At 45.5% G+C, this 144,179-nt stretch overlaps 1 protein-coding gene and 1 long non-coding RNA gene across 3 annotated transcripts; one reads left to right on the top strand and one right to left on the bottom strand.

The window, feature by feature from the left end:
• Positions 1–20,277: 20,277 nt before the first annotated feature.
• spry4 (sprouty homolog 4 (Drosophila)) lies at positions 20,278–39,081 on the bottom strand. 2 transcript variants are annotated; one of them, XM_085995826.1, is made up of 2 exons: positions 38,996–39,081; positions 20,278–25,427 (listed from the first exon to the last, which is right to left on the bottom strand). In XM_085995826.1, exon 2 carries the CDS (start codon positions 25,384–25,386, stop codon positions 24,472–24,474), a length of 915 nt encoding a protein of 304 aa, XP_085851952.1. In that variant the 5' UTR covers positions 25,387–25,427; positions 38,996–39,081; the 3' UTR covers positions 20,278–24,471. The 2 variants fall into 2 exon arrangements, with proteins under 2 accessions (XP_085851952.1, XP_085851953.1); XM_085995827.1 differs by lacking the exon at positions 38,996–39,081 and adding an exon at positions 27,293–27,675.
• Positions 37,890–69,162, top strand: LOC147114181 (uncharacterized). The gene is made up of 3 exons (XR_015079364.1): positions 37,890–37,984; positions 38,878–39,378; positions 68,459–69,162. It is a non-coding gene; the product is annotated as an uncharacterized LOC147114181 (long non-coding RNA).
• Positions 69,163–144,179: the final 75,017 nt, after the last annotated feature.

Genomic DNA, 144,179 nt, shown 5'->3' on the forward strand with positions numbered 1-144,179 from the left:
TACAGGCATACAATTGGCACCTAAAGGTCCAATAGGCGTGCGATCATTCCACGCTGAACGTACCCGCCATATTGGTAAAGACCCCGCCATAGGCGTCCAGGGCCCATGCCTGAAACAGGCCGTCGGCCCTTTGCATATGCACACGGGGGGGCCTAACGTGCATGCTTGAGGCCCCCTTTTACAAAATGGGATGGCACATGACTGTTGATCTTGGCGCCCCCTGTGATCGGTGAGTTGCCACTGGAGTCGCGACCGGCGCCCGCAGCTCGCTGGTGATAAAGTGGACCAATTTGCGGTGGCCCTGCCAATTCGCGCATGATCCAATTTCCTGGCCCCTGTTTGTAAGGTATTTTTCCTGTCCCATCCCTTCTTTGTTTTCACAAGATCACAAGATAAAGATGGATGAGGAAGGCCATTCAGCACATCCTAGTTGTCAAGAAAGAAAAAGCTAACCTGCAATCCCACCCCAACCTCCACACCGCCCCATCCAGCTGCCCCTTAAATGACTCCAAGGTTTTTACCCCCGTTACGCTATCCAGGAGACAATTTCATATTTTGATCATTCTTTGGGGGAACTTCTGTCGATAGTATAAAACGGGCCCGTTTTTAACACCTCTCCCCATTGTCCTTTCCATTGACAGGAGAGATGTACAACGGGTAAAGCATCCGATATCGCCATTTGTTGGCCAACGTTTTAAATTGCCCCCTTTGTGTGAAAGAATTGAAGTATTGCAGTGTTTTTCCCCTTGCTTAACTGCAGAGAAAATGTGAAGTGAATTTTGAAATTAAAAAATAAAAGATTTGGCTGTGGTATATTACAACAACAAAAAACAATTGAGTGAACTGTCCATTCACCTTATTCTGGTTTGTAATTTTTATCGAAAACGGAAGAAATCACCCAACATAAAAGACTAGTTAAAAAATCTGAAAGCAAAAACACTATTTGATTTATTCAATCATCGTAAACCAATGGGCATAATTATAAACATAACGAATGGCGCAATATGATCCCAAAAACACTGGTAAAAATCCCCAAATCCCATGTAATAAACGCACAGTTCAATTTATTTAGTCATCGTAAACCAGTGGGCACATTTACAAATGGGCGGAATCCCCTGCCCAACACACTGGTAAAAATTCGAAAACTCCGTGTAATAGAAACAGAATTCCACTTAATCAGCCACTATAAAACAGCCTTTTGTACATCTTTTCCCACATTTTACCACTGTAGAAAACCTGGTTAAAATAGTACATAAAATTAGCTCGTCTCCTGTCAGCCCATAAAAGATTGGAAGCATTAAGTGCTGACCTTCACTCTGGCTGTTTAGACAGTGACGGCGGGCATTCTGAGGGCGACGAAGGTTTCATGTTTGCTGATACAATTACTCAAAAGATGGAACGAGAAAGAAATTTACTGAAGGTTTCTCATACGCTTTCTAATATATTTTTCACACAGACTAAACCCATTTGGAATAAATAAGAAACAACTATAATTAAATTAAATTGCACAATAAAACAAAATTATGGAGCAATTCTTTTTTTCCTGAAAGCGCTTTTCAGTAAGAGATCTACAGGTTCCTATAACGTAACTCCATTAAAGTCCCTTCAACACATATAGATTTTGCTTTCATGCAGAATAGCCCCATGCTTCTGAAAGGGTTGAAAATCACTTGGCAACTTGACTGTGCGTTTGACAGGCAAAGCTACCCTTCTTTTTTTGCTGGCTCCAGTCTGGCTCCATCCTGCTGGTTAATAGGAGGACAGAGACTACTAACTGCTTCCTCCCCACCACCAGCGCACACAGTAAATTTACACTCCCCTAGGCCTTCCTGAATCCCACTCCTAACCCCCAGCTACAAACAGCAAGCCTCCACTTGGCCCTGTCCTGTATCCCATTGTCCCACCAATGCCTCACATGTCCAGCAACTCTCTTTATTTCTTCCCCGTCCCTTCTTACATATGTCATAAACCCAATTCTGCCTGTTTGATCGGGAGCTATTTTCCCCAAGTAATGAGATTTTTCTGTATCCCTCAATCCTCCTCACTGCTACCACTGGTAGAAGTGGAGAGGGGGGCTCTCGCAGGTTCCTACGGTAGCCTATCGTCCTATTCCTACAACAAAATGAAATGATCACTCTCAGGACTTTCTATTCTGCCCCATCCAATTTATAATCACCAATGCAGTTAATCATCACTTCCCAAATAATCCCAAAATTCACTCTGGCTGCCAGCACAATGAACCAACACACCCAATTTTATGTATCTCACAATTGTGTCCCTCCGACAGCTACTAGCTACTCTCAAAAGTAGAATAATCTATGAATCTATTATCGCGGCATCCTATTAACCAATTAATTTGCATTTATACAGCGCCTTTCACGGCCTCAGGACATTCCAAGTTGCTTTATCGCCAATGAAGTACTTTTTGAAGTGTAGTCACTGTTGTATTGTAGGAAACGTGGCAGCCAATTTGCACACAGCAAGCTCCCACAAACAACAATGTGATAATCAGCCCTTCTCATCTTCGAAATAGTGCCATGGGATCTTTTACGTCACCCAAGAGGGCAGCCAGGGCCTCAGTTTAATGTGTCAACCAAAAGTCAGCACCTCTGACAGTGCAACACTCCCTCAGTACTGCACTGGAATGTCAGCCTAGATTGTGTGCTGTGGCTGCATTGTGGGATGGTAGAGGCCCCTCTGGTGATTGTTCCTCCTCTGAAATTGTACACCTCACAAGCATGAGGCATCCATCTTTAGGCCTGATTGAGAACTAACAAATAACACTCACGGTTAACATGTAGGCTCTACAGCTCCCCAGATGACTTAATGAGCTGGTTGGAGAGCTACGGATCCAAACAGCACAAAAAGGCCCCAGGTTTCATTCCCACTCTGTGCTGAGTTTGCTGATCACACCCAGGGTGTATAATTAGCCTCAGCACCCCTGGGCCAGTGTGTGGGGAGTGGGGGACTGGGCGGGATAACAGCCAGAATTTCAACTTCTGTTTGCTATCCAGTGCAGGAAAGTGCACACACAAGGATGATAGATGAATATGGGATTGGGCTCTGCTGTAATGGTCTCCACAGGTGAACAGTCTTCTGACATTCACTCTCTCGGCTCACTTGTGTGAGGATCAGGAGGATACCTAGTGCCCGTGGAACTGTGCCCCAGCAAGTGCTAATGCCTTTCAAGAGAGAGGATGAGAAAATGGAGGAGACCAAACCAAACAAAATGTTATTCAAAAACACCCGGGGTGCCTGATCTCAGCATAAGTCCACCATTAGAGCGACCATGTGTAGTGTTATGGGGCATTACAGAGCCTTTTATAGCAGAGTAATAATTTATGCTAATTTCTAATGGTATACAAGGATCTTGCTGGATTTTTTATGCAGATGTGCGATGTTTTTGTAAAGGGAGAGGCGAGTCCGAGCTGATATTTATAGAATAAGAATGTGATCGTCTCAGCAACCACAGGTTGGAATGTGACTGTGTGAATAGTTGGATATAACCACCAGTATTCATCATGTTGGAGACGATGGTGGAATTTCAGAATAGGTGGCCATGTTTAGAGTGTAGTTTGTGTGTCCTGGAGCTGCAGGTATTCCAGAGGATGTTCCTGCTGTGTTTAAACATTCAACTTTCAACTGGGGTTGGCGATTCTATAAAATGCCCAACTTCAGCAGCTGGATCCGACGTCTTCCCCGATTTTCCACATTTTATGAACAAGTTTCTTTGGTTTCCAAAGCCAGTGGTCAAGCTCTCCTGACTGTCTGGGCAAAGGCGATACCAAGTTCAATGACTGGTTTATGCTGAGCGAGCTGATCTCAGCCAGGGCTCCCCCTACTGAGGGATATCCAGCGAGCCTTGTAGAACGTGCATGCGTGTGGATATCAGGCAAGGACTGTTCCAGACTCAGCTGCGATGGTCTCTATGGTCGAATATCCTGCCAACATTCATTGCCCAGGCTTGCGGGTGAAGAATGGCCACTTGCAGTGAGGTAGCATAAAGCAGCTAGCCCCTACGGAACAGTTAAAGGTTCAGTAGAGGGGCAGAGAAAAGGGGTGAAGACTGGAACACAACACAACTGTCGGACAACTCTGGAATCCAATAGAATTTTTGTCGCATACAATTTATACATTTTTAACAAACTTCATGCAAGCTGGAAGTTCAGCAGCTGCTCTATATATTTTAAAAAGAATCGAGGCAGAGACATATCTGTCAAAAGTTCAATTATCACAGCTGAGTACTTGAACAGAAACCAGAATCAAAGTGTGCACAGAATTGCACAGAAGTGTGCACTGTAGTGTCAGCTGTGGCCCAGTGGGCAGCACTCCGGCCTCTGCTGTCAGAAGGTTGTGGGTTCAAGTCCCACTCCAGAGACTTGAGCACAAAAATCTCGGCTGACACACCAGTGGAGTGCTGCACTGTCGGAGGTGCGGTCTTACAGATGAGACGTTAAACCGAGGCCCCAGCTGCCCTCTCAGGTGGATGTAAAAAGATCCCATGGCACTATTTCAAAGAGCAGGGGAGTTATCCCCGGTGTCCTGGAGCCAATATTTGTCCCTCAATCAACATCACAAAAACAGATTATCTGATCATTATCACATTGCTGTTTGTGGAAGCTTGCTGTGTGCAGATTGGCTGCCACGTCTCCTACCTTGCAACAGTGACTACACTTTAAAAGTACTTCATTGGCTGTAAAGCAGTTTGGAGCATTATATAATGCAAGTCTTTCTTCTTTCTTAACTAAAAACAAGTTAAAATACTGGTATTTATCAATGTAAGAGATTTGAATGGACTGGCTCTGAAATAGAATATATTTGTAGGTGAAACAGTATCAGGATAAAGACCCACAATAACCTTGTTCTCAAATATTAGGCTGACAAAAACAGCCTAATAATAAATCTTTTATTTTCATGTGCTTTTTTCCTTCCCTCTAATATTCTCCTGAATGAACGTGTTTGATGTGGTAACAGTATCATGCCAGGACTTCGCCCAAGTGCTCATTCCCTTTGTGAGAGCCCGCAGCAAGTGTCAACACACTGTTCATTCATGGGGAGGCATCGCAGCCAAGGCTGACCTCCCCCGCCGCCCTCACCACCCCACCCCCATCCTCACCTGACAACCACACGTCCCAGCAAGGGACACTCGGCAGCAGTCAGGATCCTGGTTCCCTCTTTATTCCTCCTAATATCAGGAGCGCCAACATTGGAGTGATTATTGACACCACTGTGTCTGCCAATGAGTTGGAGGACCGGGGCGGAACTTGTGGTTTTAATTGACAGAGTCTCTGAACTCATGACCAAAACTACAGCAAACAAAGTCTCCCGATTACAGCAGGATTATTTCTCCGGCAAGGTGCTGTGAGTGGAGGATTGTTACATAATGCAATTTATGTGCATGAAATCAAACCCAGTCACTTACGGCAGTGCAGTCTCCAGGCGTGATTGATGGGGGGGTGGGGGGGGGGAAATTACCCAATCATCCCCATTCTGGCCGGGACTTCTGCTGTCACTATATGCAGCCATTATATAATTGTTGACCAGCTTGATAGCCAGGCACTGGAGGATATGCAACTTCATATTGGAGTCTATGAAAACTCTGAAAACACGCCATGGTTTGCAGCTAGTAATCTTTGTTATAGTTAGTAAAAGCTAATCAGCACCATGAGATTTTATTTGAATTACAAATTCAAAGAACCTTAAATGCAGCCAAGATAATGGTTCCTTATGGGCCACTGTTTTTGGCCTGCAGTGCACACTCAATTGAAGTCCTAACACTGTGCACTGTTTAGTCATTTATTTGTTATATCTACAGCAAAGTATGTTTTCATTTTATTCTGCCAGAAAAAGAAATGGTTACTATAGTACCGGTCATGTGATTCCACATTGCTGCACCTCCTGTTTTGCTATCACCTTTATCACCCTTTCACCCACATCACATTGCTACCATACTCAGCACGTCTGGCACATAACTTTAAAAACATTAAAATAAAGACTTTAAATAAAATAAACGATAGGTTGCATATTCTAAAGAATAATAAATGTCAGACAGTGATTTCAAAGCAGTAATTCAGTCTTGTGGTCTCGCTAACATTCATAAACTCCTGAAGTTCTGTTCCTGTGGTTTAGGATATGAATTACTACCTTAGAACTGACTACCAGACATATATGATCTTATATATAATACACCTGTTTTATGTTTAAGCTGAAGAAGCTCATTACAGTGCAGCTGAAGGATTGGAGTGTCAGGTAGTGCTGGGAATGAGGAAAGTTATCTCAGGATTAACTGCCAGCTGCAGCAGTGGGCAAGGCCAACGTGTAACTGAGACAAACACACCAGAATGTCCCAGGCTTGATTTAGGCCTGTGTTGAGTTACTTACCTCTGCTCTGAGCCTTCATCCTATTGGCTCCCTCCCACACTGTGAAGCTGCCTACTAAACACCCCAAAGTCTAGTACATATTAGCGAGCCCGTCTAAGTTATTCTCAGAATGGAGATGAATGTGCCCTGCCAGAACTATAAACTTCAAGATATGGGCGCCACTAGTGACAAGCACATCACCTCAACAAGATGACAACTGGGTTCCCTGAGATACACGCTCTTAAGTAACATTAATACAACAACAACTTGCATTTACACAGTGCCTTTGATGTAAGAAAACATCTTAAGTTTCACAGGAGCATAAATAGTCAAAACCTGACACTGAGCCAAAGAAGGAAATATTAGGAAGGGTGACTAAAATCCTAGTTAAGTAGAGTCTTAAAGGAGGAGAGGACGGTGGAGAGGCAGAGATATTTAGGGAAGGAATTCTTGAGCGTATGGCCTCTTGAATTGATCAGTGCATTGCCTCAACTTGCTGACAGCCGAGGTTATGACTGGTTGTTCCTCAAGTCATATATTCTTTTTTAACACTTGTATTGCATTGTCCCTTGCTGTTAAACCCTCATGAATACTGACATCTTATATGTAAGGGTTTCCTCTCTAGCCTTGAACTCTCCTTTTGTCTATAATGGATCTGCTACTGGATCATCTGCAAGAGGTTTTAATGGCTCTCCTTTTGGCCCAGTGTAGAATGGAGCCACGCGGGCCAGAAGGCCTGAAGTGTGCTTAGTTTGGCTGCATTACAGTTGACCACAGCGCTCCCTGTCTAAGGAGAAGAAAATCAGCCAGCATTCCTGATCATTATCCAGTGACTGCTACTGGGAAGTGTGCATGTCAGGACATCAAGTGAGGACAGGATTGTGGCTTGGCTACGATGGCCTTCCTGATGGAATAACATGAATCCCAACATTCTAGACTCCAATATAAAGAAATGGCCACTTGGATGAGGTACAGATGGTGGACAGTGCCCATGTAACCAATGTTCCCTCTAAGCTGCGTGCGTGCACGGCCGCACAGTGATCTGCAAGGTCCCGCACAGGCCGTTCACAAGCTGTTACACTGGAAATACCGGGCATGCGCCAAAATTTAAAAGGACCGTGCATTGAAAGAAACAGGCCACGCAGAACATAGTACAGCCTACAGGGAACATTGCATGTAACCATACCCCAGCAAGGCTTAGCACTTTCAGGAGAAGACAAGGGAAAACCAGAATAGAGGAAGGTTTGAGTATATCTCCTCAAGCAGGGATATTCCTTAATCTTGTCATTCACCACCAACAGGCTGACATTTAAAGATGCTTAATTTTTTTTTTTAATTATTTATAACCAGGCAATTAGCACACCTGCAGCCCTGCCACCATTTTGCAGGTGGTGAGGCAGACGCTACCACTGCATGTTCTCAGACCTGAACCTAACTCCCATTCAAAACTGCCTGTGGGTCACTTAAAAATTATCGCACACAAGGAAGGCCACGCATACTGGCTTGTACTAAACCTACAACAACACTCCAAGCTCGACACCATCCAGGACAAAGCCTGCTTGATTGGCACCTCGCCCATCACCTTAAACATTCACTTCCTCCACCACAGGCGCACCGTGGTTGCAGTGTGTACGAAAATGCTGAAGTCCATTATAAAAGATGTAATAGCAGAGCACTTGGAAAACAGTGACAGGATCGGACAAAGTCAACATGCATTTACAAAAGGTAAATCATGCTTGACTAATCTACTGGAATTTTTTGATGGTGTAACTGGTAGAATAGATAAGGGAGAACCAGTAGATGTGGTGTATTTGGACTTTCAGAAGGCTTTCGATAAGGTCCCGCATAAGAGATTAGCGTGCAAAGTTAAAGCACATGGGATTGGGGGTAAGGTACTGACTTGGATAGAGAACTGGTTGGCAGACAGGAAACAAGAGTTGGAATAAACGGGTCTTTTTCCGAGTGGCAGGCAGTGACTAGTGGGATACCGCAGGGATCGGTGCTAGGACCCCAGCTATTCACAATATATATTAATGATATAGACAAGGGAAGTAGATGTAATATTTCCAAGTTTGCAGATGACACAAACGTGTGCTGTGAGGAGGATGCAGAGAAACTCCAGTATGATTTGAACAGGTTGGGTGATTGGGCAGATGCATGGCAGATGCAGTATAATGTGGATAAATACGAGGTTGTCCACTTTGGTGGCAAAAACAGGAAGGCAGATTATTATCTGAACAGCAATAGATTGGGATAAGGGGAAGTGCAATGAGACCTGGGTGTCCTTGTGCACCAGTCGCTGAAGGTAAGCATGCAGCAGGCGGTTAAGAAGTCAAATGGTATGTTGGCCTTCATAGCGAGAGGATTCGAGTACAGCAGCAAGGATGTCTTGCTGCAGCTGTACAGGGCCTTGGTGAGACCACACCTTGAGTATTGTGTGCAGTTTTGGTCACCTTATCTGAGGAAGGATGTTCTTGCCATGGAGGGAGTGCAGTGAAGATTCACCAGACTGATACCTGGGATGGCAGGAATGACGTATGAAGAGAGATTGGGTCGATTAGGCTTATATTCGCTAGAGTTTAGAAGAATGAGAGGGGATCTCATTGAAATGTATAAAATTCTAACAGGACTAGACAGACTAGATGCAGGAAGGATGTTCCCGATGGCGGGAGAGTCCAGAACCAGGGGTCACAGGCTAAGGATAAGGGGTAAGCCATTCAGGACTGAGATGAGGAGGAATTTCTTCACCCAGAGAGTGGTGAACCTGTGGAATTCTCTACCACAGAAGGCAGTTGAGGCCTATTCATTAAATATATTCAAGAAGGAGTTGGATATATTTCTTAAGGCTAAAGGGATCAAGGGATATGGGGAGAAAGCAGGGACAGTGTACTGAATTTGGATGATCAGCCATGATCTCATTAAATGGTGGAGCAGGCACAAGGGGCCGAATGGCCTACTCCTGCTCCTATTTTCTATGTTTCTCTGTTTACTAGCCACCAGATGCACTGCAGCAACTCACCAAGGCTGCTTCAGCAGCACCTCCCAAACCCGCGACCTCTACCACCTAGAAGGACAAGGGCAGCAGGCTCATGAGAACACCACCACCTCCAAGTTCCCCTCCAAGTCCTGGGATGAAAGGGTTGTCCTATGAGGAGAGATTGAGTAGATTGGGTCTATACTCTCTGGAGTTTAGAGGAATGAGAGGTGATCTCATTGAAATATATGATTCTGAGGGGGATTGACAGGGTAGATGCTGAGAGGTTGTTTCCCCTGGCTGGAGAGTCTAGTAAGGGGCATAGACTCAGGATATGGGGTCTGCCATTTAAGACTGAGATAAGGAGGAATTTCTTCACTCAGAGGGTTGTGAATCTTTGGAATTCTCTACCCCAAAGGGCTGTGGATGCTGAATCGTTGAGTATATTCAAGGCTGAGATAGATAGATTTTTGGACTCTAGGGGAATCAAGGAATATGGAGATCAGGTGGAAAAGTGGAGTTGGGGTCGATGATCAGCCATGATCTTATTGAATGGCGGATCAGGCTCGAGGAGCCGTATGGCCTACTCCTGCTCCTAATTCTTATGTTCTTATGTTCTTAATTCACACACCATCCCAACTTGGAAATATATTGCCGTTCCTTTATCGTCGCTGGGTCAAAATCCTGGAACTCCCTACCTAACAGCACTGTGAGAGCAGGGACTTCAGTGCTTAAAGAACAAGGCCCAGCACCACCTTCTCAAGGAGCAACTAGGGATGGGCAATAAATGTTGGTCCTGCCAACGCCACCCACATCCTGGGAATGAACAACAACAACAAAATTCTGACCAAGGTAACGTTCACTCCTTGGGTATCAAGATTCAACATACCATTAAATTAAATGAATAAAACCAGAGCTCAGTATTTTTCAATCCAACAACAAAATGCGATCTAATTTATCGACCATTACCCCTCCCACCATACATACTGACAAACACAGACAAACCCTTTCGTCATCCCACTTTGGCAAAATATTCAGGCTTTAAAAAAAAAGGACAAATTCCATGAGAAAAACAGAAACAGAAACCGATGCCCTGATGTAGCCTATAGAAAAACCTACTGGAAACAAATGTTAAATAAATGCACCATTTCCTGGATAACGGGAAGCTTTCCTATTTATTGCCAGCTACCGGACGGTCAAACACATTTATGTTTAAAAATGGCATTTCCCCTGGGATTGGCAGTTACTGACTGCTTCCAAGTTCCTTCAATTGTTTTGTCAGTTTTTTTTTATAGTTTCCTCGCCGATTCCACAGCACAGAAGGACATCTGAAGCTTTAAAGCGCTTGAACCCGACATGCCTTTGGAGTAACCCATTGAGGACTGGACAGTAAATAGGGTCCCACTTCGAATTTTCCATTTGAAAGTTTGTTGTTAGCAATTTAAACTTATTCTGAAGTGACTCGAGTGATTTTCACCGCTCCTGTTGTGATAATTCAATGCAGTGAAAATGAGAGTCGCTTGCAGGAAGAATATCGAATTACACTAATAATTTTGAACAACATAGACCATTACCACACCAATATTGTCAAGTTAGCTCAATCAAACATGACAGTTAAGGTGAAATCTGTACAACAAAGATTTTTAGTAGGAAAATACCGTCACACCCATGATCCTCTAAATAATCCCACTGGCCACCCTGTGAACAGTGGACCTCTGGTACAGGCTGCCGTCTCGTGTGGTGGCCACAGACTCGCTGAATTCCTTCAAGTGAGAGCTGGACCTGTTTCTGGCTGGGGCGGAGATCACCTCTTACAGAAGGTAGGTATTGCAGGGAACTCAGGGCCAGAGTGATCTCCTGGACTAGTTTCGATCGTCCAGATGGGTCGGAGAGGAATTTCCCAGATTTTTTTCCCCCAAATTGGCCTGGGATTTTTATCTGGTTTTTCGCCTCTCCCAGAAGATTACATGGTTTCGGGTGGGGTGAAGCATATATACTGTGATACACAAGGTATCACAATTGTGTGGGACAGGCTCGATGGACCAGATGGTCTTTACCTGTCCGTCATTATCCGTATGTTTGCCATTTTATTATAACTTCCAAACAGTGGAGATCTTCACATTTATGATGTCACTACACATAGCGACCAATATGCATTCTTAACCCAGGTGAGTTCCTGATCTCGGTTTGGCAGCGAGGGTGATGGCACAGAGCAAAAGTCAGGTACTTGTCCAAAGAAAATGAAGGAAAATCAGAAGCCTTGCCAAACTGAGTTTCTCTCATGGAAGTCCCATCGATCTGCCACAAAACCAAAGAGGCCTACAATCAGGTCATTGCACCTTCCCTGTGGGTAAAGAATTTCCAATGAGTTTTGACAGATCTAACGGGAGGTGGGGTGGGGGGTGGGGGGTGAAAATGGCCATATTAGAGATATATATCTTTTGTGAATTTAAAAACTGCAATCATAATATTTTTTTAAAGCTTTGCTTTCTGTTTTTGGTAACTTCATTATCATAAAAAGCTGGGCAGATTCATGAAATGGGGTCGATTTTCAACTTATCATTTGGGTGTAAACCTGGCATTGCAGATCGGCCATCAGTTATAGAAACTGCCCAATTTATATAATCAGAGAATCATAGAATCATAGAATGGTTACAACACAGAAGGAGGCCATTTGGCCTGTCGAGCCCGTGCCGGCTCTCTGCAAGTACATTTCAGCTAGTCCCACTCCCCCATCCTTTCCCCGTAGCCCTGCAAAATCTTTTCCTTCAGGTGCTTATTCAATTCCTTTTTGAAAGCCACGATTGAATCTGCCTCCACCACTCTCTCGGGCAGTGTATTCCAGATCATAACCACTTGCTGCATCAAAAAGTTTTCCCTCATGTCGCCTTTGGTTCTTCTGCCAATCACCTTAAATCTGTGTCCTCTGGTTCTCGACCCTTCCACCAATGGGAACAGTTTCTCTCTATCTACTCTGTCCAGATCCCTCATGATTTTGAACACCTCTATCAAATCTCCTCTCACCTTCTCTGCTCTAAGGAGAACAACCCCAGCTTCTCCAGTCTATCCACGTAACTGAAGTCCCTCATCCCCGGAATGATTCTTGTAAATCTTTTCTGCACCCTCTCTAAGGCCTTCACATCCTTCCTAAAGTGCGGTACCCAGAATTGGACAAAATACTCCAGTTGAGGTTGGACCAGTGTTTTATAAAGGTTCATCACAACTTCCTTGCTTTTGTACTCTATGGGCTGGATTTTGTCAATGGGGAGCTTTTGGAGGCGGGACTCCCACTTTTTGGGTTGTAGTCCCACCTCCATCGACTTGTGGCCAACCCACGCTATTTTCCCTTGATTGACCTTGTTAAGCCCGCCCAGTGGGCTCAGCAAGCCAATTAAGGGACACCTGGTTACTGGTGACATCAGCGATTGACATTTCACCTGTCAAGAGCTTTTGACAGATGGAGAATCAGCATTTGACAGCTCAGTGAAGCGGTCAAACACTGCCAATCTGTCCTCTAACTTGAGTCCTTCTACTCTGACTCAGTTAGAGATCTCTCCAGACCAGAAAGCAGAGGCTGCAGCTTTTGACAGTTCAGCGGCCATTCTGCTCTCTGTGCCGGTGAGCTGAGGGACTCCCGAGAACTGAAGGAAGCCTGCAGGAGAAAGTAAAGGTAAGTAAAACTTATTAAAACACTTTACACTTACCTCACACACTTACCTCTGCACACATGCACCCATTACTCACCTGCACAATGGACATCTCGATCCCTCCAACCCCTGCAGACTGATGGTCCGCCTCACTAACTTGGCGTGGTTCGGAGCCATCAGACAGCCCACACTTCAGGGCTAAAAATAGGGATTAGGCAAAAAACTGCCTGTTAACAGGCAGTTAATTGGCACTAATCCCCTTCCCACCTCGGGGAGGTGGCTCCCAGCATAGGTCGGGTACCCACCTTCTGGAACATTGGCACGAAGGCGGGTTGGGGCGGGATGGGTTCCTGCCCCCCGATTCTGCAATTTTCCCACCACTCCCACCTCCAAACCCACCTCCTCGGGGCTTGGATAATCGAGCCCCATGTCTCTATTTATGAAGTCCAGGATCCCATATTCTTTTTTAACCGCTTTCTCAACCTGCCCTGCCACCTTCAATGATTTGTGCACATACAGGGGAGTTTCTCTAACAGGTGGCTGATGTGCAATGTCAGTTTTACCCCTGGGTGGCAGGTTGAATATCTACCCCAATGGGTGTTTTGCTACATCCTTTGGTAAATAGGTTTTATCACACAGGTTAGTGCTGACGATGTTGACATGACCATTTTTTTAAATAGTCCTTTCACTGACCAGTTGTCCCCATCAAAGGTTCCCCTCCGATCTTCTCCACAAGGCCTGCACTGGTTGCAGAGGTTCAGCTTTATAGGGGCTGGTCACCCTTTTGGTAGCTCAGCCAAGTGAACACTGTTCATATGTGACTATTTGACTGCCAGGGAAATGGACTGTTCTCATCCAATGCCCACACGTGCACATTTCCCACAAGAAAGATGTTCAGGAATGGGAATCGTGGTCAGTTTTCTAGTCCATGACTCAGGGTGCTGCGGGTCAATTGCAGAGCTCCTATCAATGGCTGGCTGCGATCGGCTGATTCAGCATACAGACTGGAAATTGAAACTAGGACCTTCCTGGTTTATATAGATGCCACAACTATTTACTGGATAAATTCACTGAGCTATTCGAGCAGCTGACATAAGTAATAATCCTCATTATTAAATAATGGTTGGTACAGCACTCCCAAGGCTTATTAAACCCAACCTGTGTATTGATTTCTTTGTGGGTTCAATGACGAGACATTTATGAAAGAGAATGTCTTTTAATCTAAAGTCTGTTCAACTCTTGTTAACAGCATTTACAGGAGACACGATGCTAGTAATCCATCTAGAACGAAACTGAAACTAAACTCAACTGCCTTGCTTGTCTTGGTCACATGCCCTCTGCTGGTCAGGCACAAGCAATCAATACATGCAAACATGCTGATAAGGCATCATAATCAAACAGGCAAATACCATCTCTATTTGCTGATATCATTACAACCTGAATATTAAATCCTGGAGAAAACTATCAGACTAGTAGATACAGTGAGATGGACATGTGTATCTGTGTTTTTATCATTCAGATATATGGGGCTGGGATTTTCTAAGTTCTGCATTGACCAGCCTGTGATTTTCCATCCATCGAAATAAATGGGCAGACAATGGCAGACTGGAGAGCGCAGAAGCAGAAAATCTTGACCCGGACATAAACTCTTGCAACAGTTTCTAAATGTTATATAAACAGCTGTAGGTTTTCCCTGTATTCAACTGAATATTATTGTGCAATAAACCGTGGTAATAATACTACAATTATGCATCCTTCAGGGTAAATAGCTTCAGGCATTAAAACCATGGAGAGTCTTGCCAATTGGTGCCTACTGATTTTGGCACAAAAAGTGGTATGAAACCATCCCATAAATTTTACAGTGTATATTACAGAAATACGTAACAGATACCTGAAGTGATTTCAAAGCAGTAATCTAATCTCAGGGTTCAGATGACGGTTATAAACAGCTCAAACTTTGCTCTAGTGATTTATGGTTAATCTGATTTTCTTAATTAGACTATTGCCATGTAATCACTCCCAGGTGACTGATGTTCTCCATTTCATGTACACAGAAATGTTTTACCTCTGTAAAGCAGAGTGTATTATTTCTCAGCAAAACAGTCTGTTCCTGTCAGCTGACCTCATTATAACATTGGTGTCATACAAGCAACCTCTCCCTGTCAAATAATGAAGAGCCATAAGACCGTCTCTCTGCCCATCTATCTATCTTATTTGAAAAGGGTGAAATTGGTCTTTGCGAGCAGCGCAATGCAGGAGATAGCAAATCGGCAGCCCGTTTTGCCTGAATCTGTTTTGCATTGTCACCAGAGACCATTTTCACCTCCGAAATGTTGAGTTTGTGTCCCCTTCTGTCCATCCAATTCAGGCTCTGTAAACTTGTAGCAATCCGATTGGTTGATGCCAATCATGTGAGCCATGCAGCCATTAGTCGTTCAGCGATTTGAGTGGTCCATGGCTATAAGAAATCGACTCCCCCAAGATTACGTTTTTGGACCTTTACTCTTCCTCAGCTACATGCTGCCCTTTGGTGATTTCATCTGCAGATATGGGGTACACTGATGACACTCACCTTCACCTCTCCACCACCTCTCTCAATCCTTCACCACCTCTGCTTGTCCAACAGCCCATTTTGGATGAGCAGCAATTTCATCAAGTTAAGCAATAGGAAACTTAAAGTCACCATCGGCAGCCCCCACCATAAAATCTGCACCCTCACCAGCAACTCCAACCACCTCCTTGGCCACCATCTCAGGCTGAACCAGATTGTTCACAACCTCAATGTCCTAATTGATCCCAAGCTAAGCTTGCGACGCCATATCCTCTCCAGCACAAAAACCACCTACTTCCATCTTCATAACGTCACCCATCTCTGCCTTTACCTCAGCCCATCTGTCACTGCAACCCTCATCCATATCTTTGTTGTTGTTTTTTTTTGTTGCACATCTAGCACAGTGGCCTACATACCCTGGCTGAAGTCAGCTAACTCAATCCATAACGGAAATCAAGCTTGAGATATTGATGGTCTATATACCAGCCCCAGGTAGATCTTTCCTTCATCTTTCATGGATTATCCCTTATTTCCAACTCTCCTCAGTTTGAGGAATAATGGGCATGCTTCACTTTGATAAGAGAGTTTAAAATATCCACTGTAGAATAAATAGATTATTGCACCAGTGCTGATGGAATCTCATTGTTCTTCCACTGTGACAGAAATGCAGTCGAGTCATCGCTGGGATATCCTACACATCCTGTATTCACTTGTACCCTGGAGGTGTTTTGCGTAATCTGGGATATTCTTGCCTTGTGCAGTTTATTCCTGTTTAAGAGGAAATTAACATAAATAATCCTCTGTGATGTGAACTTCCTTTGCAGCTATCAAAATACATACACACACACGTGTTCCAATGCGTAACACCTGCAAAGTTTGAAGGAACAGTCCGAGTCCCAAACTCAAATCTGCTTAGAGTCTCAGTTGAGAGAGTCCTCTGAGGGCTACTTCCTGCATTGTGAATCATCAGCCTAAGTACTCTACATTGTTGAACTTTTAGCATATAATTTTGGCTTAAAATATCCGTACAATGATTTACAGCAATCAAAAATACCTTCCCGTTTTTCCCCCTCCTCTGCCAAAGGCAGTGACTTATGCCAAGGCTCAGTTCCTCTTGCCCAAATGGCCACGTTTCTTGTATTGGCAGTGACCATCCTCGAGGCATTCAGTCCTGGAGGGCACCAAGGCTGAGCCCAATCCTGTTCTCATTTGGGTGTCCATTTGCATGCACTTTCCAGCATGGGTTATTAATGCGCCAATCTCAAGTCGGAACCATGGCCAACTTTTCCTGTCCCAATAGCAGGGATACTGAGGCCAATTACTGGGGCCTCCATCTCTTCTCCAGCTGGCTCAGCACAGATCAAGGATTGAAGCATTAAACCAGCACTGCATCACATGTGTCATCTATTAAATCACTTGCAGTTACAGCAGTGTAACTTTTAAATGATATAGGTTTGTGGAAGAGGGGAGAAAGGGCCTTTCTTTTGGGGTAATTAGACAAGTGTTACAGAGGAAGCTTCAAGCATGCTATGGTAAACAGGGTAGATGCTGAGAGGTTGTTTCCCCTGGCTGGAGTGTCTAGAACTAGGGGGCATAGTCTCAGGATAAGGAGTCGGCCATTTAGGACTGAGATGAGGAGAAATTTCTTCACGCAGAGGGTTGTGAATCTTTGGAATTCTCTACCCCAGAGGGCTGTGGATGCTCAGTCGTTGAGTATATTCAAGGCTGAGATCGATAGAGTTTTGGACTCTAAGGGAATCAAGGGACATGGGGATTGGACAGGAAAAGTGGAGTTGAGGTCGAAGATCAGCCAGGATCTTATTGAATGGTGGAGGAGGCTCGGGGGCTGTATGGTCTACTCCTGCTCCTATTTCTTATTTCTCATGTTCTTATGGTAACAGTTACTTGACTGTTTTAGACCTGTAACTTTGCATACTGTCAGTTTACATTGTACAGACTTTGAAAAGCAGTGTTGTTGGAGACACGGGACAACTTTAACCTAACCCTTCAGTCGGGAAAGTGATGGGATCGGTTGCAACATTGGCTTTATACCCCCCAACCCCCCACCCCACCCACCCGATTTTACTCTCCATTGAAGTGGAACTAGAAAAAGTAGTTGGAGCTTGCATGGTACATCCTCCACCTAGTTTTTCATGCATTTTACAGAAGGATCTGAAACAGGTGGAGGACCCTTCTTTGCATTTTTAAATTAATCTAATGCTGATTTCAGGCAGTCGCCAGGTACGCCTAAAAACATTGATGACCAATATGGCGGAGGCCATGATGCCGGCTCAAATTAGGTGCAAGATCTCACGCCCAGAAATTGGTATAAATGGCACCTGTTATATGCCCAAGAAAACAGGTGAAACGCATGCCAATTTCTACCCACCGATGTGATTCAATAACTTTTGCTGAAGATGTTGCACACCAAGTACCAGGATATTGGATCAGGCCCACCAAGTAGGTTGAGTTTGACACCCATGAGCTAGATTATGTGCTCATGTCTTGTGGGGCTTAAACCCACAACCTTCTGACTCAGAGGCGAGAGTAACACCGACTGAGCTACTGCTGATATTTTTGAGCTAGGGCCCACCATTTGCTCTACTAAAGCTGCTGTTACACTGGCCTGAGAGGGGTGCTGGTGCTGCTCGACTCCTGATGCACAAGTCTCGCACGGCCATCTGCAACCCCAAAGTAAACTTGCCAAGTTCACTATATTAAACCACTGGAAAGACCCAGTTAAAAAAAAACAGGTCTTCTCAAGTAACTGGTGGCCCTAGCACCTCTCTAAGCTTTTCATTCACCACTCAGCCTCCAAATACATTTTAAAATAGCACTCTGTTTACAAATGGCAATGAAAAAGGAAGTGAGGTCTATCTTTCCCTTCAGAACTTAACCATGGCACCAGCAACTCATACCGATTCTCTCATTTTAGGCACTTTTACATTTAACGCTTTATAATTTGGGCCTGTGTGTTAGCTCCCTGTGTTTACACTGACAAAGCTATCTCCTTTAACCACAGTGTGGGTTTCTAATTTTGCCTTTAGTTTTAGTAACGTATATACAGAGAGCCAGCACACAATCATTGCTCTCTTACTGCAGTAACTACAGAAGTGCTCAATTTATTTTGCAGACCTGCTCCCCAACACTCACTCAATTCTCGTTCACTGGTACTTCTCAACCAAAAAGATTGAGAGTTTTTATTTAGAGGAAGAATATGTACATGTGTTTTGTGAAGTCATTGTGCTCAACACAGTTGTCAACATGGTTGAATGCACACTGGGGCAATGGGCCTTGTGGAGGTCAGGCTAATTTGGCAGGGTTTCTGGGTTTGGTTGGGCCATGGAGATCTCAATATTTGTCAATAGCTTGTTACCTTATGTGGGCCTTCAGGAGCCCAATCCAGAAAGTTGTTAGCTTGTGGCTACAATCAAATTTGACCATTTCTTACCATTTTGGGAAGAGGGGAGGCAGTCTAATTTTTCTTGGTGATATTTGAGACTGGTGAGCTTCTAGGAAAGGGTTCCATAGCGCCTGGTACTTTCAGGTGGTCTCGGTACTGTACATTAAATATTCTGACTGGCATACGTCCCACAGGTGTCTGACTCGCAAGTTTGTTATGGGGCGGTTGCACTTCACCATAGAAAAGGCTGCACCTTTCTGCAGCCAGCAGTGATAGATCCAGTAACCAATATGTTGTCTGAAAGGGCTCATCCTCCAGTGGGTAGGCACAGGCCTGGGTTGGCAAGAATTATAGGTCCCATCATGTAAAAGCATGACCACAGCATTGTATCACAGTGTGCCTTTCTGACTGTTGCTCCTCCCACAAGGAGGTGGAACTGGTGAAGCACTTGTGGAGTGCAATTCCTTTTTGTTAAATCTGAATTAATATTCTAGTTCCATATTTTACAAAATTAGAGACATTTCTTATAGATTGCAGTTCAATTGGAGAAAGTGTTGCACTGCACTTCAAATATGCAAAGATGTGCATTATTGATTGAGCTAAAGGGGAAGGAGTTTGACGAATGCAAGATGTTTTTCTTCATTTTTTTTTGGCTTCTCTCCCCTCCACTGACAAACATACAAAATTGATGGGCAGGTAAAGACCAGCTGGTCCATCAAGCCTGCCCCTCCTCTCCTAAATTCACTGATTCATGTTGGGGTATTGTCCCACATGTGCCAACCAAGCCCCAATACCCCATACAAGAAGCCATTCTTTATTGGTGAGCCTGAGGGGCGAGTTACTGCAGACAATTTGCCCATTGAGGACATCACTGCTCAGCCCGATCCTGCCCTTCCCAGATGTCTACATGCAGCAGGTGTCACTGGGTAAAGATCAGGCGCCAGAACCTTTGGCTGCTTTTTCTCCACTCCTAGGCACTGGGCGCGATTGCAGGACCCCCACTACTGCAACAACTGAAATCAGCTTACAGGATATTCTACCCCATAGAGGCCAATCCTACCACAGCAGAGGCCAATCCTATCTTCATCCAATATTCCACCCTAGTCAATTTTCCCTTCTCTAACCCAGGAGTGCTAAGGCCTTTTGTTGTGCCCCTACTGCCAATCAAGCCACGCTCAGCTAACTCAGGAGGACCGTGATGGAGCCTGAGGCCTACAATGCCCCTTTCCTTACTGGGCAGCATATTGACCAACCAAGCCTTTGAGGAAAGCTCAGACTAATGCAAGATCGTTCCAATTTATAGGTTCTGTGGAAGAAAAACAAAAAAGTCCTTGCGAGACCAGAATGCTTTTTTTTATCATCAATATATTTTTTCTGATTCATACATACATCACTTTTTTTTCCCCTCTTATTTTTACACAATCAAGGAAATCTCACAACAACAGGAGAAATTCTAAAATAAATACTATAAAATAGAACCTTCAAATAAATATTCTTACAAGAACCCTTTTCCAACAGAATCAGAAACAGATCTCTACACAGCTTTTCATGTTAACACAAAGGTGCCAAGTTAAACATGAACAGGAAATTGTAATGGCTGGTACTGATAGCATGAATTTCAATGAAGTTCACAATTACTCAAGTTGTGTCTTAAAGAGTACCACACAAATGGAGATTTTGTTAGGTGCCAACTTGGTTGGATTTTCCGGAAATCAGCAGGGATGTACATTAATTCTGTCTCTTTCTTTCTTTCTCTCTCTCACATGCAATTGGAGTACTTTGATGGCACAGTAAAGGTTTAGGAAAAGAATCCTCACACATATTGAACAATCATGATACTACAGAACAGAATTAGCTCAATTTTCTTTTGGTTTCTTTACAATCTTCTTAAACTCATTTTCTTTCTCTCTCTCTCTCTTTCTTTCCTAAGGTGCTGACTTATGCTGAGGTACGGCTCTATGGGCACTGGCAGCCCTCTAGGATCTCACCCAAGTGGTCATGAGTGAGCCTAGACAAGAGTGTTGAGTAGGCTCTTCAATTAGGTGAGGGGCATCTTAGATGAAGCCAGCCCTGCCTTCAACCAACGTCCACACATGAGCATTTTCTAGAACAAGTCATTAGCTAGCAATCGGACGAGTCGATTTTGCCCTGCCTCGGTAAGACTCCCACCACTGCCCATTAAACCCGTCTTCCTATTAACTGATCACAACTGACATGGTTGAGGAAGACTGTAGGTGCTAGTTTATATATCCTTGATATAACAAGCGTCTGGTGAGGATATGCCATCCCTGTCATTTGTTTTCTGATAGAAAGGTTATGACCAAGTGACCCAAGTCCTGTCCTCAACATTCAATGATGTTGTTGCGACAAAAGCTACCAAAACACATTAGACTCCTGGCTGGTTTTACTTGGGTCTCTTTCAGTCAATTCTTTCTCGTCAGAATTTTATATATATATATAGAAAGTGCCTTATTTAAATCACTATAGCAAGAAAACACCCACTACACTTGGAGCAGAAGAACTTCTCAGTCAATGGGATGGTTTTAAAACAAAGTTACCTGTCTTTAGAACTACTGTATTTACAGCACAAACATGGAACTTGGACAGGGTCCACAACTGCATGTTACATTCAACAGAAGGGAGCAATACTTTTAAGGCTGTATCAGCCTTTTATGCACATTTACAAACAGTGACACATATTAGGGAGCAGCAATCCCAAAACTGAGCTAGGCAGATGAGAAAAAATATAATTCAGCACCAGTGCCTACATTCAGTTTCCACTTTACATTAAACAGTAATCTAGAAAGTGTAACTTATGTTGCTCGCAGGCACCTGTACAATATAGCACACCAGCCTGGTTCAATTTGGGCTTTGAGTTATCATTGTGCATACATACTAGGGATGACTGGGGCAGAAGGAGACTGTGTAAATGGAGGATAAAATAAAGGGGCAAAAAGACCCTCGGCCTTCTCCCCCCAGCTACACTCCTGTCAAAGAAAACACCACACAATACACATTTATACTTTGTGAATGGAATTACAACAGGCTGACAGTTTTAGATAAATGGAAGCAGCAACAAAGAGGCAAAGCACTTGTCTGTGACTTGTCTATGGAACGTCAGGCTACTGAAGCTGTCATTTCACATCCTCCGTTCAGACTATCTGCTTTGTTCTTTCAACATTCATGTTCAGCACTGCGATGCTGCACTGCCTTTCTTTCAAACGCGTGGTAGAACCCAGGACAGACTAGCACTGCAACGGCAGATTTTCCTTGCCGAGTGAGAAGAACAGTAAGTGCAGCATCACTGGAGTAATATTCTATTCACTCTCTGATCACTATTCTGGTTGGCCCTGAACATCCTGTTTCCATTAGTCATGCTGGTCTGGAAACTGGACTTCTGTCCCCTGTGGGCAATCACACCACATACTGCGAATGCTGGGTTTGCTTCAGTTGCCTGCAATATTTAGGGGAGGATTGGAAGGAGGACTGAGATGCTTCATTTGCATTTTAAGCTGCATGTGTAGAGCTTCTCAATAAATAATTATCGGTAAAGATATGACATCAAGATCGTTAAAAGTATGTATATGCAATTCTGTAAAATACATCTGTACTGCAATCCCTGTGCACTATATGATCTAAGTTCCATGATCCAGTAATACTATCAGTGGCAAGTCATTGCTCAGTTTAGTCCCAATTATTTTCTGGTTTTCTAGGTAGAATAAACATAGGCATGGGTTGGTCGAGGGTTTCTCTATACTATAATAATTCATTCCCAATAGTCGTTCTCATCCAGGAATTTCAAATAATAAGTTTTCTTTTTTTTTAATCTCATTTTACTAACAAGTATATATATATTTTATAAATTTAGTTCAAAAATGTTTCTATTTTTATTATTGTGGAATAATCTTGTGGATATTACACACGGATGGAAATAATTGATGGTAATTCCACAGAGAAAGGCTTGGGTAGAAACTATTTTCATTTTCTTTGTCAGAAGCATTGAAATTGTTGCCTTTCCGCTTCTTCATTTCCTTTTGTTAGAAGACATTCCAATCACTCCCCCTAGTCTGTTTGCTACAAGGTCTTACACAGCTTCCCTCATTTGACAGGTGCAAATATTGCCCATTCTTGCTACCGTGCACAGCACTCCTTTAAAGCTGCGTGGGACAGGCTACAGGGACTACACATACCTTTGAACAAGCAATCTCAATGGCCTAAACTCGCATATTGTTGGGCAGTTGTAAATTGTTTAAATAATAAAGACATCACATGTGCCTTTTCTCCCCCTTCCTCTCTCTCTCTATATATATATAGTTTTTTATAGTAATAATGGTAAATTATTATTACTTTTATATATAGTAATAACTTTTTTTACTGCATTGTCAGCCGTTATTTACTTGGTTTATTTTATTTTGAAAAGAGCCATTCTATTCGTGCCTGCAGTACTTGTGAGGTACAAATCTCTCACACCTAATGAAATAATGCCGTTAACCACTGGCACTGCTGATGTGCTAAGAAACACTTGTGGTGCAGAGACCAAGAAACCAGAAATGGACCTAATCGGGACTAAAAAGGAAATGTGAAATTTTGTTGAAGACGAATAACATACACAAAAATATTTTTTTTAACATTTAACCGTGAACCCTTTCTAGCATTCAGGAAATGACTTTCTGTTGTGTAAAGTCAAATATCGTAACGCATCAAAAGCTTAAATGGCCTATTGGGTAAGAGAGTGGGAAACCTTACCTAAAAACACTAAAAATATTTTACTATATTGCTTCAAGATTCCAATCTAAAGTGTCTAGTAAGATTTTATTATGACTTCATCCAGTTGTCGGTACAAACAGTACACTGAATTTTGCAGTAACTATAATTCCGCTTTAAATGCCATTTTCTCAGACTCTTTTGGCACAGCGTGGATCAAGATTTTGGATCCCACCTGATGAGTGAGTGATGCATGTGATCTAGGAAGCTTAGGGAAATATCTGCTATCGCTAGTATTCCAAAAAAGACCCTGTGTGCGCAGTTACTGCGTCGAGGCTTCTGTAACCTTAGAACACATAAAAATGTATCTCATTAAATTCTGTATGGCATGTCAAAAAAAGCAAAGTAGACTGTAAGAAATGTTGACATTAGCAATAGGTCTGAAATCCATCAGAATGACCTCAGCCAATATACTACATGGTGGGATTTAGAGGTAGTCACAGGCTGTTGAGGATTTATCCTTCCTTCCGCCCACCCCCACCCCCACCAAAAAAATGAAACCCTTCAGATTTTGAATAGAACATCCTCCAAATATCAGCAATAAAGGCATAGATTTCTAAAGAACTTAAAAAAAACCCACATTTAGCTGCTTCTTAAAAGTGTCTTTTAATTATAGATTATGTCCATTTCAAAAAAGCAACGGGAAGGTTTTGCCCACTCACTACTCAACAGACCATGTAATTTTTTGAAAGCAGAAAACTTGCAAAGGCTTGGACTAGAAAAGCACGGATGTGAATTATAGTTCCATTAACCACATCACACGCCCCCCGCATCAGGAGGGCTTCTCCCCAGTGCAGGCCGACACCTCTGGAAGCTTGCAGTACACACTGTTGGAATTCTTGCAACGGCACCCTGGGCGGCTGACGGTATCGTAAAACTTTTGGGTCAGTTTGACGCATCCAGTCGCTGGCAAGTAGCAGAGCAAGCAAGGCAGGAACACCGACATGGTGCCCATGCAACACCACCGGGCACAACAGTTAGAGTGGGAGCAGGAGCAAGGGTGGTCGGCACCGAGCCCCTCGTCATCCTCGCTGGTGCAGTGATAGAAAATTCCTGTGACCAGACACATGCAGGTGGCATAGTTCACAACGTTCTGGGGGGAGCACAGACACCTCTGGCTGCAGACCCAGCAGTAGGGCAGAGTTCTGGGCGAGGTGCACTGGTTGCACTTGCATCTCCCGCAGCCCTCGCACAGCAGCAGGTGCTTGCCAGTCTCCTGGCGGTGGGAGGTCGCTTTCAGGTCGGTCGCTTTGGGGGTGGATGATTTGGGCTGGGAGCGCACGGCCCTCTGACAGCCCTGCTGGTCGGCCACCGGCGGCGGGGCCACATGGTCCAAGAGCCTCTGGTCCGACGAGGTGCTGCTGCCGCTGCTGCTGACCGAGCTGGGCCTGCCGGTCAGAGAGGTCCAAGAATGGTGGGGCAGGTCGTGGTGGTCACAGCGCTGGTCGGGCTGACTGACAGCCGTTGACTCCGGATGAGGCGCCCTGCTGTGGGGATCCGGGATGCTGTTGGGCTGGGTGGCGATCGGGTTTTCCACGTATTCGTTTTCCAGCCGGCTGGGCTTCATTTGGTCCATGGGTAAGATGGTCGTGTGCTGCAATCTGCCGTAAGGCAGCCGGCCGTCCAGGAAGGGTTGGAACACAGAAGCGGGGTTTGCAGCATTCCTGAGAGCGACCCGGGACTCCATTTGACTCAATCCTCTTGATCCTCACTCAAGATTTCCAGCCCCTGTCGAAAAGAAAAGTCACAGATTTATACAAAAGTGCCACAACGTTGACCTCACCATACCACACTCTCTAAAATGCACCTGACCAAAGGGGGGCAAGCATTCCATTTGCTTTACATGTTACCAGGGAATTCGTAGGCTCTGGGAACTTTTGGGGGGGGGATCTCTGCATTCAAGAGAGGTCACAGGCTGCAGTGTTGCTTTGCTGATGCTTGAAGATGGAGTTATCAACTCAGCCGGATCCTCATGGTATTTGTGACCGAGATCACATGTCCTGCAAGGTGGAAACCTCAAGCATGTCAATCAAACCAAGTCATCAGTCCTGAAATTAATATACACGCAAATCGCATTGCAGGCTCGTCGTTTCTCTCGTCATGCTCATGTATAGATCAACGAAGATAAGACAAACAAAAAAACGAAAACAAAACTGGGAAATAGGAAACTTTGTATCAATAACTCAAGGCCCTTAAGGAAGATTCATTGCTTTTTTTAAAGGAAAAAAAGAGAAACCCCCTGTATTCTCTTACCCTTCAAACTCAAGATTTTTCCGTTCTACTCCAATTACATCGATGATAGAGAAATTTCAGGCCGGGGATCCGTCTGTATTTCTCCTTCATTCTTGCCCTTTGGTTTCGCTCCCGCTCGGGTGCTGACTGTCAAATGTCTATTTATTCACAAACCCGACGTGCTGCAGTCACCCAGGGAGAGGGCAAGGCTGCTGTACCTTAAAACGGTGCAATAATCGCCTGCAATGTTTGCATTACATGCGGGCATGTAAATATGTACAGGGTCAGGCCGTGGAGAATACTAGCACACCGATTGATGGGACAGAGAGAGAGAGAGACAGGCAAAATAATGTTCAAGGCAAAATATTTCAATCAACATGCCCCAGATTATACAAGTCTCTTGTACAGTAAGATAAATATTCCCTCTTGAATTACTGAAACAACATTTTATAAATTAAAACGCCTGGTTTCAACAAGACTACCATGGAAAGGGGCAATACGCAGATATTTATTCCATATAATTACCGTCAAAAAATACAACGGGATATGCTTTAAATGAGACGATATTTTGTGTTCTAAATAATACGACATTTGAACAAGCACGCGAAGAGATCAAAGGATGAATCACTATTATAATTTTAACTCTGAAGACGGCGAGTCTGCATCTCCGGCTCAGTCAATAATGGAATTTCATTCATAAAATTGCCGATTAATGAATGGACCCATTTGGCAGCACTCCGGGGGGCCAGGATGTGTTTTTCATCAATTTGAATAATCGATTCAAGCCATTGAAAGATACAATGGGACATATTTTCATAATAACCCTCATTTGTAATTGCGGGAGACGGGTTTACACAATAAACTCAACCTCTACTATTTAAAGTATTAACTCTGAAATGGCTTTAAATCCGGACATAGTTTTGAGAATCGGATTCCCCGTTTTCCATTTTAGTTGCTACAAACAAGATATATATCAAGACACCGAAGAACATATTGTCACGATTAGTACGTGTTAAAACTGCGGTTCTTGTGTAGCTCGCCCCGCTACAGTATCCTGTCGAAATGTTTAACATACAGTGTATAGATTTATAGAGAAATCGGCGCTCTGTGAAATCACAAACAGGCGTTTTCTACAAGCAAGATTTATGCTCATTGCACTTCTATCTCTTTGAAATCTACTCAAAAAAGCAATTCAGTATTAATTTTAAAATATTATTTTTTAAATAGGAAATAATAATTCTGATCATACTATCCGTGCACGATTGAAGATTTAGAGCAGGGAAGAGGATCGGAATCACATAATTGTAATATTTAACTAATAAATGCAACCTGTACGACGCTAATAAATAAAATATACTTACTTTAAACGTCCCCAGAATAATAACTAGCTCCGCTAACACCCAGGTGCAGTGGGGGATGCTGTGCTTTGTAGATGCAGTACTGCTTGGCGTGAGGGCGCACAGTGGCGGATTCTGCGTAATTTTGTGAATGAAAACGGTTGGCAGCGGATGGCAGGGTAGTATTTTCTTTAATTTTGTTTTAAGTCAATACCCAGCATACAAACAATGCACCAATAAACTTAATAACCCCCCTCCCAAGCTGCAGCAATAACCATTCGGGGGATATTGTGGATGCAATGGTTGTTTTTGCAGCTTCACAGTGGAGACTGTGGATGAATCATTGGTAAACTGCAGAGTCTCCGACTCAGTCCCGTCCATCAGCCCCACTTTCTGTGAAATGTGATTTTTTTTTCTCACTCTCTCGCCCCTCATGAATGGAGAGGCGCAGCCAACGCAGTGCGCCACGGGAGTTGTAGTCCGGCCCCCCGTTCATTGTCCCGGGAGCGAGGGGGTCGGCAGACTACAACTCCCGTCAGGCCGCGCGGCCCGCCTCCGCTTCCCACGGCTTCATTTGCATGCCCGGCTCCCTATAGGGCCGCGGCGTGTCCGCCCGCTGCTGATTGGCCAATCGCAGAGGAAATGCCGCATCCGGCGGCAAGCGATTGGGCGAGCCGAGGTGGGCTTGTAAGCCCCTGCGCAGTGATTGGTCGGAGAGGCGTTCATTGAGATATTCTCTGAGGTTGTTGTGAACTGAAAAAAAAGAATGGAGACAGAGCGAGCGAGCAAGCGGTCGATATTACTTAAAGGGACACTGCCTGTACCCCCCCCCCCCTTCACTGTTGCAATAGCCCCTTCACCAGGGGTTTCAATAGGCTTGCAATGAAGTCGACAACACAACATTCACGTTCTGTATCTTCTTTAGCATTTATTGCTGAAGTGCTAAAATGTCCCTGACAAGAGGGTGGGACTTCGGGGTCCTTTTAAAGCTCAGCCAATAATGCTCTCGAGTTGCAATGGAGGAAAGTCAGCTTGGCTGAATGCAGAGACCTCAGTCTTTCAATTAAATCGCCAACCGCAACTATAACCTGCTCCGTGTGCACACCACATTGTGCTTATGTTTTAATAAATAATGGCTGGATCAGAAGTAACGTGGAATTAATACTGTCTGCAACTATCCTGTGGGATTTTATGTGTATAATAATATAATAAATGTCAAGCCTTAAACACACCCACCTAAAACCAGAGTTACTGGCAGCAATATACATTATACAATATACATGTTTGTTGTCTGTAACACTGCTCAACGGCTACAGAACAGATAGTTTGAGCTAAGCATCCCTCAAATTCTGCCCATGTGCATCAAAACCATTTTGCAATAGGCAGTTCAACACTGGATGGATGATTTTTCTAAATGAAGGACATGGGCACTGGGGAATTGTACATTTTTCCACTTTGGGCAAATAATGTCAGTATCGAGCTTTGTCCAAAATATAGTTTAACCCTAATTTCAAACGAGCACCCACATTCAGGCCCAGCACTCAGGTTTGGCTGGCCTGGGAGCAAGGTACACTTCTCCTGTCCCACGCTGCTCCATGCGTGGATTCCATAATGAATACATTAGGGAAGAACATTTTCATTCCAAAAATCAACTGGAAAGCAAAACTGGTATGGTACACTTTACAAAGAATTTTTTTTTTAATGGATTTATGTACAAAGCAAAATGATAACCGATTAACATGACCCCCCCTGACAATTTTCCAACTGGCAAGTGAGTTCAACAAAACGAAATCTGAAAATGATTCAAAATTTCTCGCTTTCCTCTCATCGATGAGCACTCTGGGCTCTCATCACTTTCCTTGGCCCTTTGTACTGTACATCCACGTTCTACTAAAGCTCAAGTTAGCTCATGAAACATCTCACAATATCATCAGTTACCAAAGACAAAAAGACACAATGGTGTGTTTTCAAGGAGTGAACATTCCACAGCATGTTCAAGTGCTTTGCCTTGAGGACCAACAGCTTCCTTTGGAGTTTCCCCTAATTCAAAGGCACCTCCGGTTCTCAAAATGCCCCGACTGCAAGTGAAAATGATTACATTTCCCACAATAGGCACCTTTCTGACCTTTGAGTGAATTTGCCTATACTTGCTTACTTATGGAGAGTGCCCGTGCTCGGGGCTTGACTTCACTCAGTTGAGCCACAAACTCATTTCACTTTCATACATTTTTCTTTATCTTTGTCTTGGCCTTGGGAAAGCTAAGGCTGTGCACCACTCTCCCCCATTTAGACTTGCTGAGTGCCAGTCTCAGTTCAGCTCCGTGGCATAATACAGAGATTTGATTACGCAGGAGTGCAGCCATCCAGAACCAGCTCTCCACATTCAAATTGCATGAAAAGAGCACGATCTGATGGCAGATTCATAGACGCTCAGTTTTGTGGTTCTACAATACCATCGGTTCCCTGCAGGTTGGATTGTTTATGCCTAGCAATGCAGCCAATGACAAAGAATGTATCTGCTATCAGCTACATATTTAAGTGAAAGTGTCTATAGGATCTTTACCCTGGGCAGAGAAGGGAGATTCTCATCCCACCAGCACCGGCTGGATTAGAATCCAGGTCCCAGAGGTGAAAGGACTCTGTTCTTATACCGCACCATTACCCACAATCTTTTTCAATTAAGGGTTGTGCAGGTGTGCAACTTTCAATCAGTGGTTCCACTCAATCACTGATTCAACCATAGACCCGGATTACGATACTATAACACAGAATAAGCACAGTGTGAGTGATAAGTGTAGAAATCCACCATCAAAATTACTGAAGTGTAACACACTGAGGCACACTCCAACCGAGACAAGAACAATAGTCATTGGAAAGTGTGTTGCACGGTCGTAGCACAATCAAGGGGTTCAAAGGACATCAAAAACACTAAGTAGAGTTTAGCAAATCAACTGAACATCAAGGTATATACAATTACACACACAGTTTTTTCATGGGGTGAGTGGGGGTCGAGGGTTGGCAGAACCTTTCTGTGCCTGTCTTTTGCTGCACCAAGACAGAACACACATACAATTTCTCAGATGTGACACACTGTCATGAAGGCTCATAAGGCAAGATACAGGCAAAATACTGGAATGTTATATAAAGTTTCATTATTTTACAGTTTGGTAATGTTTTTTACAGTAACCTATGCATATTACAATCACACCTCATCTTAGCAATCTATAATGAACCAGTTTAGCACGAATCCCCTGAAATTACCATTCAAAATACTCCAACATACATTCAGTTAAAATATTCAATAACGGGTTGCTTTTCTTTACTATATTTTCAAGTCCTGATTTCTGTATTTCACTGGCAGCTTAAACTACAAATTAAGATTTATAGCTTACATTATAAGCAATATCCAGAGTAATAATATGTAGTGCTGCACATGTTTCAAAAAGCATTAATTTCTTCCTTGAACGCCTTAGAAACTCACAGAATGAAACCATTAAAGTTCCAAAGTTTATCCTTCAGCATCCTCTCAAGTCCCTGAGGTGGTGTAAAATGCCTGTAAGATTTACAAGTCTTCTTACAGTGTTCCACAGTATTAGGTTCAAAATAAAGAAAGATTCAATAGTTGCTTATTAGCATCAATAGATATATAAAAAACATCCTTCACATTTGATGTTTTTTTTAAAAATAATAGCATCATATAATAAGTGCAAGTACTAACCTGTCTCTGCAGCGGGTACTTTAAATAAAAGCATTTTACACTTAAGCATCCTCCTAATCCACACCAACTTACCTCTCTGCAGATCAGCTCGAGTGACAGATGCCACTGGGAGCCTATTGCTTCTGCCTCTCTACCAAGCAGCGGCTGAGACATAGAATGGGGATGCAGGTGGGCGGGAACGTGCAGATTGAGCTCGCTCAGCCCACCCACATCAAACAATGCCAGCCCCTTGCCATGCAGCAGGGGTGCTACGCCGCTTGGCATCTATTGAATGCGTACTTTTAATTAAAAATATTTTTGAAGTGGCAGCTTGTTCATGGTGGAACTGCAATATGCGTGATTCTACCTCTGACGGTCGCTTTTCGGGCAGATTTATCTTTTAAAATTCTGTTTAAATCACGGCGATAGTTCATTGAGAACAGTATTTTTGCCATTTCAAGCTCTATCTAGGAGCCAACCTGACCTATTTAGGTAACCATAGGAGTGAACCTTTGGTCTCACGAGACCAGTAAAATGATTACTTATCATAACCCAGCAAATTCAATAATGGTGGGGAACGTTCCACCACTGAGCTACATTTAATTAATTAACACTTTAAATCAAGTGTCAGCAAAGGTGAATGTAAGGTGTCGAAATTCCAACTCATTCAATCTTGTTTTGTTTACCATCAGTTCAGTTTTGCTTTCCTAAAAATGCAACTTTTAAGTTTCTTTCTACAATCGCAGCTTATTTTGCCCTATTGGGATTAGTAATTCTACACTCCATGTATGAAACAAAATGACCTATTTTCATGGGTCGGAATAAGTAAAGACCTGATAATATCAAGTACACTCACTGGCCGTTTCAGCCGGGAGTAACCTGGGAAAATGTCACAATTCCGCCTCGACGGGTCAAAGCTAACTTCCCAAGAAATACAAAGTATTGCTCAGGATTCCTACTGACGTCATCAAAACAGACAATTTGCAAATATTTGCGCACAGCCCGATTGATCTTTCATTGAACAATTCCAACCAAACAACAGAAACTGCTGAACATTTTACACAGAAGTGACTTGACTACTGAAATGCGTTGCTGTCTCCTGGTGATTATTTGTTTTAGCTTGCTAAGCATTAATAAAGGCGTAAAAGAGGACAAGCAGGGGAGTTTCATGGTTAGATCGAAATTCCATAATAATCATAAAATCAAGTGTGCATATTGCACCTTTGCTTCCTCTAAATATAACTGATTCATATACCCAGGTAATTCTATCCGAAACAAAACTATTCTTATATATTTAATGAAAAGAATTTGTGTTTATGGCACATTATCACACCTCTCAGAAATAGCATCTCAAAGTGCTAATACAATCATAATATTGAAAGGAAGTGGCTGTTCAGTAGCAAACACAGCAGCCATTTTGCGTTCAATAAGATTCAGAAACAGTAATGAGATAAATAACAAGTCAATCTGATTTTTTTTTCTGTTGGTGATGGCTGAGAGAGAAATATTGGCCAAGACTAATTGACCTTCTTTGAATAATGCCACAGGATATTTAATTTCCACTTAGTGCTCCCTCAGTATGGCACTGGAGTTAGTTGGTCACAGTCTGGGTGGCAATAATTGGCCTGCTGTATGCCTCAGAGACATGGACCATGTACAGCAGGCACCTCAAAGCACTGGAGAGGTACCACCAACGCTGCCTCCGCAAGATCCTGCAAATCCATTGGCAGGATAGGTGCACCAATATCAGTGTTCTTGCTCAGGCCAACATCCCCAGCATCGAAGCTTTGACCAAGCTCGATCAGCTCCGATGGACGAGTCACATCGTCCGCATGCCCGATACGAGACTCCCAAAACAAGCGCTCTACTCGGAGCTCTGGCACAGCAAGAGAGCCCCAGGTGAGCAGAGGAAACACTTCAAGGACACACTCAAAGCCTCCTTGGAAAAGTGTAACATCCCCATCGACACCTGGGAATCCCTGGCCCAAGACCGCACAGAGTGGAGGAGAAGCATCCGGGAAGGCGCCGAACACCTCGAGTCTCTTCGCCGGGAGCAAGCGGAAGCCAAGCGTAGGCAGCGCAAGGAGCGCACGTCAACCCAAGCACCCCACCCACCCGCCCCTTAAACCACCGTCTGCCTCACCTGTGACAGAGACTGTAGGTCCTGCATTGGACTCATCAGTCACCTGAGAACTCATTTTTAATGTGGAAGCAAGTCATCCTCGGTTCCAAGGGACTGCCTAAGAAGAAGAATTGGCCTCAACAACCCTGAGTTAGAGAGGAGGAAAATAAATGTCCAGTTGGCTCTCTGATGACTCTTGCTGAAAAGTGCATGTGTGTGGATATTGTGTGCAGCCAGAATTAGGCTTGGCTGTAATGCCATCCATGGTCAAATAGCCCACCAACAGTATCCAGCTACTGAGATTCATGTAGATATGTGTGCGTTAGTGTCTGGCTCTTGGAAAAAGGAAGAGGACTGAAGACCTCCTGATTACCCATGAATAAACACTATTTGGGTGCGATGGTGAGGGGTGCCTCTGCTACCTTTGGAATCGCATCACAGTAAGGAGCCGATGCCTTCAGGCCATAGAGGAAGGAAGGAAATTGGAAGAGAAAATTGGTGAGAAAAAAATTGTTAACCTGTTAGCCGACTGCCACAGTAGAGGTTTTGTGTATAAAGCACATTTGGGAAGCATTAGCTTTTGCCTAGATGTCACTGTGACACTGCGATCTTTGAAGTTTAGGATCTATAATTAGGAAAACAGAATAGAACATCTTGAGTGCAGGAGTTGTATTTTTTGCCTGAGATGCAACTTTGTACAATCATGGACACATGTGTCCATTTTCTTAAATAGTGAAACTTACTGTAGTGTAATGATGTTGAAGGTAAAAGGGAATGATGAACTAATTTGTTTCCTATAACCAGAACTTCATGCGCAAGAGTATGAATACTACCTCAGTATCTATTAAAGGAGCCTTCAGTTCTCCCTCTTTGCTATTGTCAAGCTACATACCAAAAACAAAGCATAACACACACACACACACACACACACCTACTCAATCACACCAACAATGATTATTATAATCAGAGAAGCATACAGCACAGAAGGAGGCCATTCGGCCCATCATGTCTGTGTCTGCTCTTTGCTTCCACTGCTACCACAGAACCATGCTAATTTAAATTAAATTAAAATGTTACTCTTTATTTCATGTATGTCTTAAATGACAGGTGACTGGGTGCTGCTACCCTCTTCACTCTGGCACCCGGGCTCAAATACAACAACAACTTGTATTTATATAGCACCTTTAACGTAGTAAAACATCCCAAGGCACTTCACAGGAGCGTTATGAAACAAAATTTGACACCGAGCCACGTAAGAAGATATTAAGGCAGATGACCAAAAGCTTGATCAAAGAGGTAAGTTTTAAGGAGCGTCTTAAAGGAGGAGAGAGAGGTAGAGCGGCGGAGAGGTTTAGGGAGGGAATTCCAGAGCTTAGGGCCCTGGCAACTGAGGGCACGGCCACCAATGGTTGAGCGATTAAAATCAGGGATGCTCAAATACCACTCCGCCTGATGGGTGGAGGTCTCCTCTCTCTCTCTCTGCTGGCTGTGAGGGTCCTAAATGGAATGATTAGGGCTAGTCTTGATTCAGTTCCAAGCAGGCACAGAGCCAGAGTACGAAAGAGTCCACACTTTTATGCAAAAAAAGTGGCAATCTCAGAGAAGCCAGAAAAATTTGTGCAGAGAGGGAGGTGCAGTAGTAAGGGATATTAGTCCGAGGCTGAGATTGAGGTGAGGGAGCATTGTTGGGATAGATTAGAGAGAGATTTACTCAACATCTGTCCACACTATAATCTGAACTGACAGTAATTGATGATAGCCCAGCGTGCCGAGAATGGAAAAGTATTCAATTTCACAGTATCCTCAAGAGCCCAAAAATGAGATTAAAATAAATTTTGAGAAACTTTAGAGAACTGCTCAAATTAATACTAAATTCTATTAACCAGATGACAGGAAACTTTCAAGTCAATTCTACCTTTAATGAATTAGCTGTTGAAACTGGCGAGACTATTACAGAAATGGTTATATACAAATAAGTACAGATCAGCAGTGACCCTGTTAACACTTCACTAGAAATGAGAATACATGAATTAATTGCCTTTTAATGCTTGCATGCAGCTCTCAAAATCAGGGAAATAGCTGATTTCACCAAAATAAGGAAAACAGAATTCCTGACACACAGTCAGAAACCTATTTTTAAAAAGTTCCCTGAGGCAGTGAGTTGCCAATCTCAGCTTCATCGCTGAGCAGATAGGAGAACGCTAGAGCAATGGGAGGCAGGTAGCCCAGCCAGACCTACATAATGACAATACCTCCCTATCACTAAAAGAAAATGTTTTCTGGTCATTTGCCCCAGTACAGTTTGCAGGACCTTGCTCTGCACAAATCAGCTGGCGTGTTTCGCTACATAACAACAGCGACTACATGTCAAAAGTCCTTCACTGGCTGTGAAGCGCTTTCCTTTGCTGTTGGAAATAGGAAGAGCTTCGACAGCAAAGACCACAGAGCGCAGCCCATCAAGTGAAGGAGCTCCACCTTAGTGTGGATAGCACTGGGAGACTAGGGAAAATAAAGAGGAAAAGACACCCCTGAGAGTGCAAAACAAAGTAATTGTTATAACGTTCAGAATCAATTGTAGTATCATTCAAAAGTGCGTACAAAGACTTATTGAAGCACAGCATGTTATTTGTTTACAGCTTTATAACTATTTTTTTTTTAACTCCTCTGATCTCTTCTGGTGCTATTAAAATGAGTTGGAGCTTGCCACCGACACAATGGTTGTTTGATTCTAGTGGAATGCTAGGACAGTACAGAAATAATCAGTGTTTATGTCTTCAGTTTACAGGCCCCAGCAAAATCCCAGGGCCCTTCACTCCCACAGAATAAACAGATTATCTCAATAGTGGAAGTGACTTCAAGGTGTTTCTTCGCTTGTGCGAAAGACTGTCAAATTTATCTTAATCCATCCTAAAAGATTCGGGTTTCAAAATAATTTTTTTAAATGTTTTCCTTTTAATATTAATGGGGTAAATGGCAGCGGTTCAACATGCAGACTTGTACGAGGACAATCCAAATCAGACGTGTCTCCTGAAAAATGTGGATAGAAAGGCCATGGGTTGGAGTGAAGAAGAAATCAATGGGGCTAGGAATCGCACCTGCCCGGTTTTGAGAGTCCAGTTATCGAATGGGCTGTCTGGAAATTTGTAAAATATAACTCGCGCCAAAAACAGTAAAGCGGCATGAAATGTTACCACCTACTTCTGAAACTTCTCATATGCAGGCATTAGTTAGTAAGGTTTTCGATGAAATTTCATCAGAAGCAAGGTGATTCTCTGAACTCAAACCATGGTCCCACCTGTGCTGATATGGTTTTGGTAGAAGAGGCAATCCTAATCCCAACAGTTTTCACACGGTCCGGTGTAGTAATAGATGTGAGAGAGAGCCTATTGAGTTTGTGTGTGTACATCACAATGACACAGACGGTGGGGGAGCGGGGAGGGGGGGGGGCGCACAGTCAACTTACAAGGGGGTCGGAATGCACATCTGCAGCTCCCCAAGATGGCATTTGCCCAATAATGGTAAACCTGGCAGAGCTGTGGGAACAAGTCCAACACATTTATAATAAGGGGCTTTTTATTTTTTTTCCCTTCAACGTACCCAGTGTCTGTTTATACATTAACTGGAGCATCGCTACATTAACACTACCACATTACCAATGTAGCCTTAGCAATAATGGTTTCTTTAATTTAGGATTATAACCAGGGATTCAAATAAACTATCCAGAGATCCTTAACAAACAAGTTATAAAGTTTGACCTTCACTGGTAGACGAATATGAAAATGTGATTCAAATAATTATGACAGATATATTTTCCCTCTAACACTCCCCCAAAACATCCTTCGCATTTTATAAATGTGTTGCTGTGGCCCATCACGGGTGAGCAAGGCCGCTGGTTTGTGGGTTTTAATGGCAGCATCTCAGGATCAAATCCCCAAAACACTAATAACAATCTGAGAATCCTATGTCATAAAAATGGAATGTGATTTATTGGGTCACCATCAAACCAGTGACCCTGATTATAAACAACAGAATCAGGGAATGCAGCAAGCAATCCCCAGAGCGCCAGTAAAAAAACAATCCCGGAATCCCGTGTTATAAAAAGGGAATGTGATTTAGAGCAACTGCGAACCAGTAGTCCTGGCTATGGGGTCTGATTCAGCACATATAGGCCAATCAGCCCCATCCAGTGAATGAAAAGAACACACAACCCGAAGGCCTCAAATCTCAACTGTGTGCAGCACAGTCAGGATCAGGGCACTGACTGGGGGAGGGGGTGCTGGATATAAGTGAGATTTCTTTTTTAATAGTCAAATTCTGACAGGGTTTGCAATCCTACCCAGTTTACTGAAGGAGGCCCTCAATAAAAACATTTAATTTTTCAGGCGAAAACAAAAGAAATAAGGCTCCCTTGTCTTGTGGCGGTGGTGAATGCACAGAAGGATATATTGGAACTTGACCCTTCATCTCTCAACATGTCAAAAGAGGTGCGGAACAATAAACTTTTGCGACTGTTTAACAATTGCAGTGAGTAAACAATGATTAACATATTAAACTTCGAACGCTGGTAAGAATGAGTGGGGCCAAACAGTCTTGAGAGCATCACAGAAAAACGCCCCACTCATTCTTGCCAGCATTCGAAGTTTAATATGTTAATCCAATTTTTTTTTAGTCAGACCATGTAAATTAATTAAAAAATGCTCGGCTTCATCTATTTAAACAGATCAGACTGCGGCATCGGGGGCCAATATTTAGGTAGCAGCGCCGGAGAGTGAGGCTGAATGGGCTGAATGTTGGGAGGGAGGGGATGGCAGGATTTCTTTCTTCAAGCAGCGCTGGTGCAGACGGCCCCGCCTGGCAGGCGCCGTGAGCCTCACAAAAGGACAGGATGTGTTCATTTGTAAGTAAACCACAGAACGGAAATTATTGTAATTTTCTCTAAAGTATCCTACTGTCTGCTCTCCGCCTCCCCCCGGCACACACAGGCAAAAAGGAAGAGAGAGAGAGAGAGCGAGAGAGAGAGAAAAGGAATCAGTTTGAACGTGCAGTGAAGTTTATCCATGAGCCAAAGTCCAAAAATGTTTTAAAAATACAGAAAGAACATTTTAAGAAATGCTAAGTGCACTCGTCACTTCTTTAAAAAAAAGTTGTCTGAAAGGAAAAATTAAAGCTGTACCTCAATCCAAAGTTGAAACAGATCGGAATATTTTTTATGATTGAATGTCACAAGATCATTTTCCAGTTAATATGGTTTGAGTTAAAGCAGTATTTTGATATTTTTTAAGAACCACTCCCTGTTTTTTTTTCCTCACAAGTTATTTTTCGGTTTATTTTTAAAACGAGTTTCACTTTCCAGCCGGGCAGAATAAAATTATATTTAGTAAGCGCAGAGAAGCTGTTGGGGAAATGATCGCAGCGACGTGAGTTTAAAAGCTGAAACCGAATGTGGCTCTGATGGGGAAGAGAAATTCAAACACCCGCAAATCTCGATTGCTTTTTGTTTCCACAGTCGAAGTTTGGCCAAACAAGAGGTAAAAAAAAAAGTTGCTGGCCTGTGCTCCAATTTTACAAGTTAAACGTGAATTACTTTTGGGAAAGTCCCACTTGTATTGTTAATTTAAAATAAATAAATCTGTATTCGGGAAATATCCAGCCACTTGTGTGACATGTTTTAAAGACGGAAGTTTGCACACAAACACGCACACATTTATAAAAATATATATATAGTTTAATGCAGGTTTAGATTTTAACAATAGCATTGCACTAAGCGATACCAATGCTGTTTCTTTCCAGAATCGGAAGCCTTTCATTAAAAGTGGCAGCGATCAGGCGACCCCACCATCATCACCCCGCTGCAAGGGCAGGTTCGCTTTAAGAAGGGACATTTAAGTTGAGAAGTCAAAACACTCACCGTGAAACAGGACCAGGGAGGCTGGCGAGTGGACCTCGGGAGTTTGTCTCTTTCTCTTTCGATTGGTCTTTGTGCGCTTTTGCAACTGATGAGACCCTCCATGTATCGATCGCCGCTGTTTATTGTTGGCGTGCTGTCGCTGTCAATCATCCTTTTTTTACAGCCCGGAAGGAACGGGGACTAGACAAACAAGAGGGATGGGAGGAGAGGCTATACATCGTCCAATAACAACAAATACACCATTCTAGCACTTAGCAGCGAGGAATTGTATCCGCCAGCTCTTATTCACTGAAGGGTTTTGTTCCAGTCGCCATGAGTTTTGCTTCTCGCCCGTTGAAAAACTTTGAGAGAAGATGAAATGAGAAAATTGGGAGAGGAAAGAGGTTAAAGTTTTTTTTTAAGTTCTAAGTCATCATAAAGTTTGATTGCTAGTGTTAGAATTGATTTTAATGGCAAGTGGAGAATTGAACCTCATTACTAGACACCGCTGGTCACAGATCAGCCATGGTCTAACTGGATGGCGGAACAGGCTCGAGGGGCTGAATGGCCTCCTCCCGTTCCTATGTTCCCGGTATAAGCCGGGTTTTGGGGTTCAAGCCCTACTCCAACACAGCGTCAGCTGTGGCTCAGCTGGTAGCACACTTGCCTCTGAGCCAGAAGGTTGTGGGACTTGAGTACATAAAGCTAGGTTGACACTCCAATGCAGTGCTGAGGGAGTGCTGCACTGTCGTTAAACCGAGGCCCCGTCTGCTCTCTCAGGTGGACATAAAAGATCCCATGGCACTATTTCGAAGACGAGTAGGGGAGTTATCCCCAGTGTCCTGGCCAATATTTATCCCTCAACCAACTTAACAAAAACAGATTATCTGGTCAGTATCACACCGCTGTTTGTGGGACCTTGCTGTGCGCAAATTGTCTGCCACATTTCCCATATTACCACAGTGACTCCACTTCAAAAGTACTTCATTGGCTGTAAAGCACTTTGAGACGTCCAGTGGTCGTGAAAGGCGCTGTATAAATGCAAGTCTTTTTTTCTTTCACATAATCTAGGTCGACATTTTAGTGCAATACCAAGGGAGTGCTGCATTGTCAGAGCTGCTGTCTTTCGGATGAGATGTTAAACTGAGGTTCTAAATGACTGCTTTTTTAGTTGGATGTAAAATATCCCATTGCACTATTCAAAGAGTTCTCCCGCTGTCTTCGCTCTACATTCATCCCTCTACCAACACCACTAAAAACAGTTTAACAGGTCATTTATCTCATTCGCTGTTTGTCAGATCTTGCTGTGTACAGACTAGCTGCCATGTTTCTCGACATAACCTCAGTGGTCACACTTCAAAAGTAACAGAGAGTTGTGGGGATCTGGAACGCTGTACCTGAAAAGATGCTGGAAGCCGATTCCATAAATAATTTTAAAAGGGAGTTGGACAGGTACTTGAGGATGAGCAACCTTAGAGGGTTATGGACAAAAAGCGGGGATGTGGGACTGAGCACGACTGCTCTTTCAAAGAGCCAGCACAGGCACAACAGCCGAATGGCCTCCCTCTGTGCTGTGAGTTTCTATGATTCCATGAACTCATTAGTTGTGAAGCACTTTGGGATTTCCTGAGCACGTGGAAGGTACTATATTTCAATCTTTGACTCTGTGGGTAGCACTTAGCTGTCTGCCCTCACTGACCTATACTGGCTTCCAAAATATCTCATTCAAAATTCTAAATAGTTCATTCCAAATTTAAGCTTGGAAGCCAGAAATGGCCTCCAAACCCAGGCAATCTGAACCTCAGGGCCAAGACAACTAAGCTCTGTTTGTGATAACATTTCTTAATCTCTGGTATGTCCAGTTTGAAGATTTTTCTTAGCATTGTTGCTTCAATTGTAGAACACTAAGATCTGTTGGTATCAGCAACTTGAGATACATACAAATGAATTAAACCTTGTATGTAGCCCCCAGGGATCCATGTAGATAATGCACTGCAGCAACTCGCCAAGGCTTCTTCGCCAGCACCTCTCAAGCCCGCGACCTCCACCACCTAGAAGGACAAGGGCAGCAGATGCATGGGAACACCACCACCTCCAAGTTCCCCTCCAAGTCGCACACCATCCTGACTTGGACATTCCTTAATCGTCGCTGGGTCAAAATCTTGGAATGCCTTACCTAACAGCAATGTGGGAGTACCTTCACCGCACGGACTGCAGCGGTTCAAGAAGGCAGCCCACCACCACCTTCTCAAGGGCATCAAGGGATGGGCAATAAATGCTGGCCTTGCCAGCGATGCCTATGTGCCAAGAATGAATTTTAAAAACCTTCACAATCTAAGCTATTCACTGGCTGAAAAATTAACTCAGTAGTTGGTTTCAGCCAATGAAACATTTTTTAAAGTTGCTCTCCCCTCCCAAAACAGACTGCAGACTGTAGGAGTCCTCTGTGAAATGAGTCTCAATCCAGTTCTTAGTGGGTAAGGATGGGCCTGCAGCCCAAATTATATATAATTCAGCACTAATTTGCAATTTCACTCAGAAAGATTACAGGATGGTTAGTGTGGAAAATGGAAAAAGTGTCACATTGGACATCACTGCAGGAGTTCCTCAGGGCAGTGTCCTAGGCCCAACCAACATCAGCTGCTTCATCAATGACCTTCCCTCCATCATACAGTCAGAAGTGGGGATGTTCGCTGATGATTGCACAGTGTTCAATTCCATTCGCAACTCCTCAGATAATAAAGCAGTCCATGTACGAATGCAGCAAGACCTGGATAACATTCAGGCTTGGACTGATAAGTGGCAGGTAACATTGACACCACACAAGTGCCAGGAAATGACCAACTCCAACAAGAGAAAGTCTAACCACCTCCCCTTGACATTCAATGGCATTACCATCGCCGAATCCCCCACCATCAACACCCTGGGGTCACTATTGACCAGAAACTTAACTGGACCAGCCACATAAATACTGTGGCTACAACAGCAGGTCAAAGGCTGAGTATTCTGCAGTGAGTGACTCACTTCCTGACACCCCAAAGCCTTTCCACCATCTACAAGGCACAAGTCAGGAGCGTGATGGAATACTCTCCACTTGCCTGGATGAGTGCAGCTCCAACAACACTAAAGAAGCTCGACACCATCCAGGACAAAGCAGCCCGCTTGATTGGCGCCCCATCCTCCACCTTAAACATTCACTCCCTCCACCACCGGCGTACTGTGGCTGCAGTGTATACCATCTACAAGATGCACTGCAGCAACTCGCCAAGGCTTCTTCGACAGCACCTCCCAAACCCGTGACCTCTACCACCTAGAAGGACAAGAGCAGCAGGCACATGGGAGCACCACCACCTCCAAGTTTCCCTCCAAGTCACACACCATCCTGACTTAGAAATGTATCACCATTCCTTCATCGTCACTGGATCAAAATCCTTGAACTCCCTCCCTAACAGCACAGTGGGAGTATCTTCACCACAAGGACTGCAGCAGTTCAAGAAGGTGGCTCACCACCACCTTATCAATGGGTGTTAAGGATGGACAATAAATATTACCCTTGCCAGTGACGCACATATCCCGTGAATGAATTAAAAAAATTAATAGTAGGTGGGTGTTCCTCTGAGGTTGGGGTTGAGGCTTGTCATTTATGCTGAATAGATGGAAGTTTACTTTGTTTCTCAATGTGCTATACCTGACCTGGGAGTACTTGAGGCTGTCACTGAAACCAAAAATGGGAAGAGGTCCATTCCCCAGCACTAATATCCCTCACCACAATGAGCACAAAAGGAAATATTAACAAAAAATGTTTGAGTAGATCTTTTAGTTCAAACTAAACTAACAATAGAGACAATAGTATAAGAGGACACAATAATCAAACTAATAAGGGGCAATTTTAGGACTGGCATCAGAAAGTTCTTCACAGAATGAGTCATCAATCCACGGAATGGATATCAGGCAGTGTGATGAAATCAAAAACCCTGAAATCATTTAAGAAATGGTTGGATGCCATTATGGGGTGACTGTAGGGTCATTCTGAATGGATGCATTAAAATGGGTCAAATGGCCTCTCTCATCTGTACCTATCTTGTAACAGAACAGTTTGCATGAAAAGTATACCCAGCTAACAGGAATAGGCACCTCAAACTTGTTGATAACATTCACCAAAAACACCGCCTCCAAAAGCAGTCTCACACCAGTGTAGGGATTTGCTGGCCCAGGATAACGACTAGTTGGCATTTCCAAGCCACTTTTGTGCACCATAAGACATCACATGCTGCATGCCTGTAAACATTACATGTTGAAAGGAAGGAATACAGCAGTTTATATGATTTTGTGGGTTGTACACTGTGTTGCCACTAGGCTTATCATATTAATGCCAATGCACTTTAGGAAATGTCACACTTACACCAATATGTGTGAATGCTGCATAATAAGCTTCTCTTATAAAACTTTTATTTACCTTGTCAAATTCCTCCCAACACTACCACCAGTGACTTTCACAGCCTCAGGACATCCTAAAGTGCTTTACAGCCAACAAAGTACTTTTGAAGTGCAGTCACTGTTGTAATGTAGGAAACACGGCAGCTAATTTGCACAGCAAGCTCCCACAAGCAGCAACGTGACAATGACCAGATAATCTGTTTTTTAGTGATGTTGGTTGAGGGATGCATATTGGCCAGAGTAGGAGAAGTCCCCTACTCTTCTTCAAAATAGTGCCATGGCATTGTTTCTGTCCACTTTAGAGGACAGGTGGGGCCTCGGTTCAACATCTCAGCCGAAAGGCGGCACCTCCGACAGTGCAGCACCCCCTCAGTACATGCTATGAAAGTTTCCCACACCCACCAGTACTCTACCAAAATCCTAGTGGAAACAAAAACACTGCATGAAAATTTCAGCCACCCACCAATATATTATTCTAAATGCAGTTTTACTTTTCCCTGCGGGCATGTGGTGAGCAATAATCCAAAGGAGACCAGCTCATTCCGTGCACTGTTCTCCCCCTGAGTTATATTTCAATTTGCTGCCACTTCTTAGAAGGCTTGTCTGAAACCAGTTTGCAGCCTGGAGATCCTGTTGGCTGTGCATATATGAGATTTGCTTACCGACGCATGCACCGTGATATTAGGTCGTGGCCAGAATAGAAGATGGTTGTTTTGGAATTACCTCCCTAAATCTTTTCGCCTCCCTCTCTTCCTCTAAGACTCTCCTTAAAACCTACCTCTTTAACTTTGGTCACTTGTCCGAATGTCTCCTTTCGCTCAGTGTCAAGTTTTGTCTGATAACGTTCCTGTGAAGCGCCTTGGGACGTTTTACTACGTTAAAGGCGCTATATAAATGCAAATCGTGGTTGTTGATGGCAGGTTTTGCAAGACCCATTGGCTTACCATGCCATTGGGTCCACTCTTATATTTGAGAGTACCGTCGACAGCTAGAGAATGACATATCCACGTCGACAGCTCTCTCCTGTGGTTAAACCGCCTTAAAATGCAAATAACAGCACCGCACTTCGTGTCGTAGCATGCCATGGTGTCGCGATCACACATGCCAAGATGGTGCACTCACATTGTAGAGGATCATGGGCGCACCCGCCTGACCAGATTAACTAGTCTGACTGTTCAGCTTTGCTTGTGCAGAATCGGAGTGCAAAACTAGTCTTAAACTCGTGCTGTCAGTATACAGGAGGTGTCTTGTACACCACAATCCAGATACTGATCTGACATCTGAATTGTTGACACTATTCATGATGACCTTCGACCTCTTAAATCCAGCTGCACAGGTGCACGGTAAGAACAACAGCACAGTAACGTTTAAGTCACAACATTGGCATCCTTTGTTACCTGGAGACACAGGTGTAAATCAAAGGTGGTCTCTGGTCTTTAGCCACGGGTCACGTGTACGCTATGACGATGTGTCATAACACTATTAAACGCATGGCTGGAGGCTGAGTTTCTGTATTGGTGAGACGCTGGTACCTGGTGGGGGAGCGGAACACACTGCAAAGTTCACTCAGGAATTGAATCTATGCTAAAAGAAAAGGCACTCTCAGTGAAATTCACAAGAGGGAATTAATTGGCTGTGTTAATTTCACCTGCAATTTCTCTTTGCAGAACTGAAAGATTTTTCAAGACACCCAAGTAGTTTTTCTCTCTTTCTTTCATATTGAAGTTGTTAGACTGGCACCGAGTTGTTAATAATTAGAAGCTATAACAACTGCTGAGAAATAGAAGGCCAGACCCTCCCATTTCCTGGAGCATGTGGGAGAGGTGTTGTTTTTCAGGTGTTAAAAGTCTTGGTGGCCTGGCAGCTGATCAGCTTCCTGTGGGCTGAATGCAGCACTTCTGAAGGAATGTGTTCCATTTCATTCAGTTGATTCTGGAAGTTGTGATGTAAAGCTCCAGTGAAAATGCGACGCATTGCCTAACCAATGCGGTATGGAACAATAAATACATAACACGCAAAGAAAATGGCAAAAACCTGGGGAAGGAAAAGGATAATCGCCCGGAATTTCCACGTGGCTATCCCAATCCCTTACCGTAAACTCGGCGGGTCGGCGGATTTCCCGGAGTTAACACGTAAATGGTCATTTACGCTATTTCTCCGGGGTTTCCCACCAAAGTTAAGGTCGGAGATTGGGAGAGCCCCCCGTTTGTTTTGCCGTCACCCAGGATTAGGGTTGCCAACCCCTCCAGGGTCGCCCTGGAGTCTCCAGGAATTTAAGATGAATCTCCTGAAAGGCCATTGGGACATTGTGTTGTTTTTATTTTCGTTGAACACTTGCTTATTAGTTACAAAAATGTTGGAGATGGTAAAATAATCCGTCTGCGTTGGAGGCAGGAGGTCATGTGATGAAATCTCCAGGAATATGTCTAACCAGCGTTGGCAACCCAACTCAGGATCATTCATTAAAAGGCCGGATGTGGATCGGCCATTTTAAATAGTAGGCCGTTTTTTTCTCTCCAGATTTCCTTCTGGCAGTTGCTGGGGTAGATTCCATGAGGGCCAGGCAAACATAGACACACACATATGAAAATAAATACGCACACAAACATAACCACATGCACACACACGTATTAATGGAAGGAAAGAACGTGCTTTTATCTAGCGCCTTTCACAGCCTCAGGATGTCCCAAAGCACTTTACAGCCAATGAAGTACTTTTGAAGTGTAATCCCTGCTGTAAATGAAGGAAACCTCGCAGCTAATTTGCGTACAGCAAGCTCCCACAAACAGCAATGAAATAAATGACCAGATAATGTGTTTTTGGTGTTGGGTGAGGGATAAATGTTGGCCAGGAGAACGTCCTTGCTCTTCTTTGAACAGTGCTGTGGGATCTTTTACATCCACCTGAGAGGGCAGACAGGGTCACGTTTTAACATCTCATTCAAAGGACGGCATCTCCAGCAGTGCAGCGCTCCCTCAATACTGCAGTCACGTGTCAGCCTAGATTACTGTGTTCAAGCCTTTGGGGTAGGGCTTGAAACCACAACCTTTTAATTGTATACACATGCCTTTTCTGAAACGTTATTGGTTACTATTGAAGTAGTGAACCGGATTGGGAACTTGGCTGATTTTTCTCTTTCCTAATCCACGGGGGCTGAGGCTGATTGTAGTTCCCCTACAGCCATCCTAACTGAGATCTGCCAACTCAGTACAGACTGACGATTGAACAAGGGATCTTCCGATATGTTTCACTCTTCAGTATTGCTTCTTGGATGTGTATTTGTGTGGACATCAGATGAGGAAGGGATAAGGCTTGCACAGTCAAATAGCTTGTGAATACTCAATGTCTTAGCTAGGACATGAAGAATGGCCACTTGGACAATGTGGTGTCCGTGTGTAGATAAAGACACTGAAGACAGGAGTTGGTTCATAGGTATTTACTAAGCAAGTCTGGGGGGGGGGTTCTAAAGGATATATACAATACACAGGCTTATATAGCCCAAGTGGCAATTACCGGCATTACGCACACCTGGGGCTCTTAAAGGCACATACACCACAATTGCTCTTAAAGGCACATACACCACAATTCCTCCCCTTCCAACTAACTAGTACATCATATTTTAAGTAATTATTAATTACACGTTATATGCAAAATAATATACATTGCTGTATTAATTAATTATAAGTTAGTCTCTCAGGAGGCTTCCTGACTCGGTCCGGATAACGCCTCGGGGGTGTAGTAGTTTCTGGTGGTGTAGTAGGTTCTTCTGGCAAGGCTGATTCGGCTTGAAGGCCAGTGTCGGGTTCATCGGGTTCCAGTATCACTGGATCGGAGGTAGATATGGGTATCTCTACTTCATCGTTAGATGTATAGCGTGGTGGTGTAGGTTGTCCCTTTTCGGATGACTTGATGATTTGGTCAGCATGGCGCCTTATTATGCTTTCTCCGATGTCCACGGTATACATCAGTGGTCCTAGTCGTGTGCAGATAGTTCCAGGCTGCCATTTCTCGGTACGGTAGTCCCGGGCCAAAACCGGTTGGCCTATCTGGAAGGCCCTAGTTGGCCTTTCATTCATGCCCTGAAACTGCTGGTTCTCCACGTCCCTTCGGATGTTGGGCTTGACCAAATCCAGCCGGCATCTTAGGTTTCTATTGTAGAACATCATGGCGGGAGTTTGGTTTGTAACCATATGTGTTGCATTCCTATATGCAAATAAGAAGTTATCCACCTTGTGCTGAAGTTTTATGTCTTCATTACCCATGGCCTTTATGGCCTTCTTAAAGGTCTGGACAAACCTTTCAGCCAATCCATTGGTGGCGGGATGGTATGGGGCGGACGTGTAGTGCTTTACCCCATTGTTCTTTAAGAACTTTCTGAATTCTTCGGACACAAATTGCGGTCCATTATCAGAACATATCTGTTCCGGCAGCCCATTCCTGGCAAATATGGTCCTTAATACTGTGATGGTTTTTTCCGTGGTGGTGGAGGACATCTTTATTACCTCCGGCCACTTGGAGTGTGCATCAACTGCGATTAAGAACATTGAGTCCATAAATGGACCAGCAAAGTCGATGTGCACCCTTTGCCAGGGAGATGAGGGCCACTCCCATGGATGTAGAGGGGCCTGTGGCGGAGCATTTTGGACCTTCTGGCATCCTAGGCAGCTCTTGGTCATGTCTTCGATGTCTCCATCGAAACCTGACCACCATACAAACGCCCTAGCTAGGTTCTTCATTTTCACTCCACCCAGATGCCCCTCGTGAAGCTCCTTTAGCACTTTATCCTGGAGTTTGGGTGGAATCACCACTCTGGATCCACACATCAAGGTTCCTCGGCACACTGACAGCTGTTCTCTTCTTTGCGAGAATGCTGGCAATAGTGGTTCGCCATGTGCTGGCCATCCCTTTATTGTTAAATCGTAGACCCGTGAGAGAGTAGGGTCATTTCTGGTCTCCCTTTCAATGGCAGAATTTGTCACCGGTAGACATTCCACTATGGTAGATTGGAATATCTCTACTGGGTCTACTGTAGGTGCCTCTTCTATCATTGGCAATGGCAGGCGCGATAAACCGTCAGCATTCCCATGCTGTTTTGACCCTTTGTATTCAATGTTGTATTGGTGTGCCCCTAGAAAAAGGGCCCACCTCTGTAGTCTTTGTGCCGTCATAATGGGGACACCTTTCTTAGGGTTGAATATGGAGATGAGGGGTTGATGGTCAGTCAGCAAGGTAAATTTTTGTCCGTGTAGGTAATGGTTGAATTTCTTCACTCCCCATACCAGGCTGAGTGCTTCCCTGTCTATCTGGGAATAGTTACGCTCAGCTGAGTTCAATGAGCGTGACGCAAAAGCTATCGGCCGTTCCGAGCCATCAGGGAATCTATGGGACAATACCGCTCCTATGCCGTAAGGGGATGCATCGCACGCCAGTCTGATTGGTAGTGATGGGTTGTAATGAGCCAAAACTTTCTCGGATGTGATTAAGTCTTTACATTTATGGAAGGCACGTTTACAGTCTTCGTTCCATTTCCAAATCACTCCTGTGTGTAGAAGATCATTAAGAGGGTGTAGAATAGTTGATAAGTTCGGTAAAAATTTATGATAGTAATTTATTAATCCCAGGAATGACCTCAATTGTGAAACATTTTCAGGTGCTGGGGCTTTTATAACTGCTTCAATTTTTTCAGGTGACTTATGCAACCCTTCCTTATTAATTATGTGGCCACAATATGATATCTGATTTTGGAAAAATTTGCACTTGGGGCGATTTGCTCGTAGGCCCCGTTCTTTCAGCCTAGTGAGCACCTGCTCCAAATTGGCAAGGTGCTCGTTGTCGTTTTCTCCTGTTATAAGGATGTCATCTAGGTAACACTGAGTCCCCGGAATCCCTTGCAGGACTTGCTCCATAGCTCTTTGCCAGATAGCTGGAGCTGATGCTACTCCAAAAACCAGTCGATTGTACTGGTACAGGCCTTTGTGTGTGTTTATTGTGAGATACTTTTTAGAGGTCTCCTCAACCTCCATCTGTAGATATGCCTGTGCCAAGTCAATTTTTGTGAAATGTTTTCCTCCGGATAGTGAGGCGAAAATATCTTCTATCCTCGGAAGAGGATACTGTACCGTGTGAAGGACCGGGTTTACAGTCACCTTAAAGTCCCCACAGATGCGAATTTTTCTCTGTTCCTCAGAGTTATTTTTCAATGCTTTTTTCATGACTGGAACGATGGGTGTTGCCCATTCGCTCCAATCTATTTTGGATAATACGCCTGCCTTTTCCAAATTCTCCAGCTCTGCCTCGACTGCCGGACGTATTGCGTATGGCATCGGTCTTGCCTTAAAAAAATTTGGAATTGCTGCATCTTCCACTTTTATTGAGGCGGTGATGCCTTTCAAGGTTCCTAGTTTCTCTTGAAACACTTCTTTGGCGTTGGCCAAGATGTCTTTTAGTCGTTCAGGTGTGATGTCATCATTGTTTTTTTCCTTACTGGTCACCGTCAGTGCCTGAATGGAGTGCCAGTCTAAACGTATCTTCCTTATCCATTCACGTCCCAACAACGGTGGACCACCATCTTGTAGAATGTATAAATACAACTTTTGTATTTCTTTGCCATTGTATACCACAGGCACCTTTATTTTTCCGTTGGGGTAGACTTTCTGCCCCGTATATGTTTTTAAGATAATGGATGTGTCTTTTAGAGGTATATGCGAAAATAGCCTCTCGTAATCTCGTCGATTTATTACGGTTAGAGCTGATCCTGTATCTAGCTCCATTTTAACTGGGGACCCTGCTATTATGAGGGTAACCCAAATGGTCTGGTAATCTTCATTGGCAATTATATTATGTAATTTGAGAGAGCTTAGTCTCTTGTTCCCGGAGTCGCTATCGCTCTTCTGGTCTTTGGAGCTACTGTCCGTCATCATTTGTACCTTTCTGTGCTTTTCCTTATTGATTCTTTTCCCATTAGTGGATTTTTTATTTTCAGATCGGCATACACGTGGAATGTGTCCCATCTTTCCGCATTGCCTGCATGCTTTTTCTTTGAACCAGCAATCCCTCTGGTCATGGTTGGATCTGCCGCAGCGATAACATCTCTCGAAACCCCGTGTCATTTCATGGGTGCCGAAGTCCTGTGGCCTTTGCTGTATCTTTGCCGCTCCTATTGCACTGAAAGCCTTGTCCAGTGTTAAATCTTTTCCAGAAGATACCTTTTTTTGTGTTTCGACACTTAGGGGATCGCAGATGAATTTGTCTTGCAGAGAATCTGCCAGTCCTGCCTCGAATTGGCAGTGTAGGGTATCAACAATCTCCTCAAAATTCTTGTCCATCGGTTCGGCTGGAGTGATTAAGTTGCGTAACAGCTTGTATGTTTCTGCGCCCATTAGATCCAGAAGCACTGAAGCTTTTTTTTCATCTTCTATTCCATTTGCGGTGCAAAACACCTCCACTCTTTCTACATATGTGGTCCAATCCTCTATCTTGTTATCAAAAACATCAATATTGCCAAAGTTAGGCTCTGTTTCGTTATCAAAAGCATCAATATTGCCAGACTTAGGCATTTCAAAAAAGATATGGCGCTTCCCGCGCTTTTTTTTTCTCTCTGTAGCAACGATATGGCGCTTCCTGCGCTTTCCCGCCGCTGCTACCGATAACAATGCTGTTTTACTGTGGTTTCCGTTTATTCACTGTTGGAGACTCGTTCCCGACGGAGGTCTAAACGCTGACCTGCTTGCCGTGCTGGCTGTCTCCCGAGTGCACCCTCCCAGTCCGTTATTGCTTGCCTCCGATTTCGCTGCCTGTCTCAGCTGTAGAGCCCACCGCTGGAGCCCCAGCCTGACGCCCAGGAAGGATTAGCGCAGTACCTGCCACCAGCTTGGCCAGCTGGTGAAACCACAGTTTCTATTACTTCCTTGAGTCTTCTGGATGCTGGAGGAATCGATGTCCTTGAGGTGCTGCCGAATTGCAGGTAAGTCCGTTTCCACTTCGTCGCCACTGTGGTGTCCGTGTGTAGATAAAGACACCGAAGACAGGAGTTGGTTCATAGGTATTTACTAAGCAAGTCTGGGGGGGGTTCTAAAGGATATACACAATACACAGGCTTATATAGCCCAAGTGGCAATTACCGGCATTACGCACACCTGGGGCTCTTAAAGGCACATACACCACAATTGCTCTTAAAGGCACATACACCACAGACAAGGTAAATCAATCGATGCCCATGGAATTATACTGTAAAGTAAGTCAGTGCTTCAGGATAGAAGATTGTAGAAAACTGACAGTTTTTTATTCATGCAAGGCTCTTTAATGTTCCTCATTATGTTATGTTAGCAGCTTCTTGGCTTTTTACAAGGATGCCTGATGGAAAATGTGTGTGGATGAACGTTGGCAAAGGAAAGAATTGGACTTGGTTCCCCTGCTGGCGTACAGTGTCTGGGCTCAAGCATAAAAAATGGCCACTTGGTTGAGGTAGCGGGGGTGCTTGTGGAACCGTACCACAGCAAGTGTCAACACCTTCAGGAGAAAAAGGAAGAAAATTATTTTAAGTAACTGTTCTGTTGTTGCTACTGTTGTCTGTCAGCAGACAGACCACTTTATTTGGTTAGCTTGGTCCCTTTGTGCGCTGTTGGCAGTGTGGTTGCACGGGCTGTTGTGTCAGTAGTACTTCAGCATGCAGATAAAAGAGAATCAACTGCTGAAATTTAGACATTCAGCTCATTCTATTCGGTCCATATAAGGAATGGATAGTTATATATATTTTTTAAAGTCACATGGGCGTTATCTCATAGGCTGAACAGCTTTCTATAATCATGTTGGTGAAGAGTCATAGACTTTTGGCCGTAGCTATATTAATATCCATTTGTTGCTACAGCTGCTTTCTTCCCTTAGGCAGGATAATGTATCTGACCCTGATAATCCTCGTGATTACTTCATAAAGTCCAAGATTTTTCTTAATAATTTTTTTGTTGCTCCGATTTTCTCCCCTGAAAGACTTATACAAGCTAGTATGGTTCCATGGGTGCAGTACATCACCAAGTGGCCATCTCTATGTGTGAATCTAGGCAGTGATCAAGCTACTTGTCATCACATCCAAGCTCAATCCTGTCTTCACTCACTATCCACATTTGTGAACGAGCCAAGCAGGGGGGTCACTGGATAGCAGTGGGGGCTGAGAACACTGGCTGCCTTCTCCCCTCTCTGGGCCTGAGATGATGAGGGCTACTGTTGTCCTGGCTGAGATCTGCTGACTCAGTACAGACCAGATTGGAGTCAAGCCTATGATTTCCCTGGTCTGCATGGCTCAGTTCTGCATTAGGCATTTTTTTTGGTCAACTTTCTCCCCACCTTCTCTCCTAAGGTACTTACTCCCACTGAGATGCTGTGCTGATTGCCCTCTGGTAACTCATCCAAAGGTCCATTCTTCATGTGTGAGCCTGGTCATGGAATGTCAGCAAGCCGTTCAATGACAGGGTCAATACAGTCTAGCCTTTGGCTCAGTGGTTAGCACTCTCACCTTTGAGTCAGAAGGTTGTGGGTTTAAGCTCCACTCCAGATACTTGAACACATACAGGCTGACACTTCAGTGCAGTACTGCAGGAATGCTGCACTATTGGAAGTGCTATCTTTTGAATGATCTTTTAAAGTGAAGCCCTGTCTGCCCTCTCAGTTGGGTGTAAAAGATCACATGGCACTAGAGGAAGAACAGGGGAATTCTCCTGCCCAACATTTCTCTCTCAAAAAACATCACTAAAATAGATTATGTGGTCATTTATCTCATTGCTCTTTGTGGGACCATGCTGAGCACAAATTAGCTGCTGCTTTCCCCTACTTTACAACAGTGATTATACTTCAAAAGTACCTTATTGGCTATGCAGCGTTTTGGGACGTGAAAGGTCTTGCTTTGTTTCTTTCTTTAGCCCAATCCTGTCCTCACTCCATGTTCACTCTTGGGCATTTCCAGCAGGATTACTGGATGGCTGGAACCCTGGCTGATCTTTCTTTCCCTAGCCCAGGGGTGTTGAGGCTAATTGTAACACCCCCATTGCTACCCTAGTCAAGACCAACAAACTCAGCATGGACGAGGAATCGAATCTGGAACCTCCCTCACACTGCCCCTATCAACTGAGCCACTGGGCAGTTGCTTTATCAACTGAGGCATCAAGATGCCTCTTGCACAATTTTATAACAACTTATTTCAGTGCAGAAAGAGAATTGGGTGGTTTAGTCTGGAATGTTGGCACAGGCTATGTCAGAGTCACTTACCTCACTTTGACCAACCTTGGCTCCAACTTCATTCCCATCATTTTCAAATTAATTGTTGGTTACAGTGACATTTCCATGTGTTTTTTGTTGGATAATGGAATGATGTGTATTTTCATCCATTCTTTGGTATTTTTATGACGATGGTAGATTTATTGCTATGGATTAGTTTCAGCAAGTTCATTATAGGTTTTTTTTCCTTTGATTTGCTCTCCTCTCTGCTCCTCTCCTCTCCACTCCTCTCCCTTTCTCCTTCCCTCTTCTCCGCTGAAGTTGCTGACTTGACCTAGGATACAGTTTCATAGGCGGCACCCACTATTTCACCCATGTTCTATCCTTTATATGCAAGTGAGAGTGAGGGTTGGCAAGCTATCGAATCTTAGGGCGCATCAATCAAGCCTCATTCCAACATCCACAGTGGTGTACTTACCATCAGGAATCACGATAGCAATCAGGAGCGCAAATGCTGGCTGATTTTCATTCTTACCCCTCAAAGTCTAAGGGGTAGATGTTGAATTTGTGTAAAACGGGTGATAGCGAATCACCAGCCCATTTTGCATCTCTTGTGAATTTTTATTTCCGTTGAAATTAAAGGATTCCCACTATCAAATTTTATTGCCTCCTTTCCTGAAGGCATTGGCTCATGCTGAGGTTGGGGCGTGGGGATAGGATGCTACAGGCGCCAGTCACTCTCCAGTACGTCACACAAGTGGCTATTCATGTGTTGACACATTATTCAACCATGGGGAGCATCATATCCAAGCCCAATCCTGTCCTCACCTGACGCCCACATGACGCACTTTCCAGACGGTGGGGTTACTAGATAGGGATCAGGAATAGGACAATCTTCCCATGCCCCAGTGCTCTAAGGCCAATTGCTCCCCTATTGCCAACTCAGTTGAGATCAGGTATCTCAGCATAGATTGGCAGTCAATGTTGTGCCTTCCGGTCTGTAAAAGTGTATAGTTTGATAAGTACTCCCTCGCTCACCTCTGGTCACCTTCTCTCTCCATTGCAACATTTCTTGTTTTTCTGGGTTTTTTTTTTATCGATACCACTATTGCTACTGCTTTTCTCAACTTTCCTCTCTTGTTCCATCAACGCTCCAGATACATGCTCTTGCTCCTCCCTACATTCCCGTTGTTGTGAATTCAAGACTCACTGCACATTTTCCTACTCTAAGCCATTGTTACCCAGAACCTTAGAACGGTGGACTCCTTGCCTCCCTCAGTCTTTCCTTCCTGTTGCAACCTTCAGGCTTTAAAACCCCAAGCTTCACGTCACCTAATCATTCACTGTTTTCTGATGTCCTTGTTCTCGCTTTCCAATCTTAGTGATGTCCTACATCCTGGGTCTTGGCCTCTCACCTTGGTTACACAATAAACAAAATGGCTGAGTAACTGACTGCCTTTACCAAATGAGCCATCAGGGGAGCCATTAATTAAAGCATTTATCTTGCAAACACATTAGACATTTTCTGCTTAGTAAGCAGGATAAGGGTTAGCAAACATGAACTCCACGGGGTTAGCATGAGTGTCACAATTAGTGATTTAATCATTACCCTGACAAATAAAGAGGATAGTTATACAGTTAGCACAACATATACTGTGACAAATATTTTAACCCTTGCCCTGCTGAATAAACAGGAATTTTTCAGGGCAGTTGCAACAAATACTGCAACTGGCACCTTGAACCATGAACTGCAGTATTTGCTCTGCTAACTGTACGGAGATCCTGTTTATTCAGCAGGGTAAGGGTTAAGACACTTTTCATAGTGTTTGTTGTGCTAGCTGTATGGAGTTCCTGTTTATAAAGCAAAGTGAGGGTTCTGAAGAAAAGGTTCTCAAGTGACTTGCTCTGAAGTGCTCTAAGCTGTACACCAGTAGGGAGAGATGTCACAGCATGCTGAAATGAAGAAGTCAAAAAAAAAAACCCGCGCAAGTAAAACCTCTGAGTTGGGGTACGTTGGGAATTTTGGAAAGGGGAAGAATTGGTTCTTAACACTTACTCTTCCTGAGCAACCAGCCAAGCCATGGTAAATAGGTTAAGCTGTTTGACAAATACTCTGTAACTCTGCCATTCACAGTGATCAAAGGAGAAAGGAAGCTCAAAGAGCTGTTTGTTTTCCTTCGTGTCTATCTGATGTAGTCATTTACCAGGGGAACTTCGCACAGTTCTCAAGACAAGAATTTATGAGAAGCACCCATTTAACTTTCCACACAGCAGCAACATTTTGGGACTAAAAAAGCTTTCCATCTCGTTATTCTACTAGATTTCCTATGTTATTTGATTGTCCCAGAGTCTGAAATATGATGCAATTGCACAAGGGTTATTGATTTGTAAACATAGAGAATATCCTGGTTTGCTAACTGAGCACCATTTGCATGAAGATCCTAAGTAATGTCTCATTCTGTAGGATATGTTTATGTATGGGTGCATGAATAGCACTGTAGAATTTTATCAGCAGTGTAGAATTAACAACAACATCAACAACTTGTATTTATATAGCGCCTTTAATGTAGTAAAACATCCCAGGGCACTTCACAGGAGTGTTACAAGGCAAAAATTTGACACCGAACCACATAAGGAGAAATTAGGACAGATGACCAAAAGCTTGGTCAAAGAGGTAGGTTTTAAGGAGCGTCTTAAAGGAGGAAAGAGAGGTAGCGAGGCGGAGAGGTTTAGGGAGGGAATTCCAGTACTCAGGGCCTAGGCAACTGAAGGTACGGCCACCAATGGTTGAGCGAATATAATCAGGGATGATCAGGAGGGCAGAATTAGAGGGGCGCAGATATCTCAGGACGTTGTGGGACTGGAGGAGATTACAGAGATAGGGAGGGGTGAGGGATTTGAAAACGAGGACGAGAATTTTAAAATCGAGGCAGGAGCCAGTGTAGGTCAGCGAGCACAGGGGTGATGGGTAAAAGGGATTTGGTGCGAGTTAGGACACAGGCAGCCGAGTTTTGGATCACCTCAAGCTTACGTAGGTTAGAATGTGGGAGGCCAGCCAGGAGTGGGTTGGAATAGCCAAGTCTGGAGGGAACAAAGGCATGGATGAGGGTTTCAGCAGTGGATGAGCTGAGACGGGGCGGAGATGGGCGATGTTACGGAGGTGGAAGTAGGCGGCCTTTTTTATGCCACGGATATGTGGTCGGAAGATCATTTCAGGGTCAAATATGACACCAAGGTTGCGAACAGTGTGGTTCAGCCTAAAACAGATGTTAGGGAGAGGGATGGAGTCAGTGGCTGGGGAACAGAGTTTGTTGGGGGCATCGAAAACAATGGCTTCGGTCTTCCCAATATTTAATTGGAGAAAATTTCTGCTCATCCAGAACTGGATGTCGGACAAGCATTCTGACAATTTAGAGACTGTGGAGGGGTCAAGAGAAGTGGTGGTGAGGTAGAACTGGGTGTCGTCAGCATACATGTGGAAACTGTCGCTGTGTTTTTGGATGATGTCGCCAAGAGGCAGCATGCAGATGAGAAATAGGAGGGAGCCAAGGATAGATCCTTGGGGGACACCAGAGGTAATGATGCAGGAGCGGGAAGAGGAGCCATTGCAGGTGATTCTCTGGCTATGATTAGATAGATAAGAATGGAACCAGGCGAGTGCAGTCCCGCCCAGCTGGATGGTGGTGGAGAGTCGTTGGAGGAGGATGGAGCGGTCAACGTGTCAAAGGCTGCAGACAAGTCAAGAAGGACGAGGAGTGATAGTTTGCCTTTGGCACAGTCACAATTGCTGTCATTTGTGACTTTGAAGACAGCCGTTTTGATACTGTGGGAGGGGCAGAAACCTGATTGGAGGGATTCAAACATGGAGTTCTGGGAAAGATGGGCATGGATTTGGGAGGCAAAAACACATTCAAGGACTTTGGAGAGGAAAGGGAGTTTGGAGATGGGGCGGTAGTTTGTAAGGACGGAGGAGTCAAGGTTTTTTTTTGAGAGGGGCAATGATGGCAAATTTGAAGGAGAGGGGGACAGTACCTGAGGAGAGAGAATCGTTAACAATATCGTCTAACACCAGAGCCAGAAAAGGAAGTTGGGTGGTCAACAGTTTGGTGGGATTGGGGTCGAGGGAGCAGGAAGTGGGTCTCATGGACAAGATGAGCGCAGAGAGGTCATGAGGGGAGATCGGAGAGAAACTGGAGAAAGATGTGAGTTCAGGTCTAGGGCAGGAGGGAACCTTAGAGGAAGTTTGGCCCGGTGGGCTAGGGCAAGGAAGGGAACTGGTAGAGGCAGCTGAACGGATGGTCTCAATCTTAGAGACAAAGAAGTCCATGAGCTTCTCACACTAATTGTTGGAGGTGAGGGTGGAAGAGACAGGGGAGAGGGGTTTAAAAAGACAGTTAGCAGTGGAGAATAGAAGCCAGGGGTTATCTTTGCATTCCAGAATGATCCTGGAAAAGTGAGCAGTTTTGGCAGACAAGAGCAGGACCCAATAATGCTTTATGTGGTCCAGCCAGATCTGGCGGTGAATGGCTAAACCAGTTGTCCGCCATATCCATTCAAGCCTTCGTCCCTTTGACTTAAGAGAATGAAGATGAGGGCCGTACCAGGGAGAACGGCCAGGGTGAGAGAGAATAATGGTTTCAATAGGGACTAGGGCATCAAAGGTGGTGGTGAGAGTCTGGTTAAGCAGATTGGTAGCTGCAGAAATGTCGTGGTGAATGGAGTGCCAAAGGCTGGACAGTTGGGATTTCGTAACTGCAGTTGTGAGAGAGTTGGGAGAGAGTTCTTTCCAGGGGCGGACACAGAAGGAATTAGGGTTGAGGAGGGGTGGGGGGGAGGGGGGTGCGGGGGCGGGGGATGTGGGTGGTGAGCGATACGAGGAAGTGGTCAGAGATGGTCTTATCTGCAACTGACATGGTGGGAGTAGCGAGGCCATGAGATATGGCACGGTCGAGGGGGTGGCCGTGAATATGGGTTGGGGAGTTTACATGGAGGGAGAGATTAAGGGAGGATAGAAGTGTAGTGAATTCAGAGGAGTGAGAGCGTGATGAATTGAGATGGAGTTGTTACATTCGATCTCTGATTTAGTATGGTGAAATTGGATTCTTTGTATCTACGTAAAATCGTATCTAACTTCACTTGGTTTTGGATATGGCTACAATGCTTCCAGTAAACCATTCCAGAATGCAGGGAATGTTCGGCATCTGCTTAATATTGGAAATAGAATGTAGAGAGTTAGAAAAATGTAATTGTTACATTGTTGGATACCTTTTATCAACATCAATAACAACAATTTGCATTTATATAGCGCCTTTAATATAGGAAAATGTCCCAAGGTGCTTCACAGGAGCGTTATCAAACAAAATTTGACACCGAGCCACATTAGGACAGGTGACCAAAAGCTTGGTCAGAGGTAGGTTTTAAGGAGTGTCTTAAAGGAGGAGAGAGAAGTAGAGAGGCGGAGCGGATTCAGGAGGGAATTCCAGAGTTTAGGACCTGGGAAGCTGAAGGCAGGGCCACCAATGGTGGAGCGAAGGCAATCAAAGATTTGCAAGAGGCCATAAATGGAGGAGCGCAAATCCTTTTTATTTTTATTTACCATGTTTTAGACTACTCTCGTAGGTGAGTTCTCGCTCCCTACATCCTCGAACTTGATAGCTTGGTAAAATATTGCCATGCACCCAGGGTAACAAATAGAGAACCCCTTAGAGATTGCTCCAGCAACTGCTTTTACCCCGAGCCGCCAAAGGCTCCTCCTTATCTTTGAAAGGCATCAGAATATCATTCACATAGGACCAAACACATTTATTAAACAGTAAATGAATAAGCAAGTAGTTACAATAAACAAAAGGTATAAGGGGCAAATGCTCAACAACAGGCACAAAGAAGAAAAGGAGGTGCAGACACGTGACACTAGGGGGGTGAAATTGACCAATGTCAGTAGTGAAAAACGGGCTGATAGCGAATTGGCTGCCGATAGAATCAGCTGCTATCAGCCCATTGATCAATTTCACGCCCCCCCCCCGCCCCCAGGTCTCCGCTCCCATTACTGTATATTGCTTTTGGCTTAGTCCGGGGATGAGGGTTGAATGCCTGTGCTTGCAATAGGTGCAGGCTTAGGGCTGCCATATAAATGAGACACGAGGGAGCATTCCCTGCCCTCCTGTCACATTTTCCTCCTGCATCATCGGTGGGATGCCCATTTTAAGAGGTGCCCAGAAGAATTAGGCCTTAGGCCTTAACCCTAGCCGCTCTTTCATTGGAGGATTAGAGATGGGTTGGCAGCAGAGGCAACAGGATCTAAAAAAGGACAACAGGCCAGGGGTAAAGTTCAACAGCACAGGTCTCATGCAATATACAGGTAGCTATAATTACATGCAAGAGGATGCTGGATGCACATATAGAAGAACTGATGTCAATTAATTGGAAGGGTTCACATGCAAACCACAGGGGGTGTTATCATTAGCCAAACATTGCCTCAAGCCATGACATAATACAGGCTCAGGTTCATTCTCCATCAGCAGCAGTCATGGTCATTGAAAATCGACTCTGCCAGTGCCTCTCCTTAATGTTCACTGATAAGATGCACAGAAAGTGCAAGCTAGTCCCTATCATCTGTTTTATCAATGACCAGCAGAGACTGCACGTGTACTCTAACGGTGGAGATCATTGGTGGATACTGGCTCTGTGGTTTGCCAATTAAGAATATTGAAATATATTGGCTGGATACTTCATCAATGGACAAGACTGGAAGGTATTGGCGATATAGTGTAGCAATGAATATTTTATGCTCTATCAGAGATGGTCCCACCTAATTTTGTTGGATCAAACTCCTGCAGCTCTGAATCAAAAAACATAAGAGTAGGTTTAGTGAAATATTGGGAGTGCAGGATTGATTTGCACTGCAGATCCAATATTATCGATGGGAAAAAGTAAACTTGTAACACAAAGGCTATCACTGCTGCACTGTCCCCATGAGAATGTTGCACTAGTGTAATACAAAAATGATATTTCTTGTGTGAATTGTGGGTTTAAGAAATAGATTACAAGTCTACATGGAGATGCACAAATTGGGGCTCAGGACAGATTTGAAGATCAAATAACTAAATGTTCTTGACTTTGGTCATTTTTCCTTGATTTTGTTTTCTCCTACCTCTTTGCTCTCCTCCTCTCCTGAAGTCATGACTCATGTTGGGCTATTGTTCCATAGCCTGTCACCCTGTCACCCTCCACGGCTACCATTTGTTGTGAGTCTAGACAGTGCATGTGAGCAGGTTATTTGGTTATCACCAATTCCACCAACTCCGATCCTGCCCTCACCTGGCGTATACAACATTGGTGACTGCTCGGCAACCAGGTATAGAAACCTTGGCCAGTACAGTATTAGCTTAGGTGTGCCAATGTTAATTGGAAATCGTAGAATGATGCAGCACAGAAGGAGGCCATTCGGGCCCATTGTGCCTGTGCCGGCTCTTTGAAAGAGCTCTCCAAAGTACCACACCCCTGCTCTTTCCCCAGAGTCCTGCAAATTTTTCCCCTTCAAGTATTTATCCAATTCCCTTTTGAAAGTTATTATTGAATTTGCTTCCACCACCCTTACAGGCAGTGCATTCCAGATCAGAACAAAGTGCTGTGTAAAAAAAGGTTCTCCTCATCTAGGCTCTCGTCCTTTTACCAATTACCTTAAATCTGTGCCCTCTGTATTTGTATGACCCCTAGTACAACCATGACTAAAATAAGCACAATCAGCACGGACTTGAACTCTCCTGGTTCGTGCAGTTTATTTCCAGAGTGAGCAGTACATTTACCAGTTGAACCATCAGGAGAGCTTCGTACAACAGCTTTCATGCACTAGAGCCTAGATATAAACCTGTGGTTATGTGCTGTACAGCACTCTTCAGACTCAGAGTAAGGATGTTGTTGGGAACATCTGCTGCCAGAAGCTGTGGGATTTGAGTGTATGAGTAAGAACCAACTTTTACAACATTCGGTCCCACAGTCAGAAGATGAGCTCATGCTGGGAGGTGACAATCTCTTTCTGTTTCTATATATATCGCTATATCAACATCCGATATTCTTAACTCTGGAAAGATATCATAAGTCTATACCTAATTAGATTCAGTTTGTTGCATTGAAGTTTCATTCCACAACAGCTCCGCATTGCTATGTTCATACTAGCCAACCAACTCCGTTCTGGAGCAAGACTGGGTCTGGGTTTATTTCTGCAAAAATAGCTGGCTCCTTTTAGGCAGAAACATGCTGAAAGTGTACTGAGTGGCAGTAAAGGCTTGGCAATGACAGAAATGAATAAGTGCTGTGACCATGGAGCTCAGTGAAGGGACTGTTTGTGAATTGCGAGGACATGATGCCATTTCCCTTGCTGGAAGAACTTCTAAAAGGATCCTGATTAGGGATGACTGGTACTAATGAACCGAATATGATTCTCTGCCAATTTTCTTTTACTGCAGTACAAATGTTTCCAAACTGGCCCCATTGGGATCATAGTGGGGAACAGGATAATATTGAGGACCATCTGGAATAAGACATTTACGTCAGTCGACAAACAGTTTGGAAATCCTGAGCAGTTCCTCCATAAAATTGTCATGGAAGTGAAGATCGAGTCACTTAGATGAGCAACACTAGCTGAGAAGTGACAGCAAATTAATCTAGTGGAGTCACTCATTACCAGCTGTAGAACAAGGGCCAGCTCATGGCATTAATATTCATTGACTACTTTGTTTTGTGTAACACACAAGAAAGCCACAAAGAGTCATAGTCATAGAGTCATATGGCACAGAAGGATTGTGACTCGCTCCTGTGAGGTTGAGGGGTGATTTGATAGAGGTGTACAAAATTATGACGGGTTTGGATAGGCTAGACGGGGAAAGGCTGTTCCCACTAATTGATGGTACAAGGACTAGGGGACACAGATTTAAGGTTTTGGGCAAGAGATACAGGGGGGACGTGAGGAAACACTTTTTTACGCAGCGAGTGGTGAGGACCTGGAACTCGCTGCCGATGGAAGTGGTGGAAGCGGAGACACTCAGTGTTTTCAAGGGGAGACTGGATAGGCACTTGAGGGAAATAAACTTGCAGGGCTACGGGGATAGAGTAGGGGAATGGGACTGACTGGATTGCTCCACTTGTCCCGTTCACAATCTGTCTCGAGCACTCTCCAAACTCTTATTCCTGTCCACTGTGAGACATTGTTGTCATGCCTGTCCTATTCCTTATTTGGAATTTTAGCCAACAGTAAACAAAAGTTTAAAAACCTCACTCTGCCCAAGGATGACTAGATACAGGTAAGGTATCAGCATAAAATGGCATCACTGTCTGGCTGATGGAAGACAATGCTTTGATATCTTTTATAAAATAGCTAGGTTTAAAATGGAGGCAGCTTTCTTTTTGTTAAGCTACAAAATGAAAGGTAGACAATCGATTTGCATGAAAACAGATAACTGAAAAAGGGATTCCTTTGATAGCTAATGTTTGATAGACAGATGTCATTTCGGTGATGCTTTAGCAATTGTTTCTTTCTTACTAGATGGCGTTCAAAATACAGTTGAACATTAATATGGGAGAATTATGGTGTATTTATACCAGTCTGAAATTAGTATTTGTCGTATTGGATCCAACTGGGCACTACCTCCTTTATACGGCCTGAATCCAACTGCAGTTTTTCTGCCCAGGAGATAGCTCTGTGTAAGTGTGCTTACATGCATTCACGGAACTCCTCTATCAACCATTAAAATTTAAATATCATCAGAGTACAGGCAGGAGCTTCCATACCCTCTAAACATTCAAATGAACTTTGGGTAAGTTTAAAAAGTATTCATGGAAAAATTAAAAATGGAGCTTGATAGATTGGAGAACTTTGGGATCATAAAGAAAACAGAAAGTCTGAACAGTGTGGGGCTCTTTTCTCTAGAAAAGAGAAGGCTGAGAGGCGACCCGATAGAGGTCTTTAAAATTATGAAGGGGTTTGATAATGTCACCAATAAGGGAATTCAAGAGAAACTACTTCACTCAGACAGTGGTGAGAATGTGGAACTTGCTACCTCATGGAATAGTTGGGGGGAATAGCATAGATGCATCTAAGGGGAAGCTTGATAAGTACACGAGGGAGAAAGGAATAGAAGGATATGTCGATAGGGTGAGATGAAGTAGGGTGGGAGGAGGCTCGTGTGGAGCATAAACACCAGCATAGACTGGTTGGACTGAAAGGCCTGTTTCTGTGCTGTAAATTCTACGTAACTCTATGTAGATGGAGCAATGGAACAGATAAACTTATTAGTAATTGTTAACAAAAATTATACTAAATTGTGAACTTACTTGGACTGTAGAGGTGTAAATAGCTACAAAAGAGAATATTTCATGCTTTCAACTAATAAGGAAATTATGGCAGTTTGCTGCTGCAAAATATTTTAGCAAGTTAGATGATTCTTCAGGTATATGGCAACTAAAACTGAATGAAACACATTCCAAGTTCTGCACATTGAATACTTCTTATGGAGGGTACATATTCTTGCAGCTTTCCTTTGGGATCCTGTCTGCTCCAGAAATGTATCACAAAATCATCCAAATGATTTATAAAGAAAAACAATAGATGTTTACATAGCGTCTTTCACGACCTTAGAACATCCTAAAGTGCTTTACAGCCAACAAAGTACTTTTGAAGTGTAGTCACTGTTGTAATGTAGGAAACGCGGCAGCCAGTTTGCGCACAGCAAGGTCCCACAAACAGCAGTGTGACCAGATAACCTGTTTTAATGATGTTGGTTGAGGGATAAATATTGGCCAGGACACCGGGGAGAACTCCCCTGCTCTTCTTCAAAATAGTGCCATGGGATCTAGTGCCAGGGCAGATGGTTTAACGTCTCATCCAAAAGACAGCACCTCCAACAGTGAAGCAGTCTGTCAGTACTGCACTGGAGTTTCAACCTAAATTTTATGCTCAAGTCTCTGGAGTGACTTAGGGGCAAGACTGCTGTGTACTGAGCCATGGCTGACACCTTGAGCACATTGACACTGGATGACATAATAGCATGGGGTTAGTCCATGGAGCAACATAATGTCAAGCTTCACAAATTAATTCAAGTTACGAAGAGATCCAAAGCTTATTAAAGTCAAATTTGTATTTGGAGCCCCTGAGCTGACACTTGTTGGTGACATTGACCGGAATTTTCCGGGGTGGTTGCGGACGTGATCGGAGGCGGGTCGGGGGGGGGGGGAAGTTGATATTTTTGGGAGCGGGTTGGTAACCCGTCGTCATCCCGCCCCCACGCTCCTTTCCCTCGGACGCATCTGTCAGCGTGGCAGCGAACCGACCAGCAGAAGCGGGCGACCCAATTTAAAGGATTAATAGCTTGTTCTCAGACCCTTAAGAGTCTTTTTAACCTTACCATTTAAATTTACCTGGATGTCCACGGGAACCACGCTGCTCGGGAACGATGTCTGTCAACCTGAGGTGGGAGTTCAGTGACCATTGCTTCAGCTGATTAGTTGACAGCATCAAATGTAGTATAAAAGCTCCCACCTGACAGCTGATCACTTTCCTCAGGCAGAAGCTGTTGCTGACTGCATTCCCAGCACAGATTGAGCTTTCTGCAGGCTGCAAGTCTTTCCAGCAAAGTCTTCATCCAGTGTCACCTCATTGGAAGAACCTCTCTCACCATTGACAGAATGCTTCTGTCATCTCTACTTCACCTGCCACATATTCCATCAACATGGGTGCCATTTATACTGCCTCACCTTGGTCCTCAGAATTGGACCACGATCAGCCCCAACACCAGCAGCACCAGGCACACCAGCAGCACCAACAACACCACCAACCTTCTCTGCAATCACCTGATGCTGCACAGGACAGCGGGCATCAGTACCCGACCACATTGCTGCCCGGGAGGCCAGGGATGGCCTCATCATGGCCAGATTTAGTTAACGCTATGCTGTACGCCCATATGGCTGCCACATGATTCGCCAGGTTGGCACCACCCCACAGCAACACCATAAAGCATCCCTGAAATGAGCAAGCCATTCCTTTCACACTCACCACCATTGCTGGAGGTAACGTTATGTCTCACCAATCACTGCAACTCACTAAGCCACTTCCAAAGGTGCACACAAATCTGTCCAAGACCAGAAAGTGTTGAAAATAAAGATTTTTATGTTTGACAGAACATTAACAGAAACTTTACATAAACATTGGATAAAACACCCAAGTGGCTACACTTGTGAATCTACCTGTGTGTCATCTTTCTTTTCGGCGTGCTTCTACGAGGTGCTAGCCCTGTGGCATCAGCAGAGGTAGAGGCAGTCTGCTCACTTCCCTGCTGCCAAGGAGCTGGAGAGCACCTTGCTGCATATCAGTGGGGCCATGAGGACCCACGGCTACGCTGACAGCCCTCCTAGAGAGAAGGTGTATGAGCCTCTGCCATCTATCCTCCATACATAGCCATCTATCCTCCATAGATAGCCATCTATTCTCCATAGGGACCATGTGCTCCTGTGAGTGGTGCATTAGCTGCTCAATGCAGTTGACCATCCTATCCATGGAGGAGCCTACTGTCGCCATCGCCTGCGACATGGTGCTGCTCATGTTGGAAATGGACTCCTCCATTCTCTGAACATTTGCAGACATCGCGCTCGCAAAACTTGTCAGAGCCCCCTGCACTTCTTCCTGCACCTCCAGGATCGCCCTCTTTCTGGATGGCCCCTGAGGCTCAGCATCTGCATGCAGCTGAGCAGAGCTAGGAGTATCCTGCGCCCTCCAGCGAGGACTCTCCACTGCTGTCCCTGTCTCCACCATCTGCTCTTACTCAGTTGTGAGTTGTGAGACACCAGGTGACAACACTACTCTATCTCGCATGGGACCCACCAAGGTGTGCGTCTCTACGCTGGTGCTGGGTGAGTTTATTTCTGGTGACGGTGCACCCTCAGAGGCTGGAGGCTCCTCTGAGGAGTAGTCTACCTCTTCCTCCTGGAGAGTAGGGGGGGTCGCTTGATGGACCTGTGGAAGAGTAAAGAGATGAGTTAGATATGTCATATGAAGAATGGGTACAGATACCATTATGCACATGATGACCATTCACTGGCTGCTGACATCAGTCCCCATATGAGTGATTGATGTATGCCATGTAACTGTATGAAATGTAATTTTGTCACCAGGTTGCTGAGATGTCCCCCTCTGTCCATCTCTCACCTCCAGCTGCTCGATGACTCCAGATATTTCTAAAGCAGCCTCCTCTGCTGTTGTAAGGTTTGCAAATGATGGCGTTCCACCTCTGGTTCTCCCCCTCTCCCTCTTATTGTGCGCTCTCTTTACCTACAAGGAGGGAAAGAAGAGAAGGTTGAGTGAGAGTGATGGATTGAGTGTAAGGAATGGATGGGTTAGATCTTTAGAGGGAGACTATGATGAAGTGGGGTGCCAAAGCCAAGTGACCTCCTTGTGTGTTGTTAGTTGGTATGATTGCACTAGGATGAGGGTGAGTGTGAGGGGTGGCTAGTGAGATGGGGATGTGATAACGTAGATAGAGGGATGGGTGGATGTGCAAGGTAAGTTGGTGTAAGGATGTGCAGGAGTAGGGTAGGGAAGGCAGAGTGATGGGGATGTGATGAGAGGCACAGCAGAATGAAGTTGAGTGTGGCTTTGTACTAACGTTTTATGATCTAAAGAGATCATTGAAACATTTGTAGCACTGCACCCAGGTCCTCCTGACCACTTCCCTGCTTGTGACCTCCTCTTCAATCTCCAACCAGGTTTGATCTTCTGCCGATGTCTCTTCCACCCATTAGAAGGGAAGAGGACCTCCCTGCATGCTCTGACTCCCTCCATAAACATATGGAGGGAATCATCGGAGAACCTGGGTGCAGCCCTCTGCGCCTGTGCAGTCATTATTTGCAGCACTCCAATGCTGTCGTGCACTGACAGCACTAGGTTAGATTAAACATCAAATCTAATGTGGCCATGGCACCTTTAAAGATCCTGGCTGAAAACACGTCATCGATGATGTCACCAGATCCACACCATTTAATTGGGTCGGGTAATGCGCAGGGCGGACTTAAGAGGCCCTATTAACGTAAAGTCGTTCTGTGGCGTGGGATGGAGCCAGCAATGGGGTCGCAACCCGCCACGGCCACAGCCCGTACCAGACCCGCCCAGGTAGGGAAAATTCCAGCCATTGTTACTAGTGAAATCGGGTAGCCTGGCAATATGAAAATCTCAGCTATATATATCACATTCACAAGGCAAGAAATATGTCCAGAGACTGCTAGGCATGGTTCATATCAAATCTCTTGGAATAAGTACCACCTCTCAGAAAACTGTTAGAAAATTCTACTGGATGGAGCTGGAATCGTGAACAGGAGGAAATATGGGAAAACTAAATGGATTGTTTATGCAAGAGCTGGTTCTGAAGTTCTTTAGTCCTCAAAGACCAATAAAAATTTCAGCTGGTGCCTTACTGACGGGAATTCTGGGGTCATGCTCTTGCAAAACAATGATGACAGGCAGCAACTATAACTGTCAGTTATGCATCACATTAATTGACTGGTGCAGAGACAAGATATGCATATTTTGTTAACCATTATGTTTGTGACAGGCTCAATCAGTTTGTGTATGGCCTTACCATACAAGAGGGTAAGGGGAAAGAGCACGGCAGTGGGACTATTTGGATAACTCTTTCAAAGAGCTGGTACAGGTACCATGGGCCGAATGGCCTCCACATCTGCTGTAAGATTCGGTGATTCTACCCTTATTGTTAAAACAGCCTGAGAAATCAGAGATTGGTCACCTTTCAAGTCACAACAGCTATGTTTTAATATTTTCTCTCTATTGTAATTTTTTAGCTTGAAAATGGCTTCTTCTAAGAAAGTCGCTAGCTTCAAAATGACTTCATCAATAATATGCTGGAAAGATGACCTTTGTTCATTTGGCTTGAAGAAAGTTGCTTTAATATAGTTAATTATTAAAAAGAATCGCATCTGAATAAAAAGGCACCAGAGTGTTTGAAATAATTAGCAAGCTATTAATTAATTACATTGTGGGGGACTACGGTCTCCCGCGTAAAGAAATAGGCAACACAGCGAGCTACAAGAAATAGGTCTTTACTCCAACTCTCACAATACAGTACTGAATTCGTGAAGCCCGCGAACCTGTGATGACTCACGGATTGGTCACCTGCTGGAACCTGATTGGTTTTCCTTCTCTCAGCAGCAGGCAAGTCTGAACGTGCCTTATTCCTCTCAGCTTGCAACTGTCTTGTGGGGGGAGGGGAATACAGCAGTTAAAAGGGGATTATACAGGTTTATCTACATACACACAGTGTTTCTCCAATGTGGCAACACCACAACATCATCTAATCAGCATAGCCCGAACATACAAAAGCAAAATACTGCAGATGCTGGAAATCTGAAATAAAAACAGAAAATACTGCAAATACTCAGCAGGTCAGGCAGCATATGTGCAGAGAGAAACAGAGTTAACGTTTCAGGTCGATGACCCTTCATCAGAATTGGAAAAAGCTGGAGATGGAACAGGTTTTTAAGCAAGTGCAGGGGCAGGGAGGGGGGGAGGGGAAGGAAAGAACAAAAGGGAAGGTCTGTGATAGGATGGAAGGCAGGAGAGATTAAGAGACATTAAGAGATGGTGCAAGGCAAAAGGAGATGGTAATGGGACAAGTTAAGAAACAAAAGATGGCTCTAGATGGAAGGCAGGAGAGATTAAGACATTAAGAGACATTAAGAGATGGTGCAAGGCAAAAGGAGATGGTAATGGGACAAGTTAAGGAACAAAAGATGACTCTAGATGAAGTGTAAATGGCAGAATGAAAGACAGCTGCCATGTGGGAGAGAAAGAATAAATAAATAAATAATAAATAAAATAAATGGGAAAAAAAAGAATAGGGGCCGAGGTTATGATCTGAAATTGTAGAACTCTATGTTGAGTCCAGAAGGCTGTAAAGTGCCTAATCGAAAGATGAGGTGCTGTTCCTCGAGCTTACATTGAGCTTCATTGGAACAGTGTAAGAGGCCGAGGACAGTGAGTTCTGAATGGGACTGGAGCGGAGAATTAAAGTGACAGGCGACCGGAAGCTCAGGGTCACCCTTATGGACTGAACGGAGGTGTTCCGCAAAGCAGTCACCTAATCTGCGTTTGGTCTCCCCAATGTAGAGGAGGCCGCATCGTGAGCAGCAAATACAGTATACTAAATTGCAAGAAGTACAAGTAAATCGCTGTTTCACCTGGAAGGGGTGTTTGGGGCCCCAGACAGTGGGAATGGTGGAGGTAAAAGTGCTGGTGTTGCATCTCCTGCGCTTGCATGGGAAGGTGCCGGAGGAAGGGGAAGGAGTGTTGGGGGTGATAGAGGAGTGGACCAGGGTGTTGCAGAGGGAGCGGTCCCTTCGGAATGCTGAAAGGGGAGGTGAGGGGAAGGTGTGTTTGGTGGTGGGATCACGCTGGAGGTGGCGGAAATGGCGGAGGATGATCCGTTGAATGTGGAGGCTGTTGGGGTGAAAGGTGAGGACAAGGGGAACCCTATCGTGGTTCCGGGAGGGAGGGGAAGGGGTGAGAGCAGAAGTGCGGGAAATAGAACGGACATGACTTTTTTTTGCCAGCATTTATCTTTTTTTTATCCATTTCTGCTCTCAAGGAACTGACTCTTGCAGGGATACAGCTCCACCGAGGCTAGCAGCCCTTTAATGGGGTCACAACCCACCAGCCCTTTAATACTTCACCCAAATATACATTATTCCCTTGTGAGCCTGGAGTGTTATCAGGCTATTTTAACACTGGAGAGCATCACACCCAATATCCGCACACCTACACTTTCCAGTAAAAGTAACTGGGGCAGGAACCTTGGTCAATTATCTGCTTCCCTACGACAAGGGCACTGAGGCCAATTGCTGGCCTGGCTGAGATCAGCTGCACAGCGCTGCACAGGGTTTTCTGTCTTGCATGGCATAATATTGCACGGGGCCCTTTAACCTCTTGACCCTCAGGGAGCAAGAGACACCCGTTAACTCAACAGATACCAGCAATCAAAACGTACTGCAGCCATCCAGCTCAGTACCAAACCACACAGCCGCTGAGCCATAACACCATTGGGGGAAAGCAACTTGGAGGAATGGCTTAGGCTGAGCACATGAGGCAGTGGAGTGAACACGCACTGTTGACGTGAAAAAAATGATCGAAGCACCTTGTTAAATGGCTTTATGCATCTGTGACAGTTCAAGAGGCTCACGTTACCAGGTTCAGTGACTCCTCCAAGCCAGTCGTCCTGATGAGATCATCGTGACCCATTGTTCAAAGAAAAAAATATTCCAAAAAAACAAATTAACAGAAATAGAAAAATAAGCCCAAAGGATGTCAAAGTTAATCCTAGCTCTTTTTCAATAGTGATGAGACTATGATTGCAGGCATTAACCACACACAATAAGTGAATGTTTTCATTGGTTTTACTTAGTTATTCAATACAGTATTTTCCATTCAAACCTGCTGATGCTTGAGGTAGTGCAAAATACACCAGAAGTTAAATAAGGCTGTTTTTAATCAAACATTATGGTCAAAGGTCCAATAATGACATTCTGTTTGTTGGCTGGCCAGACTGAATGGATGATGTTATTTATATAATGGGTGCTGCACAGGATTTCCTGTTTCCACTGATAACTGTTGGACGAATACATGTTTATGTTCTTTCTCTGATTTTTATCTGGTTAAAATAATATTTTTGGAATTTTCCAAGTCACAAAAGTACTATACTGTACCAGTGCATTTTAGTGTTGCTTTTTTTAACCTTTTATTACTATTAATAGTCGATGTGACTTAAATGTTTAAACTAAATGTCAGGAAGTTGGCCTTCTCGATGAGTTGGTAAATGCATTTGTCGTCCAAAGTGGTACTGAGTAATAACAGACCAGGAAAGGCACCAGCTCTGATCTATGCTGAGTTAACCGATCTCAGCCAAGGTGTTGGTGTACCACAGTTGGCCTTAGCATCCTTAAACTATTGAGAGGAGAAACTCAGCCAAGGTTCCTGCTCCTGACCACTACCTAGAGACCGCTGCTTGGTAGGGCACAGATTTGGATAATGATCAACTAGCTTTCTGCCATTCACTGACTAAGCACTCAGATAAAGCTCGGCATTGTGATGGGATACAGGAGGGCTCCTAGCCATGGATCTATACCCCCAAAATAAGCTACCATGTTCACAAGAGGAGAGGAGGGAAGGGGAAAAGAAGCCCTTAGGGCTATGTTTTGACATTTTTTACCTCTATGTACAGGAAACTTTCTGATATCTGGCACTGATGGGACCGAGCTGGTGCCGTAACATCAAAAGTGCCGGACATACCAGAGTTAATGTTTAAACATACAGAACTGAGAAGCTCCTTGTGAATCAACAAACCCTGTTGCTTAGCAACAGCTTCAAAACAATCGGCTGCAGCTGCAAGCGTCTGTAGCTGAAGCTGTTGCTATAGTTACAGACCTTGCAGTGCTTGACTGGGAAAAAAAAGCAACGAGAACTAAAAAAACATATAGAAAACGGCTCCTGATTTTTGCCGTTAGATTGAGTATTCCGGACATATAACCTCCGGATAAACCAAAGTTTCCTGTATGTGAATTAGTTGTACTCCAAGTCAAAAGTTTGGAAAAAAACTGTCAGGAATTTTGAGACGGAAATGAATGAATTATTACTAACCATTTGTTTTGATGGGAGCCAGTAATGAAAGATGTCTGTTTGCTAAGTGTTTGGACATTATAAACACAGTGGGAAGGTTTCCTATGATCATTATTTCAAGCAAAATCATAAAAGTGTGTATGAGAAATTATTTATGATTTCAGCAGACATAGCTCTCGGAGGAAATTTTCCCGCTCTGTTTACAGTGCCACACACATCATAGGAAATTTATGAATGAGTGGGTGTGTATGGAATTCCTTGGGTGTGGGAGAAAAAGAGATGAAAAATGCCCAAAAGAACCTTTGCCTCAGCAGTTCTAAGGCCTAACTCCTCAGAGAGAAGAGACGCTAATAGGCAATGTGCACTGGCCTCCCAGATGAAACAGATGGCGTGTGGGAGGCAATCCTTGTGTGCACAGGCTTTCCTGGTATGGTACGCATGCTATAAGGAGGGCGCTTTATACATTGTGTAGTGAAAGATAGGAGGATGTGCTGCAAGTGCGTTGGATTGTGTCAGCTCATTTTAGGAATAGTTCAAATTCACTTTTTGGACTCATTTCAAGTCCTCGGATTTAACTTTATTAAATCCTGAATATAACCTTGCACAGAGCAAACAAATATAAACTTTGGACCTAACTTTGCCTCAGTCATTTCCCATAGCCACCTTTTGATGAATAGAATGCGTAGGGAAACCAGAATAATTCACTGAAACTCTATCTCCTCCTTACTGACAGTGCCAATGTGTGCATTTTTTGTAGTGTTGAGACAAAAATGAACTGTCAGTGAAAGACAGCTCTCTTTATTGACATCCTCCTTTCTTGATCTCGTTCCAATTTTATCTCCGTTGGCCCTGTCCCTGATACACTGAACGTTATGTTCACCACAGTCTTCAGGCTGAACAAATGGGGCAAGTGCCATGGTTTCTTTCAACTGTGGAGCCCAAGGTAGGAGTGTTACAATCCATTCATCTAATTGGATGGTTTTCCACATCTAATGAAAAATTACCAAAAACACAGCTATCTTGCATTTTTTTCTTTTTTTTTGCCTTTTCTCCTCAAGTGATGACTCATGTAGGAACACAGCACCATCGGCATTGGGAACCCTTGAGTAGCTCATCCATTTGTGACCCTAGACAGTCAGGGGTAATTTCAATCTAACCTGGCATGCAGGAAACAGGTGGTTCAGAGGGGAAGTGAAAAAGAAAATAAGAGGGGCAAAGAGAGGGTATGAGAATAGAATGACAGCTAACATAAAAGGTAATCCAAAAGTCTTCTATAGGCATAGAAATAGTAAAAGGGTATAAGAGAAGGGGTGAGGCCGATTAGGGACCAAAAAGGAGACCTATGCATGGAGGCATAGGGTATGGCTGAGGTACTAAATGAATACATTCCATCTGTCTTTACCAAGGAAGAGAATGCTGTCATAGACATAGTAAAAAAGGAGGAGGTAGTGGAGATACTTGATAAGATAAAAATTGATAAAGAGGAGGTATTAGAAAGGCTGGCTGTACTTAAAGCAGATAAATCACCAGGACCGGATGGGATGCATCCTAGGATGCTGAGGGAATTGATGGGAGGAAATTGCGGAGGTACTGGCCATAATATTCCAATCCACGTTAGATACGGAGGTGGTGCCAGAGGACTGGAGAATTGCAAATGTTACACCATTGTTCAAAAAAGAGTGTAAAGATAAACCCAGCAACTTACAGGCCAGTCAGTTTGACCTCGGTAGTGGGGAAGCTTTTAGAAACAGTAATCAGGGTCAAAATTAACAGTCACTTGGACAAGTGTGAATTAATTAAGGACTGCCAGCATGGATTTGTTAAAGGCAAACCATGTTTAACTAACTTGATTGAGTTCTTTGATGAGGTAATGGAAAGGATTGATGAGGGCAATGCGGTTGACATAGTGTACATAGATTTCCAAAAGGCATTCGACAAAGTGCCACATAATAGGCTTGCCAGCAACGTTGAAGCCCATGGAATAAAAGGGACAGTGGCAGCATGGATACGAAATTGGCCACGTGATAGGAAACAGGGAGTAGTGGTGAACAGTTGTTTTTTGGACTGGAGGAAGGTATACAGTGGTGTTCCCCAGGGATCGGTTCTAGGGCCACTGCTTTTCTTGATATATATTAATGACCTGGACGTGGGTGTACAGGGCACAATTTCAAAATTTGCAAATGACACAAAACTTGGTAGTATAGTGAACAGTGAGGAGGAGAGTGATAGACTTCAGGAAGACATAGAGAGGCTGGTGAAATGGGTGGACACGTGGGCAGATGAAATTTAATGCAGAAAAGTGAAGTAATACATTTTGGTAGAAAGAATGAAGAGAGGACATATAAACTAAATGGTACAATCCTGAAGGGGGTGCATGAACAGAGAGACTGGGGGTATGTGTGCACAAATCATTGAAGGTGGCAAGGCAGATTGAGAAAGCAGTTAAAAAGGCTTACGTGATGCTGGGCTTCATAAATAGAGGTATAGAGGGCGATTTTCTGAGCCCCGAGGAGGCGGGTTTGGAGGCGGGAAAGGTGGGAAAATCACAGGGCTACGGGGAGAGGGCGGGGAAGTTAGACTAGCTGAAGTGCTCTTGCAGAGAGCCGGCATGGGCTCGACAGGCCGAATGGCCTACTTCCGTGCTGTAACCATTCTGTGATTCTATGATTCATGTTGGGTGACCGTTTTACACCCCGCCCGATTTTACTCTTCGCTGAAGTTCCTGATTCTGTCCTGCACCAAGTCCCATTTGATATGCCAAATAACGGCCTGAATCCGTGAGGTTAAAGCTTAAAACTATAGGCTTTTATTAAGTAAGAACATGGCATCAAGTTAACACAGGGCAACCATCATTCATCACCGACCCAACCCTTATGAGTAAGACCCAGCCCTTATGAATAAGACCCAGCTCTTATAAGTAAGACTCACACCAATCCGGAGGATCCAGAGGGGCGGGGCTAGGGAGGAGCATTAGTGGTTACACCGGTAGAACATTCCAGACATTAACAAGTACAACAACAACAACAACAACAATACAAATGCCAGAACACAGAGTTATTTCATCACATTCACCCCCCTGCTATAGATTCAGTCTGTCAGGAGGTCTGATAATCCTCTGGGAATGACGTAACTCTTGCTGAGGCTCCTCCCGGAGTACTAACTCCGGTTCATTCGAATTCCCAGAATCATCAGTATTTTCCACACTGAGGGTTTGTGTCTCTGAAGGTCCAATACCACGATTGAAAACTCTACTCTCAGAGTCGAACTCTTTATAGAGACCGTATCCTCTCGCCCATCCGGATATTGAATATACGTATACTGGGGATTAGCATGGAGGAGTTGTACTTCCTCCACCAGTGGATCAGTCTTGTGGCCTCTCACATATCTGCGCAACAACACAGGGCCCGTGGTCGTCAACCATGTGGGTAACAATACTCCATTAGTAGCTTTTCTTGGAAAACTAAACATCCTTTAATGAGGGGTGGCATTCGTCGCTGTACACAAAAGAGACCTTATGGAATGCAGCATGTCTGGCAGGACATCCTGCCAGCGAGAGGTCGGCAGGCCTCGCGACTTCAGAGACAGTATGATAGCCTTCCACACTGTTGCATTTTCTTTCTCGACCTGCCCATTACCACGAGGGTTATAGTTGGTAGTTCTACTCGTTGCAATCCCTTTTGATAGCAAAAACTGTCGCAATTCTTCGCTCATACAGGAAGAACCCCTATCACTGTGTATATAGTTAGGCATGCCAAACAAGGAAAACAGTTGGCAGAGGCATTTAATTACAACAGCACTAGTCACATCTGGACAGGGGATAACAAAAGGGAACCGAGAGTACTCATCTATAATATTAAGAAAATAGACATTACAGTCGCTCGATGGAAGGGGACCTTTAAAATCGAGACTCAAACGCTCAAATGGTCGAGTTGCTTTAATAAGATGAGCTGGCTCGGACGGCTTATAGAAGCGAGGTTTGCATTCAGCACAAACACGACAGGTTCTGGTCATTGTCTGGACCTCCTCAATAGAGTAGGGTAGATTGTGGGACTTAATGAAGTGGTTCATTCTGGTAACCCCAGGGTGGCAGAGTGCATCGTGGAGACTTTGAAGCTTATCTATACCTAGACTAGCACATACTCCTCGTGACAAAGCATCCAATGGCTCATTAAATACTCCAGGCCTGTACTGAATATCATAGTCATATGTTGACAGTTCTATTCGCCATCTTAAAATCTTATCATCTTTGATCTTGCCTCTCTGCTTAGTATTGAACATAAAGGCCACAGATCGCTGGTCAGTAATGAGCGTAAAACGTTGGCCAGCAAGATAATGTCTCCAATACCTGATTGCTTCGATAATCGCCTGTGCCTCCTTTTCCACTGAAGAATGTCGAACTTCTGGTCCTTGTAATGTACGAGAGAAGAAAGCTACTGGTCTACCAGCTTGGTTAAGAGTTGCTGCCAACGCAAAATCAGATGCATCACTTTCCACTTGAAAAGGGATCTTCTCATCCACGGCACATACCACTGCCTTCTATTAGATATTAAGGAAAGCCTCCTGAGCTTCCGCCGATAGTGGAAAAGACGTCGACTTAATAAGAGGTCGGACTATATCTGAGTAGTTAGCCACCCACTGGGCATAGTACGAGAAGAATCCCAGACACCTTCTTAAAGCTTTTATAGTGTGAGGTAAAGGTAATTCCTTAAGTGGGCGTAATCTTTCAGGATCTGGCCCGATTACCCCATTCTCCACAACGCAACCAAGAATACACAAACATGTAGTATTAAAGGTACACTTGTTTTCATTGTAGGTCAGGTTTAACCTCTTTGCAGTCTCTAGGAACTTCGCGAGATTTTGATCATGCTCCCGTTGGTCGCGCCCACAGATAGTAACATTGTCCAGGTACGGGAATGTTGCTTCCAACGCGTATTCATCCACCATACGATCCATCTCCCGTTGGAAGACAGATACCCCATTCATCACTCCAAAGGGCACCCTAAGGAATTGGTACAGGCGCCCATTAGCTTCAAAGGCCGTATAAGGTCGGTCTTCTATTTTAATGGGGAGTTGATGGTAGGCAGACTTTAAATCAATGGTGGAGAACACGCGATACTGAGCTATCTGGTTCACCATCTCAGAAATAGGAGGCAAAGGATGGGTGTCTAATTGGGTATACAAGTTTATAGTCTGGCTATAATCGACCACAAGTCTTTTCATTAGTTTTAACCACCACCACCTGGGCACGCCACGGGCTATTACTGTGTTCGATGATTCCCTCCCGTTGAAGCCTTTCCACTTCCTCTTTTATAAATTTTTTATCTTCTGAACTATACTGTCGACTCTTAATTACTATAGGTCTACAATTAGGAGCAAGGTTCACGAACAAAGAAGGCGGACTTATTTTTAAAGTAGAAAGGCCGCAGACTGTGAGCGGAGGCTGGGATCCACCATACTTAAGGGTGATGCTCTCATGCTGACACTGGAAGTCCAAGCCTAAAATTAAGTTCACACACAACTGAGGTAATATGAGGAGTTTAAAATCCTTATACTCCGTATCCTTAACGGTCAGTGTGACTTTACAATATCCAGTTACCTCCGAAGTAAGTGACTTGGACGCCATCACGATTTCATTTCGAGTAGGATACACCTTCAATGAACAGGAGTTAACAAGGTTGGGGTGTATAAAACTTTCACTACTGCCACAGTCTATCAAACACCCAGTAGGACGACCATTAATCTTGATGTCCATCATAGATTTCGACAAGGAACACGGTATGGTCTGGTCAACCGTAACCAAGGCTAGAGTAAAACGATAGGCGGCAGCAGAAAAGACATCGGGTACAGGATTACCCTTACACACTTTACTAAAATGTCCCCATTTCTTACATTTAAAACAGGTAGCCTCTCTGGCTGGGCATCATTGCCTGGGGTGTTTAGATTGGCCACAAAAATAACACTTAGATCCATGGGGTACAGCCGCAACAATAGCATTGAGTGGAGGCTCCATTGGTGTTAGGGATGCCTCCATACTCGGAACACACGAGGCTGAGAAAGACGCGTGGGCTGATGCATACACTTCTAAATTCTTCTGGGCTACATCTAACGATCGGGCAGTAGCGACGACCGTTTTTAAAACTAACGAGTCATTCTCGAGAAGTCTCTGTCTAATATAATTAGATCGGAGGCCAGATATGAAAGAATCGCAGATGGCCTCTTCCTGATACAATATGGCAGAGACAGCCTTGTAGTTGCAATCCTTAGCCAAAGCCTTAAGGTCCTGCAGGAAATCGTCCAGAGATTCCTCGGGTAATTGCCTGCGAGTAGACAAAAGATACCTGGCGTATACTTCGTTAACCGACTTAAGGTACTGGGCCTTAAGGGCTGCAAGGGCCTCTTCATATGTAGTAATATCTTCAATTATCGAGTAAGTTTGATGACTTACCAAGTTGGTTAGAAGACCCAACTTGTTAACCGTCGAATCGACCGATGCAATGAAGTGTTCAAAACATCGAAGCCAATGCGTAAATTTCTTCGACGCATCTGCCGAATAGGGATCGATATCCAAATGCTCTGGTTTCAAAAATCGATCCATCTTCCAAAAGTTGTTACTTAATAAAATTGATGTGCCAAATAATGGCCTGAATCCGTGAGGTTAAAGCTTAAAACTAAAGGCTTTTATTAAGTAAGAACATGGCATCAAGTTAACACAGGGCAACCATCATTCATCACCGACCCAGCCCTTATGAGTAAGACCCAGCTCTTATAAGTAAGACTCACACCAATCCGGAGGATCCAGAGGGGCAGGGCTAGGGAGGAGCATTAGTGGTTACACCGGTAGAACATTCCAGACATTAACAAGTACAACAACAACAACAACAACAATACAAATGCCAGAACACAGAGTTATTTCATCACACCATTCAACCATTACCCCCTGTGCTCGCTGATCTACATTGGCCTCCCGGTCCAGCAACATTTTCAATTATAAAATTCTCATCCTCGTGTTCAAATCCTTCCATGGCCTCATCCCTCCCTATATCTGTAATCCTCCAGCCCTACAACCCTCCAAGATATCAGTATTCCTCCAACTCAGGCCTTGTGTGCATCTCCCACTTCCTTCACCCCGCCACTGGCGGCCGTGCTTTCAGCCATCTTTAAGCTCTGGAAATCCCTCCCTAAGCCTCTCCGCCTCTCCATTTCTCTCTCCTTAAGATGCTCCTACCTCTTTAACCAACCTTTTGGTCACCTGTCCTAATGTCTCCTTATAGCTCAGTGCCAATTTTTGTCTGATTACGCTCCTGTGAAGTGTCTTGAGACATTTTACTATGTTAAAGGCGCTATATAAATGCAAGTTGTTGTTGTTGCTCCCTGATATCCACACGTGCACCTTTTCCAAAAGGAGTCACTAGATAGTGATGATGGAACAAGAACCTTGGCTTGACTTTCTCCACCCTAGCTTGGAGACACAGAAAACATTTTTTTTTTGTAATACTCCCTGCATGAGATTGATTAACATAACACAGACCAGGGGTTGAGCCTGGAACCTTCAAGACCTCTGTAGTTCAGTAAGACACAACCTGGGTGCATTTACTCAGAGTCACCTGGAGTTCCGTTATTCCACCGCACTTCCAGCAAAGTAACGGCAGCAAAGCGGGAGCAGATCTGTGGAATTTCCCCGCCGATGAATACTAATGATATGATTGGACTTTGTATTAAAACCAAAAATTGTAAGGGGGCAGAATTAAAACAGCTAAACTGACAAAACTACTGAATTATTCTGGGTTAACAGCTATATCTACACTAACATAGGAACAGGAGTAGGCTAGTCAGCTCCTTGAGCCTGATCCATCATTCAATTAGATTATGGCTGATCTGTATTGTAATTCCAGCTCCATTTACCCGCCTTGGTTCCAGAACCCTTAATACCCTTGCCTAAAAAAATCTATCAATCTCAGTTTTGACATTTTCAATTGACCCCCAGCCTCAACAGCTTTTTGGGGGAGAGAGTTCCAGATTTCCACTACCCTTTGTGTGAAGAAGTGCTTCCTGACATCACCCCTGAATGGTCTAGCTCCAATTTTAAGATTATGCCCCCTTGTTCTGGACTCCCCCCCACAAGAGGAAATAGTTTCTCTCTATCTACCCTATCAACTCCTTTAATCATCTTAAACATCTCAATTAGATCACCCCATCCTCATAATTTAACCCTTTTAGCCCCGGTTGATTATGCAAAAAATAATACTGTTTCTTAGAACGAGTGAGGCTGCCAAGAGAAGACAGGATATGCTCTCACTGCAGTCAGGGAGTAGTTGAGACAGAGATGCACTTCCTCACAGCCTGTGGAAAATATCAGGGCATCAGAGAGAATTTCTATCAAAAATTCTCACAAATATGCCCTGAATTCAGAAATCTGACTGACAACCAAAAACTCCCATTCCTACTGGGGGAGGAGAGAAGCTGTGTAACACTGGCGGCACACTATGTTACAGCTTGCCATGAACAGAGGGACAACCAGTAAACTAAGACAAGAGTATATATAAACAAGGCGAAAATATATTTATAAACTCAGGGATATACCTGTTTATACACTGTATGAATGGAACCGCGTTTATGTGTTCAACCATAAATGTATTTTGATGCTTTGGCAACATAAGATGTACCTTATCATGCCAATAAAGCGATTTGTATTGTATTGTATTGGGTGGAGTGCTTGTGGGACGTGAATCTTGGAGAGGGGGCTCAGTTAAAAAAAAGCTTTGGAACCTCTGTTCTAGTCCCTCTAAACATCAGGGTGTTCAAGGGCTCATGAGGACCTCGATGCAGGAAAAAAGAAAATCAAATGCTCCACAGAGCTGCAGAACCTAGGGCAAAGAAGCTATCAACAGATTTCTGAAGCAGTCAGTGGGCGGAGGGTGGCGGGGGGGGGATGGTGGGGCGGTACTGATTTACTGTTATTTATTTCGCCATGGCAGAAGGGAGCCCAGGCTCACGAGCACTTCCAAAAAAAAAATAATGCTGCGCAGAGGTACGGACCAGAAGGCAAACAGCCTTTTTTTCTGTGAAATGAAAGAAACACATTTAAACGAAGGAAAATTGAAAATACCTGTAAGCTGGAACTGTTAGCAGAAGGCGCCTGAGGTTTGGAGAGGGTACAGTTGAGAATTAGCCTGAGAGAGTTGAGGGGAGTGCTGCAGCGCCACCAATGGGGAAAATATGTATCGCAGGCATTACCTGTTAGTGAGTTACCCCCAGTTTGGGAACCTCTGCCTTATTTAATATTTCCTATCTGAACTAGACTCTTCTCCTTCTTCTTAGGCAGTCTTCTTCTTCTTAGGCAGTCCCTCGGAACCGAGGATGACTTGCTTCCACATTAAAAATGAGTTCTCAGGTGACTGATGACTCCAATGCGGGACCTACAGTCTCTGTCACAGGTGGGGCAGACGGTGGTTGAAGGGGCGGGTGGGTGGGGTGCTTGGGTTGACGTGCGCTCCTTGCGCTGCCTGCGCTTGGCTTCCGCTTGCTCCCGGCGAAGAGACTCGAGGTGTTCGGCGCCTTCCCGGATGCTTCTCCTCCACTTTGTGCGGTCTTGGGCCAGGGATTCCCAGGTGTCGATGGGGATGTTACACTTTTTCAAGGAGGCTTTGAGTGTGTCCTTGAAGCATTTCCTCTGCCCACCTGGGGCTCTCTTGCCGTGCCGGAGCTCCGAGTAGAGCGCTTGTTTTGGGAGTCTCGTATCGGGCATGCGGACAATGAACTAGACTAGCATGAAGGTGAGACTACATTGAAAAAAAAATAACATTAGTCAGCACATCTCAAGGAAAGTGCACCTGTTCTCTGCTGAACATGGGGGCTGTACTGTTACAATGGTCACCAACAAGTCTATGGTGAAACACCATACAGGAGAGAGATGCAACCTCCATTGCATATTAAATAGACAAAGCCCCAGTTGACAGGGCTTGTAAAGCACAGCACAGCTTTCCCAGTGGATCCAGTCCAACACAGAGGCATCTCAGCTGAATAAGGCTCCATCCAGGAGACAATCACAGCATCCTCCAGCGTAGCAAAGTTTAGAATTGCACCATCGGAATCAGTACAGGGTAGTCGAACTCACACTACAATTCCATGGTGTCAAGTAGAGGAGTTCTTAAAAGGAAGAGAAGTAAAAGGCAAAAAGGTATCACCCAGTTTCAAGGACCTGATTTAAGTCGGAAGGGATCATTTTCCCTGTATTCACTGGAGTTTAGAAGAATGAGAGGGGACCTCATTGAAACGTATAACATTCTGACAGGGCTAGACAGACTGGATGCAGGGCAGATGTTTCCCCTGGCTGGAGGGGTTCTAGAACGAGGGGTCACAGTCTCAGGATATGGGATAGGACATTTAGGACTGAGATGAGAAGAAATTTCTTCACCCAGAGTGTGGTAAACCTGTGGAATTCTCTACCACAGAAGGCTGTGGAGGCCAAGTCACTGAATATATTTAAGAAGGAGATAGATAGATTTCTAGACACAAAAGACACCAAGGGGTATGGGGAGAGAGCGGACATATGGTATTGAGATAGAGGATCAGCCATGATCATATTGAATGGTGGAGCAGGCTCGAAGGGCCAAATGGCCTACTCCTGCTCCTATTTTTCTATGTTCTATGTTTCTATTTTCCAAGCTCATGCTTTGGGCACGGAGCCTTGATCACCAGCTATGCACAATGGAAAATTGCAGGCACACCAACCATGATTTAATTCATTTTAATGGGCAGAAAATAGGGGCAGCTAGCCTGCAATTTCTTGATGTGCACAGCTAGTGAATGAGGCTCCCACTGGAAAATCAGCTCCCTGAGTTAAAGACAGAAGATGCTGGAAATACGCAGCAGGTCTATCGCTGTCTGGAAAGACAAATAATGCTTAACCTTCCCCAGAACTGGCATGGTTCCGACTGACTAGTAACGATGAAGGATTGCACCTCGAAACATCAACCCTTCTCTCCCTCTCCCACTCTGATGCTTATTGGCCTGCTTTGCATTTCCAGCATTTTCTGTTTTCATTCTAATTCTCAAATTTTGCAGTTTTGCTCTTTATTTCATCATTTAGCAACAGGAATACATTCTAGGAAGCATTCGGAGTTATCCAAAGTGGCAGTGAGCTTTGACTCTGCCTTAAGTTTTGTATGAGAACACAGGTGAAGGCACCATTTCTAGACACAAAAGGCATCAAGGGGTATGGGGAGAGAACAGAAATATGGTTTTGAGATAAAGGATCAGCCATGATCATATTGAATGGCGGAGCAGGCTCGAAGGGCCAAATGGCCGACTCCTGCTCCTATTTTTCTATGTTTCTATATTTTTCTACCTGAGCCATACAGACCAGCAAGGTCCCATGTTCAATGGGCTTTGCTGAGTTAGCTGATCTTAACTGGAACAGATATAGGGGTGCTGTAATTAGCAGCAGTGTTATGAAATTGTGCCACTGTGATTCTACTGTTAGGATAAGAGATTGGTTTTAGCATTGTAACTACGGGGGGCTGCCACATGGATGTCAGTCTCTCGTCACCTAAATTACAGTGTTTCACCTCCTGATTCCCCAAAGCCTTTCCACCATCTACAAGGCACAAGTAAGGAGTGTGATGGAATACTCTCCACTTGCCTGGATGAGTGCAGCTCCAACAACACTCAAGAAGCTCAGCACCATCCAGGACAAAGCAGCCCACTTGATTGGCACCCCATCCATCACCTTAAACAGTCACTCCCTCCTCCACCGGCGTACCATGGCTGCAGTGTGTACCATCTACAAGATGCACTGCAGCAACTTGCCAAGGCTCCTTCGACAGCACCTCCCGAACCCGCGACCTCTACCACCTAGAAGGACCAGGGCAGCAGGCGCATGGGAACACCATCACCTCCAAGTTCCCCTCCAAGTCACACACCGTCCTGACTTGGAAATATATTGCCGATCCTTCATCGTCGCTGATTCATAATCCTGGAACTCCCTCCCTAATAGCGCTGTTTGAGTACCTTCACCACTCGGACTTCAGCGGTTCAAGAAGGTGACTCACTACCACCTTCTCAAGGGCAATTAGGGATGGGCGATAAATACTGGCCGTGTTAACGATGCCCACATCCCAGGAACAAATATTTAAAAAAACTGTGGAAGTGCTTTCATTCTGCATCTAACCATGCTCGATCTGGGTAATGAGATTGATTGTCATTATTAGTCAATACAACAACTCCATCATTGTTCTATTATGCGACAAGAATGGTAGAAGATGAACTAGATAGACCTGAAGGCACGGCCATCAGTGATGGAGCGATGAAAATCGGGAATGCGCAAGAGGCCAGAATTGGAGGAGGGTTGTAGGGCTGGAGGAGGTTACAGAGATAGGAAGGGGTGAGGCCATGGAGGGATTTGGAACCATGGATGAGTATTTTAAAATCGAGGCGTTGCTGGACCGGGAGCCAATGTAGGTCAGTGAGCAGGGGTGATGGGTGACCGGAACTTGGTGCGAGTTAGGATAAGGTCAGCAGAGCTTTGGATGAACTCAAGTATGGAGGGTGGAAGGTGGGAGGTCGGCCAGGAGAGCTTTGGAATAGTCCAATCTACAGGTAACAAAGGCAGGGATGAGGGTTTCAGCAGCAGAGGAGCTGAGGCAAGGCTGGAGACAGGTGATGTCACGGAGGTGGAAGTAGGCAGTCTTGGTGATGGTGCGGATATGGTGTCGGAAACTCATCTCGAGGTCAAATTGATTGCGAACGGTCTTGTATATTCAAGACAGAGATCGATAGATTTTTGGATACTGAGGGAACCAAGGGTTTATGGAGATAGTGCGGGAAAGTGGAGTTGAGGTAGAAGATCAGCCACCATCTTATTGAATGACCGAGGAGGCTCGAAGGGTAAAATGGCCTACTCCTGCTCTTATTGCTTATGTTCTTATGTTGACCTTGATATTTTTTTCTCTAGCATTTCCTATGTTCTTTAGTTCTGGTGCTGGGTGCCTGAAATGGAAAGTGTTCCGTTCCCCCTTACTAGCATCCCTTACTTTGATAAGCACAATAAAAAGTCTCCCACATTAATTTGTAACATTGCCAATATAACCATACCAGCTGCTGTATTCTGGCAAGGAACATGGTGAGCATTACATTCAAATAAGGATATTATAAAGCTTCCCCAGTGACACTGTGAGGTAGCTGACCTGTACAGACCAGGAGGTCTCAGGTTTGCTCCCTGGGCTGTGCTGAGGTATCATTTCAGTCAAGGTAGCCATGGGGCATTACAGTTAGCTTCCTTAGAACCCCTGACTAGGAATCAAACCTTGGTCAGGAAGCACTTCTTCACACTAAAGGTAGTGGAAATCTGTAACTCTCTCCCTCAAAAAGTTGTTGAAACTGAGGGTCAATTGAAAATTTCAAAACTAAGATTGATAGATTTTTGTTAGGCAAGGGTATTAGGGATATGGAACCAAGCCAGGTATATGGAGTAAAGATACAGATGAGCCATAATCGAATTGAATGGTGCAACAGGCTCGAGAGGCTGAATGGCCTACTGTTCCTATGGACCTAATGATCTGTATTTAACTACATGCAGCCTTTACCAATTCAGCAATTCATTGGAGAAGTATAGCAATGATTTTATTTTCCCTCTTCCAGGTTTCCCACCCCTCCCCCCTTCACCTGAAGGTGCTAACTTACCCTCAGGTACAATTCTAAGGTGACTGGCCACCTTCTGGTACCTCACCCCAATGACTACCTTCATGTGTGAGCCTGCAGGCTATTCAACCTGGGAGCTTCACAGCAATGTCCAATCCAACACTCGTCCAACATCCACACCTTCCGCCAGGGCTCACAGCATGGCAATCAGGAATGGAAGCCCTGGTTCATTTTTACCCGACCAATACCAGGAACACTGAGGTCAATTATAATAACAACAACAACTTGTATTTATACAGCACCTTTAACACCGAGGCGCTTCAAACAAAATTTGACACTGAGCCATATAAGGAGATATTAGGAGAGGCGACCAAAAGCTTGGTCAAAGAGGTAGGTTTTAAGGAGCGTCTTAAAGGAGGAAAGAGAGGTAGAGAGGCGGAGAGGTTTAGGCAGGGAATTCCAGAGCTTAGGGCCTTGGCAGCTGAAGGCACGGCCGCCAATGGTGGGGCGATTAAAATTGGGGTTGCTCACTCTTACCATTGTGCATAGTGTAAATTGCACGCTTTGGCTCAAACTGTCTTTGAAGCTAAGCAGAGCGAGACCCGCTTCTCCAGCGAGTGTCCCTGTACCTGGTTCCTGTGTCAGGTCAACCCCTGACACTGGATTCAGGCTGCATCTACACAAACTCTTACCAGTGCATCAGCTGCAGGCAACACAGATCAGCAGAACACCTGCTTCACAGTCATTAAATAAGTCTATTTTGGGGAGTGAGTCCCACAATTCTGGCCATTTTTACTTGCAGATTGGGGACAAAACTACCTGGCTGGTTTGCACGGCTCAATTCAACGCTGGTCAGTGTCGTTACCAACATGAGCTGCCAGGGGAGTCTGTAGCCATAATGTAATAACATCCCAAACATGTATCTACAATGTTCTTACAGGCTTGTTAGAATGTTGTTACCTGCTTGTTTGTATCCTTTAAAAAAGAGTTACCATGGCAATCAAACAATAAACTACGGCAACACTGAAGAGGAGCTTGTCAGAAACACAATGAGGCTGGCGAAGCATTTGAAAAAATTCTGGAACACAGTGTACAAAGTTATAAAGAGGCCATTTACACATATAATGTATAATTGTTTTTCTTTGTTCCAGGCCTGTTGAATACTTGTGCTCAAGGTGGGGGATTGTCAATACCAAGCACTCCCACATTACATGCAAGGCAAAGCTTCCATTCAACAGCTTCAACAAGATGAGCAACAAGTTAAGGGTTGGTGCGAAGTGGTTTCGGCTAATCCTGCGTAGTGCACATTGCACGCGGAGGCTCAAACTAGCTGTGAAGCTAAGCGGAGCGACACCCGCTTCTCCAGCGACTGTCCCTGTATCTCGTTCCTGTTTCTCCAACGAGTGTTCCTGTATCTCGTTCCTGTTTGTCCAGCGAGTGTCCCTGTATCTCGTTCCTGTTTCTCCAGCGAGTGTCTCTGTATCTCGTTCCTGTTTCTCCAGCGAGTTTCCCTATACCTCGTTCCTTTTTCTCCAGTGACTGTTCCTGTATCTCGTTCCTCTTTCTCCAGCGAGTGTTCCTGTTCCTCGTTCCTGTTTCTCCAGCGAGTGTCTCTGTATCTCGTTCCTGTTTCTCCACCGAGTGTCCCTGTATCATTATCCTGTTTCTCCAGCGAGTGTTCCTGTATCTCGTTCCTGCTTCTCCAGCGAGTGTTCCAGTATCTCGTTCCTGTTTCTCCAGCGAGTGTCCCTGTATCTCGTTCCTGTTTCTCCAGCGAGTTTCCCTGTACCTCGTTCCTGTTTCTCCAGTGACTGTTCCTGTACCTCGTTCCTCTTTCTCCAGCGAGTGTTCCTGTTCATCGTTCCTGTTTCTCCAGCGAGTGTCTCTGTATCTCGTTCCTGTTTCTCCAGCGAGTTTCCCTGTATCTTGTTCCTATTTCTCCAGCGAGTGTTCCTGAACCTATTCCTGTTTCTCCAGCGAGTGTCCCTGTATCTCGTTCCTGTTTCTCCAGCGAGTATCCCTGTATCTCATTCCTGTTTCTCCAGCGAGTGTCCCTGTATCTCGTTCCTGTTTCTCCAGCGAGTGTTCCTGCATCTCGTTCCTGTTTCTCCAGCGAATGTCCCTGTATCTCGTTCCTGTTTCTCCAGCGAGTGTTCCTGTATCTCGTTCCTGTTTCTCCAGCGAGTGTTCCTGTATCTCATTCCTGTTTTTCAAGCGATTGTCCCTGTATGTTGTTCCTGTTTCTCCAGCGAGTGTCCCTGTATCTTGTTCCTGTTTCTCCAGCGAGTGTTCCTGTATCTCGTTCCTGTTTCTCCAGCGAGCGTTCCTGTATCTTGTTCCTGTTTCTCCAGCGAGTGTTCCTGTATCTTGTTCCTGTTTCTCCAGCGAGTGTTCCTGTATCTTGTTCCTGTTTCTCCAGCGAGTGTTCCTGTATCTCGTTCCTGTTTCTCCAGCGAGTGTCCCTGTATCTTGTTCCTGTTTCTCCAGCGAGTGTTCCTGTATCTTGTTCCTGTTTCTCCAGCGAGTGTTCCTGTATCTCATTCCTGATTCTCCAGCGAGCGTCCCTGTATCTCGTTCCTGTTTCTCCAGCGAGTGTCCCTGTATCTTGTTCCTGCTTATCTAGCGAGTGTCCCTGTACCTTGTTCCTGTTTATCTAGCGAGTGTCCCTGCATCTCGTTTCTGTTTCTCCAGCGAACGTTCCTGTATCTTGTTCCTATTTCTCCAGCGAGTGTTCCTGTATCTCATTCCTGTTTCTCCAGTGACTGACCCTGTATCTCGATTCTCTTTCTCCAGCGAGTGTTCCTGTTCCTCGTTCCTGTTTCTCCAGCGAGTGTCCCTGTATCTTGTTCCTGTTTATCTAGCGAAAGTCCATATATCTTGATCATGTTTCTCCAGCGAGTGTTCCTGTATCTCGTTCCTATTTCTCCAGCGAGTGTCCCTGTATCTCGTTCCTGTTTCTCCAGCGAGTATCCCTGTATCTCGTTCCTGTTTATCTTGCGAGTGTTCCTGTATATCGTTCCTGTATCTCCAGCGAGTGTTCCTGTATCTTGTTCATGTTTCTCCAGTGAGTATCACTGTATCTCATTCCTGTTTCTCCAGCGAGTGTCCCTGTATCTCGTTCTTGTTTCTCCAGCGAGTGTCCCTGTACCTCGTTCCTGTTTCTCCAGCGAGTGTTCCTGTGTCTCGTTCCTGTTTCTCCAGCGAGTGTTCCTGTGTCTCGTTCCTGGTTCTCCAGCGAGTGTTCCTGTATCTCGTTCCTCTTTCTCCAGCGAGTGTCCCTGTATCTCGTTCCTGTTTCTCCAGCGAGTGTTCCTGTGTCTCGTTCCTGTTTCTCCAGCGAGTCTCCCTGTATCTCGTTCCTGTTTATCCAGCGAGTGTTCCAGTATCTTGGTCCTGTTTCTCCAGTGAGTATTCCTGTACCTCGATCCTGTTTCTCCAGCGAATGTCCATATATCTCGTTCCTGTTTCTCCAGCGAGTGTTCCTGTGGCTCGTTCCTCTTTCTCCAGCGAGTGTCCTTGTATCTCGTTCCTGTTTCTCCAGCGCGTATTCCTGTATCTCGTTCCTGTTTCTCCAGCGAGTGTTCCTGTATCTTGTTCCTCTTTCTCCAGCAAGTGTCCCTGTATGTCGTTCCTGTTTCTCCAGCGAGGGTCCCTGTATCTAGTTCCTGTTTCTCCAGCATGTGTTCCTGTATCTCGTTCCTGTTTCTCCAGCGAGTGTCCCTGTATGTCGTTCCTCTTTCTCCAGCGAGTGTTCCTGTATCTCGTTCCTGTTTCTCCAGTGAGTGTCCCTGTATCTCGTTCCTGTTTCTCCAGCGAGTGTCCCTGTATCTCATTCCTGTTTCTCCAGCGAGTGTCCCTTTATCTCGTTCCTGTTTCTCCAGCGAGTGTCCCTGTATCTCGTTCCTGTTTCTCCAGCGAGTGTCCCTGTATTTCGTTCCTCTTTCTCCAGCAACTGTCCCTTTATCTCGTTCCTGTTTCTCCAGCGAGTGTCCCTGTATCTCGTTCCTCTTTCTCCAGCGAGGGTCCCCGTATCTCGTTCCTTTTTCTCCAGCGAGTGTTCCTGTATCTTGTTCCTGTTTCTCCAGCGAGTGCACCTGTATCTCGTTCCTGTTTTCCTGCGAGTGTTCCTGTATCTTGTTCCTGTTACTCCAGCGAGTTTCCCTGTATCTTGTTCCTGTTTCTCCAGCGAGTGTTCCTGTATCTCGTTCCTGGTTCTCCAGCGAGTGTTCCTGTATCTCGTTCGTGTTTCTCCAGCGAGTTTCCCTGTATCTTGTTCCTCTTTCTCCAGCGAGTGTTCCTGGTACCTCGTTCCTGTTTCTCCAGCGAGTGTCCCTCCATCTTGTTCCTGTTTCTCCAGTGAGTGTCCCTGTATCTCGTTCATGTTTCTCCAGTGAGTAACACTGTATCTCATTCCTGTTTCTCCAGCGAGTGTCCCTGTATCTCGTTCTTGTTTCTCCAGTGAGTGTCCCTGTATCTTGTTCATGTTTCTCCAGTGAGTATCACTGTATCTCATTCCTGTTTCTCCAGCGAGTGTCCCTGTATCTCATTCTTGTTTCTCCAGCGAGTGTCCCTGTATCTCATTCCTCTTTCTCCAGCGAGTGTCCCTGTATCTCGTTCCTGTTTCTCCAGCGAGTGTTCCTGTGTCTCGTTCCTGTTTCTTCAGCGAGTGTCCCTGTATCTCGTTCCTGTTTCTCCAGCGAGTGTTCCTGTATCTCGTTCCTCTTTCTCCAGCGAGTGTCCCTGTATCTCGTTCCTGTTTCTCCAGCGAGTGTTCCTGTGTCTCGTTCCTGTTTCTCCAGCGAGTGTCCCTGTATCTCGTTCCTGTTTATCCAGCGAGTGTTCCTGTATCTCGTTCCTGTTTCTCCAGCGAGTGTTCCAGTATCTTGGTCCTGTTTCTCCAGTGAGTATCCCTGTACCTCAATCCTTTTTCTCCAGCGAAAGTCCATATATCTCGTTCCTGTTTCTCCAGCGAGTGTTCCTGTAGCTTGTTCCTCTTTCTCCAGCGAGTGTCCTTGTATCTCGTTCCTGTTTCTCCAGCGAGTGTTCCTGTATCTCGTTCCTGTTTCTCCAGCGAGTGTTCCTGTATGTCGTTCCTGTTTCTCCAGTGAGTGTCCCTGTATCTCGTTCCTGTTTCTCCAGCGAGTGTTCCTGTATCTCGTTCCTGTTTCTCCAGCGAGTGTCCCTGTATGTCGTTCGTCTTTCTCCAGCGAGTGTTCCTGTATCTCGTTCCTGTTTCTCCAGCGAGTGTTCCTGTATCTCGTTCCTGTTTCTCCAGCGAGTGTCCCTGTATGTCATTCCTCTTTCTCCAGCGAGTGTTTCTGTATCTCGTTCCTCTTTCTCCAGCGAGTGTTCCTGTAGCTCGTTCCTGTTTCTCCAACGAGTGTCCCTGTATCTCGTTCCTGTTTCTCCAGCGAGTGTTACTGTATCTCGTTCCTGTTTCTCCAGCGAGTGACCCTGTATCTTGTTCCTCTTTCTCCAGCGAGTGTCCCTTTATCTCATTCCTGTTTCTCCAGCGAGTGTTCCTGTATCTCGTTCCTGTTTCTCCAGCGAATGTCTCTGTATCTCGTTCCTGTTTCTCCAGCGAGTGTTCCTGTATCTCGTTCCTGTTTCTCCAGTGACTGATCCTGCATCTCGTTCCTGGTTCTCCAGCGAGTGTTCCTGTATCTCGTTCGTGTTTCTCCAGCGAGTTTCCCTGTATCTTGTTCCTCTTTCTCCAGCGAGTGTTCCTGGTACCTCGTTCCTGTTTCTCCAGCGAGTGCCCCTGTATCTCGTTCCTGTTTCTCCAGCGAGTGTCCCTGTATCTTGTTCCTGTTTCTCCAGCGAGTGTCCCTGTATCTCTTTCCTGTTTCTCCAACGAGTGTTGCTGTATCTCGTTTTTGTTTCTCCAGCGAGTGTCCCTGTATCTCGTTCCTGTTTCTCCAGCGAGTGTTCCTGTATCTCGTTTATGTTTCTCCAGCGAATGTCCCTGTATCTCGTTCCTGTTTCTCCAGCGAGTGTTCCTGTATCTTGTTCCTGTTTCTCCAGCGAATGTCCCTGTATCTCGTACCTGTTTCTCCAGCGAGTGTTCCTGTATCTCGTTCGTGTTTCTCCAGCGAGTGTTCCTGGTACCTCGTTCCTGTTTCTCTAGCGTGTGTTCCTGTATCTTGTTCCTGTTTCTCCAGCAAGTGTCCCTGTATCTCGTTTATGTTTCTCCAGCGAGTGTCCCTGTATCTCGTTCCTGTTTATCCAGCGAGTGTTCCTGTATCTCGTTCCTGTTTCTCCAGCGAGTGTTCCAGTATCTTGGTCCTGTTTTTCCAGTGATTATCCCTGTACCTCGATCCTGTTTCTCCAGCGAATGTCCATATATCTTGTTAAGTCCGTGAATGATTGAGACACGGACTAGCAGGAGAGAAACAAACAAGTCTTTACTGGTGAAAGGCATAAACGAAACTAACCAACAGAGGCTCTCTAGCGCCTTTTTTACAGGGGTGGTCACTGCCGGTATTGCAGTCTGAGACCAGTTATTCTCTTAAAGGTACATATACAACAATTCCTCCCCTTTTAGATAAACAGTACATAACATTCATTTAACACTAATGATAATGAATTACAATCACAATTACTGTTGCTAGATACATTGGTTAAGTTTAAGCAATTATAAGTTCAGTCTTTGAGGAGCCTTCCTGATTCTGTCTGGATAACGCCTCTTTGGAGTATCAGGTTCTTCTGGTAATGTTGAGTCAGAATCAATGTCGTTGTTTGGTTCATCTGCTTCCAATATTACCGGTTCTGCGGTAGCTGCAATTGGAACGTCGATTTCATTACCAGGTGTATCAGATCGTGGTGTGGAGTTGACGTTTTCCAGTGACTCTAGAATCTGGTCAGCATGGCGTCTTACAATGCTCTCCCCAATGTCCACGGTATACATGAGAGGTCCTTGTCGTGTACAAATCGTTCCTGGCTGCCATTTCTCAGTGCGGTAGTCCCGGGCCAAAACTGGTTGACCTATCTTAAAACTCCTGGTCGGCCTTTCATTCATATTCTGAAACTGCCTGTTCTCCACATCTCTTCGGACGTTTGGCTTAACCAAATCCAAGCGGCATCGTAGTCTTCGATTGAAGAACATCATGGCTGGAGTTTGGTTGGTAACCGCATGTGTCGCATTCCGGTAGGCAAACAAGAAGTTGTCCACCTTGTGTTGTAGGGGTATATCTTCATTACACATTGCCTTGATAGCCTTCTTGAATGTTTGGACAAACCTCTCGGCCAATCCATTAGTGGCTGGATGATATGGGGCAGATGTGTAATGCTTAACACCATTGTTCTTTAAGAACCTCCGGAACTCTTCAGACACAAACTGTGGTCCATTGTCAGAGCAAATCTGTTCAGGCAGCCCATTCCTGGCGAATATGGTTCGTAAAACTGCGCTAGTTTTTTCCGTGGTGGTTGAGGACATTTTTATTACCTCTGGCCACTTTGAATGTGCATCCACCGCAATTAAAAACATCGAGTCCATGAAGGGACCAGCAAAATCAATGTGCACCCTTTGCCATGGAGATGAGGGCCACTCCCATGGATGCAGAGGAGCTTGTGGTGGGGCGTTTTGGACCTTCTGGTATCCTGCACAGCTCTTGGTCATCTCTTCGATTTCTCTATCGATTCCCGGCCACCACACAAACGCTCTGGCTAAGCTCTTCATTTTTACCCCACCCAGATGACCCTCATGAAGCTCATTGAGCACTCTATCCGTCAACTTAGGTGGAATTACTACTCTGGATCCACACATCAAGGTTCCTCTGCACACTGACAGCTGTTCTCTTCTTGACGAAAATGCTGGCAGCAGTGGTTCGCCATGTGCTGGCCATCCCTTCACCGTTAAATCATAGACCCGTGATAGTGTCGGGTCATTCCGTGTTTCCTTTTCTATGTTTGCATTCGTCACAGGGAGACATTCGACTATGGTCGAGTGGAATAACTCCTTTGGATCCACTGCAAGGTCTTCTTCTTCCACCGTCGGCAACGGTAGACGTGACAATCCATCAGCATTTCCATGCTGTTTAGTTCCCCTGTACTCGATGACATATTGGTGTGCCCCGAGGAAAAGGGACCATCTCTGCAGCCGTTGTGCTGTCATTATCGGTACGCCCTTCTGAGGGTTGAAAATGGAGGCAAGAGGTTGATGATCGGTTAGAGTATATTTTTGACCATGCAGATAGTGATTGAACTTCTTCACCCCCCACACTAGGCTGAGGGCCTCTCTGTCAATCTGGGCGTAGTTACGCTCGGCAGAAGTTAACGAGCGTGACGCAAAAGCTATCGGCCTCTCCAAACCATCAAGGAATTTATGTGACAGTACCGCCCCAATGCCGTAGGGAGACGCATCACACGCCAGCCTGATTGGCAGTGCTGGGTTGTAGTGAGCCAATACTTCCTTCGAAGTGATTAAGTCCTTACTCTTCTGAAAAGCACGTTTACAATCATCGCTCAATTTCCATGCTACCCCCGTTCGTAGCAGGGCGTTCAGTGGATGCAGAATTGTCGACAAATTCGGCAAAAACTTATGATAGTAATTCACCAACCCGAGGAATGACCTCAGTTGCGACACATTTTCAGGCGCTGGGGCCTTAACAACCGCTTCAATTTTGTCAGGGGACTTATGTAACCCCTCATCATCAATTACGTGGCCACAATACGATATCTGTTTCTTAAAAAATTCGCACTTGGGGCGGTTGGCTCGCAGCCCATGTTCCCGTAGTCTAGTGAGCACCTGTTCTAGGTTGTTAAGGTGTTCACTGTCATCTTCACCTGTTACAAGGATGTCGTCCAAGTAACACTGAGTCCCCGGAATCCCTTGCAGGACATGTTCCATCGCTCTTTGCCATATCGCCGGAGCCGAATACCAATCGATGACATTGGTAAAGACCTTTGTGAGTGTTTATCGTGAGATACTTCCTGGAGGACTCTTCAACCTCCATCTGCAAATATGCTTGTGCTAGGTCAATTTTTGTAAAACGCTTCCCTCCAGACAGTGAGGCGAAGATGTCTTCTATCCTTGGAAGAGGATATTGTACTGTGTGAAGGACAGGGTTCACCGTCACCTTGAAATCCCCACAGGTGCGAATCTTCCTTGGCTCTCCGGACTTATTGCTTAACGTTTTTTTCATGACAGGAACGATGGGTGTCGCCCACTCGCTCCAGTCGACCTTAGACAACACGCCCGCCTTCTCCAGATTCTCCAGCTCTGCCTCGACGGCTGGACGAATTGCATATGGTACCGGTCTCGCTTTGAAAAACTTGGGAACTGCATTCTCTTCTATTTTTAACAAGGCGGTTACGCCTTTAAGCGTGCCCAGTTCTTGTTGAAATACCTCTTTGGCGTTAGCTAAGATTGTTGACAATCGTCCAGGAGTGACGTCTTCATCTTTTTTACCGTCCACCGTCATTGCATGAATGGAATGCCAATCTAAGTTTATCTTCCTGATCCATTCCCGTCCCAATAACGGTGGTCCACCATTTGGCAGTATGTAGAGATACAATTTCCGTATTTTCTTGCCATTGTATTCGACAGGCACCCTTATTTTTCCTCTGGGGTATACTTTTTGCCCCGTATACGTCGTCAAGACGATGGTTGTCTCTCTCAAGGGTATGTGTGAAAATAGCCGCTCATAGTCTCGTCGATTCATGACGGTTAGCGCTGATCCTGTATCCAATTCCATTTTAACTTGGGACCCTGCTATCGTGAGGGTGACCCAAATGGTTCGGTGATCCTCTTTTGCGATTACATTGTGAAGTTTGAGACAGCTTAATCTCCTGTTCTCGGATTCACTATCGCTCATCTGGTCTTCGGAACTACTGTCCATCATCTTTTGTACTTTCTTGTACGGTTCCTTAGTAGCCTTTTTGTTGTCGCTGGTCTTCTTCCCAGACCTACAAACTCGTGCAATGTGTCCAATCTTCCCGCATTGTCGGCATATTTTGTCTTTGGACCAGCAGTCCTTCTGGTCATGGTTAGTTCTGCCGCAGCGATAACATTTTGCAAATCCCCGTGTCATTTCGTGGGTGCTGTATTCCTGTGGTTTTTGTTGAATTTCTGCAGCTCCCCTGGCTGCTGCTTCATACGATACTGCCACGCTGAATACTTTATCTAGCGTCAGCTCTTTTTCTGCGAGTAACTTCTGTGTTCCTTCACTCAGGAGTCCACAGACAAATTTGTCCCGTAGGGTATCTGCCAGTCCTGCTCCGAACTGGCAGTGCTTTGATAGCTTGCGTAGTTCCGTAAGATACTCAGCATTGCTCTCATCTTTGTGCTGAGTTCTCCTATGGAATTTAAATCTTTCTGCTATCAACAGCGGTGCAGGGTTTAAGTGCTCCTGTAGAACAGCAACAATTTCGTTAAAACTCTTCGCCTTCGGTTTGGCTGGAGTAATCAGATCCCGCAATAGGCCGTACGTTCTAGCGCCCATTACGTTTAGCAATATTGATGCCTTTTTCCCCTCCGCTATTTCATTTGCCTCGAAATATACCTCGACTCTTTCCACATACATGGTCCAGTCCTCTAATGTATTATCAAAAGCAGTGATACAGCCAGTCTTCGGCATCTTGCAAATCTAAAATGGCGCCTCCCGCGCTTTGCCTTCTTCTCTGATTTAACAAAATGGCGCCTCCCGCGCTTTTCCTTCTTCCCCGCTGTTGTTAGCGCTGCTTTCCACGGTTTCTTGCGCGTATTCTTTTTCTTTTATTATTTTCCCGTCGTGGAGCGGACCCTCTGGAACACTTCCCTCCTTCTTCTGAGGTCCGAACGCTGCCCAGCTTCGAAACACCGGCCGCGCCCTGTATGCTCCACCCTCTCTCTCTCTCCTTGCTTCCCGACTCGCTGCCCGGCCCCGTTGCAGCCCAGGAAGGATCAAAGCACTACCTGCCACCAGCCCGATTAGCTGGGAAACCACGGACCGAGGAACCCAGCCTGGCTCTGGAAAGTCGCTCCTGCAAAGCCTTGAACCCGATGATTGACGGTCGACGCCCGTTCCTCGAGTTTCAATGGACTCTATTTTTTTTTTTCTTTTTCCGACGTTCAACGTCGTCGGAGCTGCTGCTGAGTTGCAGGTAAGTTCTTTCTAACTCGTCGCCAGTGTTAAGTCCGTGAATGATTGAGACACGGACTAGCAGGAGAGAAACAAACAAGTCTTTACTGGTGAAAGGCATAAACGAAACTAACCAACAGAGGCTCTCTAGCGCCTTTTATACAGGGGTGGTCACTGCCGGCATTGCAGTCTGAGACCAGTTATTCTCTTAAAGGTACATACACAACATATCTCGTTCCTGTTTCTCCAGCGAGTGTTCCTGTAGCTCGTTCCTCTTTCTCCAGCGACTGTCCTTGTATCTCGTTCCTGTTTCTCCAGCGAGTGTTCCTGTATCTCGTTCCTGTTTCTCCAGCGAGTGTTTCTGTATCTCGTTCCTGTTTCTCCAGCGAGTGTTCCTGTATCTCGTTCCTGTTTCTCCAGCGAGTGTTCCTGTATCTCGTTCCTGTTTCTCCAGCGAGTGTCCCTGTACCTCGTTCCTGTTTCTCCAGCGAGTGTTCCTGTATCTCGTTCCTGTTTCTCCAGCGATTGTCCCTGTATCTCGTTCCTGTTTCTCCAGCGAGTGTTCCTGTATCTCGTTCCTGTTTCTCCAGTGATTAATCCTGTATCTCGTTCCTGTTTCTCCAGCGAGTGTTCCTGTATCTTGTTCCTGTTTCTCCAGCGAATGTCCCTGTATCTCGTTCCTCTTTCTCCAGCGAGTGTCCCTGTATCTCGTTCCTGTTTCTCCAACGAATGTCCCTGTATCTCGTTCCAGTTTCTCCAGTGAGTGTTCCTGTATCTCGTTCCTGTTTCTCCAGCGAATGTCCCTGTATCTCGTTCCTGTTTCTCCAACGAGTGTTCCTGTATCTCGTTCCTGTTTCTCCAGCGAATGTCGCTGTATCTCGTTCCTGTTTCTCCAGCGAGTGTTCCTGTATCTTGTTCCTGTTTCTCCTGTGAGTGTTCCTGGTATCTCATTCCTGTTTCTCCAGCGAGTGTTCCTGTATCTCGTTCCTGTTTCTCCAATGAGTGCTCCTGTATCTCGTTCCTGTTTCTCCAGCGAGTGTCCCTGTATCTCGTTCCTGTTTCTCCTGCGAGTGTTCCTGTATCTCATTCCTGTTTCTCCAGCGAGTGTCCCTGTATCTTGTTCCGGATTCTCCCGCGAGTCTCCCTGTATCTTGTTCCGGTTTCTCCAGCGAGTGTTCCTGTATCTCGTTCCTGTTTCTCCAGCGAGTGTTCCTGTATCTCGTTCCTGTTTCTCCAGCGAGTGTCCCTGTATCTCGTTCCTGTTTCTCCAGCGGGTGTCCCTGTACCTCATTCCTGTTTCTCCAGCGAGTGTCGCTGTATCTCGTTCCTGTTTCTCCAGCGAGTGTTCCTGTATCTCGTTTCACTTTCTCCAGCGAGTATCCCTGTATCTCGTTCCTGTTTCTACAGCGAGTGTCCCTGTATCTTGTTCCTGTTTCTCCAGCGCGTGTTACTGTACCTTGTTCCTGTTTCTCCAGCAAGTGTCCCTGTGATAAATCTATGTAGTGAATCAATAATTCGAAGAGGCGAGATATTAGAATTTGTCTGTATACTTTATTAACAACTGCGTAGCAAACATACAGGCCTGCATCGTGCATCCTGGCATTCCACCTTTGCTGACCTGTATCTTGTTCCTGTTACTCTAGCGAGTGTTCCTATATCTCGTTCCTGCTTCTCCAGCGAGTGTCCCTGTATCTCATTCCTTTTTCTCCAGCGAGTGTCCCTGTATCTTGTTCATGTTTCTCCAGCGAGTGTCCCTGTACCTCGTTCCTGTTTCTCCAGCGAGTGTTCCTGTACCTTGTTCCTGTTTCTCCAGCGAGTATCCCTGTACCTCATTTCTGTTTCTCCAGCGAGTGTCCCTGTATCTTGTTCCTGTTTCTCCAGCGAGTGTCCATGTATCTTGTTCCTGTTTCTCCAGCGAGTGTCCCTGTACCTCGTTCCTGTTTCTCCAGCGAGTTTCCCTGTATCTTGTTCCTGTTTCTCCAGCGAGTGTCCATGTATCTCGTTCCTGTTTCTCCATCAAGTGTCCCTGTATCTTGTTCCTGTTTCTCCAGCGAGTGTTCCTGTACCTCGTTCCTATTTCTCCAGCGAGTGTTTCTGTATCTCGTTCCTGTTTCTCCATCAAGTGTCCCTGTATCTTGTTCCTGTTTCTCCAGCGAGTGTTCCTGTACCTCGTTCCTGTTTCTCCAGCGAGTGTTCCTGTATCTCGTTTCACTTTCTCCAGCGAGTATCCCTGTATCTCGTTCCTGTTTCTACAGCGAGTGTCCCTGTATCTTGTTCCTGTTTCTCCAGCGCGTGTTACTGTACCTTGTTCCTGTTTCTCCAGCAAGTGTCCCTGTGATAAATCCATGTAGTGAATCAATAATTCGAAGAGGCGAGATATTAGAATTTGTCTGTATACTTTATTAACAACTGCGTAGCAAACATACAGGCCTGCATCGTGCATCCTGGCATTCCACCTTTGCTGACCTGTATCTTGTTCCTGTTACTCTAGCGAGTGTTCCTATATCTCGTTCCTGCTTCTCCAGCGAGTGTCCCTGTATCTCATTCCTTTTTCTCCAGCGAGTGTCCCTGTATCTTGTTCATGTTTCTCCAGCGAGTGTCCCTGTACCTCGTTCCTGTTTCTCCAGCGAGTGTTCCTGTACCTTGTTCCTGTTTCTCCAGCGAGTATCCCTGTACCTCATTTCTGTTTCTCCAGCGAGTGTCCCTGTATCTTGTTCCTGTTTCTCCAGCGAGTGTCCATGTATCTTGTTCCTGTTTCTCCAGCGAGTGTCCCTGTACCTCGTTCCTGTTTCTCCAGCGAGTTTCCCTGTATCTTGTTCCTGTTTCTCCAGCGAGTGTCCATGTATCTCGTTCCTGTTTCTCCATCAAGTGTCCCTGTATCTTGTTCCTGTTTCTCCAGCGAGTGTTCCTGTACCTCGTTCCTATTTCTCCAGCGAGTGTTTCTGTATCTCGTTCCTGTTTCTCCATCAAGTGTCCCTGTATCTTGTTCCTGTTTCTCCAGCGAGTGTTCCTGTACCTCGTTCCTGTTTCTCCAGCGAGAGTCCCTGTACCTCGTTCCTGTTTCTCCAGCGAGTGTCCATGTATCTCGTTCCTGTTTCTCCAGCGAGTGTTCCTGTATGTCGTTCCTGTTTCTTCAGCGAGTGTCCATGTATCTCGTTCCTGTTTCTCCATCGAGTGTCCCTGTATCTCGTTCCTCTTTCTCCAGCGAGTGTTCCTGTATCTCGTTCCTGTTTCTCCAGCCAGTGTCCCTGTATCTCGTACCTGTTTCTCCAGCGAGTGTCCCTGTATCTCGTTCCTGCTTCTCCAGCAAGTGTCCCTGTATCTTGTTCCTGTTGCTCCAGCGAGTGTCCATGTATCTCGTTCCTGTTTCTCCAGCAATTGTCCCTGTATCTCGTTCCTGTTTCTCCAGCGAGTGTCCCTGTATCTCATTCCTGTTTCTCCAGCGAGTGTCCCTGTATCTTGTTTCTGTTTCTCCAGCGAGTGCCGCTGTATCGCGATCCTGTTTCTCCAGCGAGTGTCCCTGTATCTCGTTCCTGTTTCTCCAGCAAGTGTTCCTGTATCTCGTTCCTGTTTCTCCATCAAGTGTCCCTGTATGTTGTTCCTGTTTCTCCAGCGAGTGTTCCTGTACCTTGTTCCTATTTCTCCAGCGACTGTTTCTGTATCTCGTTCCTGTTTCTCCAGTGAGTGCCCCTGTACCTCGTTCCTGTTTCTCCAGCGAGTTTCCCTGTATCTTGTTCCTCTTTCTCCAGCGAGTGTCCATGTATCGCGTTCCTGTTTCTCCAGCGAGTGTCCATGTATCTTCATCCTGTTTCTCCAGCGAGTGCCCCGTATCTCATTCCTGTTTCTCCAGCGAGTGCCGCTGTTTCTTGATCCGGTTTCTCCAGCGAGTGTCCCTGTATCTCGTTCCTGTTTCTCCTGCAAGTGTTCCTGTATCTTGTTCCTGTTTCTCCATCAAGTGTCCCTGTATCTTGTTCCTGTTTCTCCAGCGAGTGTTCCTGTACCTCGTTCCTATTTGTCCAGCGAGTGTTTCTGTATCTCGTTCCTGTTTCTCCATCAAGTGTCCCTGTATCTTGTTCCTGTTTCACCAGCGAGTGTTCCTGTACCTCGGTCCTGTTTCTCCAGCGAGAGTCCCTGTACCTCGTTCCTGTTTCTCCAATGAGTGTCCATGTATCTCGTTCCTGTTTCTCCAGCGAGTGTTCCTGTATGTCTTTCCTGTTTCTCCAGCGAGTGTCCATGTATCACGTTCCTGTTTCTCCAGCGAGTGTCCCTGTATCTTGTTCCTGTTTCTTCAGCGAGTGTTCCTGTATCTCGTTCCTGTTTCTCCAGCGAGTGTCCCTGTATCTCGTACCTGTTTCTCCAGCGAGTGTCCCTGTATCTCGTTCCTGTTTCTCCAGCAAGTGTCCCTGTATCTTGTTCCTGTTGCTCCAGCGAGTGTCCATGTATCTTGTTCCTGTTTCTCCAGCGAGTGTCCCTGTATCTCGTTCCTGTTTCTCCAGCGAGTCTCCCTGTATCTCATTCCTGTTTCTCCAGCGAGTGTCCCTGTATCTTGTTCCTGTTTCTTCAGCGAGTGTTCCTGTATCTCGTTCCTGTTTCTCCAGCGAGTGTCCCTGTATCTCGTACCTGTTTCTCCAGCGAGTGTCCCTGTATCTCGTTCCTGTTTCTCCAGCAAGTGTCCCTGTATCTTGTTCCTGTTGCTCCAGCGAGTGTCCATGTATCTCGTTCCTGTTTCTCCAGCGAGTGTCCCTGTATCTCGTTCCTGTTTCTCCAGCGAGTCTCCCTGTATCTCATTCCTGTTTCTCCAGCGAGTGTCCCTGTATCTTGTTTCTGTTTCTCCAGCGAGTGTTCCTGTATCTTGATCCTGTTTCTCAAGCGAGTGTCCCTGTTAGGGTTGCAAAGGGGTGGAAAATTTCCAGTAAATTTCCGGAAATTTTCCACGGGAAGTTTAGCTTGGGAATTTTGGGAATTTTGCCCAAAAAAGCACATGCTAGCATAATATTGTTTTTTTTGTATTTCTTTTTTTTCCACAGGTCCTCTCTTAAAATTACTAACAGAGATGGAATCTTAATTATTAAGGAATTTCTTAATCAATATATGTTTATCTTCTTACTTGGCTTGTTTTAATAATTACAAGTTTTGTGTGTGACTGTGAACAAATGTGTCCTGATTGGTTGGATGAGTGGATGAGCGATTAGCTCCCTCTATTTGCAATATTTGCATATCGAATTGTGATTGGCCTGCAGGCATTTGTAAGACTGCTATAGTTTTTTTAAGATCCAGGTTAGGGGCCCTGAGGGAAGTCATTTTGTTTTCTGCTGATGTTGTGATGATGCAGTAAGTAAATCAGACTTTATACCAAATAAACCAGTTACTTGTTGAACTCTGTTGTCCTTCAATTTAAAATATACAAAATAATACACTATTGGTGATGTAGCGTCGTGTGTGTAGGACAACAGACACACAGACACACAGGCACATACATTGCTGATGAGCTGAAAGCGGTCATCAACGATCTTGGATCACAAAAGGTCTTTGCAGTAGTTACTGACAATGCTGCGAATATGAAGGCTGCTTGGGCTCAAGTGGAGGAGGCCTACCCTCATATTACGTCTATTGGGTGCGCAGCTCATGGGCTTAACCTGCTCCTCAAGGACATCATGGGTTTGAGAACCATGGAAGCACTGTACACGAGAGCCAAGGAAGTTGTTAAGTATGTCAGGGGAAAACAGGTAGTTGCAGCAACCTACAACTCCAAGCAAATGACAAAGAACAAGAACACCACACTGAAGCTGCCCAACAACACTAGATGGGGTGGTGTTGTCATAATGTACAACAGCCTTCTGGAGGGTAAGGAGTCGCTGCAAGAAATGGCAATATCCCAGTCTGGGGATATGGAAACCAGCATCAAGAAAATACTGCTGGATGATGTGTTTTGGGAGAGAGTGGTTAGCAGCCTTAAACTACTCTCACCAGTAGCATCTGCAATTGCTCAGATTGAAGGAGATGATGCTATCTTGTCAGATGTTCTCAGGCTTTTTACTGATTTAAAAGAACAAATCAGCATTGCCCTACCCACATCCCTGCTGCTCAAAGCAGAGGAGAAGGCAATTGTTCAATTCATACAGACGCGTCAAGAATTTTGTGTCAAGCCGATTCATGCTGCAGCATACATGCTGGACCCAAAGCATGTTGGGAGACCAATACTTTCTGGAGAACAGATCAACAGCGCTTACAGTGTGATTTCTACCCTCTCACACCATCTCAATCTGGATGTGGGCAAAGTTCTGGGAAGTCTGGCAAAGTTCTCTACCAAGCAAGGTCTTTGGAATGGGGATGGGATATGGGAATCATGCAAGCATATCAGTGCACATACCTGGTGGAAGGGACTTTGTGCATCTGAGGCCCTGTCGCCTATTGCATCGGTGACACTCCAAATCCCACCTTCATCAGCGGCCTCTGAACGAAACTGGTCACTTTTTGGGAATACGCATACAAAGGTGCGCAACAGGCTGACTAACAAGAGAGTGGAGAAACTGGTGGCTATCCGGGCGAACCTACAACTTATTGAGCCAGATACAGAAGTGTCCACCACACAGCTAGACACTGACACAGAGGAGGAAATGGACATGTCAGAGCCAGATTCAGAGAATCAGGAGGAGCAATGAGGAGTAGAAGACTCAGAAGACTCATGAGTAGAAGACTCAAAGGGACAAAATAAGGACAAAATACAGGCTAAATAAGCCGACGCTCTTTTTATTTTATTTTAGATGGGTCTTTTTTGTGGGGGTTCAATAAAGTTCAAAATTATAACCTAAATAAAGTTTTGAAAGCCTGTTTTTATTTGTATGGAACAGTATGTCTATTTTGACGACAAAGATAATATAAGGGTCAGAGACAAAAACCATCAGTGTGCAAAAAAACTCAAAATTCCCATAAATTCCCACAAATTCCCAAAATTCCCATAAATTCCTGAAAATTTCCATGGAAAGTTTCCTCTTTTAAAAATTCCCAGAATTTTGCAACCCTAGTCCCTGTATCTTGTTCTTGTTTCTCCAACGAGTGTTCCTGTATCTTGTTCCTGTTTCCCCAGCGAGTGTCCCTGTATCTTGTTCCTGTTTCTCCAGCGAGTGTTCCTGTATCTTGTTCCTGTTTCTCCAGCGAGTGTCCCTGTATCTCGTTCCTGATTCTCCAGCGAGTGTTCCTGTATCATGTTCCTGTTTCTTCAGCGAGTGTTCCTGTATCTCGTTCCTGTTTCTCCAGCGAGTGTTCCTGTATCTTGTTCCTGTTTCTCCAGCGAGTGTCCCTGTATCTCGTTCCTGATTCTCCAGCGAGTGCTCCTGTACCTCGTTCCTGTTTCTCCTGCGAGTGTTCCTGTATCTTGTTCCTGTTTCTCCAGCGAGTGTTCCTGTATCATGTTCCTGTTTCTTCAGCGAGTGTTCCTGTATCTTGTTCCTGTTTCTCCAGCGAGTGTTCCTGTAACTTGTTCCTGTTTCTCCAGCGAGTGTTCCTGTATCTCGTTCCTGTTTCTCCAGCGAGTGTCCCTGTACCTCGTTCCTGTTTCTCCAGCGAGTGTTCCTGTATCTTGTTCCTATTTCTCCAGCGAGTGTCCCTGTACCTCGTTCCTGTTTCTCCAGCGAGTGTTCCTGTATGTCGTTCCTGTTTCTCCAGCAAGTGTTCCTGTATCTTGTTCCTGTTTCTCTAACGAGTGTTCCTGTACCTCGTTCCTGTTTCTCCAGCGAGTGTCCGTGTACCTCGTTCCTGTTTCTCCAGCGAGTTTTCCTGTATCTCATTCATGTTTCTCCAGCGAATGCCCCTGTATCTCATTCCTGTTTCTCCAGCGAGTGTCCGTGTACCTCATTCCTGTTTCTCCAGCGGATGTCCCTGTATCTCATTCAGGTTTCTCCAGCGAATGTCCCTGTACCTCGTTCCTGTTTCTCCAATGTGTCTCTGTATCTCGTTCCTGTTTCTCCAGCGAGTGTTCCTGTATCTTGTTCCTGTTTCTCCAGCGAGTGTTCCTGTTTCTTGTTCCTGTTTCTCCAGCGAGTGTCCCTGTATCTTGTTCCTGTTTCTCCAGCGAGTGTTCCTGTAGCTCATTCCTGTTTCTCCAGCGAGTGTCCCTGTATCTCGTTCCTGTTTCTCCAGCAAGTGTTCCTGTATCTCGTTCCTGTTTCTCCATCAAGTGTCCCTGTATCTTGTTCCTGTTTCTCCAGCGAGTGTTCCTGTACCTCGTTCCTATTTCTCCAGCGACTGTCTCTGTATCTCGTTCCTGTTTCTCCAGTGAGTGTCCCTGTACCTCGTTCCTGTTTCTCCAGCGAGTTTCCCTGAATCTTGTTCCTGTTTCTCCAGCGAGTGTCCATGTATCTCGTTCCTGTTTCTCCAGCGAGTGTCCATGTATCTTGATCCTGTTTCTCCAGCGAGTGCCCCATATCTCACTCCTGTTTCTCCAGCGAGTGCCGCTGTTTCTTGATCCTGTTTTTCCAGCGAGTGTCCCTGTATCTCGTTCCTGTTTCTCCAGCAAGTGTTCCTGTATCTCGTTCCTATATCTCCATCAAGTGTCCCTGTATCTTGTTCCTGTTTCTCCAGCGAGTGTTCCTGTACCTCGTTCCTGTTTCTCCAGCGAGAGTCCCTGTACCTCGTTCCTGTTTCTCCAGCGAGTGTCCATGTATCTCGTTCCTGTTTCTCCAGCGAGTGTTCCTGTATGTCGTTCCTGTTTCTCCAGCGAGTGTCCATGTACCTCGTTCCTGTTTCTCCAGCGAGTGTCCCTGTATCTCGTTCCTGTTTCTCCAGCGAGTGTTCCTGTATCTCGTTCCTGTTTCTCCAGCGAGTGTCCCTGTATCTCGTACCTGTTTCTCCATCAAGTGTCCCTGTATCTCGTTCCTGTTTCTCCAGCAAGTGTCCCTGTATCTTGTTCCTGTTGCTCCAGCGAGTGTCCATGTATCTCGTTCCTGTTTCTCCAGCGAGTGTCCCTGTATCTCGTTCCTGTTTCTCCAGCGAGTGTCCCTGTATCTCATTCCTGTTTCTCCAGCGAGTGTCCCTGTATCTTGTTTCTGTTTCTCCAGCGAGTGTTCCTGTATCTTGTTCCTGTTTCTCCAGCGAGTGTCCCTGTATCTTGTTCTTGTTTCTCCAGCAAGTGTTTCTGTATCTCGTTCCTGTTTCTCCAGCGAGTGTCCCTGTATCTCGTTCCTGATTCTCCAGCGAGTGTTCCTGTAACTTGTTCCTGTTTCTCCAGCGAGTGTTCCTGTATCTCGTTCCTGTTTCTCCAGTGTGTCCCTGTACCTCGTTCCTGTTTCTCCAGCGAGTGTTTCTGTATCTCGTTCCTGTTTCTCCAGCGAGTGTCCCTGTACCTCGTTTCTGTTTCTCCAGCGAGTGTTCCTGTATCTTGTTCCTATTTCTCCAGCGAGTGTCCCTGTATCTCGTTCCTGTTTCTCCAGCGAGTGTTCCTGTACCTCATTCCTGTTTCTCCAGCGAGTGTCCGTGTACCTCATTCCTGTTTCTCCAGCGAATGTCCCTGTATCTCATTCATGTTTCTCCAGCGAATGTCCCTGTACCTCATTCCTGTTTCTCCAATGTGTCTCTGTATCTCGTTCCTGTTTCTCCAGCGAGTGTTCCTGTATCTCGTTCCTGTTTCTCCAGCGAGTGTCCCTGTATCTCGTTCCTGATTCTCCAGCGAGTGTTCCTGTATCATGTTCCTGTTTCTTCAGCGAGTGTTCCTGTATCTTGTTCCTGTTTCTCCAGCGAGTGTTCCTGTAACTTGTTCCTGTTTCTCCAGCGAGTGTTCCTGTATCTCGTTCCTGTTTCTCCAGTGAGTGTCCCTGTACCTCGTTCCTTTTTCTCCAGCAAGTGTTTCTGTATCTCGTTCCTGTTTCTCCAGCGAGTGTCCCTGTACCTCGTTTCTGTTTCTCCAGCGAGTGTTCCTGTATCTTGTTCCTATTTCTCCAGCGAGTGTCCCTGTATCTCGTTCCTGTTTCTCCAGCGAGTGTTCCTGTACCTCATTCCTGTTTCTCCAGCGAGTGTCCGTGTACCTCATTCCTGTTTCTCCAGCGAATGTCCCTGTATCTCATTCATGTTTCTCCAGCGAATGTCCCTGTACCTCATTCCTGTTTCTCCAATGTGTCTCTGTATCTCGTTCCTGTTTCTCCAGCGAGTGTTCCTGTATCTTGTTCCTGTTTCTCCAGCGAGTGTCCCTGTACCCCATTCCTGTTTCTCCAGCGAGTGTGTCATAAACCTCATCATCGAGAAACTACCTAAGAAATAACACTGGACGGCCAGCTGGTGGCGCCGTCCAACACGTATAAATACTCTGGCGTCAGCCCCAGCTTGAGAGGGACATTTTGTAAGACAAGGAACTAGTGAAGTACAACTAGACCTCCATGTTCTGAAACAAGTTGATTAAAGCCTTGCTTTATGCTCAAACCAAGTGCGTAGTGAGTTTTATTTCCTCAATTTAATCAACTTGATATCGACTCCGCGCATTGGGTGATTTTGGGAACAGCCAGCTACGACTCGAACCGTAGAAGGGAACTCGGACAAGTAATCGATCCATCATGGAGAAACTACTCAGACCCGCTTGTCTCGACTTGGACCCGAATTCACTTACAGCTGCTAAGGTATGGAAACACTGGTATCATACTTTCAGCAACTTCCTCAGGGTGTGTGGTGAAAATGTTCCTGATAAATTAGAAATATTGCTAATTACATATCCCCTCATGTGTTTGATTATATCGAAGACTGTGTAGACTATGACGCCGCTATCCAAATACTACAGCAGCTATATGTCAAGTCCCCAACTGAAATTATTTCTTGGCATCTACTGGCCACAACTCGACAACAACCCGGGGAATCACTTGACGAATTCCGTCAGAAACTTCACAGGCTCAGCAAGGATTGTAATCTTAAAGCTGTTACAGCTGAGCAGTACCAGGAGGAGTTAATTCGTGATTCCTTTATTAATGGGATTGCATCTCCCTTCATACGTCAGTGTCTGTTGGAGAATAAAACCCTCAAGTTACAGGCGGCCTATGACCAGGCATGTTCTCTGGACTTAGCAAAGAGGAATGCAGACACCTATCTTTTACCACGTGCACGGCTGCTGCTATCTCTTTTAGTGACTCTTTCAATAGGCCTCAGGCGGAAGCCCTCACTGATGACGACTCCAACCCGGCTGATGACAACCCTACCCTAGAAACCTACACTGATGATGACCCCGCCCTAGCGGCATCTTGGCAATCTGGAAGGAAGTGTTTCTTCTGTGGAGGAGCGTTCCATTATAGGACATTTTGTCCTGCTCATAACGCGACCTGCAAACATTGCAGCAAGAAAGGTCACTTTTCTAAGGTATGCCAGTCAAGAGCCGCTGTTAGTGAGAAAGGCCACTTTTCTAAGGTATACCGGTCGAGGACTCCTGTTAGTTTTGCAGCTACTATCTATAAAACTGCTCCTCCCCCAAGAGCCACTACTAAGGTTACAGCTGCAATCTATAAAACTGCTCCTCCCCCAAGAACCACTACTAAGGTTACAGCTGTCAAGGGTAAAACTGCCCCTCCTCCTATCACAGCTGTTTTTCCCCAAAGTTTGTCCCATGCAGCCACGAAGGTTTCGATAAATGGACACATTTTGAGTGCACTAATCGACTCATGCAGCTCTGACAGCTTCATTAGTGAGCGGGCTGTCAGTAAGTTAAAACTGCGTATTTACCCCTCGGACAGGGAAATTGCAATGGCTCTAACGACACTGACCACCAATTCTTTCGGCTTTTGTCTTGTCGACCTTATTCTCAATGGCTGCACTTATTTCTCCACCCGGCTCAGGCTGCTCAAGAACCTATGCAGTGATGTGCTCCTGGGACAGGATTTCCAGAAACAACACAAAAGACTCACTTTCGAGTTTGGAGGGTCAAAGTACCATTTTGTGCACTTTCAGCGGCTTCGCTCGACGAGCCCTCCTTGTTTGCCAATCTTTCCCCCCGATGTAAGCCCATAGTCACTAAATCACGATTTTTCAGCCGAGATGATCGAGCCTTTATCGAGGCAGAGATCTCTTGCCTTCTAGCTGATGGTATCATTGAGCCATGTTCATCTTCCTGGCGGGCTCAAGTCGTCATTGTTAAAAATCCTCTGAAGCAACACAAGAAATGTCTTTGCATTGATTACTTGCAAACTATTAACCAGTATACCGACCTGGATGCCTACCCACTACCATGCATTGATGACATGGTCAATAACCTTGCCAACTACAAGGTATTTTCAACTTTTGAATTAAAGAGCGCATATCATCAAGTACCGTTAAAGGACTCTGACAAAACGTATATGGCCTTTGAGGCCAATGGTCGGCTTTACCAGTTTTGTCGCCTTCCATTTGGGGTCACCAAAGGGGTGGCCATCTTTCAACGGGCAATGGATAGCCTAGTCAAACAAGAGAACTTAACGGACACTTTTCCATATCTGGATAATATCACCATTGCTGGTCATAACCAGAAGGAGCATAATGCCAATCTCCAGAAATTTTTTGACGTTCTCCGTCGTCGCAACTTAACATTAAATGAGTCCAAATCTGTGAAATCAGTACCATCAGTCAACATCCTTGGCTACTGGGTGGGCAACGGTGTCATCAAACCGGATCCGGAGCGACTTCATCCGCTTCAGGAGCTCCCTCCCCCTACGAATCTCGGCTCTCTTCGTCGGGCACTCAGCATGTTCGCCTATTATGCGAAATGGATACCCCACTTCTCCGACAAGATCCAGCCCCTGCTTCACGCAAAGCTATTTCTGTAGTGTATGTAACCGTCTACCTTTAAGAGACTATTGTATGTAACCGTTCACCTTTAAGAGAACTATTTTAGGTGTGGCACTACTTGTTTGGCTTCTGTATACGGTAATACCGACGGTGACCACACCGGTATATAAGTGCTGTGGCATGATTTATAGGGCAGATTCGCCCTGACCTTCGAATAGTAAAGTCCTGTTGTATGTTACTCCTGAAGTCTGTGTCGTAATTAACTGCACAACCCACAGACTTTACAGTGGCGACGAGTCCGATCGTACCCTGCGGCAACAATAATTTCAAAGCAACGAAAGAGCGTCGAAAAGAGGCAACCGCCCTCGTCATTCGGCTGGGAGAAAACTCAAGGCTGCAGCAATGGAAAGGAGGAAGACTTTAGCGACAAAAACTTCCATCAGCAACAGGCACTGACTGTCCCTTCTGCCACGGTGACTGTGAGTAAGGGAAAGTGAAAAGAATAGCCGGAGGATAAGGGCTGGGCACTCGACCACGGCCGAGGGGGAAAAGGAGCCGGACAAAAAGTCGGGTCCAACGGCGTCGTGAGAGACCGCGACCGGCGGGAAAAGCCGGGCGGTGACCGAAGCCACGAAGCGCTGCGACCGGGAGCATAGGTGCGGGAAGAGAGAAACTCAGCCGCAGCCGGGGAGAGAAGCACCGGACTGCGAGAGGGCTGGGAGGCGCGATTGGGGTCCGAGCGAGCGGGAGAGGCAGAGCCGACCAAGAGAGACTGCGCGAGAGCCAGTCCAGCGGCTGAACTGTCCTCCGTCAATGGGGTGTAACCAGCGCCGGTAGAGCCGAGCGAGCGGGAGAGAGACAGAGCCGAGCAAGGGGAACTGTGCGAGAGCCAGCCCAGCGGTTGAACCTGTTCGCCGTCAACGGGGTACCCAGAGCCGGTCGCCCTGCCATAAAAAAGAAGGGGGAAAGCCTTGAAGCCGACGCGCAGGCTGTGAACCTGAAAGCCAGCGGCCGTCGCCCGTGGGGAAAGTGTACCCCTCCTGCCAGGGAAGAAACGCGGGAAGCCGCCATTAGGCGGGGAAGAAGACAGAAGCGAGAAACCGCCATTGAAGTGGGCGGGGAGAGAAGATAAGAGCAGGAAACCGCCATTTTCGTGGGAAAACCGCCATCTTAGAAAAAAAAAAGAAATAATAATTTAAAGAAATACTTGTGTTGTTCCCAAAGAGAGGAAGATGCCTAAGCGTGGTAACATCAACGATTTTAATTCCGAAGTAGAAGACTGGGCCACGTACGTGGAACGCATTGAGATCTATTGTGAGGCCAATAAAATAGAAGAAGATGACAAAGCTATAACCTTGCTGAACTCGATGGGCGCAAAGACATACGGGCTCTTGAAGCATCTACTAGCACCAGCTAAACCGGCGGATCAGACTTTCGATGATATTGTGGCTGTCCTGAATGACCACTTGAACCCTACACCGTTGATGTTGGCTGAACGATTCAAATTCTATGCGAGAACGCAACGGAAAGACGAAAGCAACGCGGAATACTTGGTTGAACTGCGGAGGCTAGCGAAAGACTGTCAGTTTAGGGACAACCTGGTAGAGGCACTGAGAGACAAATTCGTGTGCGGAATGTTGAAGGAAGAAACACAAAAACAACTGCTTGAAGAGAATGATCTTCCACTTGATAAGGCTGTCCTTATCGCAGCATCAAGCGAAGCCGCAGTGAAAGGAACTGCGGAAATGCAGCTAAAGGCAGCGGCACTCAGGGTACAACAAATTACTTCGGGTACAACGAAATGCTATCGTTGTGGAAAGACAACACACGACCAGAACCAATGCTGGTTTAATAACCAGGAATGTAGGAAATGTGGCAAACTGGGTCACATAGCTAAGGTATGCCGGTCAGGGAAGAAGACCAACAACCAAAGGACCAACAACCAAAGGAAGCCATCACAGGAAAAGTACAACAAGGTACACAAGGTGGCTGAGAAGAGTTCAGACGAACAGAATTCAGACTCAGACCCAAACGGCCAGGAGCTGGGTAGTCTGAGAATTCACAATGTGAGTAAGGAAGCTGACCTACAAACTATCTGGGTCATGCTAAAAATAGCTGGAATCCAAGTGAAAATGGAGTTGGACACTGGATCAGCTCTATCAGTCATAAATCGAAGGGATTACCACCGGCTATTCTCACATATACCCTTAAGAGATACCAAGTTCGTATTGCAGACATACACGGGGCATAAAGTATACCCCATGGGAAAGATAAGAGTCAAAGTGAGAGATAGGGGTAAAGAACACCCAAGAATGAACTTATACGTACTACATGAGGGAGGACCACCACTTCTAGGACGGGAGTGGATCAAGAAAATAGACATGGAATGGCACTATCTAAAAGCCATAATGAGTGAGGACTCGGTGCAGACAATCAGCTCAGATTCTGAAACGGATGACGATAAGACCAACCCAAATATGAAAGACAAGGCTGAAATGGACTTGCCGACAAAGGTTGGAAAAACGAAGGCATGCATAAAGGCTTATGCTCCAGAGAAGAACAAAGTTTCAGAACAGAACTCCACCGAACAACGACAACCTAGTTCGACAGAAAATTCTGAGCCTGTTCAAGTTACGGACATATCCATGACGGAAGAACACCGAGCTCGGACTCAAACTTATTTCAAATTACGACAACAATTAGAACAATTGAGTTACCGTCTCGTACAAGAGATGAAAACAATGAAAAAGTTCTATGATACCGAATGGGAGAATCTGGAAAGACAACAGAAGCAGCTAGCTCAAGCAGAGAGCGACCATAGAGCCATCGTGACCAATTACCGATCACATCTCCCTTATGCTGTTCAGGAGTTAGAATATTTGCAGGAAGAAGCAAATGAAGAGGAATCTTCAGCAAGCCAGGATTTTATTCCAGTTCTTCTCTACGACTCCTTACAAGCAGAGTGTGAGAAGTTGAAAGAACAGTATGAACAGGCCCAGGCTACAATTCTGGAAGGGGTTAACTCGGCAACCTCCGAAAAGCTAGTTTCAGTGGAAGCATATGAGCAACTGAAGGTTGAACATGAGCAAGAAGTCCAAAGGCTGCAGGAAATTCTTGATGAGCTCAAGGCCAAGACAGACTCATCGGTAGAAGTTCCATCCATAGATGAGAAATTAGAGGTGAAAGACATGGCAGAACCTGAAAGACAAGATGTACAAGAACTCATAAAAATATTAAAGGAAACCCAAGACAAATATGGGGCGGCAATGACCGAGATTCAACAACTTGAAGAACAGATTCAACTGGGAGTCCGTTCAGTGGAAGAAAAGGGAACTGTAAGAAACACAGAGACTGTAAGAATGGCCTCTGAACATGAGCTAGAGAGCATCAAGGCGCAACTTCTCCGAGCGCTGGAAGCCAAAGTACAAGAGGAAAAGAAGGTGAAAGCATTGGAGGAAAAGGTGGATGAAATGGAGAAGACTCTGACCCACAGTGTTCCCGTGGAAGAGTTAACGGTCAGCCAACTCCTTCATATGCTGAAGGACAAGACTCTACAATGGGAACAATCTGAACACGAGCTTCAATCTTCAAAGGGAAGGAGTTCGGAGCTCTCAAAAGTTATGGAAATAGCTGAGGTTGCAACACAGATTTTACAGGGATGCCAAAAGTACGCTGAATCACGTCAATGTGAACAGCAGAATGTTGAAACAGCTGCTCCAGTAGAAGGATTGAATAGCCTGATCAATCAATCCCCGAGGGAAGGGGAAGTGTTGAAATCACAAACGAGGTCATTAGTGAAGGATTTGCAGGAAACCCAGGAAGAGCGGGATGAATATGAACGCATGAAGAAGTCTCTTCAGGAAAGATGTCTAGGGAGGGAACAACAGTCGGCTAACGTCCAGTTGGGTACGGAAGAAGTAGCAGGCCCTCTCGCTAGACTAGCTCAGGACGACACCGAATATTACCATGACCTGTTGAGTGACACTGAATATTACGAGGATCTGGTCTGCCCAGCTTGTGATGAAAACTCCCAAAGTGCAGAAATCAGGATGAAGCACTTAAAGTCTAAGGAACATAGAGAGATGGTGGCGCTACAGCTGGCAGCTGATAAGGGAGCCCCGAGAGTCTCCAAGAAGCAGAAAAGAAAAAGAAGAAGCAGAAGATGATAACCATCAAAATCATTATCACTCCTACCAGATCATGCACGTGGGCCCTACAAAGGGAGATAAATCAGTTGGAAAGTAAGGAAAATTACCAAGGCAATACAGCTGTTTGTAAAAGTCAGCATTGCTGGTTCAGCAGGATGGGAGTTCAAGCTGTTACGTTAAGGGGAAGACTAGTGGAGGAGTCACGCTAGCAATGTGAACCGGCTACACCACAGCGATGTTGTTCGGACCGAGTCAAGACTAGAGACTGAATCTATACACTGTTCCCACAGAGACTGAACCTGTGAACTGTTTCCCACAGAGACTATATCTGTAAATTGTTTACCTGAAATTGAATATATGTATGTTAATGAGAAATAGTATGTTGTAAGCTAAAAAGGGAGGATTGTAGTGTATGTAACCGTCTACCTTTAAGAGACTATTGTATGTAACCGTTCACCTTTAAGAGAACTATTTTAGGTGTGGCACTACTTGTTTGGCTTCTGTATACGGTAATACCGACGGTGACCACACCGGTATATAAGTGCTGTGGCATGATTTATAGGGCAGATTCGCCCTGACCTTCGAATAGTAAAGTCCTGTTGTATGTTACTCCTGAAGTCTGTGTCGTAATTAACTGCACAACCCACAGACTTTACAATTTCCATTAGAGGCAACGGCTATTTCAGCTTTCAACCTCCTCAAGCGACAATTGAAAAACCACGCTTCATTCCATTGATGAAAATCTTTCTTTCGTGGTCGAGTGCGATGCATCGGATGTGGCGATCTCTGCTACCTTGAATCAAGGTGGTCGACCCGTTACATTTCTGTCCCGAACTTTGCAGGGTAGCGAGCTCCATTATCCTCCTGTCGAGAAGGAGGCTACGGCCATCATCGAAGCTGTACGTAAATGGAGTCATTTTCTCACTCGTCGCCATTTCACACTTATAACCGATCAGCGCTCCGTGGCCTTTATGCTGGATAACCGGAAACGCACTAAGATCAAAAATAACAAAATACAACTCTGGAGGATGGAATTGGCTGCCTTTGGATACACCATACATTATCGACCTGGCAAAGAGAATGTGGCCCCGGATACCCTCACACGGGCATTCTGCTCTTCTATGTCAACTTCGACTCTGGCGGATCTTCATACTGACTTATGCCATCCTGGCATTAACCGTATGTTGCACTTTGTGCGATCTAAAAATCTCCCATTTTCTACAGAAGATGTGAAAATAACGAGCTCCTCCTGTAAAATTTGTGCGGAGTTAAAACCGCAATTCTTCCGTCCATCGGATGGCTCGCTCATACACGCTATGCAGCCTATGCAGCAACTCAGCATTGACTTTAAAGGGCCATTGCCTTCCTCAACACGAAACACCTACTTACTGACTATGGTGGAGGAATATTCACGCTTTCCCTTTGCTTTCCCCTGTCCCAATATGCTTACTTCCACAGTGATCAAATGCCTTGATCAAGTCTTTTCCCTTTGCGGTACGGACAATTTCATCCACTCTGATCGGGGTCCCTCCTTCATGTCATGCGAACTCAAAAGTTATCTCTCCCAACGGGGAATCGCCACAAGTAAAACAACACCATACCATCCCATCGGTAACGGACAGGTTGAGAGATACAACGTTATCATTTGGAACGCTGTTCGTCTTGCGCTGAGGTCACGCAATCTACCAGACAAGCAGTGGGAAACTATGCTCCCTGACGCGTTGCATTCCATCAGGTCTCTCCTTTCTACTTCTACCAATGTCACATCTCACGAGCGATTCTTCAGCTTCCAGCGTCGCTCCACCCATGGGACGTCTCTTCCGTCATGGTTGCCAGCTCCCGGCCCCGTGCTGCTCCGAAGATTCGTCCGATCATCGAAAACCGATCCTCTAGTCGATGAGGTAGAACTTACAGATGTCAACCCCACGTATGCGCATGTGAGGTACCCGGATGGCCGGGAGTCCACCGTTTTGCTCCGGGACCTGGCTCCCTGTCCGGCCGGTTCCACGGACCCGACTGGTGGAGGGACCCACGGGGATGAGGCCAACACTCTGCGCTCCCCTGAGGATGACGTCCTACCTGGGACATCGAGGGATCTGCCGGCGGCCCCGCTCTAGGAGCCGAGCCGAGCGCTCCCCGTGGGATGGCCAGCCCAGGCCAGAACGCCAGTCAACCTCCGGCTAACCAACGGGACGAAGCCAGTTCTGAGCCTGTGGGGACCCACACCCGAAGTCATGATGTCCCCAGCCTCCCTCGGTTTGATCAGAGCAACACGGGCCCTGTCGATCCACCGGTACGGATCAAGTGGCCCAGGGACCAAGACACGATCCGGGGAGACGTGCCTTCTGACCATAAACAAAAATCTAAAAGACTGCGGCTATTCGTGGTCCGCCTAATTCGTTAAGAGGAAGTCTTCAGACTTCCAAATCTTTTAGGCAGGAAGAATGTCATAGACCTCATCATCGAGACGCTACCTATGAAATAACACTGGACGGCCAGCTGGTGGCAGCGTCCAAGGAGTATAAATGCTCGGGCGTTGGCCCCAGCTTTCCAGGGACATTTTGTAAAGACAAGGGAGCTAGTGGATAGAACTAGACCTCCATGTTCTGAAACAAGTTGATTAAAGCCTTGCTTTATGCCCAAACCAAGTGCGTAGTGAGTTTTATTACATCCTGTTTCTCCAGCGAGTGTCCCTGTACCTCATTCCATTTTCTCCAGCGAGTGTTCCTGTATCTCGTTCCTGTTTCTCCAGCGAGTGTCCCTGTACCTCATTCCTTTTTCTCCAGCGAGTGTTCCTGTATCTCGTTCCTGTTTCTCCAGCGAGTGTCCCTGTATCTCGTTCCTGTTTCTCCAGCGAGTGTCCCTGTATCTCGTTCCTGTTTCTCCAGCGAGTGTCCCTGTATCTCGTTCCTGTTTCTCCAGCGAGTGTTCCTGTTTCTCCAGCGAGTGTCCCTGTATCTCATTCCTGTTTCTCCAGCGAGTGTTCCTGTATCTCGTTCCTGTTTCTCCAGTGAGTGTCCCTGTATCTCGTTCCTGTTTCTCCAGCGAGTGTCCCTGTATCTTGTTCCTGTTTCTCCAGCGAGTGTCCCTGTATCTCGTTCCTGTTTCTCCAGCGAATGTACCTGTCTTGTTTTGTAAAAAAATAATAAATTGCAGGACAACGGAGTATTGTAGGTTAAACTCTTTTATGAAGCATTAGGTCTGATCTTACTCACATCAGCACACTGGGGACAAGATGGAGTTAGGGCCTTGGGTCTTCCAAAACAATAGTAGTCCTTACAGATGCCTGCAGGCCAATGACAACTCAGCATGTGATCACATGTGAATATAATAGGTATTCCTTACAGATGCCTGCGGGCCAATGGTAATTCAATATGCAAATGTTACATCCCCTTTCTTTTAAAAGAAAAATGTTATGCATTACTTTTAAACCTTTCTTCTAGCTAATGTTCTCGGTAGCATAAACATATAAGTGAACTCAGCATTTAACTAGCACTGAAAACATCTCAACGTTTCAATAACGATGTACAGTTTTTTTTTTATGGCAGCAGTCCACCTACACCCTTTGACAGTTCACAAGTCAAGGATAACTCTAGGCTTGACCTCTCGTCCCGATCTTGTGTGGTATGGAATTGAGCATGCTCCTGGATTCTGACGGATTCTCCATTGTGTAGTGGCGGCAGTAGTCTAGCTGACCTGTCATAGTATCTCTTTTGGTGTTGCTGTCTCTGTACACGTTTTGCTTGTGCGACCTGCCTGGGCCTGTCTAGGATACGGTGAGGTATCATGGGCTCTTTGAAATTTGATGGGCGGCGTTCTAGACAAATGGAACATTTTCCGACAATATCCTCAATGTGTTTGCACATTCCGGGCCAAAACATAATGTCACGTGCTCTTTGTTTGCATTTTTCCATGCCCATATGTCCAGCATGGATTTTTGTCAACATCTCTTCCCTGAGACTGGTAGGAATGATGATTTTCTCCCCTTTGAAGATGATTCCGTTGATTTGTGACAGTTCGTCTCTGTGGTTCCAGAATTCAGATATGCTCTGAGGGCATTTCCTCCTTTCCTCAGGCCATCCTTCATGTATGACTTTGCTCAGCAGTGTGATTTGTGCATCTTTCTCTGTTGCTGCTCAGATCTCCTTCAGTTTTGAGTCACTCACAGGTAAGCTGTTGTATACCATGTGCACCTGCACATCCATGCCTTCACTGAGGCTGCTGTCCTGGTAGCTAAGAGACTTTCTGGAGAGCATGTCTGTGACAGGAATGTCTTTGCCTGGACGGTGAATGATTGTGAAGTCGTACTTCTGTAGCTGAAGGATCATTCTCTGTAGCCTTGGTGGGGCTGCGGCTAGTGGTTTCCTTATGATTGACTCGAGGGGCTTGTGGTCGGATTCCACAATGACTTGTCGGCCATAGATGTACTGGTGGAAACGCTTACACCCAAACAGAATTGCATATAGCTCTTTCTCGATTTGAGCATAGTTGATTTCACTGTCTGTGAGAGATCTGGAAGCGTAGCCAATGGGATTTCCTTCTTGCAGTAATACTGTGCCTAGTCCATACTTTGACACGTCCACTTGTAGTCTGAGCTCTTTGTTGGGGTCGAAGTAGGCAAGAACTAGTCCTGGTTCTCTGGTGATTAGGTCTTTCATTTTCTGAAATGCTGTGTCATGTTGTTTGTCCCACAGGAACTCACTGGATTGTTTGAGCAACTGACGCATGGGTGCGTTCATTTTGGAGAGGCTCGGGGCAAACTTGGCTAAGTAGTTAACCATGCCTAGTACTGTCTCTAGCTCTGCGTGGTTCTTCGGTGGCTCCATCTTCTTGATGGCGGAGATTTTCTCTGGATCCGGCTTAATGCCATCAGTTGAGAGGCGATGCCCGAAATAACTGATCTCGGTGGATCCGATTATGCTTTTCTCGGGGTTGAGCCAGATACCTTTCTCCCATGATCTTTGTAGCATCGCACGGAGGTTCCTGTCATGTTCCTCTCTATTCCTGCCATAGATGAGGATGTCATCTACGATTGCGACTCCTCCGTCGAGGCCTTCATAGGTTTCGTCGATCTTCCGCTGGAATTCATCCTGAGCTGAGATAAGACCAAATGGTAAATGCAGAAATCGGTAGCGTCCAAATGGTGTGTTGAATGTTGTTAGCTTAGATGACTCTTCCGTGAGCTTGATAGTCCAGTATCCTGATCGTGCATCCATTACATTGAAGTAACGTGCTCCCACTAGCTTGGGCGTGATGTCATCTAGCGTTGATAGAGGGTAGTGAGGGCGTTTGATAGCCTTGTTCAAATCTCTGGGGTCGAGACAGACTCTGAGCTTGCCTGTACGTGATTTCTCAACCACTACTAACGTGTTGACCCACTCTGTCAGTTCTGTTTCCCGGACGATGATTTCCGTATTCTCCATGCTCTGCAGCTCCTCCTTCAGGTGACTACGTAGAGCAAGGGGTATCCTCCTCGGTGGGCAAACCACAGGGGTTGCTGCTGGGTCAAGGTGAATAGTGCATTCACCTGGGAATAGTCCAATTCCTTTGAAAACATCAGCAAACTCCTCCATGACTGTCTGCTTATCAACTGGTGCTGTCAATGATAGCACTAGCTTGACGAGGTCCATGTCTAAACATGCCTTTAGACCTAGCACTGGAGGTGCTTGAGTGTCAAGAATGTAAAAGTCCAACATCATGTCGCTTTCTTTGTACTTGCATTTCATCACGCATGTGCCTTTTACATTGAGCTGCTCACCCCCATAGCCGGTCAGTCTGTGTGAGGTGGGCTGTAGCTCACACTCATCCTTCAAGCTGTGATACTCACTCAGAGGAATTACATTAACCTGAGATCCAGTGTCTAGTTTAAACTTAAGCTCTTTGCTCTGTTTTCCTATCTCAATATCGGCAAAAGCTTGCTCAGTCTCTGAAATCTGTTTTTTCTGTGACACAGAATCAATAAACAGTTCCTCTGCATTTGGCTCTCTATCTGGCATTTGGCTGTCACTCACTGTGTGTACTGCTGTTCCGAAAACAGTCTTGCAAACTTTAGCAAGGTGGTTCCGTTTACCACATTTAGCACATTGCCTTCCTTTGGCGGGGCATTGCACCTTTACCCCGTGCATCTTGTTTCCACAATATCCACAGTTTTTGAAGCGTTTTATGTCTGTGTCGCTCATTTTTAGAACTCTCTCTGTTCTTTCTGTTCTGAAACACGCTCTCTGGGCGGTGTTCTTTGGTGTGTGTCTATTAACTGCGTGCACTGTCTGTTCACACGAGCTGTTCGTGGCGCCGGTTATGGTTTTCAACTGTGCTTGGGCTATCTCGTGTGATCTAGCTATGTCCATAGCTTTGTCCAGCGTTAGCCCGGACCCAACATTCAAAAGTTTCTCTCTCACTTTAGCTGAATGTATTCCAAACACGATGCGGTCTCTGACCATCTCATCTTTATCTGCATATGCACAGTCTTTTATCAGCAGTTTTAACTCAGTCACGAACTGTTCAAATGACTCACTAGCTCCTTGTACTTTCTCCTGAAACTTGTACCTAGCGAATATTGTATTTGTCTTGGGCATCACATATGATTCAAAACGGTCAAAATAACTTTTCAGTACCTTTGCTTCATCTGCGGTGAGAGACCATGGGTTGGATTTTCCCAAGCCCCTGGAGTCGGGTTGGAGGCGTGCGGGCGATAAAAATCGGAGATCCGGGGGTCCCGACCCCATCCCGCCTCCAACCCGCCTCCATGTCAATTTCATAGGAGTCGGGTTGCCGACAAGTGCTGGAACCCGATTCCCAGAGGCGGGAAGGGATTAAAGGCAATTAAACTGCCTGTTAACAGCTAGTTAACAGGTAGTTTTTTGCCTATTCGCGATTTTTATTGCTGGTTTGTGGGCTTCCCGACAGCTCCAAACCACGAAAAGTTTTTGAGGTGGGACGTGGGTCTGAGGTCTTGGAGGGGTCGAGATGCCCAGTGTTCAGGTGAGTGAGGGGTGCAGGAGTGCAAAGGTAAGTGTTTTGCAAGTGTTTAAAGTGTTTAAATAAGTTTAACTTACTTTTACTTACCTTTACAGGAGTCCTGCATTCCGGTGTCGGGAGTCGGCTGCAAAAACCACAGAAGCTCCGATTTTTAAAAAAAAATCAGCTTCTTGGTTTCTGCAGCAAAATGATTTTAAAGTTATCCTGAGAAAGGACTGAGGCTGAATTAGCAGTTTTTCAGTGCTTGACAGCTTCAAACAGCTGTTAAACACTGATATTTCATCTGCCAAAAGCTTTTGACAGATGAAATGTCAATCTCTGACGTCACCTGTTGCCGGGTGGCCCTTAATTGGCCTGCTGAGCCCACAGGGCGGGCTCAACAAGGTCAATCAGAGGAAAATCCAGTGGGTTGGCCACATCTCCATGGAGGCGGGACAACAAGCCCGAATGTGGGTTTCCCACCTCCAACCCGCCCCCGTAGCAAAATCCAGCCCCATGTGTTAAAAATGTCTCTCCCTTTCTCTCCGATCCACAGGAGTAGGTAGCTGCATCTTTCTTCCTCCCCTTTACTTTTCAGTGGACCCGAAAACATCAATTCCACGTGTTGCTTGAACTTCACCATTCTCTATGTAAGTTCAAAGATCCCCAATTCATTCGAGGTAAGGGAACTCCAACGATGTCCATTTCAAATCCCTGTTCTGACACCAGAATAATAATAAATTGCAGGACAACGGAGTATTATAGTTTAAACTCTTTTATGAAGCATTAGGTCTGATCTTACTCACATCAGCACACTGGGGACTGTAGTGTATGTACCTTTAAGAGGGAGAACTACTTTTTACAGCTCCTGTATCCTGCAGTGCCGGCAGTGACCACACCTGTATATAAGCCCTGAGTGGTGCTCTGTACAGTCAGTTGCAGTTTGAACCTCATACAGTAAACACCTGTTGATCGTTCCCTGCAGTCTTTGTCTGATTATTGAAAGGACACAACATTAAGATACCCGGATCTAACATTGGCGACGAGAAGATTCGAACCTACCTGCAACTCTGCATAAGGGGGTCGAGTCCAGAAGCGCGGGCATCGCAGGGGAGGCTGTCGAGAGCCAGGCTTGGCCTTCCAGCCATGGTGGTCCAGCGAAACGGGCTGGCAACAGGTACCGCACAGACCCTTCCCGGACAGCGGCAGCTAGAGCCGACCGAGTGGCACAGAAAGGGCCGAGCAGCGTCGACGGGGGAGAGAGAGAGGGCAGAGCACACGGGGCGCAGCCGGTGTTCAAGGGCTGAGCAGCGTCAACGAGAGAGAGCAGAGTGCAGCCGGGGTTCGGGACCAAGCAGCATCAACAGGGGAGAGAGGCGAGAGAGAGCAGAGCGCAGCCAGTGTTCAGGAGCCGAGTAGCGTCAACGGAGGAGAGAGGCGCGCAGGAAAACGCGAGGCGCTGCCATTGCCACGAGGACCGCAGAGAATGGCATTGGCAGCATCACAGGAGCAGCGCACGAGGCCCACAGGGCATTGCCATTTGCCAGGAGGACCGCCGAGAGCGACGTTGGCAGCAGCGCAGGAGACGCCATTTTAAGCCGCTGCGGGGAAGAAAGGAAATCGCGGGAGACGCCATTTTAAGCCGCAGCGGGGAAGAAAGGAAAGCGCGGGAGACGCCATTTTAAGCCAGTCTAACCACACCCAAAAATGCCGAAGAGTGGCAGTATCACAGCGTTCGACAATGAAGTCGAAGATTGGATGACATATGTGGAACACATAGAAGTATACTGCAAGGCGAATGAAGTGCCAGATGACAAGAAAGCGCTGGTATTGTTGAATTCAATGGGTGCAAAAACGTATGGCTTACTACGAAACCTAGTAACCCCAGAGAAGCCAGTTGAAAAGGATTTTGAAAACATAGTGTCAATCCTACAGGACCACTTAAACCCCACACCGCTGCTGATAGCAGAAAGATTTAAGTTTCACAGAAGGAACCAGCATAAAGATGAAAGAAATGCTGAGTATTTAACGGAACTACGCAAGCTATCGAAACACTGCCAGTTTGGAACGGGACTAGCAGATACTTTAAGGGACAAGTTTGTGTGTGGGCTTCAAAGTGAAGGAACCCAGAAACGGCTTCTATCAGAAAAGGATCTTACGCTGGACAAGGCTTTCAGCATTGCAGTATCACACGAAGCAGCAGCACGGGGCGCTGCAGAGATACAACGGAGACCGCAAGAATATGGCACAAATGAAATGTCATACGGAACAGTGAAGTGCTATAGCTGCGGCAGAACAACACACAACCATAATGATTGCTGGTTCAAGGACAAAGTGTGCAGACAGTGTGGAAAAGTACGACACATAGCAAGAGTCTGCAGGCCTGGAAAGAAAACCAGCAGCAAGAAATCTCCACAGGAGACGGAGAGTAGTTCAGATGAACAGAAAAGTGATACAGACTCCGGAAGCAAGGAGCTGGGTTGTCTGAAACTACATAATGTGATCAAAACGGAGGATCACCAAACTATCTGGGTCACGCTCAAGATAGCAGGAGTCCAAGTGAAAATGGAATTGGACACAGGATCAGCCCTAACAGTCATAAACCGAAGGGACTACAAGCGGCTATTCTCACATCACAGAAATCACAGAAACCCCACAGTGCAGATACAGGCCATTTCGGCCCATCGAGCCTGCACCGACACATATCCCACCCGATCCCCGTAACCCCTACACCAACACATATCCCACCCCATCCCCATAACCCCCTGTATTTAATCCCCCTAACACTAAGGGTCAATTTATCATAGCCAATCAACCTAACCTGCACATCTTTGGACTGTGGGAGGAAACCGGAGCACCCGGAGTAAACCCACGCAAACACGGGGAGAATGTGCAAACTCCACACAGACAGTCGCCCGAGGCCAGATTCGAACCCGGGTCCCTGGCGCTGTGAGGCAACAGTGCTAACCACTATGCCATTGTGCTGCCCTTGAGAGATACAAATATTGTCTTGAAGACGTACACGGGGCAAAAAGTCTACCCCAAAGGAAAAATAAGGGTGAATGTTATATATAACGGCAAGGAAACACCAAAAATGGACCTATATGTATTGCCAGATGGAGGACCACCACTACTAGGATGTGAATGGATCTGGAAGACACAGCTAGATTGGCATTCCATACAAGCACTGACTGTAGATGCCAAAAAGGATGACGACGTCACACCTGGACGACTGTCAAAAATGCTAACTGACGCACAAGAAGTGTTCCAGCATGGACTTGGAACACTAAAAGGCATAAAAGCGATGATCAAAATAGAGGAAAATGCAAGCCCAAAGTTTTTTAAGGCCAGACCGGTACCTTATGCGATCCGCCCAGCCGTCGAAGCAGAGCTGGAAGGTTTGGAATGTCCAGGAGTGCTGTCCAAAGTGGACTGGAGCGAGTGGGCTACACCCATCGTTCCTGTAATGAAGAGGTCGTTGAGTAATACGCCTGGGGAACCAAAGAAGGTTCACATCTGTGGGGACTTTAAGGTGACAGTGAACCCAGTCCTTCACACTGTACAATATCCGCTTCCGCGGATTGAAGATATTTTCGCCTCGCTATCTGGAGGGAAACGCTTCACTAAGATTGATCTGGCCCAGGCGTACCTGCAAATGGAGGTAGAAGAAGCCTCGAAACAGTGCCTCACGATCAACACTCATAAAGGTCTCTACCAATACAACCGGCTGGTGTTCGGGGTAGCATCAGCTCCGGCTATTTGGCAAAAGGCAATGGATCAAGTCCTGCAAGGGATTCCAGGGACCCAGTGTTATTTGGACGACATCCTGGTCACGGGCGAAAATGACAGTGATCACCTCGCCAACCTGGAGCAGGTGCTCACTAGATTGAAGGAATATGGGCTCCGAGCTAATTGCCACAAATGCGAATTTTTCCAGGAGCAGATCTCGTATTGTGGCCACGTTATTGATAAAGAGGGATTACATAAGTCCCCTGAAAAGATTGAGGCAGTAGTCAAGGCTCCAGCACCGGAAAATGTGTCACAACTGAGGTCGTTCCTCGGGCTGGTGAACTACTACCATAAGTTCTTGCCGAATTTGTCTACCGTACTACACCCACTGAACACCCTACTGCAAACGGGGGTACCATGGAAGTGGAGTGACGAATGTAAACGAGCTTTCCAGAAGAGCAAAGCATTGATCACATCGAAAGAGGTGTTGGCTCATTTCAACCCAGCACTACCAATTCGGTTGGCGTGTGATGCATCACCCTATGGCATTGGAGCGGTGCTATTGCACAAATTCCCGGACGGCTCGGAGAGGCCAGTAGCCTTTGCGTCTCGGTCACTAATCTCAGCCGAGCGTAACTACGCCCAGATTGACAGGGAGGCCCTCAGCGTAGTGTGGGGAGTGAAAAAGTTCAATCACTATCTGCACGGGCAGAAGTTCACCTTGCTGACTGACCACCAACCACTTGTCTCCATCTTTAATCCAAAGAAGGGCGTTCCGGTGATGACTGCGCAACGGCTACAAAGATGGTCCCTTTTTCTAGGGGCGCACCAATATGATATCGAGTATAAGGGCACGAAACAACATGGAAACGCTGATGGGCTATCACGCTTGCCACTGCCTACTGCGGAGGAAGCACCAGCAGTGGATCCTGTCGAAATATTTCATTCGACTATAATTGAATGCTTGCCAGTAACTAACGCTGGTATAGAGAAGGAGACCCGAAATGACCCGACACTGTCTCGTGTATATGATTTGACGGTGAAGGGATGGCCCCCACATGGCGACTCACTGTTGCCAGCATTCTCATCCAGAAGAGAACAGCTGTCAGTATGCCAGGGGACCTTGATGTGTGGATCCCGAGTGGTAATTCCACCCAAGTTAAGGGAGAGAGTGCTCAATGAGCTTCACGAAGGTCATCTGGGAGGGGTGAAAATGAAAAGCCTTGCTAGGGCTTATGTGTGGTGGCCGGGGATCGATCAGCAAATCGAGGACCTGACAAAGAGCTGCTCAGGATGCCAGAAGGTCCAAAATGCACCACCACATGCACCTCTACACCCATGGGAGTGGCCCTCATCTCCATGGCAACGGGTGCATATTGACTTTGCTGGTCCATTCATGGACTCAATGTTTTTAATAGCCGTGGATGCGCACTCGAAATGGCCTGAGGTGATCAAAATGTCCTCCACCACCACAAAGAAAACTATTGCAGTCCTACAGACCATTTTTGCCAGGAACGGCTTGCCAGAGCAGATTTGCTCTGATAACAGACCACAGTTTGTGTCCGAAGAGTTTCGAAGATTTATGAAAAGGAATGGGGTAAGGCATTACACATCCGCCCCATATCATCCAGCCACAAATGGATTGGCTGAGAGGTTCGTACAAACCTTTAAAAAAGTAGTAAAGGCCATGTGTGATGACGACATTCCACTGCAGCATAAGGTGGACAATTTCCTGTTAGCCTACAGAAATGCGACACATGCAGTCACCAACCAGGCCCCGGCCATGATGTTCTTTAACCGAAGGTTGAGATCTCATCTGGATTTGCTCAGACCAAATGTACGAAGAGATGTTGAGAATAAGCAATTCCAGCACATCAATGAGAAGCCGACAAGGAGCTTCAATGTAGGGCAACCAGTCTTAGCCCGCGACTACCGAACAGAGAAATGGCAACCAGGAACGATATGCACACGGCAGGGGCCACTAATGTACACAGTTGATGTTGGGGAGAACATTGTGAGACGCCATGCTGACCAGATCCTAGAGTCACAGGAACGAGTCAACCCCATGTCTCGGCCATACGTACCTGGTGAGGAGCATGACGTACAGGTCACATCTACCTCAGAAACAATAGCATTGGAAGCTGATGTATCAACTGACGACAGGGTGTTAGAATCGCCTCTGCACCAAGAGCGAGACGCTCGGGAAAGGCGTTATCCAGAAAGAATCAGGAAGGCGCCCCAAAGACTGAATTTATAAATAGAATATTTCCAGTTAATGTTGCATGTTAAAAGTGTTAATTGTAATTAGTTTGATATTTAATTGTTAAATGAGTGTTATGGTACTGTTAATCTAAAAGGGGAGGAATTGTAGTGTATGTACCTTTAAGAGGGAGAACTACTTTTTACAGCTCCTGTATCCTGCAGTACCGGCAGTGACCACACCTGTCTATAAGCCCTGAGTGGTGGTCTGTACAGTCAGTTGCAGTTTGAACCTCATCCAGTAAACACCTGTTGATCGTTCCCTGCAGTCTTTGTCTGATTATTGAAAGGACACAACATTAAGATACCTGGATCTAACAGGGACAAGATGGAGTTAGGACCCTGGGTCTTCCAAAACAATAGTAGTCCTTACAGATGCCTGCAGGCCAATGACAACTCAGCATGTGATCACATGTGAATATAATAGGTATTCCTTACAGATGCCTGCGGGCCAATGGTAATTCACTATGCAAATGTTACAGTACCTGTATCTCGTTCCTGTTTCTCCAGCGAGTGTCCCTGTATCTCGTTCCTGTTTCTCCAGCGAGTGTCCCTGTATCTCGTTCCTGTTTCTCCAGTGAGTGTCCCTGTATCTCGTTCCTGTTTCTCCAGCGAGTGTCCCTGTATCTCGTTCCTGTTTCTCCAGCGAGTGTCCCTGTATCTCGTTCCTGTTTCTCCAGCGAGTGTCCCTGTATCTCGTTCCTGTTTCTCCAGCGAGTGTTCCTGTACCTCGTTCCTGTTTCTCCAGCGAGTGTCTCTGTATCTCATTCCTGTTTCTCCAGCGAGTGTTCCTGTACCTCGTTCCTGTTTCTCCAGCGAGTGTCCCTGTATCTCATTCCTGTTTCTCCAGCGAGTGTTCCTGTACCTCGTTCCTGTTTCTCCAGCGAGTGTCCCTGTACCTTGTTCCTGTGTCAGGCTGACCCCTGACACAGGATTCAGGCTGCATTTACACAAACTGCGTTGCACCGACTCTACATAAAACACTCGTTCAGCCCCAGCTAGAGTATTGTGTCCAATTCTGGGCACCACACTTTCGGAAGGATGTGAAGGCTTTGGAGAGGGTACAGAGGAGATTTACTACAATGGTTCCGGGGATGAGGGCTTACAGTTACATGGATAGACTGGAGAAGCTGGGGTTCGTTCTCCTTGGAGAAGTGAAGGCTAAGAGGAGATTTGATAGAGATGGTTAAAATCATGAAGGGTTTAGATAGAGTAAATAAAGGGAAACTGTTTCCAATGGCTTAAGTGTTGATAACCAGAGGGCACAGATTTAAGGTGATTGGCAAAAGAACCAGAGGAAACATGAGAAAAGAAAACTTACACAGCGAATGGATAGGAACTGGAATGCACTGCCTGATAGAGCAGTGGGAACAGATTCAATAGTAGCCTTCAAAAAGGAATTGGTTAAATACTTGAGGGAGAAATAATTGCAGGGATATGAGGAAAGAGCGGGGGAGTGGGGCTAACTGGATTGCTCTTCGAAAGAGCCGGCACAGACTCGATGGGCCGAATAGCTTCCTTCTGTGCTGTACTATTCTATGATTCTATAATACAGCTGCAGTGTGCATGAACTCCAATCTCTGCACAAAACTTAAAGAGTTTTCCCTCTTCTAACTGTGCCAATTTTCCCTTTCCCCACAGTGGCCATTTTAAGTGTGAGGCTACCAAACTTTTAGTAATAATTTCCCTGGTTACTACATGTAGCAGCATTGGAGTTTAGAAGAATGAGAGGGGATCTTATTGAAACATATAAGATTCTGAAGGGTAGATGCAGAGAGGATGTTCCCCCTCATGGGGGAATCTAGAACTAGGGGGCATAATTTCAGAATAAGGGGGCACCCATTTAAATCGGAAATGAGGAGGAATTTCTTCTCTCAGAGGGTCGTGAATCTTTGGAATTCTCTTCCCCAGAGAGCTGTGGAGGCTGGGTCGTTGAATATATTTAAGGTGGCGATAGACAGATTTTTGAAAGGTAAGGGAGTCAAGGGTTATGGGGAGCGGGCAGGGAAGTGGAGTTGAGGCCAAGATCAAATCAGCCATGATCGTATTGAATGGCGGAGCAGGCTCGAGGGGCCAAATGACCTACTCCCACTCCTACGTCTTATGTCTAGCATGGTAAATGCATTCAAAAAATGCATTTTTATTCATAATTATGTTACACATAGAAATCTGTGAAAACGCTAACTGTTGTTGGCACCCGTTTGCACAGCTAGCAGGTACTCTGTGGTACCGCACCAAGTGCCCATTCTTTGTATGTGAGCCTCAACAGTGATTCTTGACAGACTATAGGACCGTGGAAGGTACAAGAGCTAAGCTCCAATCCTGTCCTCCTCTCTTCCATGACATCCACAAGCATGTAGTCAGCGACGAGGAGTGGGTGGGCCAGCTGGCTTTCTGGCTCTCTGTTACAACTTGCAGCTCTCCTACTCCTGTCTCAGCTCAGCATATCCACTAATAGCAGTTTAGAATAGATTTAAATCGGTCTGATATAAAGAGCGAGATTCAAATTCAAGCCATCCCGTTGCTCGTTGAAGCCCAGCTGATATGCTGTACGGGTATTTGTAACTGGTATTTCAAAGAAAAAAGGGGGAGTTCGGATTAATTAATTTAAAAAAAGTAAATCACCAGTACAGTTCCGACCATATATTCGTACCATCACTAAGACCACCTATTTCCACCTCCATAACATCGCCCGTCTCTGCCCTTGCCTCAGCTCATCTGTTGCTGAAACCCTCATCCTTGCCTTTGTTACCTCTAGACTTGACTATTCCAACGCACTCCTGGCTGGCCTCCCACATTCTACCTTATGTAAACTTGAGGTCATCCAAAACTCGGCTGCCCGTGTCCTAACTCGCTCCAAGTACAGTTCACCCATCACCCCTGTGCTCGCTGACCTACATTAGCTCCTGGTTAAGCAACGCCTCGATTTTAAAATTCTGATCCTTGTTTTCAAATCTCTCCACGGCCTCACCCCTCCCTATCTTTGTAATCTCCTCCAGACCCACAACCCCCCGATATACCTGCGCTCCTCTAATTATGGCCTCTTGAGCACCCCTGATTTTAATCACTCCACCATTGGTGGCCGTGCTTTCAGCTGCTAAGGCCCCAAGCTCTGGAATTCCTGCCCTAAATCCCTCCCCTCTCTACCTCTCTTCCCCCCTTTAAGATGCTCCTTTAAACCTACCTCTTTGACCAAGCTTATAGTCATCTGCCCTAATTTCCCCTTGTATCAAATTTAGTTTTATAGCACTCCTGTGAAGCGCCTTGGGATGATTTACTACTTTAAAGGTGCTATATAAATGCAAGTTGTTGTTGAACAGACTTGATGGGCCAATTGGCCTGTTTTTGTGCTGTAACATTCTATGAAAGAAAGAAAGACTTGCATTTATATAGCTCCTTTCACGACCACCAGACATCTCAAAGCAATTTGTAGCCAAAGAAGTACTTTTGAAGTGTAGCCACTGTTGTAATGTGGGAAACGCAGCAGCCAATTTGCGCACAGCAAGCTCCAACAAACAGCAATGTGATAATGAGCAGATAATCTGTTTTTAGTGATGTTTGACTGAGGGATAAATATTGGCCCCAGGGCACCGGGGATAACTCCCCTGCTCGTCTTCAAAATAGTGCCATGGGATCTTATACGTACACCTGGTTTAACGTCACATCCGAAAGACGGATTCTCGGATGAGTATGCCCTCACCCCCAGATAGAGTTGCCAACTCTGGTTGGGCATATTCCTGGAGATCTCATCACATGATCTCCCGCCTCCAACCAGCCCGCCCAGTCATACAGCCTTCGTTCCCCCATTTCCAACATTTTTATAACTCATAAACAAAAGTGTTCAAAGAAAAATGAAAAAAAAAAATACGTCATTTCTTTTAACGCCCCAGCAATTTATTTTCTCCCGGGTTTGCTCGCCGCAGTGTCCAGGAGATTAATCTTTGATTCCTGGAGACTCTAGGATAATCCTAGAGGATTGGCAACCCTCACCCCCCCCACCCCCCCGCACATCTGTTCTCATGCATCTTATGCATCTTCAAATGGTGAGGTACATGATGGCCCTGGCACGGGCCTGGGAGCAACTCACTTCTTTCAGCAGCTTGAACCTAAAGAGAGATAAAAGGATTTTAAAAATAAGAGGGGGCACTAATCAGAACTGAATTTAAGCTCCTGAACCATCAAGGCCAAGATCAGGGTTCAGGACTACTGCTCATGTGGAGGTCTATTTGGGCCAAACGGAATATTTCCATGTTGTAATTTCTATGGTAAAAGGCCGAGCAATTTTTTGTAAGTTATTTTGAACAAAAGAGCGGACAAGTAACCTGATTCCAAGCTTTTACTGAAAGAAAGAACTTGCATTTATATAGCGCCTTTCACAGCCTCAGGGCATCCCAAAGTGCTTTACACACAATGAAGTACTTTTGAAGTGTAGTCACTGTTGTAATGTAGGAACTGCGGCAGCTGATTTACACACAGCAAGCTCCCACAAACAGCAATGTGATAATGAGCAAATAAGTTGTTTTTTAGTGATGTTGGTTGAAGGATAAATATTGGCCAGGACACCGGGGATAACTCCCCTGCTCTTCTTTGAAATAGTGGCCTTGGGATCTGTTACGTCCACCTGAGAGAGCAGACGGGGCCTCAGTATAACGTTTCATCCAAAAGACGGCACCTCTCAATACTGCACTGAAAAGTCAGCCTAGATTACGTGGACTTGAACCCACCAACTTTCTGACTCCGAGGCAAGTGTGTTACTCCTGAGCCACGGCTTTTACTGTGCCACCTAGTACTGAGTTTCTACAAGTTGTGTGGGGATAATCCTGGGTAACTTCCCTCTCGATTTCCCTCCCTTCTTTGGGAAAGCATTGAGTCTCAATGGTGAATTGGTCAAACTTTTAGGCAGAATCACTAGTTTAAACGTGTACAATAGCAAAATACTGCGGATGCTGGAAATCCGAAATAACAACAGAAAAGGCTGGAAAAACTCAGCAGGCCAGGCAGCATCCATGGAGAGAGAAACAGAGTTAACGTTTCAGGTCGAAGGCCTTTTGTTAGAAGTGGAAACAAGCAGGAAAAGGAACAGATTTTAAAGCAAGTTTAAGGGCTGGGAAATGGGGGAGGGGATGAAAGAACAAAAGGGAGGGTCTGTGATAGGATGGCAGGCAGGAGAAGTGTAGTGTATGTAACCTGTACCACCTTAAGAGGATACCTTAAGGCGATGGACTACTTTTTGATAGCTCCTGTACATTGTAGTACTGGTGGTGACCACACCCTGAGGAGCAAAGTGTATCTCAGTTCAGCCCTGACCCTCAATCACTAAAGACCTGTTTACTTACTTCTGTAGTCTGTGTCCTGTTATTCAGCATAACTACATTTGAAAACACAGACTCAACAGTGGCGACGAGTCTGATCTTATCTAGCGGCAGTTTGCATCAAAGGAAGCTTCGTCCTCTGAAACGGGCGTCGAACAAGGACATCCACCCTCAACATCCTGCTGGGCACTGCATCACACGGGAGGCCATCGGGAACCCGGGTTGGTTTCTGGCCACGAAGTCAAACATCAGTGAACATCCCTTCGACGACAGCGGCGGGTAAGCCCGATCGAGCGGCACGGGGGGGAAGTTGGCCGAGTTGTCAGTGAGAGAAGGGGAGGGAAAACGACGAAAAGGGCGGAGAACATGACCGCAACCGGTGTCAGGGGCCGGACTGCAATCGGGGCAGAGACGCGCAGCAGCCAGAAAAGCGTTTATGACCACAAGGACCGCAGGAGCGGCGGGGAACAAGAGCAGCAGCGCAGGGGAAAATAAAGGACCGCTGGGAGGCGTGAACGGCAACAGCGCGGGAATTGCCATTTTGAGTCGGCGGGGGAAGAAGGCAAGCGCGGGAAAAGCCACCATCTTGAAAAAAAAATTTTAAAAAAATAAATAATAATCATATCCGAAGGGAAAGGAAACTCAGCAAGGATGCCAAAAACGGGTAACATCACTGCTTTTGATAACGATGTGGAAGATTGGGCCACTTATGTGGAACGCATCGAAGTTTACTGTACAACGAATGAGGTACCGGATGATAAGAAAGCACTAACCCTATTAAACTCGATGGGTGCGAAGACGTACGGGTTATTAAGGAACCTTGTAACACCAGACAAACCGGTAGGGAAGAGTTTCGCGGATATTGTTACTATCCTGCAAGAGCATTTAAACCCCACGCCGCTGCTGATAGCGGAACGATTTAAATTCTACAAAATAATTCAACTTAAAGAAGAAAGCAACACTGAATTCCTAACCGAACTGCGCAAGTTATCAAAGTACTGCCAGTTCGGTACAGGACTAGCAGGCGCACTGAGAGATAAGTTTGTGTGTGGGCTCCTAAGGGAAGGAACCCAGAAGCGACTGTTAGAGGAAAAGGACCTTACGCTGGACAAAGCTTTCAGCATTGCAGCATCGCATGAGGCAGCAGCACGAGGCGCTGCAGAGATACAGCAAAGGCCATTAGAATTCAGCACCAATGAAATGGCATTGGGCGCAGTAAAGTGCTATCGTTGCGGAAGGACAACGCATGACCAGAACCAGTGCTGGTTCAAAGATAAAGAATGCAGGCAATGTGGCAAACTTGGTCACATAGCGAGAGTATGCCGGTCAGGAAAGAAGACCAGCAGCAAAAAGTCACCGCAGGAGAAGTACAAAAAAGTACACAAGGTGACAGAGAACAGTTCGGATGAACAGAAGATGGATTCAGACTCCAGCAGTAAGGAACTGGGTTGTCTAAAAATACATAATGTGGGTAACACAGCAGACCACCAAACTATCTGGGTTATGCTTCGGATAGCAGGAGTCCAAGTGAAGATGGAATTGGACACTGGATCGGCATTAACGGTCATGAATAAGCAAGATTACAAAAGGTTATTCTCGCACATTCCCCTGAGGGATATGGAGATTGTATTGAAAACATACACGGGGCAAATAGTATACCCCAAAGGAAAGATAAAAGTAAATGTGGTCTACAATGGTAAAGAAAGTCAGAAAATGGACTTGTATGTGTTACCTGATGGAGGTCCGCCACTACTGGGACTGGAATGGATCCGGAGAATAAATGTGGACTGGCATTCCATACAAGCACTGACTGTAGATGCCTGTAAGGAGGACGACGTCAAACCTAAACGACTGTCCAAAATATTAGACGATGCTAAGGAGGTGTTCCAACAGGGACTGGGAACACTGAAAGGAATTACGGCAAACATCAAGGTTGAAGAACATGCAAACCCAAAATTTTTCAAAGCCAGACTGGTACCTTATGCGATACGACCTGCTGTGGAAGCAGAGCTGGAAGAGCTAGAACGTTCAGGGGTACTGTCCAAGGTGGACTGGAGCGAATGGGCCACACCCATTGTTCCTGTCATGAAGCGTTCATTGAGCAACAAGCCAGGGGAACCTGGGAAGGTTCGCATCTGTGGCGATTTCAAGATCACTGTTAATCTGGTTCTTCACACGGTGCAATATCCGCTTCCGCGGATTGAAGATATCTTCGCTTTGCTGTCTGGTGGGAAACACTTCACCAAGATAGACCTGGCGCAGGCGTACCTACAGATGGAAGTTGATGAAGCGTCACGCCAGTATCTCACGATCAACACACATAAGGGCATATATCAGTATAATAGACTGGTTTTTGGAGTGGCATCGGCTCCAGCAATTTGGCAAAGGGCCATGGAGCAGGTATTGCAGGGAATCCCAGGCACACAATGCTACCTGGACGACATCCTGATTACAGGAGATAACGATAAGGATCACCTCGCGAATTTGGAGCAGGTGCTCATCAGATTGAAAGAATATGGGCTCAGAGTTAATCGCCAGAAATGTGAGTTCTTTCAAAAGCGAATCTCGTACTGCGGCCACGTCATTGACCAGGAGGGGCTCCATAAGTCACCTGACAAGATCGAAGCTGTTGTAAAAGCTCCTGCACCGGAAAATGTATCCCAGTTGAGGTCGTTCCTTGGGTTGGTTAACTATTACCACAAGTTTCTTCCAAATTTATCCACGGTGTTACACCCGCTAAACACCCTTTTGCAAATGGGAATACCATGGAAGTGGAGCGATGATTGTAAGCGGGCTTTTCAAAAGAGCAAGGCACTGATCACCTCTAAGGAAGTGTTGGCTCACTTTAACCCAACGCTGCCTATTCGCTTAGCTTGTGATGCTTCTCCATATGGTATCGGGGCAGTGCTCTCACATAAGTTTCCAGATGGCTCGGAAAGGCCAGTCGTGTTCGCATCCAGACCATTGACCTCCGCTGAGCGCAACTATGCTCAGATAGATAGGGAGGCTCTCAGCCTCGTGTGGGGAGTTAAGAAATTTAACCATTACCTGCAAGGCCAAAAGTTTACGCTGCTGACAGATCACCAGCCGTTGGTTTCCATTTTCAACCCTAAGAAGGGTGTTCCGGTAATGACGGCGCAGAGGCTTCAGAGATGGTCCCTTTTCCTAGGGGCACATCAATATTGTAGTGTCCGTGTGTAGATAAAGACACTGAAGACAGGAGTTGGTTCATAGGTATTTACTAAGCAAGTCTGGGGGGGGTTTCTAAAGGATATACACAATACACAGGCTTATATAGCCCAAGTGGCAATTACCGGCATTACGCACACCTGGGGCTCTTAAAGGCACATACACCACAATTCCTCCCCTTCTAGCTAACTAGTACATCATATTTTAAGTAATTATTAATTACATGTTATATGCAAAATAATATATATTGCTGTATTAATTAATTATAAGTTAGTCTCTCAGGAGGCTTCCTGACTCGGTCCGGATAACGCCTCGGGGGTGTAGTAGTTTCTGGTGGTGTAGTAGGTTCTTCTGGCAAGGCTGATTCGGCTTGAAGGCCAGTGTCGGGTTCATCGGGCTCCAGTATCACCGGATCGGAGGTAGATATGGGTATCTCTACTTCATCGTTAGATGTATAGAGTGGTGGTGTAGGTTGTCCCTTTTCGGATGACTTGATGATTTGGTCAGCATGGCGCCTTATTATGCTGTCTCCGATGTCCACGGTATACATCAGTGGTCCTAATCATGTGCAGATAGTTCCAGGCTGCCATTTCTCGGTACGGTAGTCCCGGGCCAAAACCGGTTGGCCTATCTGGAAGGCCCTAGTTGGCCTTTCATTCATGCCCTGAAACTGCCGGTTCTCCACGTCCCTTCGGATGTTGGGCTTGACCAAATCCAGCCGGCATCTTAGGTTTCTATTGTAGAACATCATGGCGGGAGTTTGGTTAGTAACCATATGCGTTGCATTCCTATATGCAAATAAGAAGTTATCCACCTTGTGCTGAAGTTTTATGTCTTCATTACCCATGGCCTTGATGGCCTTCTTGAAGGTCTGGACAAACCTTTCAGCCAATCCATTGGGGGCGGGATGGTATGGGGCGGACGTGTAGTGCTTTACCCCATTGTTCTTTAAGAACTTTCTGAATTCTTCGGACACAAATTGCGGTCCATTATCAGAACATATCTGCTCCGGCAGCCCATTCCTGGCAAATATGGTCCTTAATACTGTGATGGTTTTTTCCGTGATGGTGGAGGACATCTTTATTACCTCCAGCCACTTGGAGTGTGCATCAACTGCGATTAAGAACATTGAGTCCATAAATGGACCAGCAAAGTCGATGTGCACCCTTTGCCAGGGAGATGAGGGCCACTCCCATGGATGTAGAGGGGCCTGTGGCGGAGCATTTTGGACCTTCTGGCATCCTAGGCAGCTCTTGGTCATGTCTTCGATGTCTCCATCGATACCTGGCCACCATACAAACGCCCTAGCTAGGTTCTTCATTTTCACTCCACCCAGATGCCCCTCGTGAAGCTCCTTTAGCACTTTATCCTGGAGTTTGGGTGGAATCACCACTCTGGATCCACACATCAAGGTTCCTCGGCACACTGACAGCTGTTCTCTTCTTTGCGAGAATGCTGGCAACAGTGGTTCGCCATGTGCTGGCCATCCCTTCACTGTTAAATCGTAGACCCGTGAGAGAGTAGGGTCATTTCTTGTCTCCCTTTCAATGGCAGAATTTGTCACCGGTAGACATTCCACTATGGTAGAGTGGAATATCTCTACTGGGTCTACTGTAGGTGCCTCTTCTATCGTTGGCAACGGTAGGCGTGATAAACCGTCAGCATTCCCATGCTGTTTTGACCCTTTGTATTCAATGTTGTATTGGTGTGCCCCTAGAGAAAGGGACCACCTCTGTAGTCTTTGTGCCGTCATAATGGGGACACCTTTTTCAGGGTTGAATATGGAGATGAGGGGTTGATGGTCAGTCAGCAAGGTAAATTTTTGTCCGTGTAGGTAATGGTTGAATTTCTTCACTCCCCATACCAGGCTGAGTGCTTCCCTGTCTATCTGGGCATAGTTATGCTCAGCTGAGTTCAATGAGCGTGACGCAAAAGCTATCGGCCGTTCCGAGCCATCAGGGAATCTATGGGACAATACCGCTCCTATGCCGTAAGGGGACGCATCGCACGCCAGTCTGATTGGTAGTGATGGGTTGTAATGAGCCAAAATTTTATCGGATGTGATTAAGTCTTTACATTTATGGAAGGCACGTTTACAGTCTTCGTTCCATTTCCAAATCACTCCTGTCTGTAGAAGATCATTAAGAGGGTGTAGAATAGTTGATAAGTTCGGTAAAAATTTATGATAGTAATTTATTAATCCCAGGAATGACCTTAATTGTGAAACATTTTCAGGTGCTGGGGCTTTTATAACTGCTTCAATTTTTTCAGGTGACTTATGCAACCCTTCCTTATTAATTATGTGGCCACAATATGATATCTGATTTTGGAAAAATTCGCACTTGGGGCGATTTGCTCGTAGGCCCCGTTCTTTCAGCCTAGTGAGCACCTGCTCCAAATTGGCAAGGTGCTCGTTGTCGTTTTCTCCTGTTATAAGGATGTCGTCTAGGTAGCATTGAGTCCCCGGAATCCCTTGCAGGACTTGCTCCATAGCTCTTTGCCAGATAGCTGGAGCTGATGCTATTCCAAAAACCAGTCGATTGTACTGGTACAGGCCTTTGTGTGTGTTTATTGTGAGATACTTTTTAGAGGTCTCCTCAACCTCCATCTGTAGATATGCCTGTGCCAAGTCAATTTTTGTGAAACGTTTCCCTCCGGATAGTGAGGCGAAAATATCTTCTATCCTAGGAAGAGGATACTGTACCGTGTGAAGGACCGGGTTTACAGTCACCTTAAAGTCCCCACAGATGTGAATTTTTTTCTGTTCCTCAGAGTTATTTTTCAATGTTTTTTTCATGACTGGAACGATGGGTGTTGCCCATTCGCTCCAATCTATTTTGGATAATACGCCTGCCTTTTCCAAATTCTTCAGCTCTGCCTCGACTGCCGGACGTATTGCGTATGGCACCGGTCTTGCCTTAAAAATTTTTGGAATTGCTGTATCTTCCACTTTTATTGAGGCGGTGATGCCTTTCAAGGTTCCTAGTTTCTCTTGAAACACTTCTTTGGCGTTGGCCAAGATGTCTTTTAATCGTTCAGGTATGATGTCATCATTGTTTTTTTCCTTACTGGTCACCGTCAGTGCCTGAATGGAGTGCCAGTCTAAACGTATCTTCCTTATCCATCACGTCCCAACAACGGTGGACCACCATCTTGTAGAATGTATAAATACAACTTTTGTATTTCTTTGCCGTTGTATACCACAGGCACCCTTATTTTTCCTTTGGGGTAGACTTTCTGCCCCGTATATGTTTTTAAGATAATGGATGTGTCTTTTAGAGGTATATGCGAAAATAGCCTCTCGTAATCTCGTCGATTTATTACGGTTAGAGCTGATCCTGTATCTAGCTCCATTTTAACTGGGGACCCTGCTATTGTGAGGGTAACCCAAATGGTTTGGTAATCCTCTTTGGCAAGTACATTGTTTAATTTGAGACAGCTTAGCCTCTTGTTTCCGGAGTTGCTATCGCTATTCTGGTCTTCGGAGCTATTGTCCGTCATCATTTGTACCTTCCTGTACTTTTCTTTATTGATTTTTTGTTTTCTGTCAGTGGATTTATTTTGTCCAGATTGGCATACCCGTGCAATGTGTCCAATCTTACCACATTGCCTGCATGCTTTGCCCTTGAACCAGCAGTCCCTCTGGTTATGGGTGGATCTGCCGCAGCGATAACATCTTCCGAACTCCTGTGTCATTTTATGGGTGCCGAAGTCCTGTGTCTCTTGTTGTATCTCTGCAGCTCCTTTTGCTGCTGCTTCGTATGATACAGCCATACTGAAAGCTTTGTCCAATGTTAAATCTTTTTCAGAAAGCAGTCTTTTTTGTGTTCCTTCACTTAAGAGACCGCAAACAAATTTGTCTCGAAGATAATCCGATAGTCCTGCTCCGAATTGGCAGTACTTTGATAGCTTTCTTAATTCATTTAGGTAATCAGCGTTACTTTCATTCTTGTGTTGATTTCTCTTGAAGAACTTGAATCGTTCTGCTATCAGCAGCGGTGTTGGGTTTAAATGCTCCTGCAGGGTATCAACAATTTCTTTAAAAGTCTTGTCCTTTGGTTTGGCTGGAGTGATTAAATTTCGTAACAGCCCGTATGTCTTCGCGCCCATTAAGTTCAGAAGTACTGAAGCTTTTTTTTCATCTGTTATTCCATTTGCAGTGCAATAAACCTCTATTCTTTCCACGTATGTGGTCCAATCTTCTATTTCGCCATCAAACGCCTCAATATTACCAGATTTAGGCATTTCAGAAAAGATATGGCGCTTCCCGCGCTTTTTTTTTTCTCTGTAGCAACGATATGGCGCTTCCCGCGCTTTCCCGCCGCTGCTACCGATAACAACGCTGTTTTACTGTGGTTTCCGTTTATTCACTGTTGGAGGCTCGTTCCCGACGGAGGTCTAAACGCTGACCTGCTTGCCGCGCCGGCCGTCTCTCGAGTGCACCCTCCCAGTCCGTTATTGCTTGCCTCCGATTTCGCTGCCTGTCTCAGCTGTAGAGCCCGCCGCTGGAGCTCCAGCCTGACGCCCAGGAAGGATTAGCGCAGTACCTGTCACCAGCTTGGCCAGCTGGTGAAACCACAGTTTCTCTTACTTCCTTGAGTCTTCTGGACGCTGGAGGAATCGATGTCCTTGAGGTGCTGCCGAATTGCAGGTAAGTCCGTTTCCACTTCGTCGCCACTGTAGTGTCCGTGTGTAGATAAAGACACTGAAGACAGGAGTTGGTTCATAGGTATTTACTAAGCAAGTCTGGGGGGGGGTTTCTAAAGGATATACACAATACACAGGCTTATATAGCCCAAGTGGCAATTACCGGCATTACGCACACCTGGGGCTCTTAAAGGCACATACACCATAATTGCTCTTAAAGGCACATACACCACAAATATGATATTGAATTCAAAGGTACAAAGCAACATGGTAATGCTGATGGGCTGTCGCGCCTGCCACTACCTACAGCGGAAGAGGCACCAGCAGTTGACCCTGTCGAGATATTTCACTCGACCATCATCGAATGCTTACCAGTCACCAATGCGGATATTGAGAGAGAGACCCGAAATGACCCGACACTGTCTCGGGTCTACGACTTGACAGTGAAGGGATGGCCAGCACATGGCGAACCACTGTTACCAGCATTCTCAGCCAGACGAGAACAGCTGTCCGTATGTCAAGGAACATTGATGTATGGAACAAGGGTGATTATTCCTCCTAAATTAAGGGAGAGAGTTCTGAAAGAATTGCACGAAGGTCATCTGGGGGGAGTCAAGATGAAAAGCCTTGCTAGGGCTTATGTGTGGTGGCCAGGTATCGACAAACAAATAGAGGATCTGACTAAAAGCCGCTCAGGGTGCCAAAAAGTTCAAAATGCACCTCCAATTGCACCGCTGCATCCGTAGGAATGGCCTTCAACCCCATGGCAAAGTGTGCATATCGACTTTGCAGGTCCATTCATGGATTCCATGTTTTTGATAGCAGTAGACGCACATTCTAAATGGCCAGAAGTGATTAAGATGTCGACCACTACCTCTGAGAAGACGATCGCAGTTCTAAGAACCATATTTGCAAGGAATGGGTTGCCGGAGCAAATATGTTCAGACAACGGACCACAGTTCGTGTCAGAAGAATTCCAGAAATTCATGAAAAAGAATGGGGTGAAACACTATACATCTGCCCCATATCATCCGGCTACAAATGGGTTGGCCGAGAGATTTGTACAAACGTTCAAAAAGGCGATAAAGGCCATGAGTGAAGACCATATTCCACTACAACACAAGGTGGACAATTTCCTGATGGCGTATCGAAACGCCACGCATGCAGTGACAAATCAAAGCCCTGCCATAATGTTCTATAACAGAAGGTTGCGGTCCCGGTTGGATTTCTTAAAACCCAATGTGAGAAGGGAAGTCGAAAACAAGCAATTCCAGCATGTAAATAACAAGGCCACTCGTAGTTTCGAAATAGGACAACCAGTGTTGGCCAGGGACTATAGGGATGATAAATGGCAGCCTGGAACAATTCGTGCACGACAAGGACCCTTGATGTACACGGTAGACGTTGGAGAGAACGTAATACGACGTCATGCTGACCAACTTGTGGAATCGAGAACAAGGGTCGACCCCATGTCTACGGCAGAGACACCAGTTGAAGAACTTATTGAGCCTGTAGCATCTACCTCAGACTCGAACGTACATGATGATGTTCAATCCATAGGAGATCAAGTGGATGAGTCACCCCAGCAACGAGAACCAGAGACCCCTGAAAGGCGTTATCCGGCCCGGATCAGGAGGCCTCCTCAGAGACTGAATCTTTGAACAGTTTTGTGTGTAAATTGTATATATGTTATCCATGTAATGTTTAATTTGGGGTGTACACTGTTAAGCTAAAAGGGGAGGAATTATAGTGTATGTAACCTGTACTGTGGTGTATGTGCCTTTAAGAGCCCCAGGTGTGCGTAATGCCGGTAATTGCCACTTGGGCTACATAAACCTGTGTATTGTGTATATCCTTTAGAAACCCCCCCCCAGACTTTGCTTAGTAAATACCTATGAACCAACTCCTGTCTTCAGTGTCTTTATCAACACACGGACACCACAGTGGCGACGAAGTGGAAACGGACTTACCTGCAATTCGGCAGCACCTCAAGGACATCGATTCCTCCGGCGTCCAGAAGACTCAAGGAAGTGAGAAAAGCTGTGGTTTCACCAGCTGGCCAAGCTGGTGGCAGGTACTGCGCTAATCCTTCCAGCGGCGGGCTCTACAGCTGAGACAGGCAGCGAAATCGGAGGCAAGCAATAACGGACTGGGAGGGAGCACTCGGGAGACGGCCGGCGCGGCAAGCAGGTCAGCATTCAGACCTCCGGCGGGAACGAGTCTCCAACAGTAAATTTAAAAAAAAAAAAAATAAAGAGAACGGAAACCGCAGTAAACAGCGTTGTTATCGGCAGCAGCGGCGGGAAAGCGCGGGAAGCGCCATATCTTTGCTACAGAAAAAAAAAAAAAAAGCGCGGGAAGCGCCATATCTTTTCTGAAATGCCTAAGTCTGGCAATATTGATGCTTTTGATAGCGAAAGAGAGCTTAATTTTGGCAATATTGATGTTTTTGATAACGAGATAGAGGATTGGACCACATATGTGGAAAGAGTGGAGGTATATTGCACCGCAAATGGAATACAAGATGAAAAAAAAGCTTCAGTGCTTCTGGATCTAATGGGCGCAAAGACATACAAGCTGTTACGAAACTTAATCACTCCAGCCGAACCGATGGACAAGAATTTTGAGGAGATTGTTGATACCCTACACTGCCAGTTCGAGGCAGGACTGGCAGATTCTCTGCGAGACAAATTCATCTGCGATCCCCTAAGTGTAGAAACACAAAAAAAGGTATCTTCTAAGAAAGATTTAACACTGGACAAGGCTTTCAGTGCAATAAGAGCTGCAAAGGTACAGCAAAGGCCACAGGACTTCGGCACCCATGAAATGACACGGGTTTTCGAGAGATGTTATCGCTGCGGCAGATCCACCCATGACCAGAGGGACTGCTGGTTCAAGGAAAAAGCATGCAGGCGATGCGGAAAGATGGGACACATTCCACGTGTTTGCCGATCTGAAAATAAAAAATCCACTAACGGGAAAAGAATCAATAAGGAAAAGCACAGAAAGGTACAAATGATGACGGACAGTAGCTCCGAAGACCAGAAGAGCGATAGCGACTCCGGGAACAAGAGACTAAGCTCTCTCAAATTACATAATGTAATTGCCAAAGAAGATTACCAGACCATTTGGGTTACCCTCACAATAGCAGGGTCCCCAGTTAAAATGGAGCTAGATACAGGATCAGCTCTGACCGTCATAAATCGATGGGATTACGAGCGGCTATTTCTGCATATGCCTTTAAAAGACACATCCATTATCTTGAAAACATATACGGGGCAGAAAGTATACCCCAAAGGAAAAATAAGGGTGCCCGTTGTATACAACGGCAAGGAAATACAGAAGTTGTATTTATACGTTCTACAAGATGGTGGTCCACCGCTGTTGGGACATGAATGGATCAGAAAAATACGTTTAGACTGGCACTCCATTCAGGCACTGACGGTGACCAGTAAGGAAAAAACTGATGATGACGTCATACCTGAACGATTAAAAGACATCTTGGCCAACGCCAAGGAAGTGTTTCAAGAGAAACTAGGAACCTTGAAAGGCATCACCGCCTCAATAAAAGTGGAAGATGCAGCAATTCCCGAGTTTTTTAAGGCAAGACCGGTGCCATACGCAATTCGTCCAGCAGTCGAGGCAGAGCTGGAGAATTTGGAAAAGGCAGGCGTATTATCTAAAATAGATTGGAGCGAGTGGGCAACACCCATCGTCCCAGTCATGAAGAAAGCATTGAAGGGTGATGGATCTGAACAACAGAGAAAAATTCGCATCTGTGGAGACTTCAAGGTGACTGTAAACCCACTCCTTCACACGGTACAGTATCCTCTTCCGAGGATAGAAGATATTTTCGCCTCGCTATCCGGAGGGAAACGTTTCACCAAAATTGACTTGGCACAGGCATACCTACAGATGGAGGTTGAAGAGGCCTCTAAAAAGTATCTCACGATAAACACACACAAAGGCCTGTACCAGTACAATCGACTGGTTTTCAGAATAGCATCCGCTCCAGCTATCTGGCAAAGAGCTATGGAGCAAGTCCTCCAAGGGATTCCGGGGACTCAATGCTACCTAGACGACATCCTTGAAACAGGAGAAAACGACAACGAGCACCTTGCCAATTTGGAGCAGGTGCTCACTAGGCTGAGAGAACGGGGCCTACGAGCAAATCGTCCCAAGTGCGAATTTTTCCATAATCAAATATCATATTGTGGCCACATAATT

The sequence above is a fragment of the Somniosus microcephalus genome, chromosome 8 (assembly GCF_052327205.1).
Source record: "Somniosus microcephalus isolate GS21.2 chromosome 8, FLI_Smic_1.0, whole genome shotgun sequence".
NCBI classification, from domain to species: Eukaryota; Metazoa; Chordata; class Chondrichthyes; order Squaliformes; family Somniosidae; genus Somniosus; species Somniosus microcephalus.

Coding starts and splice junctions, on each gene's coding strand:
- spry4 (XM_085995826.1), bottom strand. CDS start 25,386: ATGGAGTCCCGGGTCGCTCTCAGGAATGCTGCAAACCCCGCTTCTGTG.